Source organism: Canis lupus, chromosome 18 (genome assembly GCF_048164855.1).
Source record: "Canis lupus baileyi chromosome 18, mCanLup2.hap1, whole genome shotgun sequence".
NCBI classification, from domain to species: domain Eukaryota; kingdom Metazoa; phylum Chordata; class Mammalia; order Carnivora; family Canidae; genus Canis; species Canis lupus.
In genome coordinates this window covers 7,645,636-7,789,814 of record NC_132855.1, presented here as the reverse complement: position 1 = coordinate 7,789,814, position 144,179 = coordinate 7,645,636, and the positions used below count along the sequence as shown (strand labels likewise).

The window sequence follows — 144,179 nt, the reverse complement described above, 5'->3', positions numbered from 1 at the left end:
ATTATTTTTTCACTTACCAAGGTTTTAGCAACTCTAATTAACGTATAATGTTTAGTCTAGATATCCATCTAGATATCCATCAATTGACTTAACTGAATTTTAGCTATCCGATTGCCTAAATAAACTTGATATATAACTATTGTATAGTCAGATAAGAATTTTTAACATTAATGAAGAATTGTTTAATGGACAATAACAGTCCCATTATTTAAACACTAAAAAGCTAAGTGCTACAGTCAAAAATTAAACTAAGCTATTTCTTGAATTATTAATCTATTTCCACTTAGATGTCCTCCTTAGAACATTTTATAATCTGAAACACTTGTGACTGTTTTATGATTGTTAAATTTTTACTGAAGGAGTTAAAGCATTTTCTGCCTAATACACCTACAAAAATAACCTTATTTAACTTGACAAACACAGTCCAATACATATTTAAGCTATTTTGAAAATAATGGAAAAATCTTATTAATAACTGTTTTCTCTTGTGGGGTGTGGTGAATAGTAATTTAGGGCAGGTGAGAGCAAAGCAATTTAACTTTTCCCTTGTTAGTTCCTTTGACCTACAAGTTTGGAGGTCTCTGCAGCACCCTTGAGCTTTTTCCACAGAATAAAGTAATAGTTGCTAAGACTTTGCCAAAAAATAAAAAAATAAAAAACTATCTGTTTTGCTGTTAGGTTCTGCCTCTATCTTGTTCAGGTATTTCTTGTATTATTTCTATCTCCAAGAGAGAAAAATGCATGTGTGTGCATGTGTGCTTTGCTTATATATATTACATATAGTATATACAGTTGACCCTTGAACAACACAGGTTTGAACTCCATACATCCACTATATGTGGATGTTTTTCAATAAGTGCAGTACAGAAAAAAAGGGTATATTCTCTTTCTTATGATTTCCTTAATAACATTTTTGTTTTCTCTAGCTTACTTTGTTATTGGAATACAGCATAAGATACATATACAAACTACGTGTTAATTGACTGTTCATGTTATTTGTAAGGCTTCTGGTCAATAGTAGGCTATTAGTAGTTAATTATTGGTGAGTCAAATGTTATGCAAGGATTTTCAACTGTGCTGGTGGGTCAGTGCTCATAACTCCTGCATTATTCAACTGTATTATATAGTAGGAAAACATATATCTATATTATATATTTCTTTTTTTTAATTTATTTATGATAGTCACACAGAGAGAGAGAGAGAGAGACAGAGACAGAGACACAGGCAGAGGGAGAAGCAGGCTCCATGCACCGGGAGCCTGATGTGGGATTCGATCCTGGGTCTCCAGGATCGTGCCCTGGGCCAAAGGCAGGTGCCAAACTGCTGCGCCACCCAGGGATCCCTATATTATATATTTCTTTCCACATAAATTGTCTCTTGGCTAAAGTTGATATTGGTCAAAGGAATGATGCCCTCCAACTTGATCTTGTATAATGAATCTATATGTCTGATGAGTTAGGAATATATATTGCCTTTATTTTAAACAGTATGGCCATTGCTTTAACCCATTTATGAAGTCACCTCTCACCATTATCTTCAATTTCTCTCTATCTTGGCTCTTCCATCACTTCAAGAGGATAAATTCATGCAAGTATATTTTTGAGGAAACCATATAAACGACTACTAGAAATCATTTATTGAAGTAAACAACTTGATTACCTTTAGGGCTTCTCTGAATCCTTTTATGTTCTGGGTTTGTGGGTGACTGAATATTTTTGCAATTCAGATCAAGTGCCAAATTAAAACATTGTCCAGTAAAACAGGCTCAGAGCTGTGAGTCAGCCAACCTGAAGTGCAGTTTTAATTCTACCATTACCTAATGGTGAATTTTGATAATCCCTGAAATTTCCTGTATTTCATTTTCTTTGTAACATGAAGTAGTTAGATTAAGTTATCTAAAATTTCCTGCTTTCCAAAAGTTCTGTGTTTAGAAAATTCTAAACAGAATTGTTTCTGAATTGAGAGAATTCAGGAAAAAGAATTGAGGAATTCAGGAAAAAGTAAATTTCAGTAAATTTCCATTCTCAATATCACCTTTGGCCCCTCCAGAGGCGCCAGATGCACTCAATCTGCCTAAGGCCTCCTCAACACCTAAATTGCCTGTCTGACTCCTAACAAGTTTAAGTTGGTGACTTCTGAGCCTAGCCATTATCTGCTTTATTTCAAAATAGTGCTCACTACCAATAAATGCAGCCTGAGATGAAAGCAAAATCCTAATACCTTTTTTTGTCATCTCCTACTCCTTGATCTATCTCACCAGCTCAGGAGTGTTTTACAGTAATATTATTATCTACTAGTTTAGAAAACTGCCATTTTCTTATATTTCAATGGCAGTTTTAATTAGTACAGTCTTTGTACTTTGTACCAAGTAAATTGGTAATAAGCAACAAGAGGCTTTCCAATTTTTTCATAATCTTTCCCATAAACTCAACATCTAAGACTTTGTTTTCAAGAAATATTAGGAGGGATACATAAAGATATAGATACAACATTATTCCTATGGAGGTGGGGGTAAGTTAAAACAACAGAAATCTTCAAAATATGACATCTATTAAATAAATTTTGAGGACCTCTGTAATGGAATATTATGTAGCCATAAAAATCATAGTTTGAAAGATAATGATATGGCAAAAAGGTGACTGATTAATCAGTATAATTTCTAATTGGGAAAATTCAATAAATAATGTATAAATAAACAAAAATATCTGGATTCCCACTGTTTAAGGCTATTATTGTTTATACATTTGTGAACTTCTCCTGTCTCTTTAAAACCAAGTATTGCTTTATAACGTGAATAGCAAAAACAAACAAACAAAAACCTCCTTTTAAAGGACTTTTCTTTACCAATGGCCACATGTTAAGAAGAGACCAAGATTCGTGTGTGTGTGTGTGTGTGTGTGTGTGTGTGTGTTTTGAGACACAAAACGCAGGGATATTGATTCACAGAGAAGGTTTGTATACATGTAAATGTACAAATCATATACACCTATGGAGCCTTCAACAATATTGCAGTTTCTCCCTCTGAACAGGGTTTTTTCAATATCAGCAACAGATAATTACTTTTAGGAGGGATTTCTCTGTATATCGCAAGATGTTTAGTAGTATCTCTGACCTCTCTCCAATAGATATCACTACTCATTCCCCCCTCACCAATTTGTGACGACCAAAAATTGTCACCAGATGTCACCAGATTTCCCTTGGGAGGCAAGTATCATTCCTGCCTGAGAACCACTGCTCTAAAGCTACTTTCTCCCAGGCTGTGTCTTTTTAGCACCAAACAAGATATATCATTAGATTGTTTTTAATAGTTAGGAAAAGCAGATGATCCAGATAAAGTCACTGTTAAGAAAAATTATTACATACTCCTGACCCTAAGTTCTGGTTTGTTGTTGTTGTCGTTGTCATTGTTGTTGTTGTTGTTGAAGTGTTCCCAAATACTGGCACAGCCTTGTAAGGTATGGCTCCCTCTTGTAGCAGCTGCGACAGGAGAGCTCAGAAGCTTCTGATCCCTAGCATTCTCTTTCAGTCTCTGACATCTGACAAATAGACATAGTCTCAAACATTATTTTTCTATCTCTGGGTCTACCCCATCACCAGTTCATGAGAAATGGAACTGCCACAGCCTCATCAATATCTCTCTACCAGAGAGGGGTAGGAGTGCCTCCCTATAGCTCCCAATGACCTCTATTGACGACATGAGGGAAAGGAGGGACCTCATTACTGCTGGGCAATGGTGAAAAGCCTGACTCTCCACGAGGCTTCCTTTGATACACCCCAGGAAGGATGGAGGGGGCACCTAGTTATGCTGGTGGAGTCTCCACTAACTCCACAGGGATTGGCCTCATCCCTGACAGCAGTCAAATTCTTGGCTCCCTTCCTGGCCTTCAACTGATACCAGTTGGGGAGGGGTTGGAACACTTCATTAAGGCTTGGCATGGGTGGAATTCTCAGCTCCCACATGGTCTATGCTAGTGTCAATGGAAATGGAGCTACCATTTTATAAGTGGTGCTTAGCTGGAGTAGAGCAGCTATTTTCTAAAAGCTTTCCATCTTGCCAGGCTGTCCCTTCCCTGGTCATTCGCCAGAGAGAGCAGACTTTCCTTGGGGCTATTTTGGTCTGCATCCTTTGCAATTCCAGGTTGTCTGCTAATTCACCTCTAGATCTGGGATATATGAAGTAAAAATATATGTACTTATACAATGTATAGTTTCCCCCAAATCATCTATTTCATTGACATTTTTGAAGTTATTAGCATAAGAAGGTACAAAGAAATATCCTGATTTTAATCTTCTACATATCTGCAAATTCTTAACTTTTAATTTGTGCTCTTGTATTTTCCTGAGTTCAAGAAAAAAAAAAATTGACTCCAGGCCACACTGAAGGTCTAGAATATTGTTTTGAATTATTGTGTATTGTTACTCCTTTTGGAACAGTATTTTAAAGAAAGGTAAGATTACAATTAGGCAGCTTGAGAATGGGACTGTTCATTAATACCATATGGGTCTTATTTTCATCCTCTCAAGTAGATATGATAGATATATCCTACAATTTTGCAATGAAGCTGAAATAAAATTAAACAAATAAGCAATTAACCCAGCTTCTGGCTTTTAAGGGGTGCTTGATACATGCTCAATTTTAGCTGTTGCAGCAAGGAAAGAGTTTTCCTCAACCCTCTTGGGGTTCCTGGTTAGGTTTAAAAATTAAACTGACAAAGACCGATTACAAGGAAAAAAGCATGTACATATCATTATATGATGCAGGAGCCTTCATAAGGAAACGAAGCCCCAAAGACACAGACCTGTATTTTTATACTAGGTTTGATGGGGAGTGGAGTTGGGTAGGAATATGATAGGTAAGGAAGTATGAAGTCGTTGTAGTAAAATTTAGCAAGCCTTATCATTTAGATTCTTCTTGGTGTCCCTTTGTCTTTGGAGAAAAAAATGCTCCTTTCCTTTATATATACAAGGGCACCTATCATGGGAGGATTTTATGGCCTGTTTCAGGGAAGAAGACAGTATAGGTAGGTCAGAGTGACTTTTTTACTTCTGCCATGTTCTCAATCTCCATCAGCTTAGTTTATTCAATATGCAAAGGTGCCATAATTTGGAGTAGCAAGTCCTATACCCCATCACTATTTTAGAGTGTAATGAATAATTACACTGATAGTGACATTATCTTTTCAAATTTATTAGTAAAATATTCTGATTTTAATTTGTGCTCTTAATAAATTTGTTTTGATTACTATATAACATTTAAATATTAATGCTAATTAGTAAGGAAGTTCCCCAGTAATTTCCCCCCCAAAAAAAATCGAGCCAAAGTAAAGAAATTCATGACATTCAGCTTAGTGAGAAGGTGTTCATTTTCTTATATGTCCATCCTCTTCTGTGTAAATTGGACCGTATTATGCTCTTGATATCTTGACATATTCTATGCTTAATCGCCAGTTCTTTATGCTGTCTCTTGTGATCCTCTTCCCTAGGTCCATGCTTTGGCAGGCTACATCCGTAAGAATTTTCAATTATAGAACACATATAAGCAACATGGAAATTTTGGGCCTGGTGATTAGTGATGAAATAAGAGGTTCAGCTGTATTAAAGAGTCTGAAAAATCACTTGACTCAATATTTGGTTTTCTAGTCTAAGTCTTGCCCTGCTACCTAAGTGGTTGGACACAGAATCTGATTAGAAACAAAACAGACAACAGAGACAAGAAAATCCAAGAATTTCATAGGATTTGCTTGCCGGGGAAAAGAAAAAATGGTAAATAAATGGGGATAAGAATGGGAAAATAAGTATATAAGGAGGATAGTTGGGAGGTACAAACTATAAACTTTGACCTGAGTATAGCATAAATTCAAAAAGTGCACCAATTATAAGTGCACAGCTTAATAGATTTTCACAATGTGAACACATTTATATAACTATCATCAAGATCAAGAAGCAGACCATTAGGAGAGCTCCTTTTCAGGCATGCCCCTATCTGTTCCAAGGGCAGTCCTACTCTACAGTCATTATGAAGCTTCATAACACTGGCAAGACCTATCTGCCATGACTTTTGGTAGAAAAAGAACATCTTATTTGAAATCCACCGTAAGATTTTCTCATTTTATGAATGCTATGATGCTTTTCCTATTACATAGCAGCATTAAAATTCCCACCCTCCAGTCTGTCAAAAATCCTAAGACTTAACCATTTCATAGCCACTATGAAGACACAGTTTTAACTAAGTTGCAAGTATGCTATGTAATCACAAAATGACCCAATCAAATAGGGACTATTTATAATTATTCCACATTTATTGTTGAGGAAACTGAGGGTATATTAGTTGGCCAAAGTCTCAGTTGGGTAAAGTTGGGATTAGAGTGCAAATTAATGATTCTAGGTGTAAATTCTTAACCAGAAATTTATTCTCACATTCTCACACAGCTACCAATACTGTCTGTGATATTATTCAAACTCTGTCCTCTATTGTGCCTCAATTGTTTAATATCTGGTGACCTACAGTGAAAATTGCTTCCATCATTTGGTTCTTTTGGAATTTAAATGTAGAACCAAAGATAAAGAAGAAAGCTGTTAGAGAAATCAAATATTCTGGAAGTTTTCTTGAAGACTTCTACCTTAGATGATATACTACATCATTGTTTTTTAACTCTTAAGATCATATAAAAGCTTCCTGCTAAATATAGTGTTTGGCTTCAGGAATAACTATCTCATGAGAAAGTCATGTATTGTAGCTTCTGGAATATTTTCAAGCTTTGTAATTAATAAAGGTTATCTGGAATTAGATCATTAAGTCTTCATGGGATACTTTATATTTAAAGGTATAAAATCAAAGTACTTTTCAAGTTTTTTATTTATTCATTTGTGAGAGAGAGAGAGAAGGAGAAGGAGAAGCAGACTCCCCAATGAGCAAGGAATCTGATGCGGGGGCATGATCTCAGGACACAGGGATCATGACCTGAGCTGAAGGCAGACACTTAACCAGCTGGGCCACCAGGTGCCCCATCAAAATACTTTTAACATCTAACTATCTTTTAATCTGTGAAGGTGAGGAGCTTCAAAGATTAGGTTTCAATTATCAATGAGTTTATCACATAAACAATGTTCCATAATAGTAAATAAATTCACTTGAAGAAAAATTATTTAAGATTTCACCTTTTTTTTACTTTTTACCTAGTAGGACACATATCATATGGTTACTCTAGTAAATAACCAAATGTCCTTACAGTTCAAGTGTAAAGTAACAGGTTGATGATAAAATAGATTTATTCTACAAGATCAAACTCTCATATTATTCCTGATCCATTAACACACAGTTCTTTGTGCCTTAGTTTTACACAATCTTCAGGCAAGAAGAAAAGATTATTAAAATTAATTTTCCCTTAGGACTTATTCTGGATTTTCACACACATTGCACAAGCAAAATGGCTTTTAAAACTCATGCTTTTTGTCATCCTAATTGTTTTACACATCTTGGCAACTTTTCACACCCTGCATAAAACAGGGGTTCATTAGGAGTCATTAAAAGAAAATATTTTTCTTGCAAATGCATTAGAGAATTTGCACATTATTTTATGCCATTTTCAGAAAAGATGTAAATTGTGACTAATCATGAAGCAAACAGGGTCACTTAACAATAATGCAGGAAAGAGTCAGCAACAGCATTTCAGAAATGAGAACTTGATAGGATTTGAAATGGAAACATTATTACCTGATGATAAATGTTTAGCATTATATTTTTTTGATGAGTTTTAGTTCTTAAGTGATTAGTGATATTTTTATATATTCTTACGTATTACAAGAAGAAAATAAATATAAAGAAAATGGATAATAAAATAAAAACCTAAGGTAAAAATTGTATTCTTAGTTTACTTTGACTAGATGATTTCTTACAGAAAGAACATAGGTATGAAGTGAGACAGAGGGAGGGGAAGGTAAGGTAAATTTAGCAGATGTATGCAGTTTAGACGGTGAGATGTTGTTGAAGGAAGAATAAAGGCCTATATTTCAATATTACCAACATGTAATGAACTATATGAATGAACAAATCTGATTTTATAGCTACTTTATGGAAGATCCAGGAGTAGTGTTATTTTTAGATCCTTAGGAACAAGGAAAAAAAATCATAGTCATTTAGATGAAGTACATAATATGAAGAGCAAATAAAAAGCATTCTCTAACTTTGTTTCTCAGAGCAACTTGTTTTTCCTGAGTCATATGCAATTGCACATGTGCGTAGGTCCTGAACAAATAGGCTGTTTGTTAGAATCATGTGGTGAACTTTACATTCTAACTGTGCCTGCGTATCTCCAGGGTAAGCTAGGTAATAAACCTGATCCCAATATCTAAGAGAGCCAATGCAGACTCATCTCCCCTATTTTTTACATTCTTATAACCATCTTTCATTTATCAAACTACGAAGTTATCATTGATATAAAACTATTAGCTCAAATACAGACTTCAGATTGATTTCTCCCAGTTTTCCACTAGTGCATTTTTCTGTTGCCGAATCTGTTCAGGTACAATACCAAACTGTACTTAGTGTAATACCTTCTTAATCTCCTGTTAAGGAGTAATTGTCTAGTATTTATAGAATGTCTCTCAATTTGGATTTGTCTGACATTTTCTCATGATTATATTAAGGTATTGGGGCTTGTGGGAAGAATAACACAGATGCGCCCTTCTCATTCAATCTTATGATGCCAACTCCTCCTTTTAAGATTTACTTTAATTTGGTTTCCATGGGAAGGGTATTTGTGTGGTGCAATTCGCTAGGTATGCAAGCAAACAATAATGTTTCTTTGCCTGATATGAATAACAGAAAAAGTTGGAAGGAGTCAAGACAATTTTGTGGATCAAAGAGAATATTAACAGGATCTAAGAAATTATGAAAATTGTTCTTAAGAAAGCCAGAGTCATTTTATGGCCCTTGCATCAGAAAAAGTTAATGATTAATTCAACATTTGGTGAGGTTGGATAGATGGTTAGGATCATGTCCAAAGACACATTGTATTCTTCATTGGCTGCACACAATTTAATTACACAGGAGTACTTTGGAGCCAGATTCCTTGAGTTCATAATCTTGGCCCTTCCCTTGTACTTGCAAGTCACTGTCCCTTGCTCCATAATTTGAGTAAACAACAATACCTGGCACACAGTAAATATTCAATAAACATTAACCACTATCATTATTATTCAAAGCTACAAGACTTTATTAGTAAATATTTTATATATCACCTTTTAGTGTGGACAAATAAGGCATAGAACTTTTTAAGGGGAGAGGAGCATTATGCAAATAAGAGTACTCTTACATAGCTTGCTTAGCCTTTTTGTTTATATCATCTATTATATATATTTCTCTATTTCTAAAATTAAATGATTAGTTCCTTACTTAAGACTGAGTTCATATTTATTTTTCCAAATACATCTTTCTTTCAGTTCTCATTTATTTTACCAACATTCACATGTTTAGTTTTCAGATATCAGGCATCTTGATATCTAAACTTTCCCTGTTAATATTGACTTTTTGATTCAAAAGTTGGCCTAAATATCTGGAGAGTTTTTTATTTATTTCTGGTATGCCACAGCAGTTAAAACTGTTTATTTAGTACTCTTAAATAGTTGATTTAGTAATCTACACTGCTAATAAAGATAGGAAATCAAAATGTAATAAACTCACTAAGAGTTTGCAGAATAGAACGTGAAGCACTGTTTACATAAATAAATAGCGATTGTGTAATGATTTCTTTATGATCTTATTTGCCTGGTTTTGTTTGTGCTCATAGGATGACCTTCTAGGTAACATCACTCTTTGCTTTTCTGAATCAAAGGATCCTAGAGGCTGAAATGAAATAACTCTACAACAAATGTATACTCCCATGAAAATTCAGTTTCACAATCTTCACTGTGATGAAATTATATCCAGTATATGATATAAACACCTTTTCATAAAATGGAGGACTTTCTTGTCACTCGTGTGAATACTAGGACTCTTACTGACGGTGATCGGAGGAACAAACATAAAGCTGTTTTTGAAGCTCTTGTAGAAGGTGGAAAAGGTTTTTCAAAGAAGTCTCTCCCAAATCCCTCATCAAGTCTCATTGGTTCAAATTGGATCACATGCCCTTTCCTTGCTCTCTGCTCAAGGGGATGCGTTGCCTAGAGCATTGAACCAGCTTGTCCTGACACAGGTCAGCTGAAAGACAGAAAACAAAAGATGAAACCTATAAGTACTGTTAGGAAGAAGGAAAGAGTATAGATGATAAATAGGCAATTAAAAATGCATATTATGGTAAAAAATTGAATATATGTCCATATTTCTATTTATTAGTGTGAGGAAGAGAAAGTTTCTGGCCTCATGAGCTTATATTCATTGGCAAATACAAACAATCAAATTAATACAATTTTAATAGATGTGCAATGAAAAAACTGAAGCAGGGCAATGAGAGATGATCATTTTAGGTAGGTGGCCTCTCTGAGATGGTTTAGTTAAGACTGAATAATCGAAAGAGGCAAGCAAATGAAGACCTGTGGAAAGAATGTTCCATTTCAGAGAGAAAAGCAAGTTCAGATTCCCCAAGACAAGCTTGGCCCTTTCAAGTCAAAGAAAAGAGAGGCAAAGCCAGAACATCATGAAGGAGGGAAGAGAAGCCTGAGAAGTCACTGGGGCTAGCCCATGTGCAGGTCATAATGAAAAGTTCGGATTTTATTCTATTTGAACTGGAAAGCCACAGGGGTTGGATTTCGGGGAGAAAACAGAGAGACGTCAAAGGAAAGTAAATCTTTCTGATGTCTGTCTCATAATTTCACCTGAATTCATTTGTATTTCCCAAATCAGCTGATCTCAGATCATGGAGTTTGAGACTATTCATTTGAATACCCCAAACATTTTTCTGATTTTCTGCAAAAAAAAATGATTGGTTAGTTTTTCATATGCAGTTATTCTGTCTATAAAATTGGTGACTTTTTAGTTTTAGAAGACCCGTACAATTACCTTGAAAACAGGATTTTACATTTGTCCTATCTGGAAGTTGGGCTTTAGGCTTCACTGCAGAATTACTGAGGTAGTCAATCTGGACTGGCTGGGAAGCATTTTAAATGAGCAGATTTGTCAAGGTGTGTACCACAAGTCAGAAGTAGCTGCTATTTACTCAATAGTCTAGACTGTCAACTTCATCCTCCTCCTGCATAAAAATAAACATTTTCTCCACAACAAAGGCTTTTTATAAAAGCAATAAAACAACTCAAGGGAGCATTGTTATCATGAGCTAATCACACCCTTGGGGAATTAGAGGCACGTTTGCTGCACCCAGTCCTCACAGCACCCCAGGGCTGTGATTATCTCCTGATAACCTCCCAGTCTGTCAGACCTTGTTGGTTAATTAGGTAATTTTCCACCTGGTCAGAGTGCATTTGAAGATTCTTTTGGAAGTTGCATAAACAAGCACAATTTATAAAACATATGCATACATGCACACACATATCAGCAAAAAAATTGGATAATTATCATTTATTCCAAATAAACCCAAGTTTTAAATATATATATATGTATTTATATACATACATATATTTTGTATATTTATAAAATAGAGTCCAAGAACTAAAAACCCTGAGGTGCTACTTTAACAATGAGTAATTCTGATGAGTTCAACCCAGGAAATCTTTTAGAGAAACGGCTAAAATTACATAATGTAGTTTATTTACAACCAATAAATGGTTGTGACACTTTGATCCTTTTTATAGGATTCAGTTGCCCATTGTTTAATGAAGAATTGGGGCAGAATTATAAACAGATATTGCTAATAATAAACCCAGGCATAAATATATAGGGTAATTTGGAAAAGTTTGTCATAATAAGACTTATGTTAGGGTGATGGAGAAAAACTTAGAAATAAATTTGAATATTGACAGTTATTTGGCAAGTTCAAGTGTTTTAATTAAATATTTAAAGAAAAATATTATTTCTTTCTTATTTATATTCCCAGCACAGGTTACTGTAAAAAATAAATTTACCCAGTCATAACATGAGTATGATGTCTGTGAATCTCACAGATCATGGCATTACATTAATAAATGAGTGAACTTTTTAAATAAAAGATGCCATATAAGTGGAAATATTTTATAGCACTATCACTTTTCACAGCTACCAGAAAAGTAAGAAAAATGATTCAAAAGTTTAATTTTGCTTTATTTGGTTTCTTATGTAATTAAATACAAATGAACTACATGGGCCTGAATAATAATAATTCAGGATAAGGTTTAAGTTTTGGAAGCTTAAAAAAAAAAAAAAAAAAGTTTTGGAAGCTTAATAAGTTTATAATGTGATATGCTAAGTAGTACACTAATAAAGGATGATGGAGCTTTAAGGGGAACATCAGGAATCTAAGATTAGTCTAAAGATGGATAGAAGAGAGAAATTAGAATTATGAGGGAGATTATAATTTTTTTTTCCTCCTGGCATTGTCAAAATGCCAACAAACAAAGCAAGATTTATTGAGTCACCAGTATCTGCCAAGCACCATTAACACCTGATTGTATACAGGAGTCAAAATTCAAATAAGGTAGATCCCTTGCTCTCAAAGAATTTATCTTTTTTGTTCTACACAAACTGTCTCATATGCCTGAACTTATTTATATGTCCATACAAATAATCAAATTGGTTCAAGATTCTAATACCCATCCATTAAAATCATCAGGAAGCATTTATTTTTAAACATAAATTCTTATGCCCTGAGAAATTCTTTTTTTTTTTCCCTGAGAAATTCTAACTCAGCAGATCTGTGGAAGGAATATGTTTTTAAGTCCCTCAGATGAGTCATATGCACAGCTCTATTTGGGAAACAGTGGAATATTGTAGGGGAAATAATATAATTGAAAGCAAAATCTTCCCAATTGAAAAAACTTCTCCACAGTGGTAGAAAAGAAAGAAAATAATTTTATTATCAAATAAGCATTAAACCAGAATGTGATGCACATCACAGGAAATCCACTAAGAGGTGCAAAGACAGAAAGAAACCTGGCCATTTTATATAGCCATGCAGCTACAACTCATTACATATGTTTTCAATATAAGTAAAAGTTAGTCCCCAAGTAAGAGAACTTGACAGCACCATTTGTCATACAGTTTATCCTAAATTCACCTGATAATTGGGTTTATACAAAGGAAAAAAATCTTCCTCACATTTTTATGACAGGCAATTAGTTTTGCACCTTGGAGCTGGACCCCTACCTCCCACCGAAATGAGGAGATGGTGCACTGTCGCTCTTGGTATTTAGATTCCAAAGGGATGGCTTTCAGGTCCTTGAGGAAGACATTCCTGGATTGTAAAACTGGAAAGAGGCTTTTTAATATTTACATACATTGGAAGGGGCAGAGAAAGAATTTACAATTACAAGTTTATAAAAATGCCCTAAGAAATGGGTAGGAAGGCATATTTTCCCTTAATTTTAACAGGGAAAATTTTAATTTTTAATTTGTATTCGACCTTAAAATATACATACCATGATCCTATCATCCAGGATGGTTTGTGAACAGGACCACTTGTGAGATAATGATTATTTTTAATTACCCTTAAATTTAAAATTCTAAAGAGGTATTAGACACTGTAAGACGGAACACTTAAATAAACGAATGAGTGACTAAAGGAATTGAGGAATGGATGAACAAATACCCCTTCCTATTAGGGGCATTCACATTTCTCTTCCATGCACTTCAGTCTTGGATAGAGGAGATTTCTGTCTGATAGAAATTGCATTAGGTAGCCTCCAAGACCCCTTCCACCAATGAGATTCTTAGAGTGATTTAGATGATGTCAGGGACACCTGGGTTTAAATAAAGCAGGCATGTTAGAGCTACTAGTGTAGTCTCTTGAAACAAGAGACTCTGGTCACTGAGACAAAGATATTTCACAGTTTGAGGTACAACTACTGGTGGAATGCAACACCTTTCTATTGGAAGTTGGCTATAGCCATTAAGGCCTTTCATATAAGCAGCAAAAATTCTAAGTGACTAGAAATACAAAAAATAAAATAATCTGACATCCTCTGAAATACAGTCATACAAGACTATGTAATTATGAAATTAACACAATGCTCCAGAAAGTGACAACCTACATCAGCTCTGTGTGGGCTCTTATTTAAAAAGAAGTAACACTAAATTAAAAATCTAACATTTTGACATACTTAAGAGAAACTACTCAATAACCAGGTAAAACACATTTCTGAGGGCAATGTTTTGAGTCAACTGTCAAGATGACAAAAATTTTTAAGCCTTACCACATTTCTTTGATTATTCATGGATTATTTACTCCTATGTTTTGCTCCTCTATAATAATGCATCCACTCAATAAGATAGTTCAATAAATTACTTCCAGGGTTGTTCTGGGAATAACCCTTCTGAATCCTCCTGAATCAACCTATGCCTTATGTTCTCTTATACAATATTCGGGATTGTTTTTCCACTGGTTAGCTATTTGCTTTATATGCAAAAAGAAAAAAATACTGTTTTATGAACAAACAAATTAATAAATACTTTTAGGAGCAAGTAGATCTATTACTAGAATAGTGATGCAAAAATATGACATCAAGCTTTCTTCTGAATTGTAACAGGACAGTAATGTTAGCTATTGAATATAGTTTTTGAGCTAGTCTTCCTTTTTGCATAGATTGATGTAGCTAATGTAACTATTTTTTCAAAGTTTCAAAGAACTATTTTCCAAATTATTTAAATTTCAAATTAAAATTGATCAAACAAATACATTGGAAATGTTAAAACATACACTGAGGCATATTAAACATTTAAGAGTTTATTTGAGCAAAAATTGATTCTAATCTGGCAGTGCCAAACAAATGTTAGTAGCACTCCATCCGCAGGAACTTGGGGAAAGATTTTTATAAAGAAAAGGTGGAAGCAAAGAAAGGAAACTGGCTGTAGCATAAAACCTAGTTGTCTGTTTATAATTTATTATTCTTGGGTTTTTATTTCATAACCTTGAGGCATTTATTTACAGGCTTAGAGTTTGGTTTGCTTAATAGGTTGCTATGGCATTAGAGCCACCTCAGTCTAATGGTCTCCTTGTTTAATTATTTTAACAAAAATTAATTCATTAGCCTCTCTGGAACAAAAAGACCATCCTTAGTCTATCATTTCAAACATTATTTATATTGCCTTAATATTTTAATGAGGTTTTTCTTCAAGCTAGTGTGTTTGGAATGTATTTCTTCAATGACCATAAAGCATATCTTAAGCCTAGTTCCTAGCAGAGGCTTTTGTCCATATATGCTCAGAAAACACTGAATAGATCAGAGTTATATAAGATTTTCAAGATTGTAGACTTTGACAAATTCTTAGAAAGTCTGGGGAGTAATATATCTTTAAACATTACCACTCTTCTTTCACACTAACTGGTTTGTTTTCTCCAGTAATAATAAGCATAGATAAAAATCCCAGAAGGCAATCAAGAAATTTTCTACTAAAGTGATTGCATTTTTCAGAAAAAGTTATGTATCCCAAAATAGACTAGCTCTACTTGGTGAAACTCTCCCAGGCATAGGAAGAGAATCCCAATGACATTATTGAGCATATTGCCTAGTACTTTGCCATTCTGGGTATCTGCTTATTTGCTTTATGTGGGTATGTATGATGCTTAAACTAGAAAGTTTCAATACATACAAATAACATTCCATTGAATTTGTGGTTGAAATAACTTCCAAAGAGAGATGCTCAAATCAGTCATTGTAGTTGCACTGAGCATTTTGATCAAAGGGGTGCATACACAGAGCTAATAATTCAACAATGACTAAATTGTTTATATTTACAAATATGTCAGTTTTCTACCCAGAGGTAGGAGATGAGAAAAGGGAGATGGTTGATCTAAGTTAAACAACCCATTAAAGTCTGTCACTAGCACTAGTAGCTCATTACTTAAAAACACAACTGGTTATATAGATGTTGCTTTAAGTAACATTCTAAACCATTTTAAATCATTTCTACAATACCTAATGTTTTTGTTGCAAAAATACAATTTACTTATTAAAGAGGTGATAAACAAGTAAAATTGCTATTTGACACCATATTTTTTGATGTCTTATTGTAATTGCAAAACATGCATATTAAAACTATGTCTAGAAAGTTTTTTAGTTTCTTGGAGAAAGCCAATTTATAAATACAAAGGTTTATTATTATTATACGGTAGGTGTTAGATAATAAAAAGCCCAAGTGGTTCAGTTATATTTGCATGGCACTTTATTAATTTATTTTTAGCTCAATTGTCTTCATGATAACATAAGGTATCATTGTGGGAATAATGCTCTACTGAATCAGAGCCCACAAATATCTGTGTGAATAATGTATTTAGCACTCTAGATCACACCTGATTAATGCCAGTATAAATTTAATACAGTTTTACTGCTGTGAGAAATGTTGGCTCTACTTATTTATCATCATGTTTGTCTTTTTTTATGTTGGGACCAAAGGAATAAAAGGTTGGCTGTGCATGATTATGGAGATTTTTCTGGTCAATTATTTAAATTTCTATTCTCATCATTGCTATACTATCTGGCCAAGTGAGGAAACACATTGGTCCCTTTTCTCTGAGATGTCTTGTCTCATTTGAGAATAAAGAAATGAGGAACTCACTTAAATATCTACAAGTATGCTATGAAATATTACTAACTTTGTCTCTTTGGTGTAAATCCTCCTGAAGTGGATTATACACATTCCGATATTCTTAAAATTAGATAAGTACAATAACTTTTTCTTGAGACAAAGCAATATAAAGTAAGATTACTTTAGGTAGTTATTAGAAAGAGAAAACACATTCTGGGAAGTAAAAAAGAGGTACAATAAAATTGTTTAAAACAAAAGCAACATAAATAGTGGAAATATCTCCTAGGAAAAGAAGGGAAATGCCATGGAGCACAGGAATGGTAGTGGAAGAAAGGCAGGAAGTTTTGAAGAAAGACTTCTTTTAAAAGTTTCCATTGGGGGACCCCTGGGTGGCTCAGGGGTTTGGTGCCTGCCTTTGGCCCAGGGTGTGATCCTGGAGTCCCAGGATCAAGTCCTGCTTCAGGCTCCTGGCATGGAGCCTGCTTCTCTCTCTGCCTCTCTATGTCTATCATGAATAAATAAATAAATTTTTTAAAAAAATAAAAGCTTCCATAGTATTGCGCTCTACCCTCCTCTTTATATTTGGGGACCAGATAGAAAGTGTATTTTAAGGCTAGCATTAGGAAGATTTAAGTACGTTGGCTCCCCCCTTTTAAAAATTAAATTACAACATCTGCTTAAGCATAATAGACTGGGTTCTCATGTTTATCTCCTCTACCTACTTAAACTCCACTAAAATTAAAGAAATAATAAAGTGTTAGACAAAAAGGAAAAATAAAAGTAGGGGAAGAGGTGAAAATGAATGAAAGCTTTCAATATAACTTTGAAAGCTAGGTATCAGAAGGAATATTAGTAACTAACTTAAGGTAGAATTGAGGCAGTCATAAGGTAAAGCAAAAAAGAGAGAAAGCAAAAATAGTAAGACAATTGCCCCAAGAGCCCCATGAAAAACATGGTGATTAGAAGCATGAGCTGTGACCTTGAAATGAGATGGTGGTCTTTTTTTTTTTTAAGATTTTATTTATTTATTCATGAGAGGCATGGACAGAGAGAGAGGCAGAGACACAGGCAGAGGGAGAAGCAGGCTCCATGCAGGGAGCCCAACGTGGGACTTGATCCCGGGTCTCCAGGATCACACCCTGGACTGAAGGTGGTGCTAAACCACTAAGCCACCCAGGCTGCTGGAGATGGTGGTCTTATTCAGAGCAACTAGGTCCATGTGGCTCCTAATTTTTCTTATGAGGTTCTCTGTTATCCTTCCTTATCCATAGAGGTCACACTCCTCCTAATATGGTGAATGAAAGCAGATCCAGGACAAGGTACATAATTAAGACATTTCAGAAAACCATAAAGATTTTCTGAATAAAGGAATAAAGAGAGGATCCAAAGAGTGATGGACACAAGACGAGTCACAAGTAATAACTGAAAGCCAGAATGCAGTTCAAATTCTCTCAAAAATAATGCTAGAAATTAGAAAATAATAAGCAATATTTTCAAATCTCTTCAGGCAAGTAGTTTAATATTTGACAAATATAATCAGTCAAACTATCAATACCCAACAAAACTTTCTGATGGGCATGGACAAAAGAATATATTCCCAATATATCTTCTCTTAAGAACCTAATAAAGAGTAAATATTGGCAAAATACAAAAATAAACTTAAAATAGGTAAAACCTAGGATTTAGGTAATGGGTGATCCAACATAGAAAATTGGTAAAGGAAAGTCCAAGGATGGCAGTTCTATTCTAAGCCTAGACAGAATCAGTCCAAACTTGACAGGGATGAAGATAGAAGGGGAAGGCCTTTCCCAGAAAAGCAAATGGACCTAAGATGAATTTGAACATTTGAAAAAATATTGTTAGGTATTTGATAGATATATTGAAAGGTGGGGTAAAAAAGTTAGTGATAACTACATCACTCATCATTAAAATTAATAAGTAGCTATATAAGCAAATGAAAAACATTAAATGTTCTTTGTGAAAAAGATAATGTAGTTCATTATTTTGGTAAACTTGGCATGGAGAAGAGTTACATAGTCTTAACAATATTAACACTGACTATTGTTTAACCAAATATACTGAAAGCAAGGAGAGAGCAGAAGGGGGGAGGAAGGGAGGTGTACAGTAGTTTATTTTTTTATGAGAGAGAGAGAGAGAGAGAGAGGCAGAGGGAGACACACAGAGAATCTTAAGCATAGAGTCTGACACAGGACACACTCTCATGACCCTGAGATTGTGACCTGAGCAAAAACCAAGAATCAGATGCTTAACTGACTGTGCTATCCAGGTACTCCAGTGTAGAAGAGTTTAAAAGAGTTAATGATTAACTAGTCATATCCTGGGAAATTAAATTGGCACTGTATAATATTGATAAATTAAACATATCTATATAAATACATTATTTAGGAATATTTATACCTCCTAGATGGCTTATCTTGTGTCTTGAACCTGGAAAACAATTGGTGGTTCTTTAACTTAAAAAATTAAAATGGCACTATTTATTGCCCATTGTGTTTTCTGGGCTATGATGGGCATTGAAAAGGCCTAATATATTAGGGAGTCAAAGATCACTTTGATCATAGGTGGGCAATGATTTCATGTGTCACACTTATTAATCTCCATTAAAATACCCAACTACCAATATTCTCTCTTTAGTTTTGGAATCATTAGTATTCAAGTCACCTCCATTGCACTCTCTAAATTTAGCATTTGTTGTGTCCCACATCCTCCAAATCAACAAAACTGCTGCTCCCACTGTTTGGCATGGCAAGAGTGCATCACTAATCCTAGTGATTAAGTGGACACAGCTAACGAAACATGAACTTGAATTATATTGTTAGGACCCAGCAACAAGAAGTTGAGAGTGAGCTTCTGGAACTACTGGAAGTAGGACAAGGCTAAGTCGGAGCAGCTGCAAGACTAAGTAAGACATTCCCGAGAGGAAGATGAGCATTGGTCACTTCCCAAATAGTGTTAACCAGTGATTCTCCGGGAAGCAGCATCACCCAGCAGAGCACTTTAACCACATGCCCAGTTAAGGAAAAGTATTTTTGCCCTTTCTCCATAATCCTTTCTCCCTGACTCCAAATTTAAGAAGCTAGAATCAGAGGCAGAATAAAGGGTAAACTAGCAAAACCATATTCTTCCCCTTTTCCTGACTCAGGTTGGAAAGAAGATAAACTGAAGTGAGAGTGACTGAGATTTTTAATAATTGTAAATGACTGGAAAACTATGGGTCTGCTCAGATATTCTTAGGAGATGTGCTACCCATCAGGGAAATAAGATTTTTAAAAAATTTTTTTACTTATTCATTCATGAGAGACACAGAGGGAAAGAGAGGTAGACACACAGGCAGAGGGAGAAGCAGGCTCCATGCAGGGAGCCTGATGCGGGACTCGATCCTGGGACTTCAGGATCACACCCCAGGCCCAAGGCAGGCACCAAACCACTGAGCCACACAGGGATCCTAGAAAATAAGATTTAACTTAGTTGTGGTTCGGGCAGTGACTGGTGAAAAAAAGTAAAATAATTTCATGTTATGTCCTACTGAGTTAAATATTTCAACATCCTAGTTACACAGATTTCTTCAGTGCTTTAGATAGTGAGGCACAGTTATAGTGATGGGTTACTGTATTCATTAGTATTTGATTTTTAAAACTCAGAGAAAGCTGTTTACTCATTATAATGGCATGAGTTGTGATCTAAAAGGATATTACACCAAACTACCACTGAATATAAATCTCTAACTGCTTACAGAAGTGCCTAGGTAAGTAGATTCCAACCTTTTCAAATTATAAAATAAATTATTAAATACACCCTTAATTATTTTTCTATTTTGCATCTAGTCTCCTGTTCTCCAACCCATCTTGAGTTTATTTTTTACTCTCCAAAATTTTGTTATATTTATTTTTTATTTGTCTATCAAATATCTCTTCTAAATATTACTCCTAATCATTTTTCCCTTAACATTATCTACATTGTTCATAGATATATTCCTAGCTCTTTGCTTATATTCAATAAATATTTGCTGGTTGAATGTGACCTTTGCCCATACATTTTATATGTAATTTCTACTAAGCAAATGACACTTCAGAGGTTCTAAGTATTTCATTTCTCATTAGCTCACCAGGATTGCTACACAGAAATGATGTCCTTCCAGGCCAGATCAGAGAACCTTAATAAATCTTTGCTTTATCGTGTTCTTAATGTAGAATTTCCCAAGTTGGAAATGACTGCTCAGTAAAAATGAGTGATAACTATTGCCAAAATAAAATGAATGTGTTAGATCAAAACTATATAGTATATGAAAAAAAAACTATATAGTATATGTATATAAATCCCAGATGTCAAGATGATGATAATGTCAATTTTCCTCAATTTTCACCTTTATCTGGTAAAATGAGCTATAATCTCATTTACTATATCTTTATAGATATTAGTTATGATCTGAATAAGCATCAGTATCAAGTAGTACATCACCACACTATTATGTTTATCAAGGACATAACATTGGATATACTATAATTTATTAATCTTTCATTTCCAACAAGTTCTTGGAAATAGAATTCTTAACATTCACCAGAACTATATTTTGTGTACATTTCTCTTGAGTTTTAAATTTGGAAATTCTAAAATTGTAAGGAATTCCATGATAATTTGTACCTATATTCTGTATAAATCCAAAGATATTGATTTTTGACTGTCAAGATGTACTAAATAGGAGAATTATCAATATCAGTCAAATCCTTCTGTTTGACCCTTAGCCTAGCTTTGTAGGGCATCCCCAATGTATACTCAACTTTAATTTTGGAAGGAAAAGGGAAACACAAATTTGAGACCTTTGGAAAACAATATAATCTCTAAGATTTATTTTAATTAGAATGTACTGGGGGTAATATCCTTTACACTAAAATAAAGTAAAACCTCTTGACACAGTTGATATGTTAAACCAGCCAAGATTCTAACCAGATTCCTACAAGATTCACTTGTAGGAATATAAACTTAAAGGATTCAAAACTTGATTGAAATGGATTATGTCATTCAGAAAGTGATGAATAAAACTCATCATGAAAAAAAGGGAAATAATCAGAATATTTTGGAGTGCTTCTTAACATTTGTCTTAACTCTCAATGGCCGCTAGATGGCACCTAGTATTTGGCAACCATAACACTCCTTTATTTCTAGAGCTTAAAATAACTATAGCACCAGGTCAGTTCTGACAGAGCAAAAATTAATCCAGCCATGGACATGCAACACTTCCTTGTCAGATATCTAAATTTAAAATGCATGTGATTTTCTAGTCATACGCGAAAATATATAATACCTTGTTATTGTTCCCAGGTGTTCTAACTTCTAAAGGAATTGTGAGATTTACATTTTCTTAAATAAGGTACTTGATTTATATCATTCTAAAGTAGGGATTGGGGCCATATTGCTCTAAATATGCTTCATTCTTTAGGCATTCATTTTATTTTTACAAGGCCAAATAGAGTTATCATTTAAGATTGATATTCTAAAATTAAGTCAATTGTGACCCTTAAAGGATTTAGGATAATAGACTCCTGTGTTAATTCATTTATTCATTTAAAAAAACATTTTTAATAATATCTATGACAAAACCATGTGCTATGCATAATAGCATCTGAATGTACTAATGTTTATCTTTCCAGAACACTTAATTGTGAAATAAGAAATAAAAATTAAAAACCAGGCATTTAAATGCCTATCAAATGCCTGTAGCTTACCTAAGAGAACGGCAACGTTCAAAGGACTGTAGCTTGCATCACTGAATCTAGAATAGCACGTTTTTAATTAAAATAAATTATTTTTAGGGTAAAACAAGAACACAGGGTTTTTTGTTTGTTTTTAACTGTTAACTGTTACTACTGAGATGTTATCCTTTTTTCACGTGGTTGTATGTTTTCTTTTTTGTTGTTTGTTGTTTGGGGGAGGTTTGTTGTTTTGTGGGTTTTTTTGGTTTTAATTTTTTTAGTATAGTTGACACACAATGTTACATTATTTGCAGGTATACAGCATAGTGACCCAACTTCTCTATGCATTATGCTATGTTCACCACAAGTATAGCTACCATCTATCCTGATATACCATTATTACAATGCAGTTGATAGTATTCCTATGCTATGCCTTTTATTTCAGTGATTTATTCATTCCATAAATGGAAGCATGGTTGCATATTTTCATACTGAGGGACAATTTAGTTGTGATATGGCCAATGGAAGAGAAATGTTCTCTTGACTTCAAAAACACCATTTTCTCTTGCTTCTTCATTTTTTATTTTACATTTTTTTACCTTTTCTTATCACTCTATTTTGCTGGCTTATTTCCTTTGCCATCTTCTTATCATTCGCTAAATTCTCTTCTCTTATCCTGTGTTCCCACAAGGTGCTCTAATCTAGTTCCATGGCTTTTGCTAAGAGATAGGCACCAATAGTATTTCTCTGTTCCTCCTATACAGCTTTCTCTCTTGAGCTCTAGAATATAAATTTGTTGATCATATCACCTGGGTATTTGATAGACAGCTCAAAATCACCATATCTAAAACTGAAATTTTCATTATCCCATAGAACCCATTGGTGCTTTTGAATGATCCACCTGTAAACCCAAGCCAAAAACCCAGAATTCCTCAGATTTCTACTTTGCCCCCACCCCCGCCTCATATATCACTAAGTTCTGTGACCCTTATCTTTTAAATATCTCCTACATCTAATTCCTTCCCTTTATCCCATTCAAACTTAGTATTGCAAGTAACATTTCTTTCCTTTTTTGGCCATCTATCTGCCCCTCAGTACTCATCTTTACTCTCTATCTTGCCCCTAAACTTGCAATTGACTGAAATTTTCATAGTTGCTCTCCTTTTTATTCCTCCTGCCTTTTTACATTGAATGTTCCCTTTGCACTCCACTGCTTTGATTCTTTTCCTGGTGAACTTATGTTCTTTATTCAGGGTTTAGCACACCTGTGATGTTTCCCCTGTAATCACCAGATAGAACTGGCCATGATGCCAAGTCAATATGTTGATTCAGTGGATATCTGAGTTTTAGTTTTGTCCTCAATAATGTGAGAAAATAATGCATTTACATTATTGCATTTTTAAGAGCAATAAAATGAATAAGTTGCTTGTGAAAGTGCCTGGTATATACTAAGTATTTAATAAAAGTCAGGCATTAATAATAATTGTACTAATACTAGTAGTAGTGATGCTACTTCTGTTACTATTAAATTGCCTTCTCGAGGCACCTGTTTCAGTCTTGATGGCAGGATGGAGCCCTGCATGGGGCCCCATGCTCAATGTAGAATCTGCTTGAGATTCTCTCACTCCTTCTGCCCCTTCCCTTGCTCACTCTCTCTCTCTCTCTAAAAATCAATCAATCAATCAATCTTTTTCTTTTTTAAATGTGCCTTCTGTATCCGGGTTCTGAACCAGGTACTAGAAAAATATGAATGGATTATTTGCATGTCTGTCTGTATTCCAGATACTAAGATCTGTGAGACTGGGAACTGCATTTTACTTAATTTTGAATATCAAATGCCTGGCATAATCCCTAATACAGACTAGGATACTAAGTGAATAAGAAAAGTTTGGTGGCATGTCAAAATCAATGCACAAAAATCAGTTGCATTTCTATATACTAGCAATAAGACAGAAGAAAGTGAAATTAGGGAGTCAATCCCATTTACAATTGCACCAAAAATCATGAGATACCAAGGAATAAACGTAACCAAAGAGATAAAGGATTTGTACTCTGAAAACTAAAACATTCATGAGAGAAATTAAGAAGACACAAAGAAATGGAAAAGCATTCCATGCTCATGGGTTGGAGGAACAAATATTGTTAAAATGTCTATGCATCTCAGAACAAGCTATACACTCAGTGCAATCCCTATCAAAATACCATCAACATTTTTCACAGAGCTGGAGAAAATAATCCTAAAATTCATATGGAACCAGAAAAGACCCCAAATTACAAAGGAAAGTTGAAAACTGAAACTAAAGCTGGTGGCATCACAATTCTGGACTTCAAGCTCTATTTTAAAGCTGTAATCTTCAAGACAGTATGATACTGGCACAAAAACAGACACACAGATTGATGGAACAGAATAGAGAACCCAGGAATGGACCTTCAACTCTATGGTCAGCTAATCTATGGCAAAGCAGGAAAGAATGTCCAATGGAAATACAGTATTATTATATATATATAGTATTATATATATAATACTATATATAGTGGTATATTTTATATATAGTGGTATACATATATATAACAAATAACAATATAACAATATATTTATATATATATATATATATATATATATATATATATATATATATATAAAACAAAAAATAAAGTGAATACCCTAAGGAGAGCAACTATATTTCTCTTCACCCTTCATTAAGATTCCACAAAATGACTCTAAGGCATCTGAGTGGGGTGAAAAAAATCCATTAATGATTTGAGAATGAGAACTTTCCATTCACTTTTTTCATCAGATAAATTTCTAACAAGGATTCATTTTTTTTGAGTTATATAATAAAATATGTACCTTCTTTCAGTTCAACCTAATGACACTGTAACTTCATTTATTTATTTTTAAAAGTTTTATTTATTTATTTGACAGAGAGAGAGAGAGCAAAAGCAGAGGGAGCTATGGGCAGAGGGAGAAGCAGACTCCCTGCTGAGCAGAGAGCCTGACTTAGGACCCTGGGATCGTGACCTGAGTCAAAGGCATACACTTAACCAACTGAGCCACCCAGATGTCCCTATTTATTTATTTTAATTTAACAACACTAAAGTAGGGATTTAAAAATCAATGAATTTATATGTGCTGGGTGCTCATAAAAAATATATGAGAAGTACAAATAAAATCATAATTTCATTCAAAGGGAAACATTTATTTACACTAATGATTTCATACTTACGTCATAAAACAGACATTATTACCATCAATAATGAAACTAGGAAAGGGAAAGGAAGGTAGGAGGAATTAATGGCTAGTTTGTTTGAATGTTCTAATGTAAGAAATCAATGTTTTAGCCAGTTAATAATTGAAGTGTTAATAATTGAAATTGAGACAACCAGTATGACCTCATTATCTTAAGTAAGACAAAAAAGAATTTGAGTTGCTCTAGATTATTATGTGTAGATCAATCTAAGATAATTATTTTTCAATTAAATAGATTATTCATGAAAGTGTTATGATCATAGTTCTGAAATTTGGAATATGTAGAAGAAATCTTTCAAATCACTCATAACTTGCAATGCATTATTGCCTTTATGAACTTAACTTCAGATTATTTTCTCTTGCTAATTGTGCCAGAGACTCTAAGTTGTCTCCCAAACTTACTTTCTTACAAGAAGAAACCGCTTTCCACAACAGAGGCCAAAAAATACCAACAGTTTCTTTTCCCAGACTTCCTTGCAGCAAGGCTATGTGACCCAGTCCTGCCCAATGAGGGCTGAGGAGTAGTCTGATTAAGGAAATGCAGTTATGTCTTCTGGGAAGTATGTTAATTCTTGTTAAAATAGAGATACGTGAAGATTTGAGATGAGAAATGTTCCACTGTCTTATGATCACAAGATGATGGCCAAGAGAAAAATGACAGAGCACTGACATTGTTGCGCCAACACTGAGACAGTACACCTCTAATGAAGTACGTACTTCCTGAGCTGAGAAAAAGGAAGCACCGAGTTTATACCACTTTCATTTGGTTATTCTGTTACCCACTTGCCAAAAAACATTTATCTGTGCAACTATGATCACAGTATGTATAAAATTTTGTATCTTCTTTTTGTTGCATAATATTTCATTATCATTTTTTAAGTTGATACATTCTCCTCAAAACTATTACTTAATGGCCATATAATGTAACACTGTATGAATATATTATAATGAGAATTTCCACAAGACTCACAAATATTATAGTAAATGAAATCATATTAAGACTAATGCCTCCAGTTCCAGTATTTATGAACCCCCCACTGCTTACATGACACTCTTGTTTTGTAAAGCAGGAGTCTATGAATGGGCTTCAGGTTTCAGAAAATCCCCTGTAATTATCAGCAGTATTTAGGGTATATTTTGTGCCTGTGTGTATTCTTTCTAGGGAGGCTGTCCATAGGTTTTAGACTCCCAATCTCAAAGGGAAATAATAAGGCTAACAGTTTAAAAGTGCACTGTTCTCTTATTATCCAAGAGAATCTCCTTACAAGATAATGGACTGTTTACAAAATTACAACAATATTGTGTGGAGGTTTAGAACATGTGTAAAAATGAAATGCATGGCAAAAGCACAAGACCAGGAGGAAGTACATAATTATGACGCTCATATACTATATATTAAGAGGTATAGTATCACTTGAAGTTACTCTTTGATTAAAGATGTTTACTGTAAATTCTAATACAATAACCAAACAAAGCAAAGACCACCAAGAACACAAGCATAAAAAACACTCTATAATATAAAAGAGAGCAGAAAAAGAAGAAAAGAGAAATGAACAATAGATGGGACAAGGAAAGCAAATAGCAAGATAATAGACTTAAATCTGATCATATCAATATTCAGATAAAATGGAAATAACCTGCTCACCTCAATTCAGTAACAGAAGCTGTTAGAGTGATTAAAAAGGAAGACCCACCAATATGCTGCCTATGAGAAATTTACTTTAAATATAAAGACATAAATAGATTAAAAATAAAAGCATGAGAAAAATTATACCACGTTAACATTAGTTTAAAAAAGGTAGAATTACTCTAATATCAAACAAAGTAGATTTCAGAGTAAAAACTGGTAATGAGGATTGTTATTCCATAATGACAAAATGGCAGTTCATCAAGAACACAAAACAATCCTAAACATTTATGCATTTAATACAGAGCTCCAAGATTCCTGGGGGCATGGGAAAACCAGTAGAACTGCAAGAAGACATAGATAAATCCATAATTAAGGACAGAGATTTAAATGCTATGGTTTCCATAATTGATAGAACAACTAGACAAAAAATCAGTCTGGATTTAGAAGACTTGAACAACTCCATCAACTGATTTGACCCGTTTGACATTTGTAGAACATTATATCCAACAATAGCAGAAAACACACTTTTTTTTTCAAGTACACGAGACATTTACCAAAATAAACCATAATAAGGATCATAAAACAAATTTCAATAAATTTAAAAGGATTTTATTCATACACAGTATATTTTCTAGTTACAATGGTCAGAGACAATTGTTAGCAGAAAGATCTTTTTAAAATCCCTAAAGACATAGAAACTAGTATGTTACTTCTAAATAACAAAGAAGAAAGCAAAAAGGAAATTGAGAGTATTTTGAATTAAATATAAAACACAACAGGCCAGAATTTGTGAGATTCTGCTAAAGCAGTAATTTATAGCACTAATGTTTGTTTATAGCACTAAACAACAAAGGCTAGAAAAGAAGAAAGGTCTCAAAGTAATAACTTCGCTTCCAGCTTAAGAAACGATGAAATTAAAACCAAAGGAAGCAAAAGAAAAAAAAAGATAAATAACAGAGCAGAAATCAATAGAATATAAAGTAGGAAAATAGTAGAGAAAATCACTGTAAACAAAAGATAGCCTTCTGACAGATCAGTAAAACTGGTAAACTTTTATCCAAATTGATCAGTGACAAAACAGAGATATCACAAATTACTGATAACGGGAATGAGAGAGATGACATTACTAAAGAATCTGTAGATATTTAAATGGTGAAAATAAATTATTATGAATATATTTATGCCAACTTATTAGACAACTTGAAGTAAACCAACCAATTCCTTAAAGGACACAACTACCAAAACTCATTCAAGAGGAAATATAAAACTAGAATAGCCTTATATCTATTAAAGAAACTTAAGTTGTAGTTAAAATACTTTACATAGAGAAAACTCCTGCTTCAGATGGTTTTACCCATGAAGTCTAACAAATATTTGAGGAAAAAATGTTGCCAATTCTAAATAAATCCATCTAGAACATTGAAGAGAACATAACACTTCCCAAAGTATTCTACAGTTGTGGCATTTTCCAGATTCTAAAATTGAAAAAAAAAAAAAAAAAAAAAAAAAAAAAAACCCTTTGTAAGAAGGATAAAATTATAGCCACTATCCCTTGTGCAAATAGATTTAGAGTCCTCAACAAAATATTAGCACATAAAATCCAGCAATATCTAAAAATGATAATGTATTCCAATGAGGTTTATCCCCGAAATGCATGGCAAATTGAAGTTGGCAGTGAACAATCTAGTGGGAAATATTAGTTTCACAATTAAGTTCATGATCAGGAATCACAAATCACAAATATGTGAAGCATCAGTGCCATGAAGGATGGGGCAATAAAGCCAACAACCTGAATTTACACCTGAAGAAACAATTAATAGAATAACTAAAACAGAATTTTTAAATAAGTAAAATACTATTCTCAGATTATTATAATATAAAAAAGGAGCACATAAAGAGAAACTACTTGATATTTTAAAAAACAAATTAGAAGCAAAAACTTTTGTATGTATATTTTATGTAAAATATTTTATATTTTAAACAAATATTGCCGGAAAATAACAAATATTTTCCTGAACTCAAAAGCAGCTGTACTTATTCGATTTTCTCTCTTTTATTACTTCACTGCTTTTTCTTTTTAAGACAACTTCAGCTTTGCAGATTAGGAAACGAAGAGGGGAAATTATGAGGATAGTAGAAGAAGTAATAGAAATGAAGAACAAATCCAGCTATCTTAGCTTTAGTGAGAAAATTAAAACCAAGAGTAAATAATTTGTCCAAGGTCACATAGTCTCTCACAGGGAGCAAGTGTTGGGATTAAAAAAAGAGGGAGAGAGAAGAAAGAAAAGAAATGTAGTAGAGAACACCAATTGATCTCCTTTCTAAACCATCCCAGACCAAGTTTCTGCAATTGTATGGGAACCATTTCTGTGTTTCTTAACTTAGCTGAGTCTTACCTGAGGGAGAGGTTGTGATTTCCAGTTTAAAAAAAACTGCCCAGGGCAGCCCGGGTGGCTCAGTGGTTTAGCGCCGCCTTCAGCCCAGGGTGTGACCCTGGAGACCCAGGATCAAGTCCTACATCAGGCTCCCTGCATGAAGCCTGCTTCTCCCTCTGCCTGTGCCTCTGCCTTTATCTCTCTATCTCTCTTTCTCTCTCTCTCTGTGCCTCTTATGAATAAATAAATAAAATCTTTAAAAAAATAAAAATAAAATAAAAAAGATACTCTGATCTTTGCCAGGTGACAGCTAAAGTGGTTCATTGGTTCTCAGCTTTAAGTGCCATTTCTTTACATTCAGCAATAAGTTCCCTATCACTGCTCAGAATTTTTCCCAGTTCTGCCACACGTATTCTTACGGCCAACACCTTTCCAAGATGTATAATGTCATACACAGAAAATCTGAGGCAGTTAAAACATCATCAATGTTAAGCCTATCCATTAAGGATCCCTTTAATTCTTACTTTGCCTTTTCTCTTTGACAAATGATGATAAGAAATGATGTATTCAACACCATATTCATAATGAAGGCCTATGGCTTGCAATCAGACACCAGAGAAAAATCAGTTTATATTTGACAGCTTGGTGCCACTCCAGGGTCACAGATGATTATGAGGGTCAGAAGAAAGAGGCCAAAGCTATTTTCTAACTTAAGTCCAATTCTTTGTCTTTGTAAGACACAAGTGTCATTCTTTTCATATTTGCACTTCATAACTTGTATGTAACATATCTGCATGTAAAACCAAACAAAGATACCCCGTTTCCATTTTGTCTAATGTTTTATGGGGTTCTAAAATACTTCTGATACCATTTCTGACAAATCATAAACATTATTTTTCACTATAGTTCCAAATATATTTAGGAATTTGGGTTTTATTAAGCCTGGTCCATCCTTTTTACAAGCCATTAGGTAAAATCTCCAACTTCCTGCCCGTCTAAGCCTGGGAGGTAACAATGAGCAATGGCAGGAGTAAATATTGGTCCTGAGCTTCTTTACGAAAACTCGTAGTTCATATCAGTCTTTTGAGACAGCAAATCTGGGTCTTCCATTTGTATCCATGTGATCTTGACCAAAACTTTAATTTGTTAAGCCAGGGTTCTGTAATTTGTGGAGTGGACATATTGATAATAGTACCTACTTTGGAGTCACTCTATAAGGATTAAGAAAATAATAATGTATATGTAACATTTAGCAAGGTTCCTGGCTCATAGAAGGGGCTTTATAAGTTTAGATGCTACATTATCACCATCATCATCACTAACTGCCCTACCCCCAAGGTGATCCTTCCAATAACAGGATTATGGAGTGTTTAGATATCTTCTTCTAGGCAGCCATTAAAAGCATTCTGCAAAAAGGTGTGCTCCTCTCTGTCTGCTTGACAGCCTCAGGGACTCAGCTATTATTGCATGACAGTTGCTGACGACACTGGGCCTCATGACTTTGCCAACTGCCACAGTTGGAGCCTGCCAGCGGCACTCAGGTTACCATCGAGCTGTTGCCAACACCACTCACATTTATTTTGGCAGATCTCCTCCACGTCTCCACCAGTGTTCTCACTAAACTGCTTTCAGAAAAGTCTAGCTCTCCTGGTTTTTAAACAATGTTATAGTCCTCTTAGAGTCTCCCTTTCTCTACTTCCCATAACAATGAGAAATGAGAAAACATCTTTTTTAAGCACATTGCTCAGAATCTAGCAAAGGAGATGGACGTATTAACAACTGGCTATAAAACAGTGTGATAAGTTTCATTTGTTATAATCTTGTCTGCTCTTCTTTTCCCTCTTGTGTGATGTTTATGTTTCTGTCTTTCCAGTTCCTCTGTCACAATCGTAGGCCAGATCATGGGCTTAATTGTCTAATTCGCCTTCCTATCTCTAGATTCTCTCTCCTCCTTTTCATTCAACATGTTAGATTAATCTTTCCAATGGACTACTTTAATCAAGAGTTCTTCTACCAGTTGCTAAGAAAAGAGGACTTTAAGAAACCAGGAAATTGGACTCCAAAGTTTTTTTTAAAGTAGTAGATATGATTAAACACCCACTGGCATTGAGACAGTGCATTTCTTACTATCCCACCCTTACCTTTTTTTTTTGGGGGGAAATTTACAAAAGTGTTAAAAAGATGGACTTCTCCATCTGCTAAATGGCGCTCCACAACTATCCTCCAGACCAGCTGGCTCATCAGGATGGACTGCTCACTGACCAATTAAAATGTAGGCTAGTGGGCAAACTCCTCAAGTCTCTGACAGTTGAAATTCGAAAGTTTCTCTCTTTAGAAAGCCCCTTCCTCCAAACACAGAGCCCAAGACCTTCCTATTTCCAATTGTGCTGCTTATCAAACTATTGTCTCTTGGCTCTAAACCCACTATTCTATGCTGGGCTTTGTGATGCAAGTGCTCAGACTCCACAAAGAACATTTCTACATTTCCCCACCATGGTGAAAGCTCCTGGGCTCTGCCTTTAGGGGACACGGAGGGGATTCTGCTAGGTTATTTCAGGAAAAAGAGCCTTGCTGTCTTCTGTTTTGCTTCTTATTCCTCTGACTGTCATCCTAGCAGTTATCTTTCTGAACAGCAGGGATTCCTTCCTGTAGAAGCAGCTGAATCTGCTTTGTACATTTTCACATACTTGCAAAACCAGATTCATCATGGCCCCTCTCCTCCACCATGAAAAACAATAGCAGCAGTATGATACCTCTTTTTCAGACTTTGGATTTCAGGATCATGGGGATGCTCTTTTGTAGTCTGAGTCTCAGCTCTGTGGAACCCTTCTTCTAAATTTTAACGATTGAAACCACTTCCCTTCTTCTCCTTTAGCAACTCATCCTGCAGTTGCTAACTCAATGACCCCCTAGAGTTCTCTATTAGCTTATAGATTATCTAGTTAATGAGTTTCTACTGAGTTAGCAATTCTTTATATTAAATTTCTCTGTTCAGATAACTGGTAGAGTTTCTGTTGCCTGACTGGAGTCTGACTGGTATACCATAATTACTCTATGAGTCAGATTATCCTTTTTTGCCTCCTCCCAATTTCTCCAGAAAATGTAGAGGTGAGTATATTTAAGGTAGAAGCAGAAATGGCCAGGGGCATAGCATATTCAGGAGTGCCTCAACTATACACCCACCCAAGGACAACTTTTTGTTAGGTGGCGGTGAGACTTAGGGAGACTACATGTATTTATTATTGTCCCTCTGCCTATAAATTTCACCAGTGAACCTACTTTACACCTATACCATGTTTCATTTGTGGAGTCCGTTCCATCTCTGGCCTAACAGAAGTAGGTACGGTATAGGAATCATAGAAGATATCCAGAAAATGTTTAAAGAATGAGTAAATTAAAATCCATTCGTTGTTTTAAGGAGAAAAAATTAAGATGTTAAATTGCTCAGAAGTGTTTCAGACAAACAATGCAAGTTTCTGTTGCTATACCAGCTCCTTCTGAGAATCTTGATAAGATCAGCCCCAAACGAAGGGACACCTTCCAATAGGCTCTGCACATATAAGTCAATGTGTTATCAAAGTGTTTTTTCCTCAGCCTCAAATATACCCTTTGACACTCAAGAACACTCTGCTTTTCTGCCTTTCTCTGCTCTTTTCCTCTTCTTTTTTTCTGCATCAGGGTTGGTATCAGCACCAGGAGTCCTGCTCCTGTCTCTGCAGGGTACTTCCTCCAAGCTCCTGAGCTACCAATCCCCCCAGGCAATATCTCCTCAGCACTAGTATTTTGGCTCCCTGCTCTGCAAGTCCCTTCCTCCAAGTTTTTAGATCAGTAAACCTAGTCTCATTTCATTTTGTTTGAAAAACCACATTTCTTCTTTGCCAGCTGGTTCCCTGTTAGGTTCTTTCAGCAGAGGCTACTTCAGAGAAACTAGAAACCAGAATGACAAGAGAAGACATTTCCTTATTCCTGTTTGCTTATTCCTAGGAGTCCACATCTCCACAACAAGAGTTCTTCACCCTGCTAGTGGCTGCTGGTTCTCATCTCTCTCACATTCCCTGAAATAGACTCATGTAATCCCGCTGAAATACTAGCATCAGTTGGCAGGCACCCTTCCTTAGAAGTCTGAATTCCAATTCCTTGGGCAACTTCTTTTACGATCTTAAGATACCAGCACCAGCTAGATGACCCTCCCTCTTTAGAGGTCTGAGTTTTAGCTCTGTAGGATCTTTCTTCCATGTTGCTGAGGAACCATCACCAGTTAAGTAACCCACCCTGCTCAAAAGTCCTGCTTCTACCTCTGCAGGGTACTTCCTCCAAGCTCCTGAGCTACCAATCCAGCCAGGCAATATCTCCTCAGCATTTTGAGTCCCAGCTCTTTGGGGTCCCTTCCCTGAGTTTTATGATTCTAATAACTCAACCTCTGTATGTCTGATAACTCAACCATATCTCCCTTCTGTATTTTCCATCCTCCAATCCTGATTAGCCAACATTCTACATTAATATTTCTTTGTTAAATGAACTATGCTAAATAATTTGTTTTTCCACATGGATACTGACTGATATAGTCACAAATAATGCCACCATTATTGTGACAGCTAACTGGCCAGAGGACGAATAGTGGTCCCAAGAACTCAGGCTACAAAGCCAGATTGCCTGTCTCCATATCCGAAGTATAACCCTTGCTAGCTGTGTCAGATTGAGCACGTTACTTAAGCTCTCTGTCCTTTTCTTAATTTATTTTAATAGGATAATAATAGCACCTTCATGAAGTTGTGAGAATTAAATGAACTGATACATGTAAAATACTTAGAATAATGATTATCAATAAGTATTAGATATTATGTTACAAAGAAGGAAAAACAATTTTCCTTCTATCCTAGGTTCTTGGCTGAGATGCCCCTGTAATAAAGGATGGAATAACAGGAAAAAAAATAGAAGTTTAATAACCTTATACCTCCTGTGTACGTGGAAGATACCAAGAGAATGGGTATCTCCCAAATGGTCCGACCTACCACCTTAAGCTAAAGACAAAAGATCCTGGGGATGAGAGAGGAAGGCCAGTTATGGGAAATTACCAGAATAGGCACAGTAAACAAGGGTAAAGTTATGTAGATTTAAATTCTTGCCTTCCCACTGAGAAGAATTTCTAGAGATTTGGTCATGCTTCTCTTCTTAATCCAGAGAGAGAGACATCTTTACAGATGGATATTTCCCTTATCAATGTAAATGTCTTACAAAAGAGTAGCTTCTGATGGTTTTCTAAGCTTCTCTAGGGACTGCTGTTTTTAAAAAATAACCAGCTCAAAATAATCCTTATGCCAAAGAGACATATTTTGGGGTGGTATATTCTGCTCCTCTTTCATATATCATTCAAATATTTCTTTGTAAAAAAAATGAGTTTTAATAAAGATCACTTAATGAGTACCAGTGTATATGAAAGAAGGAGAATGAGTGAACAGGAGAAACAAAGTTGGTAAATACTGTAGTGAGTGCTGGGTGTACAGATTGCTCTCAGACCACTAGACCCATAGCATCCTGAATGAAAAGGAAATCTGCTACCCACCCTCATGTCTCTGCGTTTTCCCGTCATATCTGCAAAGGACTTATAACCAATTATACTGCACATGCTAACTGCTAGAATAGAAAAATGCAGAGACTTATAGCGTCACAGAAGAAAGGCTGGAGAATATTCCCTGGAGTGATGGTGTAGACAGGGAAACTCAATAAAGAAAGGGGGAAGAGCAAAAATGCAAAGTGAGAGCTCAAGAGAGCACAGTATTTTAGATAAGTGAAAACAGTTATCCTGCACCACAGGATATGTGTGGGATGTGAGAGAAAATAAAGCTGGAGATGTAGACAGATGCCAGACTACCCAGAGTCATGGTTACAAAGCTAAGGAGATTGAAAACTGTGGGGAGTCCTCAATTTAGTCCCTTTCCCATTATCATGGTAAGACTGAGACAGTGTTTACATGGTTACTACACCGTTTCCTTTTCCTCTTGTACACACAGGAAACTACATTTCCCAGCTTTCCCCTTTCCAAGTAGATGTGACTGGTGGGGTTCAGGCCAGTGGAATATAGGCAGAAGTAGTAAACACTACAGGTGACCCTTGAACAGCTATGGGTTTGAAATCTGAGGTTCTACTTACACATGGATTTTTTTCAATAACGATATGTACAGTACTGTAATCTATTTTCCTTATGATTTATTAAATAGCCTTTTCTTTAGCTTTCTTTATTATAAGGATATAGTATATGATATATATAATGTACAAAATGCATGTTAGTCAAGGATTTATTATTATTTACAAGGATTCTGGTCAATTAGTAGTTAAGTTTTGGGGGAGTCAAAAGTTCTATGTGGATTTTTGGCTGCATGGGGATCAGTGCCCCTGACCCCTCCATTGCTCAAAAGTCAATTATAGATAAAAACGCAGTGGTTACTGCTGGGCGGGGGCAGGAAAATCTCTTCACTCCCTGTTCCAGGAAAAATTCAACCGCAGCTGAGTGTGAAGAAGGTAGAAAATCTGAATCCTCTCCAGCCACCCTCCACTGATCCTAGGAAAAACCACCTTTTGCTGGTCGGGAAGCAGGAAATAAATTTATGACCGTGATCCTGCACCAATACAAAGAAGAAATCTAAGGCTGCTGGGAAATTTATGCTGTTCAATGCCCTCCTGATGGAATACAGGTAGGCTGTCACAGGTAAGAAGGAAATCTGCCTGGTATCTAGAACCTATGCCATGTGGAGGATGCTATCGCCTGAATGTTTGTGTCTCCTCAAAATTCCTATGCTGAAATCCTCATCCCCAGGGTGAGAGAATTTGGAGGTGGGGCCTATGGGAAATGGTTAGATCATGACAGTAGCGCCGTCATGAATGGAACTAGCACCCACATAGATGAGACCCCAGAGGGCTCCCTCGCCTACACCCCTGGATGAGGACACAGTGGAAAGACAGCCATCTGCGAATCAGGAAGCAATTCCTGACCAGACACTGAATCTGCCAGCACCTTGGTCTTGGGCTTCCTAGCCCCTGAACTGTGAGAGAGAAACATTTGTTTTTTTGTAAGTCACCCTATAGCATTCTGTTATAGCTGACTAAGAAGAGTGGAGTTGCCTGACACGGGATGAGGAACTAGAACACTAAAGTAGCTCCACCCTTGAGGCTCCTCGGGACAGTCCTGTGTAACACTGACAGTGGAGGAGAAGTCGAAACCACCCCTTCCTCCCTGGAGCCATACACGAGTGCTTGAGTAGCAAGCAACAACAGTCTCTATCTTTGGAGGGCAAGAGCACGGAGACACACAGGTGGCACAGGTGTGCAGGAAAATCCGACTATAGAGCAGGAACACAGCTAAACTTTTGGGCAGCCACAGCCCCTACACTAAACACAGGACATAGATGTCTACCATTGGAATAATCTGAAGCCTGTGCAACAAAACCCACATTGAATCAAGCCCACGTTAACCGCCTGATGAAAGGACAGAATGAACGGTTTCTGAACATAAAGGTTCTTTACCTTGGTTTCTACTATGTTCTTTTATACATAACTAGTCTGGGATTCAATTTTAAGAAGTGATACCCTCCAAAGCAGGAAAATATGAAACATTTCCAAGACATTAAGAAGTCAATAGACTCAGATGTGAGAACTCGCAGGGAAAAACTTTGAAGTGACTAAATTGTGATTACAGTGGGGCTGCCCTGCTAATCCAAGACAATCTCCCCATTTGAAAATCCTTGATTTAATCAAAGTCCCTTTTGCCAAATAAAGTAACGTATTTACGGGTTCCAACGATTAGGATGGAACCTCTTGGGGCAGGGGAGGGAGGCATTATTCTGACTAATACACCTAGGTTTCAAAATGTCAAGCAAATTATTTCTTTAATAATTTCAAATTACGATTTCCCATCTTTCTTCTTGTTTGCAGCTCACTCTCTCCTTTATTCTCTCTTTCCTTCCCTCCCTCTCTTCCTCTAAAATCGCTCTCTTTTTCTTCCTCTCCTCTAGTTCTTCTGCCCCTAGGCATCTGGTTTCTTTTTATGTGTAAGCTTCCCTACCCTCTCCTTCATGTCTTATTTTTAACTACATGAATTCTTTTAAATCACTGATCTCCTCACCTCTCTCTCACTCACATAAAATCCTTGACTGACTTCCTATTGCCTTCAAGATGAAGTTCCTTAGCAAAGTTCTTTTATCACCGACCCTTTCCCACCACGTTAGCCTCCTTTACTGGCCCTAATCACTCCTGTCCACGTGCACTTCATGTTGCAGCTAGTGGGATTCCTGAACGCACCACACTGCTTTGCATGTGGGTGTCTGCAATTTCTGTTTTTCTATGAGATTCACATCTCCTGGGCTATTCTTCAAAAGCCAGGGCTGACTTGACCTTTGACCAGGAGGCCCCTGGACTTCCTTACAGAGATAACCCTCTTTCCTGTGGTCATACCTCGTTTTATCATTTATGTGATATGTATAATCCTAAGTATTAATTTATGTATATTCTTATCATATGTATAATCCTAAGTATTAATTTACTTATGTACATTTTCTTTTTTACCCTTTGAGCAACTAGAGATCAGGAACCATATTTGTTACCAGTGTGTGGCCAGAACCCAGCACAGGGCCTAACACTTCACAGCTGCTCAACAGATATCTGCATCTATCATTAACATTTTCTCAAGATCCATTTTTTTCACCATCTCTCAGTATTTGAAATTTAGCCCTTAGCAAGTATCTCAGTGTGATTCTCTGTCTCTAGTTTTAGAGAGTAAGATAATTCTCATATAATTAAGACTTCCTTAGAAAAAATATTTCCCTTGATGGTAAAATGAATTATCTTTACTCAGGAAAAATGTCCTATGATCTGGAAGCTGGAATTCTTGTAATAAGGGGACTGGATTGATTTATATATCCTGGATTCCAGTCTACTTCTCTTGGTTAGGTAAACTGGCAAACAGATCAGAAGTTTGTAGACCAAATGATACACACTTTTTGAGGGAAGTTATAACCAGTATTTATTTGTCTGTTCTTTACAATGTAATTTTCTCTGCTGTTTCCTGCTTAAGGTATTTCTGGAAATTGGGAGACACTTCTCATGAAATCAGAAAGCCATCCCAGTATCATCAAATGGGAAAATATAGATGGAGCCTATGAAAGATGATACGCAATATCATTCCAATATTTTATGGCAAGTGAAATGTGGATAAAATGAACACCAAGAACAGCATTGAATGGAGAATGAGTTCAGGACATGTAACAGAGGTAAGCAGAGAATGTGTTGTAAAGTGGAAAAGAAAAGTCCTATTCTGGTAAAAGATAAAGGTTTATAAAGCAAGCATTATAGCCCCTTAAAGCGCACAAACAAAAAAGAAAAGAATCGATAGAACTTTCTCAATATTTTCTTATACTGCTTCTTTCTTCCTGATTCATGTCCCAGTCACAGGTATATAGTAAAAAGAAAAAAAAAAAAAAAAACCTTTATTTTCCTTCCACTGCCCATTCAGACCCACTCTGTATGGTTATTTGCTCTGCTACTCAGACAAAATTGAGAGGAAATCCTGTGACTTTTTGGTCACTCTTAGGTAATAAAAAGTCCTCTGATCACCTCTTGTCACAAAAGGAAAGTCTCGTTTCAGCAATTAAAATGTCCAGTCTGTGTAAGATCAGACTTCATCTAAGTTAGAGCTTCTCCTCAGCCCCAGCTGGCCTGCTTTGGGTTGTTACCTGAAGGGAGGAAAGGGCCTTGTGGGTTCCTTGTCTATTTCCTGTGTTTCTTTGCAAGTCCTACATAGGTGGTCTAACTTTAGAATGTGGAATAGTTGGCAAATATTGTCTTGGGGCTTTAGCCAAAACAGAGTCAGAAATAGTTCAATTTTAACATCCTGTTGCATATCCTTGGTAGCACAACTAAAACACATGATTTTCATACAGCTTTCAACTCCATATACTGCAAGCTGAGACGGAGAATCCAGGGGCAGGCACTAGAATAATACAGTAGGCACGTTTATGTGCTTTCCAGGAAATACCTGACCACACATGTCACAATCAACTGTACTGTTTTCTAAACTTGACTGCCAGCTTACCCTGAATCACTGAAAGAAGACAGACCTCCGTAGGTTATGAGGTCTTAGTCTAGAGAGGCATTTTTATTTATGGTGTTTCTTAATATGTGTGTGTTTTACTAATTAAAGTGCACAAACTTTGTATTCTAGACCATAATGACTCTGCTTATTTTAGCATAAAAACTATTAGTTTCTTCTAACATTTTCTTAAAATTGTTTCACTAGGGATATACACCACATTTAACCCCTAATTCCAGTTAAATTCTAGCACAACGTCATATTCCCTAGTTTGATAATCATGAAATCTGTAGAAATTAATGGTACTCGGGACGTCTGGGTGGCTCAGTAGTTGAGTGTCTGCCTTCGGCTCAGGTCGAGATCCAGGGGTCCTGGGATTGAGTCCTGCATCAGGCTCCCCCGCAGGGAGCCTCCTTCTCCCTCTGCCTATGTCTCTGCTTCCCTCTCTGTGTCTCTCATGAATAAATAAATAAAATCTTTAAAAAAAATTAATGGTACTCATGTAATGCTAAAGGATGCTTTCAGCCTTAGGGTATCTTGTGCTTCCCCTTATTAATATTATTATTAATGACCATTCAAGCCTTCTTCAGCAGAAGACTGTAAATTTCAAATCAGAGATGAGCAAATATTTGTTGATAGTAAACATATTACCCAAATAAATACCTGGACCCTTTTACAGACATTGTTTTTTTTCCTTAACTTCTCCTCTTAACATATCGCATTACAGTCTTTCATTAGCGTCCAGTTTCCAGAAGCACTCAACTTAAAATAGAAATAAGAATATCTTTGGAAAGGGAAAGGAACCTTAGAAATATAACTTTTTTATTGGTTCAAAAGAAAATTGGTCCCACAAGAGAACCAAGCTAAAAGTAGTACTGAGTTGAGAGACAAATACATTTCATCCCAGTTGCCCTGCTACTCCTATTGTGGATTTATTTACCTGTCAGAGTTATCTATAGTTTTTCTACCTATAACTCCAACTATCATGGGAATGGGGGATTCCCTGCACAACTCTATAAGCTCAAAGCTGATACTCTGATGAGACAGATATTCAAAGATAAGTAGAAATTATTCAGCTCTATTTCAGTTCAAAAAAAGCTAATTCCTATCATAGAAAGATAAACATCCCTGAAGAATTATTGGTGGCTAACACACTAGGAAGTGAATGGCTAGATGACCTGGCTGCAAAAGTAGAGCTAGAGTCTAGCTGGTTCTATGTTTAAAAAACAATAAGCCTCAAAATCCATGAGATAAAGCCAGGGACTAGTGATATTAGTAGTTTACCATAGTGAAAAGTGAATTCAAAGTCTATAACAATATTTTCAGTTTGAATCTCAAAACTTTCTGTACCAGGATCACAGGTGAGGATGGGGTTGACCAGCTTGTTAAAATGCAGATTTCTAGGCCTTACACTAGACCTACAGAATAAAAATTTGAGAGCTGAAATCTACCCCCAGGAAATCCTTATTGATGTTGAAGCTTGAGAACCATTAGATTAGGATCTAATAGATGAATAACATAAAGAAGGGGAAATTATGAATCTGATAGTAAAGGAAACCATTAGTAAGAGTATGAAAGATAAATAAATAGTTCACAATTCTGAAATCTGAAAACCAAAAGCCTTTGCTTTATTTTTCTTTTGTTTTGTAATATATTTAGAGATAATCCCTGGCATGATCTAGATATATTTTTGGCATAAATTGACCTATATTTGTGAGATCATGTAGCCTCTATTTAGCCTACTTTGCATGCATGTAGAGAGAAAGAGAGAACACACTGGCTTGCCAGCTGGAGAGCCAGGGAGGGACACAGGGAGAAGGAGAAAGAAAATGTTAAGCAGGCTCCGCACTCGATCTCACAACCCTGGGATCATGACCTAAGCTGAAATCGAGAGCTGGACACTTATCCCAACTAAACTACCCAGGCACTAAGCTACTAAGCACTAAGGCAACTAAGCTACCCAGGATGCATCATATTCTGAATTCAGAAACACATTTGGCCCAAAGAGTTTCAGATAAGGGAATGGGTACCTCCAGTTATTCAAACACTTTTCAATTACAAGAAAATAATGCCACCAATATGATCCTGAACGTACAGCATTTTTTTTAAAAAGATTTTATTTATTTATTCATGAGAGACAGAGAGGGACAGAGACATAGGCAGAGGGAGAAGCAGGCTCCATGCCGGGAGCCCAATAAGGGACTCGATCCCGGGACTCCAGGATCATGCCCAGAGCTGAAGCCAGAGGCTCAGCCACTGACCCACTCAGGCATCCCGAACTTCCAGCAAGTATTAAAGGGAACATTTGTGAAACATCAAGGGGAGAAGGAGACATGAGGAGAGTCTTTGGGCTGCAGTGTAGTTCTGATACTTTTGAGCAGAGAATAGGAAGAAGGAGGAGGAAGAGGGGTGGGGTGTGCTCCAGACTGCAGAGGATCTCGGAGAAGTCTCAGTAAAGGCAATGTGGAGTCCCTGAACAAAATTTCCCACTAGAGGATTCTTGTATTGGGCAGAAATGTCCTGGTTGTGGTGCCCCTGCCATGCTTATTCATTGACTGGGAGTAGCCTGGGCACTAGCCTGGCCTCAACAAGAATGTCTAGTCAAATCTGAAGGTTCAACAGCTAGTATCACAGCAGGTGTTCTTGAAGAAAATCTGAGTGGTATACCTCAGTGGCCTCCATAATTCCTGACTTACTACTCGGAGCAAAGCAGCCCAGCAGCTGGGAGCTTTACTTAGGATTGGAATATTGCAGCAAAATATACTTTGCTGTCCAATAAACTTGTTTTATTGGGTCTTTTTATCCCAGCGTCTAACCATACTCCAACCAATACAATTCACATTTCTAATTGTCTTTCCCCATATATATTTGCCAGACTATTTGTCTTCATTTAGGATTTAGAAAATATGATCACTATAGGTAATTTTTTTTTTTTCCTTTTTTGGCCTGTCGTAGTCAGCCATGAGGAAAAAAGCTATCAGAGGAACCGTTGGGCTCTTGGTCATTTGGAGAAACCTTAAGACATTTGGCTCTCTGATCTAATTCACATGCTGCCGGGTCCATTGCTATTGAGGGAAGAGAGAGGTCAATACCTTCTCGGTTAATAATGACCACAGCCAAATGGCCCCATCCTTCATCCCGCTTGGACACTGTGGTCTCTGCCTGTGTATCTCCTGACAAGAACCTGAACTGAAAGAATCTACTTTTGGTTGTTACAAACCAAGATTAGTAAACAAAAGTAGACTTTATAAAGTTTGTTACTAACCAATATAGATCTTGGTTACATAGCCTCAGAACACAGGTTGGTCTTTTTCTTCATAGCCAGATAATGTGGAATTTTCCAGATAAGTCTGATGAGGTACTGATAAAGGCCATTGCTTGACAAGAATAAGAGAGGGATAAATTGGGTGCTGTGCTGACCTCTGTTGATAAGATACATAGAAAATCTGATATGTTTTAATCAGATCCTTTCACAAAATAAACATTTTTAGGGCCAACTTTTAATTTTATTTTTTTAATAAACTATCTCATTAATGACGTTTAGGTTCAGCCCTATTTTCTTGTTTCTTTGCTGTTTCAAAATAGTGGTTGTGTCTCGAAAATCAAATATAAAAAAATTACTTAAGAACCGAAGTGTCTGTTCTCATCCTAGTTTTCATGGGGACTCTGTGGGTTTTAGGCGTAAGAAAAGATGGGGAAAAAATGTTCACTAGTCGGTGCCCTTGCCTCAGAGTTCAATTCTAGTTGTTCTCAGAGATTTTTAGCATCGCACTCATTACTTATTTATATCTTCCCCCTTTTTTTCCACTTTGCAGATAATTGCTACTTAATTGATACTGCCTCTATGCAAACCTAGTCACAAGACACACTGCTAAATAGAGGAATCAATCTGCGTGTATGTTGTAGATTTCCTTAAAAGGTTGGCTGGAATAAGCAAAGTCATTAGCAGTTTATTTGCAACAGTGCACTTATGAAAAGCTCTGTGGAGAACACATCAACAGTCAGTATGTAACTGAGCAATTAACACAGGACTCCTGTACTTTGGGGTGTTAGCATGGGAGTAAACAGAAGCAGATGTGAAGTGTTTGTACTGTTAGCATGCACGGTCTGTTCTGACATATGCAAATACCACTCATGCTTACAGAACCTGCAACCCCTATTGTACCGTGACCTTACTGATGAAGCCCTATGACAGAAGTACTTCATTTGCACTGGGTGCTATTAATTATTAACAGGCCAATACCACCTTTCCCTGTTATTAGAGCTTTGCAGAAAGCCAGGTAATAAAGCATCACAAACAAGTTGATAACACTCTGGTTCCCAGCTTGCCTTGACTACTGCTCTCTTGCCAGAAGAGAAAAATAGAGAAAATAAAGAACAATTAAGGCCAGAGAGCGCAGAAAGGGTCTCAAAAGACTGACAGATGGGATCACCTCTGCAATTCAGGCATGAGTTTGAATAGTTTTCTCTATGGGACTCAGGTAAACCCTGATGATGATCCAGTGGCTTCTATGTGAAGGCAGGAGAATTCTGGTCTTGGGACAGGTTTGTACATAAGAACTTAATTTACCATTTTTCCCTTCCTTGACAGGGAGCTGGAAAATTGTTGCTGACTAGAACAATTAAAATTAGAGGGAAATGGCATGACTTTCTGTCCTTGCATCTTTAAAGGACATGTCAGAGGCCTCACCTTTCATATCACTTGCATTCTAGAAAAGAAAGCAACTTCTGTGGTGTAAAATGTAATTCCTTCCACCTCACTGTCAGTAAATGCTGAGATTTCTCATCGTTAAAGAAATAGGAAGTATTCCTAAAGTCATATATGCGTCTTAGAAATGGTAATACTTCATTACAAAAAAAAACTGCAAAAAGATTATTCTAGAGCCTTGTTATTCTGTAAATGGGGATCCTATTCATGGGTTGTTTGACAAAAGACAACTGGTTGATAATAACTAGTTAGGATTTTTTTTTAATTCTCTAAATTACAACGTGATATACTTTTAGAAAAAAAAAAAAAACAATGTACTTTAGGATGATGAGGCGAAACTTACCCTCAACTCATTTTATAAAGAATTTTTTTTGTGTGTGTGATCATGCATTGCTGGATATATTCATATATTCCAGATCTCTAATGTTTTCGGGTGACTGAGCTAGATGTAGTTTAGGTGTATGCCATTGGAATGAATTAATTTGAACCATTAGTACATTCTGCTGTAGATATACTAGCATTTACTCTGACCTTATACCAAAACTCTGGTTTTCCATCATCTTTTTGTGTAAGCATCTTACATGGAACCTGATTAAAGCTATTAAGGTAAGAGGTTGAAACAACATACCTTACAGTTATTAAACTGAAATCCTATCTCCTCTATAAAACTTAATCAACTAAATGAAATATGAGGCAGATTGCTCACTCCTCAACTTCATCCTATAATGCAATTCTCATATTTGAGGGGAAATCACAAATACTAAATCCTATGCACTGTGCACAGTGTAAATCTTCCTTTCTCATAACCTTAACAATATTGGCTCCATCTTTATTTAATTTGAGTACAGTCTATGTTTTTCTATGTTTTTAAATTGCTGTCCTGAATAAAGCAGATTTTTTTTGCTAGTCATGTTCTAAACATACTGATTATAATATTTAATAAAATAAAATCTACTTTATTAAAACAGTAATTTTAGGAATATAATCTATAAAGTGAAAAATGGTTTCATGAAAAGTATAAGAAGAGGAGTGCAAGGAAGTAGGAAAACTAGAAAAGTGAATATGGATTCATGTCGTACAACATACTTTGCTTTAAATGCCTTGATTTTTAAACTGGCATCTGTCCTAATGGAACAGGCATTCTGAAAGGAAATGTTTATGATCTAAGTGATATATTAACTATGGTGAGATGAGATAGATCTAAGCATTCTGAGTCCTGGAATTAGGTGCCTGGTTCCTGAGCTGTGGTGGAATGTGTAGAGAGGAAAGAGATAAGAAAAAATTCCCATGAGTCTTTCATGTTTTGCTGTGTCTTGGGAGCACAGCCTTCTGTTTTAAACTAAATCTTTAAGGATGTTTGTATGGAAACAAACTTGAAAGATAGAAACGGCATCTCTATCCAGAGGAAGAGGCAGATTTGCTTGCAGTCCAGTATAATAAAGATAATGTCTCCCTCCGGGGCATAGTCAGTCATGCTTACTGCCCATTATAAGAGATTTGGGTTCCCAAGTTCAGAGTTCATCTCCTGGAGCACAACCCATTACATGTGCAGTTATCTTCTAGCCCTCTTTGGTTTGCTCTGTGAGAACTTGGTCTCAGTGCCTCAGCACAATATGTTTATTTTCCTGCTGGTTGCTGGGCCATGAGTAATAAAGTTCTTTGACTTGGAAAAAGATGTCTGACATCTGTTATGAGCACCCATAAAACTGTGGCAGGCTAACCTGTTAGCTCCCGAGTAGAGCAAAATTTCAGACCTTCACAGTTCTCGACAGTTTGTTGGTAGGATACCAACAAAGACACACTTTCTAGAAGAGGAAAAGTTAGGGCCTCTTAGGGCAATTAATGGTATTTGAGGGAAAGTCATAGAAATCAATAGTAAACATAGCAACCAAATTATATGACCAGCCTGGCAGTAAATGATCCTTTATTTTCTAATCTATTAATGAAGAAGTGTTAGGGAGTTATCGCCTAAGTACCAGGAATAGCACCAAGTACCAGGAAGTACGCTCATAGGCAGATGTATGAATTGTGGCCTAATTGTTGCTCACTCCTCCTCTAGGGTGGAGGGGGAGGATTCCTTGACAATATGGTAGTCAGTCTTAGGTCTGCCCTACTGTAATAGCTAGCAACTAATACTATGAGTCGTCCTGAGTAAATATGATGTTCCAACCCGTTTCAGGGAATAACTAAAAAATGTACACTACCCTGGGCTGAAAGAAAGAAAATCAATGAATAGCATGGGCAGGGCCTAAGTAAATTTTAGAACGTTATCTGGTTTACTAGAGAGATGAAGGGATGAGAAGTTGGTCATTTACTGCTTATTCAGAAGAAATGGCAACGACTGAGCAGTTTTGTGGCTCAGTCTCTCTATAGTCTAGCATGAGTAACTTAGATCTATTTGGAGATGACAGGAAAAGGTCGCAAGTTTTCTTTTATTTTTCTTTTTTTTTTTAATTTATTTTGCTGTAGAACCCCTCAGGGAGATTTCCTAGACAGATAAATTCCCTTGAGAAACCACAGATGAGACATTGACTAGATTTTGCCCTGGTTGGGCTAACAATACCAGTGGAATTCACTCACTGGAGAATGAAAAACTGATGCAAAGAATTTTAGATAAATTATTGAGTCAGCCCTGACACCACAGGAAACTCCCTTAGCCCTTATATTGAAACTACATATGAACTTCGGCTATACTATTTTGGCAATGGAATAGCAAATGATGTAGATTAAGATGGATTCCATTTAAAAAGATGACTACTGTGCAAGTCAATCCCAAGTGAATCAAAGTGTACAGACCTGACAGCAACAAACTCAAAGCAGTGTGTCTATGGCTACTAAATCAAGAGTGTCCCCAAAGCTGAAATATTCATGTGCGGGATAATGAACTTGGTTGATAAAGGCCTTCGTTGGACCACTATCAATAGAATTTTGTTTGGCTGAGCCATAAACAGCCACCATGTCACTGGAAACCTAAAGTAAATGTGCCTTGCTTAATAGCGCAACAATACTCTCATCTTCCACATTTCCTTTCCCTCCCTTCCTCTCTGGCCTGATCTTATCTGCTTTACAAAGAAAGATAATTAGGAAAAAAAGCTTAAGTTTCCTTGTCCCCAAGGGGGGCTGAAGTCCATACCTATTATCCTATAACCTGCAGAATTTTAGCGAAGGTAAGCACTCAAATGTTTACAGCTCTGTTGGATACAGCTAGAGTTATATTGTCTATACAACCCCATAGTGGGAAACGGATGCCCAAATTGAAGGTTTGCAGTAGGGAAAGGAAGTTAAAGTCAACTTGTAGGCAGGACCCTTTGGGTTAATCCAATGTACTGTTGTTGTGGCTTCCTTTGCTGAATGTATAATTGATATTAATGTTTCACATGCTTGTACTGTGAATGTTCATCAAGTCCTGGGGGACTTTTCTGATCAGTAAGAACCACATCTGGAAAAGTGCTACTGAGACACATAATATACTTTCTATCATTTCTCTCTGTCATCTCTGCAGCCTAAAATACGGTTACTCGCTATGTGTCCTGAGTGCCTTGAATTCACAGAGCTTTCCTTAAATATCTGGGCCTAGTTCATTGATGATTCAGATGAGCAGAAACCCAGCAGTGTCTACTAAGCACCTCTGGTGCCTCAACCTCAGTGCCAGCCATAAAGAACCAAAAACGACTACGGTCGTTCCTCTTTGTGGGCAGAACATAAGACAGTTCTCATAACTATAGCCATTACTGCTCTTGATGAACCTAGTTATAGATTGAATGATTCTTGGACTGTTGCCTAGATGTTTGCTCTGCTACTTGGAAAACTATAATCTAGCAGATTGTAGAAATCTTTTCAGCAGATTGGCTACAACTGGCCCTTGACCCCCTCTCAGGGTTACTAATGGTACCTTACCACTATTGACACTTTTAAGATTATGCTGCTGCCTTTCCAGTTCAATCAGCCAACTCTGGCCACTAATAGGGGTCATGTTTTCAGCTTTCCAGTTCATTTGCAGTTTGACAATCATGTAGCTCTTGCCACAGAAGCCAGTGGAGAGGCTTGATAGCAAGGTTTTGCTGATCTTCCATGCACTTGACCATTAACAATCATCTGATCTTGTTGATTTTTAGAATAGCCTCATAAAATATTGACTTAAAAAAAAAAACTCTCTGACTTTCACTCCCTCACCTCACCTTGGTCCACACAGTTTAAAAAGACAGTTTGGTCACTGAATATGTCTTTCTACTAAATAGATCATCTTTCATTGGCCACTTCTGGATAATTGTCATAACAATCAGGACAAAAGGGGGGGGTTACATAAACCTATTTTGAAAATTCATATTTCTGAGCTATTCCTAGGCATAATGAATTTTTCTTGTCCCTAATAGCAACTCAGGATAGCCTGGTTGGTAAGTCTCTTGGTGGCAGCCTAGCAAAAAAAAGGACCTAATGAATTCTAACTTAATTTTGGTCAGCAACTTGGCTTATCTTATTAAATTGACATGGTCTTAGAACATAAAGATATTATCTGGGACACCTTGGTGGCTCAGCAGTTGAGCATCTGCCTTTGGCCCAGGGTGTGATCCTGGAGTCCCGGGATCGAGTCCCACATCAGGCTCCCTGCATGGAGTGTGTCTCTGCCTCTCTCTCTCTCTCTCTTATGAATAAATAAATAAAATCTTTTTTTAAATATAATAACTACTTAGGTACACTGCTTGGAGTATCCTCCTACAATGGCCAACACATGTAAAAGTGGGGGACATAGGGTTTGGATAAGTTTTATAAAAATACCAATGACCTTCTTTCACCAGATCCTTCTGTATGAAAGGTCCGGGTATGAGTAGGAGATGATTAGAAAAACAGGTGAGGATATAGCTATTCACAATTTTTTTTGGTGGTTGAGGGACAGCAACATCCCTGCTCTCTGGGGAAGGAATACATCAGGTAATCAACCCACAAGGTATGAGTGAGTGAGTGTGAGCATTAATGAATTATGTCTTTCATAATCACCCCTGCCATTTTATTCATGAAGGAAAATGTCCTGATGTGGCTCTCCTAAGCTGTTGCAGACACCTTGAACAGAACTATTAGATCTGTCATGCCCTGTCATATGGGCCTGACCATGATTTGATTGCTCTTTCCTGGAACCTAGCTAAAAAATCTATGGGAAAGAGCAGATATGGTCCCAGCCCATCTACCAACCACACAAAACCTCTGTCAGCACTTTGGGGATACTTGCCTTTCTTCATTGCTATAGCTGTCAGTCATTCTATGGGGCAAATAAGTGCCGCCTGGCTGGTGCTGTGGACAAATAGGGTGGGTTGGAAGAACTATTTCAAAAATATTTGTCTACTATGAGACAAATTCTCAAATCTAATCTGAGAATTAGATTCAGAAACTCAAACACAACTGGTAATCATGAGGGTTACCAGCCAGCGGGAGGCCATATTTGATTATTGTCAGACTATGCTCCTAACTGATTAAGTCCTACTGAAGGAGACTGACAATTGGAGATAGCATGTTATTTCTCCAAGCACCACACACATCTCCAGGACTATACTCTGTGTTGAAGCCAGACATTACCTTGCCTCCGTCTCTAAAATATGGTGACTTGTGCCTGAGGGGTGGTCATAAGAAGACCTTCCAGTGTTTGAAGAAACACCCTCAATAGATCATTTTGCTTTTAGACAACTGTGAAGATCTCTCCAAAATTAACCATCCTTGATTACTTGGGGAAGCTTCTGGAGGAATTCCTGCTTCACTATTAATAGTGAAGACTGGAGATTTCTATAACAGTTGTCATCTAATTAGGAAAAGCAGCATGAAATTTGTCCCTGGCATCAGCTGAAATGATTAATGACACCACTGGTCAGTGTTGTTACAGATGACAGATTTTCAGATGATCTAGATTTTCTCCATGCAACCAGATACCTGGATTAATGCCTCCAATTTGTGGGAAGGTCAAAATAGAGACTTAAGGAGAAAGCAACCTGGCTTTCTGAAGGTAGGTCATGACACTTTTATGGGACTTACTTAGCTGGTTGGGCATGGGATTTAGGAGGCCATGGTTGATGTCAGCCCTGCAAGTTAGCCTCATCCTGCTGCTTGAAGTCTTGCTGATATCAACCTTAACTAAGTTCTGTGTGAGAAAAATTGAAAGAATCTGGCCCCAGCCTCTGTTGGTCAGATCACAGTGGCTGATGCAGTCATGTACTCCTGGGAACATTTGGCAGAAGCCAAGATGGTTTAGAAGGAATGGATTGTAGGGAGACAGTTTTCCATGGGTCTCTCACATTTCTGTTTGTCTTGAAAAGTGAGCCATTGACTGTCTTTTTTCTCCAAACTATCATTTCAAAAATATTTGTCTACTATGAGATGAGCACTGGGTGTTTATTATTTGTTGGCAAATTGAATTTAAATAAAATAAAATTTTAAAAAGAGAATGTTTGTCTAGTGAACAGCTTTGAAAGATAGAGATAATGTCTCCATCTGGAACAAAGAGCAAGCTTGCTTACAGTCTTGGAAGATAGTGTCTTCAGAACAAAGGACCAGCATCCTTGCTCCCCAGTATAACATCTCCCTCCGGGGTAAAAAGCAGGCATATTCGGGGTAAAAAGCAGGCATATTTCTCATCCATTTTAAAATATCCAGATTCAAAAAAAAATAAAATAATAAAATAAAATAAAATAAATAAAATAAAATTTCCAGATTCAAGAATCTCAGGGTTTCTTTCCTCCCATGCAATGCTTTACATGCTCAGGTGTTATCTGCACCTCTTGGCAGTTATCCTGTGGACTTGGGGCTCAGAATTTATCTTATGGAGATAATCACGTAGTATGAAAATATGAAGAGCTGTATGCACAAGGATGGTCTTTTCACCATTGTTTATAGTAGTCAAGATTATAGATGTAATCAATAGAAAACTACTAAAGTATATTGTGGTTCATATACACAATGCAAGCTTGGTAGCTATTAATATGAGCTGTTAAAATATGCAGGTATTTTATTTGATAAGGAACTATGCCCAGAATAGTTAAGTGATGCACTAAGTGGTATGAGATGAGGCTGCATAGGCAGGCAGAGGTCAGATTTAGAAGGAATTTTAAAAGGATGTATCAGAAAACTTAATTGAAGGGACTTTCGTAAAAAGTATGAAAGTTTATACAGATTACATTGGAATGACAGATCATTTGGGATATCCTTACAACAGTTTAGGCAAGAGGTGGTAAGACCTCGTAATAGCACCTACCAGTGATAATAGCAATGATTGGGATGACTCCAAAAGACATATGAGAGGGAAAATTCATAGGATTTGATGAATCATTGGGTGCTGCTACATGAGGCAGTGAAAGAATGGAATGTGTTAAAAGTGACACGCAGGTCAATTGTGATATCCTGAGAGATGAAATCTGGGAGAGTGAGCTGGTCTAGATTCAGTACCAGGGAATAATAGACTTCTTAGGAACATGTTGAATAAACAGGTGGATGTATCCTCTAGTATTAAAGCTGAAGAGTGAGTTCTGGGCTGGAGGTATACATTTGGGAGCTGTTGATACAAAGAAAGTATTGTATTTTTTAAAGATTTATTCATTTATTTTAGAGAGAGTGCAGGGTCAGGGCAGACAGAGGACGGAGAGAGGGAGAGGGAAAGAAAATCTTAAGCAGACTCCACACTGAGAGCAGAGCCTGACCTGGGGCTCCATCTCACTATCCTGATGTCATGACCCTGAGATCACGACCTGAGCCGAAATGAACAGTTGGACACTTAAGAGACTGTGTCACCCAGGTGCCCCACAAAGAAAACATTTTAAATTATGATACAGAATGATATTCCTCAGAGAGAACATATGAAATATGACAAAAGTGCCAAAGACGGCAGTGTGCAAAACAACATTTTTTGTGGTCAATGAGAGAAATTTAGACCATGAAAGCAGGGGTTTTGAATCTAGAAAGTGACTCCTAGAGTGGATATATTTTACTCTGAAGAACAGGGAAGATATTCCTTAAAGAAATGCAGCCTCTTTTTTTTTTTTTTTTTTTTTTTTAATGCAGCCTCTCTCATTGGCACTCATTACTTTGTAATTAATATTAAATCATTGTTTCCATGGACATTTTGAAGAGCTCAATGAGAATACAAAGAGACTTCTGGTGAAAAATTGTCAATGAGAAGTATAAATTATATATGTTTTTAATTCTCAAAATACAACACATTTCTTTTGTAATAAAAATAGCAAAACAAAACTCTATGTAATCTTTTTGGCTGGAAGAAATGTATAGGAGACAGTGATATTCAAGATAAGTGACTGAAGGAAGATGTGATACATTTATCTTCCTAAAAAATGATGGCATCGATTTTTAAATGTCTTGAAACTTGTCTGACAGGAGGGGAAATCCACTGACTGTGCCCATCAAACCACAGATGAATGCTTTTTCCTCAGTGACTCTGGTTCTCCCAGCCAGCTGGGAAGAGAAGGCTAGGACTGCAGATGTATATAACCCATTCCTATGTCTGGGGCTGGGAGTGGGGTCTCAAGATCTATTTTATTTCCCCTTTAAAAATAAGGGATTTTTCCTTTAAAAATAGTAATGGCCAGTAACAACGAATATTCTAGAGAAGTGGCAACTATCATGATGGTTACTTTTGCCAATTCTTCGCCCCACTAAGAAACTGGAAGAGAGTATTAAAATTGGTGTAAGATTACAAAGACTGCTTCTTCAATTCAAGTATTTGGAAACACTGTGGAAAGGAATTCTTGAAACAATACAACATCAAAGAATTATTCACAAAATATCTGCCCTCTCATACTTTCTGCTTTTCCATCCTCAGCCCCCTTCCACCACCACTAGCATCTTATAGAACTGTAAATCAGAACAAAGGGGTGAGAAGAGACCAACAAGAACATAAGACCTGACATGCTTGTGAAGAATGACAGGTAAAGGGGTTGCCTGTGTTATTTGGAAGAAGGTTCATTGTAGGATGGTAATTAAAATTATCCCTCACACCAGTAAGTTAGAATAAGCGGGGCATGCTATTTCTCTGAATTATTTCATAGTCTACTAAGACTGATCCCTCCTGTGCCCTCCTGACAATTTGTGCAATGTTCCCAGATTCTCTCCTCATCAATTTTCTTCTTGGTTTTTGAAAGAGAGAAGCCCAAGTCATTTTCCAGAGCTAGTTCTTTGTGCTTACTATTGCAGATTGCCTTAAAAGGTATGTGCCGGGAGACTGTACATATTAAGGACAAGGGAGGCTCACTGTATAATCTATGCATCACATGAAGGATTTATAAAATAAAAGGCTATTTATAGATTATGATCTAAACTCTCATCACGTTCTTTTCCCTCCCGGAGAATCCCACTTGGATTTCTCTCCTGTTCTCCTTCCTTGCTAATTGAATCTTCCTTTTTTTAATGTTTCTTTCCATTGTCTTTTCTTTGCTTCCTTTTGAAGAGAAAGTTAGGTTTTTATTCTCGTTTTACCTCTTTTCATCTTATTTTCTGTTGAATAGATGGTCTGTTGTTTTGTATCTCATCGCTAAGTTGGGAAATTCTCCACATCATTTATTTAATGAACTAATTACAATTCTTCTGACTTTAATTTGGTCAATTACAATTTATGTTTGGTTACCTCGAGTTCCTAGACTGACACAAATTGTGTCACTTCCAGCAGCTACAAATGCCATTGAAAATAAAAATTTGGTGTCGTTCCAATCAGTCAGCTCTCCCTTCTCCTTTTTAATTATTTATTTTATTTTTAAGGCTCAAACTTCTGTCATTATGAAGAGGGTTGTTCATTATTCCAAAAACTGCTAAGAACAGGATTGCTACCCAAGCAGAAGAGAATCTGTTTTAAGTGGTGAGACATTTGGGTTGATTGTGGAAGAAAAAGGTGCCTCATACTCTCCCTTCACTGGTAGAAATGCTTCTTTTTAGAATTCTGAGACCTGGTCCTTATTCACATTATTCTCAAAATAGAATGTAGTGACATTTATAAAAGGAAGAATGAATTCTACTTTGTTTCTTCACACCTAAATACTTCAAAATTTAAACACTTCATGAAAAAAGATTAAAAGTGTATCTATTAACACTAATATACTTAATTTAGTGGATTCAAGTCTGTAGAATGTTAAAACAATAAGATTAAGTGTTGAAAGAGACATTCTAAATATTTATCTAGCCCCATCTACCTATACCACTCTAATTGGTGTTTCTCTGAGATACAAAGAAAGCACAATTCAATTTGATTCAACAAATATTTATTAAATTACTATTATAGCCAAGACACTGTGCTAAGTACTGCATGGAATACAAATATTGGAAATGTGAAGTCTAGCAAAGGCTTAAGTTCAGTTCTGTTTATCTCAGACAAGATTTATTGAGCACCTAGGTACTATGCTAAGTATTGAAAAATAGAACACATTTTCTGTAGGCAAAGAAATTTACAGTCTGATAAGTGGGGGTTGATATATCTTTAAAATCACATGTAAAATTGTGTGTGTTGGTGGCATGTGTGTGTGTGCACATTTTTTTTCTCAGAAGAGAGATACTATCTTCTAAATTCTTAGAAAGTTCAATGACCCTAAAAATATTAAATGTATGTGTGCAGTGCAGCGTATACTCTCAGGGCTGTAAGAGGGATCCAAACAGGACTCTTCCTGAGCCTGGTCCTTCAATTGCCTACATGGTGCTTCGGCCTGGGCAATGTGCTGAGGTGATCATTAGCTGCGCATTTTACGAGGAAAAGGAAGATGGTCTTCAGAATCCGAACAAAATTTTAAAGTTAGTGCTAAATATAGGGATGTTAAATGTTACAGGAGAGAAGGGAATAGTCAGTAAATCCGGGAATAGGGCAACATGCTTTTGGATCCTTGGAGGAATACAGCTCTGAGGAGCCTTGGAAGGCACATAGGGCTTAAGTAATTGGAAACAGAAGACAGTGCATACCTGGTTTGTGATGACGGCCTAAAAAAAGCTACAGAGCAAGGAATAAGCAGAAACAGACAGTGACTCTTTCTCTGATGCTTTAGGATGCATCCTGAACTGATGGAGTCCTGGATCCAGACTCTTTGGAATCCAGTTGTCCTTCAACTCAGCTCTAAAAGTTGCCACACCTGCAATACCACTGCTGGCTGGGCCAGAGGCAGAGATATTGTGTGCATAAATTTATACACATAAACACACACAAGGCTTAGCAAAAGGCAAGCTCTTCATAAATAATATTAATTAATCAACAGTGATCAAAAGAGCTGTGTGATTATGTGTGTGTGTGTGTATATATATATATATATATATATATTTGCACACATGTGCAAAAGCTAATGAAGAAAATTAGTTCCCATGATCAAGGAGTGAAGAGGGAGAGGGGAAGTATTGCAATGAGAAAAGCAATAAATAAAGGCAGAGAGGTGGGTAACCTCATGCCCCTTCCTGGAAATGGTATTTCATTTGAACTGTTGTTGAAAGAGGAGTCCATCAAGGACTGAATTTGATGAAGTAAGAGCTCATGAAATACAATGTATACCATGTTCAGAAGCTTAGGTTTTAGATATCAGAGAAGCTTTAAAAGATTTTAAGGAGAGGAGCAATATAATTAGATTTAGATCTTAGTGTCTCTGGCAGTAGCCTGGTCAGTAAGGCTAAAGATCAGGACAGATTTGCACAGTATTACAACAGATTAAGCGATAGAAGATGTCACATAGATGAGGAAATAATACAAAGTAAAATCAGTAAGAATGGTCCTTTATGAGATGTGGGAAATGAAGGAAAGGGAGGGCATCTAGGATAACTACCAGGTTTATGGTGCAAGTGACTAAACAGAGATGGTTCTATTCAACAAGGCAGGAAACACAAAGGCAGGGAAAGCATTAGCCAAATTATGACCAAATTACTTGAGACAGGTTGAAATTGAGGAATCTGAGGAAGTAATGCAGTAGTCGACTTTGTAAAATGAAGCTTGAGAAAAACCTTTAGCTCAGGGGTTAGCAAACTATGCCCAGGAAGCCCAGTGTGGCCTATTACCCATTTTTGTACATCCTGTGAGCTAAGAATAGTTTTGCCATATTTAAATGGTTGAAAAATCAAAGGAAGAATAAAAGGTTGTGTCAGTTTGGAGCTGCCATTAAAAAGTACCACAGACTAGGTGGTTTAAATAACAGAAATTTATTTTCTTATAGATCCAGAGGCTAGAAGTCTGACATGTCTACAAGGCATTGGCAGGGTTGGTTTTCTCTGAGGCCTCTCAGATGGCTGTCTTCTCCCCGTGTCTTCACGTGGTCTTCCTTCTGTATTTCTCTGTCCCAATTTCCTTTTTTTTTAGAAGAGTACCAATCATAATGGATTAGGGCTCACCATAATTACCTCATTTTCATTTAATTACCTCTTTTAAAGACTCCATTTCAAAATACAGCTGCATTCTGAGGTACTAGGAGTTAGGACTTCAACATATGAATTTTTTTTGGGGGGGGGGACACAGTTCGGCTCCTAACATGTGATCAAACACATGGGGAAGTTGCATAAAATTCAGATTCCAGTGTTTTATTGGAACACGGCCATGCTCATTTGTTCCTGTTTTATCTATGGCTGCATTTGTGCTACAGCCACAAAGTTCGATAGTTGTGGCAGAGACCGTATGGTCTGCAGACTGAAAAGCCTAAATTATCTACTATTTGGCCCTTTCAGAAAAAGGTTGCTGTTCTCAACTCTAGATAAAAGATAGGTTGGTAGCCACAGGTTAGGTCTGGTAATAGGAGTGATGAGAATACTAAGGAGTGAGTTGTGTGCAAGGAAAGCACCCCTTAGGACACAAACAAGTCAAGAAGGAGGAGGAAAAGAAGCTGCCAAGATAATGGAGACAAAAATGAACAGAGCTGTCAGTGAAAAAGAGGATTTGAACTTGCATGTGTGTTTCCCAAAAGATGTAGGATGAACAGTGACAAAAAAATGCAAGGGTTCTAATGACATGGAAGCCAGCATTTCACATAGGAGGAGCTGCTAAATTAAAGCAAACACTATAAAGAGATGAAAATAATAAGCATTAAAAAATGGCTTTGGGGTTTATTAATGATCTATTTTCTTTGGAAAGATATATAGTTGGATCTATATTACTCTAGTAGTATTACTATTTTAATATTTTTATATTTATTCAATAAAGTATTCAATATATTTTAAATTACATATAACATAACATACATATTTAATTTTATAAATTAAATTTTATAAATATTTAAAAAATATATCTCTGAAGTTTTGCCTTTCCAGTGAAATGCAGAATATTCCTCAAGAAAATAATCAAGTGTCTCTATTATAAGAATTTATATTTTGAAGACACTTCTTGTGAAATTGTCTTCAAAATAATATTTCAGTTAGTAGAGTGAGAAAAGAATAATTTTAAATACATTCTGAAACTATACTGAGTGCACATTTTACAGAGCAAGATTTGCAGATATCTCTGCCTTGTCACATTTACCAGAAAAATACCAGATTTCCACTTCACTTTATGCTGAGAAAATCACTGTAGTTTGTAATATATTCCTTTAATGTTACTATCAAGTCCTTAACTATTCCTTCTTAAAACAAACCACTTTCATATAAAGAATGAATCTTACTATAAACTTCCACATTTTGTACTAGTTCATATTTTGTGCCTTGAACAAAGTTATTCAAAAGAATGTCACTGAGGAGTGTATTGCTAAAAGGGGGGGGGGGCATTTGAATAGACAACTGAGCCTTATTCATGAGCTAATGGTTTCAAGATTGTGAGTAGATCAAAATGGATGCACTCTTTGTATGCATTAATTAATGAGACCAGGGCAGAGGACCTATCCATGTTTGCTTATAAGCATCACTTGCTATCAACAAGAAATTAACTCAGGCATAGATTCAGAACACAAAAGCATGGGCATTTTAAAAAGTACTAAAGAAGGAACTGTCACTAAAATTGAATACAGTAAGGACAAATGCATGTTGAACACAGAGAATGCCTACTGGGTTTTTTTTTTTTTTTTCAGTATAATTTTATTCCTACTAAATTCCATATGCCTCTTATATTTACTCTTGAAAATTATTTTCCTCCTTTTTTTAAAATTATTTGGTTATTATCTTTAAATTTGGGTTTTTTTCCAAAAGATTTTCAATCCTTTCTATATTTCTTGGCACATTATTTATAAATCTTCTACCCAATGTTATTTATTTTCTAGCATTTTGCTTCTTAGGAAAGAAAAATATATTTGAAGGAAAAGACAGATAATATTCCAGAGATTTTTATTCCAGAAAAGACAGATTTCTATTCCAGAAAACACAGAGAATACGTCCATCTGAAGTAAGTACTTTGATGTACGTTCTAATATTTGTATTGGGCTGGATTTCTAATTACTCTATCATTTCAGGAGCAATGTAACAGAGTGGTCTGCACATGAAAAAAGTATTTCCATTTGGAAGACCCAGTGCTCTATTTAGAAAAGGCTCCTGCATATTAAAGTACTAGAAATAGATTTGTGATTAGATTATTTAAATAAATAAATGCAAATGATAATGTGCTTGGTGTTTGTAGCTAACATAAGAGCATAATTATGATTGCCAAGATAAACACTTCTTCAGCCATATTCTTGTTGTACTTAATGACTCTCTCTCCTTCATAGAAAAATACTTGATTTCAAAGAGTAAAAATTTCTTTTCAAAGAAAAAATTCTAGATTTTTCTGTCAAATCACAATAAATTTCCTATTTAATGTCAACACTAACTTTACCTTGTAGACCCGCTTTAGGTCTAATCTAACGGATCAGTTCTTTAAAATGTATTCTTAAAGAAAACTATTTCCTAGAACCTGAGATCATCATCTCTTTGGTCCTGGACAATTTTGTTAAATGGATACAATGTTGATACAACTTTTAGTTGCATTTTACTTTCAGGGGGAAAATTACTCCTGGCTGTAGAGAGACCAAAAAAAAAAAATATATATATACGTGGTTAAAATATTCTTAATACTGCCCTCTCACTCATTTAATTATTTAGGTGTTTTGATTTTTGAAACCCTATACTTTGTTTTTCTTAGAATGTGGGTATGGATATTGAATCCAGCATATACACTAAGATCACCAAAAGGAAAGCAAACATTTTATAAGAACATAGTGATTCTTCATCCAACCAAAATTCACACACGGGGTCCTCAGTTTAGAAAAACTATGGGATAGTCAAGGCTGAACTCAAACTTCACTGTGGGAAGCGACTGCTAATCTCTATCAATTTGTATTCCTGATTCATTAAGCAGAGGGGAGAATTTAAGCCTAACTTTTGCTCAAAGTGCAGAGGCAAGAACAGCTGCAGTCTTCAGCCTGCTTTCCAGTTCATCAAGAGTTAAGTCCAGAAACACTGGAAAATGACTGAGCAGTCTTACTTTTTAACAAGTATCTTTACTATTTGCCAGAGTTTTTCAGAAATAAAACTTGCTGGTTTTTGCATGTATCACTCATTTCTTTCCATATTCTTTTTGTGAAAGTCATAAACAATCTAGAATTCAACCAAGTCTTGTGAGTTATATATTTTTGGTTGATTTGTTTGCATGCCCGTTCTCCAGCCATACCATATCCCTCAACACTCCACACACACGTGCTACACTTAGACTTCCAGGTAGCCAAGCAGAAAAAAAAACCCAGTCTCAGAAACTTGTTTCCTAAGTTAGGCAATATTTTCAACTTCCTTAAAGATGTTTTCTTTCATCGCTTCTTGATGAAAATACCATATGTCCCCATGGTTCACATAATAGAAAATGTAATCATATACATCTGGGCAAGGTGAAGAATGCCAAGGCTGACCCAGGAGCCAAATTATGTTACCTTAATCTTCCACACTTAGTTCAGGAAAAAAAAGTTAAAACTTAAAATAATAGGGTCTAGAAGCACTAAAATGACTCTATTTCATAGAATTTGGAATTGTAATTTTAAAACCTTTTACAGTTTTTAGAAAGCTACCAATTAAGCTGCTAAAATTCAGAGGGTTTTTGCTTCAATATAATCCTCCCCCCAATATTTAATTTTCATTTGAGCAGTCAAGAAATATACACAGGACCTGGACAAATTATGAGGCTTGTCTTTTTTTTTTTTTTTTCCATTTACAGCCTCCACACTTTACCTCTTCCCAACCCTATCCTTTGGCCTATTCCCTACATTCTTTTTTGCTGTTGATAATTTTTCCCTTTTGATATAATTACATAATAACTGAGTCTCCTAAAATTCTAAAGGCATTGCCACACAATACTAAATATAAAGGACTTGACAGGCTGTGAACTAAGCTATTTGTCTCCCTAAGTACACTCAGGTTATCGCCTTTATCTCTAAAATCAAGTTTCTGTCTGTATTGGTTATTGGATCACAGGAGAATGGATTTGGATGGATTTGGAAGGTGTGTTTGGGATAGTACAAACAAAATTCATCATGGAGTATTATGGCCAGTGGTAGTGATAAAGAGCATCTCAGAGAGAAGGCAGTCATCCACGGTGACAGTTGAAAGCAGGGCCCTTAGGGCTGCTATGCAAAAAAGAAAACAACATTGATTTCAAAGGTGAACCCCAAGAAACAGGGGCTGACTTGCAACTGGGTTGCTTCTCTTGTGGACATTCCCATAGGTGAGCAGTAACAGAGACTTTTATATTTAAAGATAGTTTTTGATCCTTCAAGATATTTTGAAGTGGTATATGAACAGCTGGTATATGATAATACTATAACTTTATTTTCTAAAAAAGTTATTTATACTTTAATTTCTTAAAAAAAACTATGTTAACATGGTTTATTTTGCTATGTATAGTAAATTGAAAGAAATAATTAAAATGTGGTCCTTGACTTCAAATAGCTAGCTGACAGTCTTATGAGGTAGAGGACTATATTTGCCTCCTGTAATGCACGATGGAGAAGAGGTTTAGACAGTGTACTGTGTCAACATTGAGCAAAGTTTACTAGTCTTGACTGGGCATATAGAAAGGCTTTATTAAGGTATCTGCTTTCATATATGAAATACTTCAATTTTAACTTTAAAAATGTTTTACAAAGCAGCCATTCATGCTACTAGTAGTTTGAAAAATTTTTGGCAACACCAGACAACAGAAAAAATCTGAAATATATACCTTCAAATTCATTTTGTTTGGACTAAAACATTAATCAATGAAGTTTTACACAGAGGCAATGTGATTTTACTATTTTTTGTGTCTTACTCCCATTTTTCATCTCCTCTCCTTTTTAATCTTTTCCAAAGCCATCTAGGCTCCTCTTCCCACAATTCCTTTGCACTTGGTCACCATCTCCCAAACTAAAGGAAAGGGCAGGACTCTCCAGGACTTTTCTCCGGGAAGAAAGTGGTTACAATGGTACTTAGGGGTCGAGAACTACCCAAAAAGGTGACTTTGGATCAGACAATGAAAAGACCCTGTCTGTCATATGCAGAGGTGTGAATCTGACTTTACTCTGTAGGTGTTTCAGTGAAGGACTTTAAGCAAGACATTGATAAGACCAGATCTGCATTTCAGAAATATGATTGCAACAGCATAGAGATAGGAGAATAATTTCACAAACAAAGAGATAAAGGTCTGGAGGGCAGTTATAGAATGATTTCATTATTGCCTTTTGGCATTGAAGAAGCTGTATTAGTTTGCTGGAGCTGCTGTAAGAGAGTACCACAAACTGAGTGGCTTAAACAACAGAAATTTATTGTCTCAAAGTTCTGAAGACTAGAAGTCTGAAATCAAATTGTTCTCAGGGCCAGTTCCTTTTTAGGGTAATGAGGGAAAGATCTGATCCAGGCCTCTGTCCTGTTTTTATGTTCACATAGTTTTCTGTATGTCTATATTTGAGTTTTCCCTCCTAAAATCATCCATCGTATTTGATTAGGGTCTACCCTAAAGACCTCATTTTAACTTGATTATCTCTGTAAAGACTCTATCTCTATGAAGGTCATATTCTGAGGTATTAGGGCTTAGGACTTCAATATAAGAATTTTGAGGGGATACAGTTCAATCCATGACAGAGACCAACAGACAAGGAGTAAATAATTTGTTTGAAATCGTAGGGTTAGTCAGGATTAAAATCTAGATCTGTTAACTCCTAGTCCAGCATTCTGTCTACTACACTGGAGGTGATGCAAGAAAGCACTCCATTGCCAGCCATCATTGTGGTTTCAATAAGGTAACTTCTAAAGTGCTTATATTGCCCATAAAGAATCAGTTATTCGCAAAGGAATTGACTAATGTCTTGAAAAAATTTTAAATTAGAGTCCTGATTTTAGCAACCAAATTGATTTTTTAATAGAATTCAGAAAGCAGAGTTACTCTTCTTAAAGCAAACATCATTAGGTAATTCAAAGTACTACACCCAAGCCCTCACTCACGCAGCATTATTTAGCATCATCCAGTTGATGCTTTCAAACAAATCCCAGAAGCACAGTTTGTGAAAAAATTAGATGGGATAGCTTGTTTTTACTGGTTAAAACTAAACTTTTTTTTCTTTTATATGAAATAAGAAGATAGCATTTTTTTTTTGTTTTCATAATAATGTTATAAAGCTTACAGCATAGTATTTAAAACAAACAAGGACAAAGGACTAAGTTGAGATAATATGGAGCCTAAGCTTGGGAAAAAATCTCAAATTCTTTCCCTGATGTCATATGTCAGCTCATATGATGTTTATATAGGATTTATGTGGGTGGTGCTCAGATGTTGTAGTCATTCAACAGATAGTTGCAACCAGAGATAATTCAAATTATTCATTATAATAAATCATTGCACCAGCAAATGGAAATTTGTTTAACACTACTAAAAAGACTTCATTTGTTGAAGAAATAGAACAGTTTTATCAATTGTTAGAATTTTTCTATGCCACATCATTTTTTTTGCCACATCATTTATTCTTTTTTTATATAAGAGAAAATGTATAATAACAATTAATTGGTATGAGGCTACACACAGATAGATATCCCTCAAAGATCTTGGAAATAAGTGAACTTGTCCATGGAAAAGCAAATAGTAAAAGCAACAAGAAATGAATTAGTAAAGAGATAAGCAGTCACTGGAAAGAGACAGGATGACTGACAGGCCACACAATCAGGCTTAACTCCAGTCCAGTTATACACACAAACACATTGCACGCACACACACATTCAAAGGAACTATGACTATCAGGAAAGCAATTGATCAGTGTAGAAATGGAAAGTCATATAGGCTGCTGTTAAACATTCTGTATGGTAGAGAAAACTCACATCTTAGCCATCGGGTATTTCCAATCCGAATGTCAAGGCTGTTCCCCCAGTGGAGATGAATGGAGGTGATGATAGCTGATGGACTTTATTGATTTCTGGTGCCATTGGCAGACCCCTTACTTTTTGAGAGGGGTGTGTTAAGCCACCTTAGAATGCGGCGATTCCATATTTGATTCACTTAACTCCTTTCATTCAGATTCTACTCTGAAGTAGCATCTTCCTGATTGATTTAGTTTTACCTACAGAGCTTGACTATAGAAAGAGAACACAATACTAGAATACAGTCTAGTACCATATGATAGTCCCTCTTCTAATTGAAAATTAGTACTTCGACAGCCTGGTATCAGTCCGTCAAACTTTTATGCATCCTAGTTAGCCTAAAGAATTCTCTTAAGTCTATCTTTAGGATAATATTTGACCTTCAGAGAAAATAGACAACTTAATTTGGACTTTATCCAGTTCTGTCTGGCTCTAGGAGGATTCCCCTTAGATGACACCATTATCACTTTCTGTTTTTTCCCTATTCATTTCTACTTTGAGCAGTAAGAAAATGTTCCCACCATTATACTTCTATGAAGTTTTTTCTTCCTCTATTCTTAAGCAAAAGAAACATGTCTAATTGGCCTAATGTCAACCATATACATTATCTAAGTCAAAAGTCATTCTCTTTAAAACACACACAAATTGTTACTTTTAAGAATTTAAAAGATTTCACTCAATTAACACTGGATCAGTTTCATCGTAGAACTAATATTGTACCCTATGAGAAATACAATTTGCATTCCATTAGTTCATATTCTTAAAATGCTTCAAATGGAAATGTCTTTGAGTGTTAAGTATTTTAGCCTCCTGAAGGCTTGTTATTTATCATTAATGCTTCATCAAGAAAGGACCTTTTTTTTATAACCTAGTTTTAGAATTCCATCAGTAAGTACAAAGCTTCACAATAGGTCCTTGAACCTCCATTCTCAATAATAAGTAACATTTATCTCTGTGTTTTATACACATTATATGGAATTAGAGCCCCCTGCAGAGACATTAGATTAGGAATTATAAAACCAATGTGGCATGCAGTCATTGTCCTGATATTTTCAAACCATCAACAAAGAATGGAAAAAGGGGCATCTGGGCCCTGACCTACCATGTGGGACCATATTATGCAGCAGGATATCTCTATGAGAGTCACTAACTAGACTGCCTGTGTAAAGCTAGATAAGGGGTAAGCTTAATGCTGAGAAACTCTATAAATAATTATGCAGTTCACCAAGCAAGGTAACACTGCACCCTGCAGGGTCTGAATCAGATGACTCAGTATGTGAAGAAAAATATTTGTATTTAACTGGAATTTAATTTAGTTTCACATCCTCACTATAGGTTAATCTTCCTTAAAAGTAGGTCACTAAATTGGTAGTGTTTTGAAGTGTTAATTTCTTTTGCCATGTCTGTCATGTCTAGAGACCAACTTTTGTAGTTTATAATGTAAATCCACACTGATCCAGACTAATTTGAGGGGTTAATTCCATGGTGATCAATGAAATGGCTAAAATGAAGACTACTGTTTAACTGTTAACAAGAGGATTTCAAGTAAAGGTCCTTCAAAACCTAATTTAATGAGAAGGGATTCATATGTGATTAGCTCCATCATTCTTAAATATGTGTTAATAACTGTCTCTAAATAAATATTTTCTGAAGTTAAATATATATCTATATTTAATATCTATAATATATATATATATACCTTCCTTCTTAATTTGTTTTATGAAAAAGAATTTTTCCTTATAGATAATTTCCAAGAAATCTTCAGATCAGCCTGGATCCAATTTTCTTAACTCATGAATGGTTTTTGAGCACACAGTGGATGGTGGGCATTTATATTATGTCTCCTTACAAGCAGACATTGTCACACAAAATCAGCGACAGCTTCTTGCAGCCTTGAAAGGTACATCAATTTTTGCATCCATCAGAAGAGCAATCTTCATCATTATTTTTATCGTTACCTTATTAATTTCTCTCCATTACTCCTAGTAATCTCTATTTATAGAGACAGGTAATGCTATGATAAGTTCTGTTGGTTAGTAGAGATGTTTCTAATCCAACTGACAAACGTCCTCTGAAACACTTGAGCTCTTAAATTAACCTGGTAAGTCATGCTTCATAAGAGCCAGTAAATATCCCAGTTCATTTTGGCAATCCAAGGAGATTTTTTATAATCTGGAAAAGGTTAAGAGATGCAGCTCAGGTTCCTAGGACAGTATTTGACATACACTGACCTTACCTGAGGAAAAGCTATTCTTCCTAGAATCTCAAGGCAAATTTATGATTCATTCTGTACCATTAGGTTGTGTACAGATAGTACAAAAAAAGGTGTTGGGAAGAGAGAACTAGTATTTATTGAACAGTTGTTTTAACTGTTCAAGAGCTATAATAGCCAGCAAATGATGGAGTTGTACACAGGTAGACTTATTTCATTCTCACAAAAATTCTACAAGGTAAAGAGGGTCAACCTACCAAATTCATTCAATAAGTAAACATATATGGATGATAACACACTATTGTATAATGAAATTTGCTATGAGAATAGACCTTAACTGTTCTCATACACAAAAAGAGAGAACTGTGTGAGATGATGGACGTGTTAATTAACCAAATGGTAGAGGGGAATCCTTTCACATTGTATATGTATATCAGATCAGCATGATGCACACCTTAAATATTTTATAATTTTATTTATTCACTATACCTCAATGAAGCTGAGATTTTAAAAAGAAAGGAAGAAAAACCTCAGAGATAATAATCAACTTGGCTGTAAGACAAGAGAGATTTGAGTCAGGCTCTTTATACTATGTAGGCTCCAACATAGTGGACTACATAAAAATAATTTTTCATTTGGTGTATCAAGACACACATAAATAGACATATACACACAACCTTGACAGCAAAATAAAAAGACAAGTGACAAACTAGGACAAAAATTATTTGTGATTTATGTCACAAAGAATATCCTTAATATACAAAAGGCTTCTGAAAATAAAGAAGAAAATAATCAACAACACACTGGAAAAGTAGAGAAGAGATATGAATAGTAAGATCACAAAAAAAAGAAATCAAGGCGTGTGGCTCTCAAATATATGAAAAGGTGCTCAATATCACACATAATAAGTTAAAATCCACTGAGATACAGTTTCACATCTAATAGATTGGTAAAATTCAAAATTTTGTTATTATTTTCTAGTGATTCAAAATCCAGATTCCAATGGACATAAAGCCTATTTTCATAAACATTTAAATTTACAGGAAAAAAGAGAGATGGAAAGGAAAGCTTCGGAGTAAAAGTTTGAAAGACATTAAAAATATTTGAGGGATCCCTGGGTGGCGCAGTGGTTTGGCGCCTGCCTTTGGCCCAGGGCGCGATCCTGGAGACCCGGGATCGAATCCCACGTCGGGCTCCCAGTGCATGGAGCCTGCTTCTCCCTCTGCCTGTGTCTCTGCCTCTCTCTCTCTCTCTCTCTCTCTGTGTGTGTGTGTGTGACTATCATAAATAAAAAAAAAATTAAAAATATTTGAGACAATTAGGAAAATTTGAACACTAGGTAGATAATTATACCAGTAATTTAATAATGTAATAATAAAATAAAATAAATTATTGTTAAAATTTTTGTGTGATAATGCTGTGGTGAGATTTTCTTTCTTAAGTCCTTATATTTTAAAGAAATACACTGAAACATTTATGAATAAAATTATATTTGGCATTTGCTTCAAAATAGGTCAGGGCAGGCAGGCAGTGGAGTTTATAAACCAAAATCAACTATGAGTTGATTGTTATTTAAGTCAGGTGATAATTCTATGAATATCTACCTTTTTATGTTATTGAAATTTTCCATGATAAAAAGTTTTCAGAGTGTCAAAGCAATATATGTTAAAAATATAATTGTTCCTCTGAAACTCATTTGATGAAAGGACATATCAAAATATTTTTAATTGTGATTAAAAAATGACGATGTCTCTATCAAACTCTGAAATTCTGAGTACAAAGACAAGGTTTCTTTATTCAGGATTGCATACCAGACAGCTTCTAGTTCAAGATGAAATTCCTTGTGTTTCACGTCCCCTAGCCATTTTCCTTCATTGAGATGCTCTCCCTAGGTCCTCTCTTCTTGTATACTGAGTGCTTCTCCTTCCTTACTCTGTTTACCTTACTCTGGGCCCTTCTCCTACCTCTTCTCTCTGGAAGCATCCTAGGAAACTAAAAAGTTGTTAATGCACAATAATTAAATTCTCTCTCTTTTTCTCTCCTTATTAATTGAGGGACTGCTGTGATAATCATCTTTATCCACACGGAGTGACTGTGAAATTATTTCTTTATTTTTAAAAAAAATTTTTTTTTGATTTTTTATTTATGATAGTCACACAGAGAGAGGAGAGAGAGAGAGGCAGAGACACAGGCGGAGGGAGAAGCAGGCTCCATGCACCGGGAGCCCGACGTGGGATTCGATCCCAGGACTCCAGGATCGCGCCCTGGGCCAAAGGCAGGCGCTAAACCGCGGTGCCACCCAGGGATCCCTGAAATTATTTCTTTAAAGGAAATCTTTCCCCACATTTACATCACACTCTGCGCTATAACTGTATTGCTGTATGTATTAAATGTATATTCTCAAAATCTTGGTATTTTGATATAGTAATTGACCTATAGCACTCGTATTTCAGAGTATCAGTTTGTTAGGAATGAATTATATTGTTGTTATTTAGATTTTTTAATTTATAAAGACTCATTTTGTTTACTGTTAAAATATGTATTATATTATTACTGAAAAATATGTATTATATATTAAATATATATATTAGTTAAATATATATTATATATTTGATGTATACTTGATGTATGTCATCAAGCAATTATCTTTAAGTAGTTATGAATTATAAAGTCATCACATAACATGTAATAAACTTATCTTCTATGCTTTAATTTTTAAAAACTCACTTTATATTATTCTCCCAATTTTATTTCCTCTTCTTCCAAAATGTAATGTATTGAGATAACTACACAAGTTTCAACTTACTAGAAAACTCTTGTATGATTTTAAAGTTAACTTTAATTATCTGTAGCAATTTTGGGACTGTGCAGAATTATTCATAACTGCCATATCAAAAGTCATCCTTATTATTTCAACAGAAATTTATGGAGTTCCAGGCAATGTGTTAGTTCCTGACAGTAAAGAGGCATCAGTTCTTTCCCCCTTTCCCTGAGTATCTCCACCAGAGTCCCATCTCTCTCCCAGGGTGTTTAGCTACTGCAACTCCCACTTCCCCTGCAGCTTCTATAGTTCAGATCAAGAAGGTGCCGTTGATTCTTTTCTATGTTTATTTAGCGCATGAAACCTTTTACTCTTTTAGAATTCATGCATCTCAGAAGTATAGCATATATTTCTGGGGAGCTATTCACTTGTTTTAGACTTGGGCAACTTTTTTTTTTTTTTTTTTTTTGATATTGCTTCTGGAAACAAAAGTAAAATGTGTTTAAGGGAAGATCCTGAGGCCCAAATGCAAATGTATACATTAAACTATTGCTTGGTCTAAATGCAGGCAAGTGGCATCCTCGGAAAGGCTAACTATAGACAGGACAGCCATTTTTAGAAGAGGCTAGAAACAGCATCCTAACTTTTAGGAATGGCCAAAAATGCATTTGCTTCCATGATGTCATGTGTCCAATATTAGGTCACCTGATAAGTGTTGGGATACATTTTTGCTGCAGTACAAGAAGTTTCATCATATGCACCTTAGCTGATTAGTTATCAAATTCACTAGTGTAATTGAATGTGAAATGGGAAAACAAACCTAATTCCTTTTTCCTAGAAGCAAGTTCTTTTTGAGAAATAGCACACCATTAAGCTAGTTGGTTTGGAAAAGACTCCGTAACTTTTTATTTGAGCCCTCCCAAAGACAATAGCGACATTATTCCCCCATGGTTTAGGTTCTTTCCTAGTTCCTCTTACTCTGAAATTTCTGATTTAATGCAAAAGCTATGTCACACATTTTAGTCCTGAGGGAAATTACTGTGACCTGTTTTTTTTTTTTTTCACTTTCTTCAGGGAGTTTATTTTTCTCCACTTTCCCCTTCCCCCAGTTGTTGGCTATTTCTTACCAGCTACACTCCTCTAAATCCTTGTTCTGGCAGGGCATGCCAGCTGTCTACTGAGGATGCATCTAATCTTGGCCCCTGTCTGTCATTTGGCCTTTTTAAAATGGTCCCAGTTAAACATGTTGTGTAATAAAAATAAATAGGTTTGCCTCCCTGAGTGCTATGACTCACCCTCATTAAAGCCACTGCTGCCTTAAACGACACTGATTTTACCTTTCTCTTCAGAGTAGAAAAGCTAACACATGTGTACTTTTTAACAGAATTAGGTACAGAAGATTCTCGTGTTTTAGTTAATCCACATTTATGGATCACATACTATATACATGGAGCAGGAACATGCAAAAAAAAATTACATAAGGGGGAAAAAATCCACCAACTATTTCATCCCAGTGTATTTAGATTTAATATCAACAACCTGAAATCCACAAATCTTTCAGGAGTTGGTATCTCAGGAATTCCTTCAGCTGTGCATTTTTGGCTTTCACAATCCTGAACAGAATATAAATTTTAGTTGCCTTTGCTCTTTCCTGTGGTCACATTCTCCTCCTGCCCCACCTGCATGCCTCTCACAGCTTCTGCTACTTCTCTGACAAAAAGTCCTAGGTTCTGGATACACTTCTGCAAATTCCCCCACCTTATGTCCAGATTTCTGTAAATAATATATGCATTATGCTTCTTTTAAATTATAAATTATTAATAATAGCTAGAAAGTATTAAACAGCTATCTCTATTGTTTTGTTCAGAACCTGAGTAATTGATTTGTAAAAGAATGAACGTGAATCTGAGAGAGAAAAGTTCTATTAGGAATTTGACCATTTGTTTTATGTATTCCTATGATATGTTATATAGTTCATCCTAGTAAATTTTCAGATATATTATTTGTATGTTATACACGGAAGAGCCACAAAAAAAAAAAAGAAAAACAAATGCTATATTGATAAAAGTTATACTAATTAAGACACAGGTGGAACTTCTCTTTGAAGAAGCAGCTTTGAAAAATATTCATTATATTGGGGACACCTGGGTGGCTCAGTGGTTGTGCACCTCCCTTCAGCCCAGGGCTTGATCCTGGGATCCAGTCCCACATCGGGCTCCCTGCAGGGAGCTTGCTTGTCCCTCTGCCTGTGTCTCTGCCTCTCTCTGTGTCTCTCATGAATAAATAAATAAAATCTTTTAAAAATAATAAATAAATAAAAATATTCATTATAAGCAAAATCAAACTTTTAGTAGTTTTTTTCCTAGTATTCAAGGACGTATTTCTATCTTAAAACCATGAATCGCTGGGTCTATATGGGCAAATCATTTGTGTAAGTAGTATGCAGTAATCCCAGACAGTCATCTGCCAGTCATTACACATCAAGGCCATTTGATATAGACAGTCAGTCCTTTCTAAAAGGAGAGCAGAGAGGCTGATTAAAGTTTGCATCAATGGCCAAGTTCACACACTTAGAGGGCAAAATTATAGAGCTTTACATATGTGCATCAGAGAATAAATAAATAAATAAATAAATGAAATCCTAAATTTTAGCTTTACATGTTAAAAGTTAGGATTCTTTAACAGAAACTTTCTCTGTGGGTCAGTGATTCTCTGGTACATTTTTTTTTTTTTTTTGGCTCTTAAAGCACTGTTTCTTTAAAATAGAAAATTAAAACATAATTCAAAATAGAAGGTTAAAATTCAAGGTGAGAGGCACATGGGTGGCTCAGTCAGTTAAGTGCCTGCCTTCTGCTCAGGTCATGATCCTGGGGTCCTGGGATGGAGCCCAGCATCCCATCAGGCTTCCAGCTCAGGGGGGAATCTGCTTCTCCTTCTGCCCCTCCTCCTTCTCATGCTCTAAAAAGCTCTCTCTCTCTCTCTAAAATAAATAAATAAGGGGCCCCTGGGTCATTCAGTGGTTGAGCATCTGCCTTTGGCTCAGGTTCTGATCCCAGGATCCTGGGATCGAGTCCGGCGTCAGGCTCCTCACAGGGAGCCTGCTTCTCCCTTGGCTTATGTCTCTGTGCCTCTCATGAATAAATAAATAAAATCTTTAAAAATAAATAAATAAATACAATCTTTTTTTTTTTAATAAATACAATCTTTAAAAAAATAAAAATAAAATAAGATTCAAGTGAGCTATTATCACCTATTTTGCATAAAAATAGTTATCTCACCAGGAAGAGAGTTGATCCTGACTCTAAGTAGTTTCTCAAACCGTTTCCCCAGGATCTCTGGAAAACTTAAAAGGAGATAGGACAGACAATCTCAAAGTCGAAATTTCCACAATAATATTTCAAGTTTGTGTTTTTATCTTGATGACAATCTTTTGTTATCAAAAATTACCAGTTATAAACTTCTTTTTTGTGTATACATTTTAAATAAAAAGATGTTTCCATAGGTTTGGAGGTCTGCAAGAAGTTTATTTTCTTACCATGATACAAGTTTGATACTTGCCTTTGTAAAGGAAATGAACACATTGGTTCCTATTATGTTAAAGGACAACAGAAACTGAATGAGAACAAAGGCACAGGACAAGAACTATCAAAGGAAAATTGCACTAGAAAAAGTTAAGCTACGAAGGTTGTATTTAAGGCTATTATAAGGTATTGTAAGGGATCCCTATTGACAGGGATCATGACTCTTGCAATAAAGTAGCGAAATAGGACTCAGTTTAGGGGGAACTAGAGGGGAGCATTATCAGGCACTGGAGTGGGCTAGTGGGAAATCTTTTTTCTTTTTTTTAAGTCTGGACAGAAGAAAGAGTAACAGGAAAGTCCTTTGAGCAGATTTTAGAATGAAGTAAGGAAACAAGTCATGCTAATATGTGAAGAAGAGCATTTCAAGCTGAGACAATAGCAAATGCAAAGGTCCTGCGACAGGAGCATATTTGGCATGTGTCAAAACATTGAGAGGGCCAGTGTAACCGGAACAGAGGGAGGAATAAGAAGACTAGAAGGAAATGAACTAAGAAAGCTAGCCAGTGGCCAAATCATATAAAATCTTGTAAAAATAATGGTAAGGACTCTGGATTTTGTTCTAAGCATGATAGAATGCCAATAGATTTCAAACAGGAAATCAATATGATACCATTTTATTTAAAGGATTTATTCTGGACTTGGGGATAGGGCTGGTGCATTAGATAGGGAAAGATGTCTGGCAATAGAAGAGTCTGAGTTTCCTCTGGAAAGACACATAAGAGTTAGCTAGGTAAATAAATTCAACTGGGTTTTAAGGAGTAGGGAATGGTATAGAAAATTGCACAAGGAGCAGCATGTGTAAAGTAGTTTGGGGATAAGGAGTGATGATAGTATCTTAACTGGGCTACTTTACCCAGCACTGTGAGCTTTCAAAGGGTGGCAAAAATGTCTGAGACCTAAAATAACTTTTTTTTTCTTTGGTTCTGTAATATAAAAAGGGAGAAATTTTAAATTAAATCAATCATGAATTAATTATTGGAAAATATAGTTAAAAAATAGAATACACACTCTACAAAAGTAGGAACTTATCTATTTTGTTGACTGAAGTATTTCAGAACTTAAAATAACTTAAAATGTAGATTTCCAAAAGGAATTATTTCCAGGGCCTGTGAGTTGTCTTTAAAAGAGTCTGTGTCCTGGAAACCAGCAAGTAGCTGGAGTGTATTGCATGAGCTGATGGAATGAATAGTAAGAAACCAATCTAGAGGCATCAGCAGGAGCCAGGCTGTGGAGGGCTTTGTAGTGCCATCATGAGAAGCATCAAATTCATCCTGGAGGGAATATGGAGCCATTAAAAAAATATTAGGAATGGAAGCCAGAGTCACATGTGAAAACAGGCACTCTGGTTTTCCCTCTGACAATGGATTTGATTGAGATAAGACTGTAGTAATTGACTGGAGACAAGGTAAGAAGGTGGTTGTCTCAATCTGAGGGTAAATGAAGATAGATTGACCTATAAGGTCATGCCCCTGGGAATAGGGAATAGGGAATAGTTCCTGAGAAAGGAACTGACTTAAGTCTATTAAGGAGATAATATTAGTAGGAGTTGGTAACTAGTTGTAGAACTAGAGAGATGGGAGCATTATGAATGGTTCTTAGGTAATAGCTGAGGCATTAGATGGATGGTAGTGCCTTTCCCAGAGAGGAGGAGTAATGAAGGAAATGTGTATTGAATTAATTGATTGATTGATTGATTAATGAAGAGAAGTTTCTAGTCCTTCTCCAAAATTTACCATCAATTATACCTTGGGTAAATTACTCAAATATCATTTCCTTCCTTTGTAAAACATGGGCAGTTGTAATCTATTCAGCCTGCCTCACAGAGTTGGTTTGAAGAACAAATATAATAATATATTTTCTAATTTTGAAAAGATTTACACTTTATATAAAATATTACATAAGATATAAGGCATATTTTAAACAGGCACCTTCTTGAACTCAAAAATATTACAAAAGTTATAAAGCATATTTTAAAAAGGGATCTTCCTGGGGATCCCTGGGTGGCGCAGCAGTTTGGCGCCTGCCTTTGGCCCAGGGCGCGATCCTGGAGACCCGGGATCGAATCCCACGTCGGGCTCCCCGTGCATGGAGCCTGCTTCTCCCTCTGCCTGTGTCTCTGCCTCTCTCTCTGTCTCTCTGTGTGTGACTATCATAAATTAATAAAAATAGAAAGGGATCTTCCTGAACTCACCATAAACATATTTTTAAAAGAATATTACAAATACTGAAAAGTCAGTGTGCTTCCCTCCATCTTATCTCTAGCAGTAATCACTTTCATTCATTTTATGTTTAACATTTTGTTACTCAAAAAATAATTTTCTTTATATATGCATATACCTCCAAACAGAATATCACAAAATTTTCCTTGTTTGTGAACTTTATGCAAGTGGTATCATATAGCCTGATGCCCCTTGATTTTATCCCTTCAGTATTATGCTTTCATCATAATTATAGAAAAATTGTGTATAAAAACAAACAAACAAACAAATAAAACTAGAAACAACCCAAATGGGGGCACCTGGGTGGCTCAGTGGTTGAGTGTCTATCCAGTCCCACATCGGGCTCCCTGCAAGGAGCCTGCTTCTCCCTCTGCCTGTGTTCCTGCCTCTCTCTCTCTCTGTGTCTCTCATGAATGAATAAATAAAATCTTTAAAAAAAAAAACCAAATGTCTACCCACAAAGTGATAAAATTGTGATATATTCTTCCAATGGAATATTATATAAAAGGAAAAATTATAGCTAGAGTAATAGAGAATATGTATTATTACTTTAAGAAATTGCAAGAAGGTATGCAAATAAAATAAATAATGCTTTTATGAATTTTATGTAGTTAAAAATAAATAAGTTCCTGAGGAAAGTCTATCTTATTAAAACAGCACATGATAAGAATTTAAACAACACTTGCTAATAATTTAGCAATTAAAAACCAAGATGGAGATTCTTCATTGAGAGGAGTCCTAGACTGCTTTCCTTTTGAGCTTTTCCTTTTGCTTTTATGTTTTCCTACTTGGAGTTGCTCAGTTATCAACACCACTGGCTGCCAGGAATGCCTGCCTTCCTGAACTCTTAAGGCCTAACCATGTATTAAATATTTTTGTATATAGCAGGAGTTAGGAACTAGCCACTCTGTTTATTTCGTCCCATTGAGACAAAAGTCAATTTTGTTAATAGTGAAACATTACCTGACTGAAATCATGGGAGACTTAGTATTTATTTTAATAAGGGAGGCTGCTCTATTTCTCTGAGGTTTTTTTTTTAAGACATCAAGAATTTTCATATGCCCTAAATTAGATTCAGAGTGGTAGAACTTATTTTTTAAGCTCTATAAATAGATCTAAGTGTTGTAGTGCTAGATAATAATTCCTATGGAATCTAGTTAATTAAAAATCTAAATGTCTGTGGCTAGGAATTATTCTATTTGATTTACATCTTTCCTTCCTGTATCCTCAGTATTTATGGAGTACCACAGTGATTACTAAAATATGCCAGTCCAAGTCAACACAGCTTTGCTTCAACCCATAGCCATTATAAAAAGGTAAAGTTGTAATTTTTGGTGAGAAGACAAAGGAGGAAGTCTTGTTTTTGCTTCAATCTCAGTACAAGCAGTATGAGCCTCATCTATGACATAACTTTCAGTTTACTAGTACTATGACACTAATTCATTTGTCACCCGTGTTATCTCTACATCTATGCATGTAGATATCTATATAATATATATATATATATAATTATCATGTATCACATTATAATTACAATTATGGTTTATTTGAATGGTTTATTTATCCTGGTATAGTTAACACTTCTATAATTTATACTGTGTCAGGCACTTTTCTGAGTGCTTTGCTGTGAAACCCTGCTGCTGCCTGTGAGGTGAGGTACTCTTATTATCTACATTTTGCAGGTGAAGAAATGGAGACCCAACGAGGTTAAGTGATAAGATCAAGGTCACACTGTTCATAAGGATTAGACCTGGGATTCAAACCCACATGTCTGGCTCCAGGTTCCATGCTCCCAAACCTTACCCTATATTACCTTTACTAAACACCTACAGGAAACGAAGCCATTTAAAACATCAGTTTAGAGAGTTAGGCTAGCAACCCAACCCAAAGAAGTTATTTTAAATTTGGTTAGTTACCTTGAAAATTAATCTGTAAAGTCTTTTTTGCCTTATTAAGTGGGTATACTTTTTCTTCCTGTTAGTACTGCTTATGAGGCTATGATCTTTTCCAGCATAAGGACCACTCTTAACTATTTCTACTCTCCTGAGCCTGATGTATTACCCACACACTCAAAACTGTTGAAGAGATAAATAAAAGAGTGACTGATACAGGTAATTTGCAAATTAAAGGAAAGGTTAGGTTAACTGGATGCTTCAGACTGAAATTTCATTCTTGGGAAACAATAAGATATTTTGGCCAGCATTATCAAAGGAATAGCCCGTATTAGTCTATTTCATTGGGTAAAAAAAAGATGATTACTGATTTAATTAGTTTGGTTTATCATTTGTGCCCTTTAGTCATAAACTATCAGAGATTATTCCTGTGATTATTTTAACAGGGCCCAAAAATTGAATTTGAAATTTGAGTACACAGCATTTTGGTGACAACTAATGTTCTCTAACCCTGCAAGCACAGAATTTTATTCAAATATGAACATTTTTATCAGATATTTCAGTTTCTTAAAAATATTACATTTAAAAATCTATTAAATTACTAATTCCTATTGAAACCCGTTTACTTATTGTGATGAGCCCTAGGTGTTGTATGTAAGTGATGAATCACTAAATTCTATACCTGAAACTATTATTACACTGTATGTTAACTAACTTGAATTTAAATAAAAACTTGGAAAAAAAAAGAAAATCAGTTTAAAAGATACAAAATTTTCAAATGAAGAAATATTTAAAACATTTGCTACTGTATACAAAAAGGCCTTAGCATTGGTGAAATATTGTCAAATTTTAATTCTCAGATTATCTTAATGGAGAGAAATATGAGACAAGATTGGTGTGTTTCCCATGCTTATCACCTGGCACTTACAGATATAAAATACATGTAAGGGTGGTAAGTCAGACTCCTACCCCTCCAATCTCTGTATAACAAGGCGGAGCCAGTTATTACAATGGTTCTGTTCATTCGGTTAATATCACTGACCACCCATTATATAAAAGGTACTAAATGCTCTATAATAACAAACTGCATGCATATGGCATTTTTTTTTTGCATATGGCATTTTAAAGTCCTTCCAACATTCACAAGTATTATCGTGTTTTGAGTTATGAGGTACAGTAAACAGCACTGGTGTCCTAGTTATCAGATTACAAATGTGGAAACTGAGGCCCAGCAAGGTTAATTATACTACCCAAAGTCACAGCAGTGGTGGCGAATCAGGCTACAGAAGCAGTAATAGTAATTATATAAAGGAGAGAGGGAACAGAAATAGCCCATCAAAAGGTTCTGCTTCATAAAAGTCTTGATTTGAAAGCAGTGTTGAATGGCTTGGTCATACATGGAATACAGACCAAACACACTTTATCATTAAGGGCTAAGTTTCTTTTGATTAATATAGACCAAGTTCCAATAATAATACTGTTTTTGAGTATAGTTGGTATATTCTTAAATCATACTTCTCTCTCTTCTTGCTTAAACTTAATTGAAAAAATAAGCTTCAAAAAAGGCACCCTACGAATAAATAGGGTATGTAATGAGCAACCATTATACATGATTTCTTCACTCATGTGGAACTCCTATAACCCACTAATGAGTTCACCACTTGTGAGGTACTAAGGCCTTTTGTTTCAACTAGGTTAATCATATTTTATGACCAACCATTATGTCTCTTCTATTCATGTATACTACTATTTCATCGCTAGGTACAGTATTCATACTTTATGGTCCAATTTATTATTTGGCTGCATCTGAAAACCAAGTCTATATGAATATTTTATTTGATATGCAAAATACACTAAAGTTACTGTTACCTTTATAAACATATAATAAATCGTATAAAAAGGCATATTTTAGGAAAATAAGTAAATTGGATAGGAAGTTTTTAAGCTTTCCCATCCTCAATGTCAACATACTAAGCATGCAGAAATTTATTTGGCTCAATATTGATGGTAATAATGTCTGCTATTTATTGGGCATCTTCTCTGCACCGTACTCTTTATGTATATATTTATATATTCATTATTTCACCTAACTGAATCTTTAAATTCAACATAATACAATAGTTATCTTCATTTCACAACCGAGGAAAGCGACATTCGGCAAGGGTAAGTAACTTTCCCATGTCACAGAATGGCAAATTTAAGCTTTTATTCCATCCTGAACACATTATCTACTACATCATAGCTTTTCCCTACTTCTAGGCCTTCCACCCTCTCGGACCAACAAGCTGACATTCTGTCTTAATTCCTATTCCACTACCACTGCAGCTCATTTGCTTAGTTATTCATTCAACATACATTTATTGAATACCTACTACAAGCCAGGCATGGTTTTAGGAACTGAGGACACAGTTAACAAGACAAAGTCTCTGCTCTCAAGCACTTAGAGACTCAGGGCAAAGGCAGGCAACAGGACATAAATAAACAAGATAATTTCAGAAAGTGATAAGTGCTAGGGAGGATAAACAAAGTGAAGAGGTAGAGAATGTGGGGAAGGAGGGGCTGGTGGAAGTGGGGAGTGTCTATTTTAAATTGGAAGACCTTTCTGGAGAGGTGATATCTGAGCTGGGCCATGAATGATGTGAAAAGACACCAGGTGATCTGGGGCTGGGCGTTCTTAGCAGAGGGAACACCAAGTGCAAAGGCCTAAGGCAAGAATAAGTTTAGCCTGTTCAAGAAATAGCTAGAATGCCCATGTGGCTGAAATTTAGTGAGCTGAGAAGAAAGTGGTGGTATGAGATGCGGCTGAAGAAATCAACAAATGCCGGATCCTGTCGAGCTTTATAGGTCCTGGTAAAGAGTTTGGATTTATTTTAACTGCTGTGGGAGGCCACTGGAGTGTGTGGAAATGTCCCAATCTTACCACAGCCAGTTTACCTCCTGTTTACCTCTAGCCACTGTCTGTTATCTTATGGTGATGAAGCAGCTGCCTCAACTGTCATTCGCCCTCTTAGGATCTCTTCTGTTTCCTGACAAATTTCACCTTTTGATACTGACACCAGAGCCACATTAACTTGCTGCACACTTTGGATGCCTTGGAACTGCCCAGAGCCTGTTCTACCATTCACTGAAATGATCTTTATTTTCTCTGACCCAACGCCGATAATCCTAGCTAGATGTTAGAGAAACAAACATGAAGGGGGTGAAAGTGGAGATAGTTATCTTTAAAGTGTGGCAGTCACACACTGATAACACTTTAACTAAACTCTCCAAGAAATTTTCTTTTCTTTTTTAAAAGAGAGATAGAGAGAGTGATTGGGGGAGGGGCAGAGAAAGAAGGAGAGAGAATCTTAAGCTTAGGGGGGCTTGATCTCATGACCTGTGAGATCATGACCTGAGCCAAAAATCACGAGTCACTTTACCGACTAAGCTACCCAGGCACCCCAGAAATGTTCATGTTTTTAAAAGTAATTCCTATTAACCCTAGTGGGTTTTTAATCTGTAGAGTGTCATAACTTTAAAAGGGTCATAATCCTAAAATTCTGGGATTGAACCCTGCATTGGGCTCTCTCTGTTCAGCAGGGAGTCTGCTTCTCCCTCTCCTCTGCTCCTTCCCCCTGGTGTGCTCTCTTTCTCTCAAATAAAAAAATAATAATAAGATTTTAAAAAAAGAAAAGAAGGCATATAACAGTGATGAAGTCTGACATACACTATTTTAACTGAGTGAACGAAGTCATCATCATTAAAGGGACAAATTGAAATTGCATGCCTGGTAAGATGCAGTGAGGAAGTACAGCCCCTCTTCTGTGATATTCCTGCAGAAAATGAGTAACTTGAATCAAATAATGAGAATTCATCGGACACTCAAATTGAGGAACAGTTAACAAAATAACTGGTCTATAATTTTTTATAGTGTCAAAGTCAAGAAGAACCATTCCTGAATGAAGAGCACCAAAAAGACTAGATGGCAACATGTGGTTTTCTGAACTGGTTGTGTTTTCTGTAAAGAGTTTTATCAAGACCATGAGAAAACTTGAATGGAGTTTGAAACTTACATGACAGTAATGTATCAATGTCGATTTTTAAATTTTGAGATTGTATTATGGTTATGTTCGAAAATGTTTTTATTTGTAGGAGACACACAGTAAAGAATTCACAAGGGGTGTCATATTAGCAGTGTACTCTCAAGTGGTTTAGGGAAAAATGTGTTTTTTTGTTGTTGTTGCATACTTGTGCTTTTTTGTAAGTGGGAGATTGTTCCAAATTATATTTTTAAAAATAACACAAGGCTTAGTACACATTCAGATTGTTTATTTATTTTACCTCATGTATTTTATTCACAAACCTTCCAATTTTGAATATTATATTTCACCACTTCCCTAGAATAATCACGTGTTTTAGTTCCAGAGCTCGTCAAGCCTTTTCTCATCCTTTTACAGGAATACCAATACCTCTTTCTCCTCTGTTTCCTAAAAAAATCTTTCCTTATTCTCTATGACCCATTAGTCTCTGGGTATTGTCTGTAATATAGTATTTGTCACAAAGGAAAGACCTGTAATACACTCATCTTCCCATTCCTGGACTTGTCACAATCCCTAGAACATAAGAGAGGCTCAATGCATTATGTTGAATGAGTGAACACTAAATTAATGGATAAAGTGTTGGAACTGTTTGTTAATATTGTGTTTCGAAAGGATTTCTGTTGTAACTCTTAATCCTATATATAACAGAAAGTTGCAGACATATGATATCTTGGGGGGCTTGTAGTGGTTTTATTATATATATATTTCATTATATATATTTTTATATATTCAAATTTATATATATATATATATATATTTCATTATATGCCCCTTCAAATCATTTTTTTTGGAGTAGAATGGAAATAAAGGAAAAGAGAGAGAAGAGAGAACACAGAGGGAGAGAGGGAGGGAAGAGAAAAGGGAGAGAGGGATTAGAAGGGAGAGGAATAATTTTGATTTGGGGAGATCAATGAGTTGGTGAGAGACTTGTCATCCCTCATATCTGGTCAGCACAGCTACTTGGCACAGCAGACAGCCCACTTACTTTAGGGTAGACAAACCTGCAGGTGACCTGCAACTCTGCCATTTTTCAATTATGTCATCTTGGACAAGTTAGTTAACTTTGATGATTCTCAGATACTTCATTTTTTTAAATGAAAATAATACTGTGAACTCCATAGGTTCATTGTGATGTTGAGAGGGAACAATTTAAATAAAGAGCTTAGTACTATGCTTGGAGTATTAGAAGTCTTTAGAAGGCAGTAGCTCTTATCTTTATTATCCCTAAGATTTTGATGCTCTGTACTCTCTGATAAACTATCACCTTGTTGTACTTTATCAATAAGTTAAAAAACACTAGAATAAATGTTTGAAAGTATGAAGCAGCAAAATCCTACTTCTGAAAAACCTAATGGTTTTACGTTTTTATCTATAAAAGTGTCATGTTTATGATTACAGGTTTTACTTTCAATATGGTTATGTTCCAAGTCAGATATATTTCCAAGTTAGTTGTGTATGAGAATAGACAATTGGACATTTTGCACATGTAAAGCATCTTCTTTGGTTTTGACAAGATGAGAGGTATATTGTGCTTAGTTCTTAAGATCATTTTCTTACTTTCCAGACAAAAGGTTTTTTGCTGTGAATCTGTCAGTCTTAAATCTCATGGGATATGCTCTCTTCAACCCTCCACTCTCTTGTTTTTTGAGTAAATAATTATACGATGTTTTCCTCCTAATGCATACATTGCTCTAAATCAAAGCTCTCTACAAGAAAAATTTACATGGAAATGAATCACATATTATTAATGGTGTTTTGAAATAATAAACAGCAGCTATAATGGCTTTTAGGCAAGTCAAACTAAAAAAATAAAATAAAATAAAGTAGAGGTTACTGAGGTCAGGCTGATGTCATTTTTCACATCACTTCTCTTAGAGTTAGAAAATCCATGAAGAATAACAATAAAATCTCCCAAACTGGAGGCAATGAAAGATTTCAAAGAGTAAGCCCAAGATATCACACGTCTAGCTTTAAGGTCATGGAGAGTGAGAAACCTAAGCATACAGATCCATTCAGAGTCCGTATTTGTCTGTAACCCCCAGTATTACATGTGAATTTCTATGGTGTTGAGGTCCACATTCCTCACATGAATCGCGGAAGGAGTTTCTGCACACCATCTCCTTCAGTATTCAGTCGAAATAAGTCAGCAACCAATATTCACTCTTTTGAGTTTGAAAACTTTCTTTTTATGTGTTTGGAAAAGTGCTGTGTAAAATTGGGAATTTCCAGAGTGTTGCTTGTGTTCAAGGACAGGTTTAAACAATGGGGAGGCATCAAGCTTAGAAGAGTCTCTGAGAACAAAGACAACCTACAACTATATCCTCTATGAAGAAAAAATGTTTGGAAAAAGCTGTGAGTTGATGCACCACGGAACACACGTACTCCAGTGTAATTATGCCTGGTAAGTCCCTCTTCTCATGCTCTACAGCTGTATTGCTGGGTCTTTAACAGTGCTCAAGAGCCACACGTTGCACTGTGGATTTCAGAGGGCACCTAACAAGCCACCCATATTTTGGAAGCAGTGAGCGGGAGGATTAATGAGTTGCTTAGCCCCCCACCCCCCTCCTTTGAATGAGTGTTTATTGATTCTGACAGAGGCACAGGGAAGTGAATGATAGCGAGTAGAGTTGCCTACCTCACCTGGCTCTCTGCCTTAATTTGTTTGTGAAAATGAATTAAGACTGATGGCAAATAGGACTGTGCAGGAAAGACAGGACACAGAAAATGATAATGGTCACAGAGAGGGAGAGCAGCAACTAAAAAAAAAAAAAAAATCCAGTTTTTAGCCGGGTGCTATTTTTATAATCTAGGATTTTAGGCACATAGAAGCTATTTTAATACCATGCGTATGAATACATTCACAAAGTTATATGCAGTTTACAGCCTTAAAAACAAGGTTTTCCTAACTTGCAGCACTGTAAGCTCGATTTCATGTACCTGGGTCTGAAAAAAAAAAAAAGTCAGATTGTGTTCTTTTAGTGACGTACATCATCACCAATAAAAGAGATTTCTGGTGTTCAACCCCAACGGCACCCTTGTTAAAGATGCATGAAGTCAAGGGAATAGACCTTATTTCTCCATGGCTCTGGAGGCCCTGGAGGTCTGGCAGGGATAAACATTTGTCTGTCACTTAATAAGGCACAAATGACTCAGAAGAGAAGATATAATTAATGTGTTTGGGGGTGGGGGGGTTATTTGTTTGTTTTTTTTGTTGGATTTTGTTTGGTTTTTGATAAGGCATAGCTGTTGGCCAGATCAAAATTAAGGTTGGGAATGCAGGGCTGTTGGTAGCCTCTCGTGCCACGTGGTCTTTAGCTTCTCTTGTGTCGATGGAGTAAAAATTAGAGTGAAGACTACAGTCAGCTGGGCCTCCGTGCCGCCACACTCTTGTATTAGCTTCTTGTTCCAGTTGTAACAAAGTACTACAACCTGGGTGGCTTAAAATAACCCAAATTTATTGTCTCCTGGTTCTGGAGGCTAAAAGTTGGAAACTTGCGTGCCGGCCTGGCCATTCTTCCTCTGAAATCTGTGGGGGAAATCCTTCCTTGCCTCTTCCAGCAGCTGCCATTCGCTCGCAGGCCTTGGCGTGTAGGCCCCTCACTCCCACCTCTGCCTCTGCTGTCACGTCACCGCCTTTGACCTGAGTGTCTGCCTCTGGATTCCCCTCTTCTTACAAGGACACCAGTCATACTGTATTGAGAGCCCACCGTGCTCCAGTATGATTGCATTTTAATAATGACTTCTGCAAAGACCCTCCCAAACGAGGTCACAGTCTGATGAACTAGAGGAGAAAACTTCAGTTCAAACTTTACAATTTTCTATTGTTTTCTCCCTAAACCTTCTATGTTTCAGATGATATATTTACATGGAAGAGAGGGTGAGAAGCACATTCCAGTAAGTAACAAAATTGCTTGGAGTACTTAAGGTCATGTTTGAATTTCATTGACTCTCTTACCTTCTCAGTCTAATTACTGCATTCTTCTCATTTCGTTAGACTTTAAAAGTTATAGACTGAAGAATGGAGTTTCCTAGTTTATGATTTGCCTCATGAAGGTTTTTAAATAAGTTGAAATTAATTATTCTCTTTTATCAACTAACTGCTAATGAGTCAGCCAAGCTCCCATAAACCTCTTAACCTATCTGCCTATGATGCTGATTCTCGTCAGCTAGGTCCCCAACTCTGGTTATAAACCAAACGCTTACCATGTGCCAGGCTCTGGGCAGGACACTTTTTATACAACTCCCCTTAAATCCCATTGCTTGCATTATTCTATCCATTTTACATATAAATGAACAGAGTAACTATAGTTATGTGAGGTCAGTTACTTCTTATAAAGTGTTAAATGCAGAAAACCCATGCTTCTGAATTCTCCTGTAGCCACATAACTGGCTTACGTAATTTTTCCTCACTGACTTGACTGGTTGTTTGGCATTATGTACAGACTGTCTTGTTGCTATTTTATTTTGGCCTGTGCTTATTACAGGGCAGGGAGGATCACCCTGAATTTACCTCATGAAAGATTTTTTTCTCCACTAATCTTTTTGAAGACTGGTAAATTTTTTTCTGCCTTTTTTTTTTTTTAAATTAAAAGGGACATAATTTTATTTTAGTTAATTGTAGAGCACAGACTCAGCATTTGTAGCCATTATCAGTATGACTATACATGTGTTTACCTGGTATAACCAATATTGAATTCAGTGTAATCTACAGAAATTGTTTATTTTAGCATTAATATGGCAACTGATATTTTAAGAGAATGGAAGTCCTTGTCAATCTATAGGAATGTGAGGAGATAATTGACTTTGTTCTAATGGTGAGACTAGCTTTTATCCACTAAAATATCCTTTCTTGACTTCTCATTCTGATCATCTCTCTCTGTGATTTATCACTACATAGCAGCAAAAGAAGATTCTGTTACTCCCTACCTGAGGCCTATGACACATTAAATGAGACTCAGACTCCATCATGGTTCATAAGATGCATCCTGCTCTGAACTTCCCTTTGTGCTGCTGCTCATTATACTCCACACCCCAATCACCCTAGCTTGCTTGGGATTAGTTTCTCAACACGAGCTGATTCTTTCCTTCCCAGGATCCTCTATTCATGCTGTTCCCTCTGCTTTTCCGTGGATGTTCCTCCTATTTATTCAGGCCTCAGTTTATATTTGGAACTTTCCTTCATGGCTGCCTGCCTTGCTTACACTATTGGATTCCCCGATGTCATTCTCCTTCATGTCACCTTCTGCTCTGTTTATTTCCTTAGAAGCACTTGAAACCCTTCTTTATTTGTTTACCTGAAAATGCTAGGTCTTCCTCTAGACAGTTAAGCTATGTAAATGCAGAATATGGCTGTTTTGTTGACCACCATATACCCAATTTCTGTCTCAGCCTGGCACATATTAGGTGTTCATTAAATGTTTATGGAAAAAATGAATAGTCATTAAATACTTGGTTTCCCTGTGAAGTCTTAGTACGTTTTTATTGTGCTTGGTTTTGGCAATCTGCATACTATTATATGGAGTAAATCAAAATAATACAAACTATGGGATATTATGTTTTTATTTTTGCTTTTTGTTATATGTTTGAGTGACAAAGTTAAGACTTTAGAAGTTTTATTGCCAACTGAAAGCCCTTTTAAAGAAAATATTTTGGGGTGCCTCGGTGGCTCAATCGGTTAGGTATCTGACTCTTGATTTCGGCTTAGGTCAGGATCTCAGGGTCATGAGACTGAGCTCTGAGTCAGGTTCAGTGCTAGGCATGAAGCTTGCTTAAGATTCTCTCTCCCTCTCCCTCTGCCCTTCCCCTGCTCATGCACACACGCACTCTCTAGGGAAAAAAAACAACAAAAAAGACAGTATTTGACCATATTATACCTCCAAGAGTAACAAAAACCATCATTCTCCTATTTGTACCTCACATTTTACATAGGTTAATTGGGAACATAAAAGGCAAAGATAGGAGCACCTGGGTGGCTCAGTCTGTTAACTGTCCAACTCTTGATTTCTGCTCAGGTCATGATCTCAGGGTCGTGGAATCAAGCCCCACATCGGGCTCTGCACTTAGCGTGGAGTCTGGTTGAGATTTTCTTTCTCCTTCTGCCCCTTCCTCTGCTTGCCCTTTCTCTCAAAATGAATAAATAAAATCTTTTTTAAAAAGGTGAAGATACATTTAATACCGAATTCCAAAGCCCAAATTTAAAAGAATCTAACTCCCTATCCAACATAGGAGATCATGAAAAATGTTTAGCTATAAAAAATTATTCGTACCTCTCATAGGTTTCTGGGGAATTGTAATGTTGATATAAGCACTATAAATAATGACTCAATTATATATATGAAATGGTTGAATTGGTGGCTACTCTCTTTATTACCATTAGAGTGTTAAAACTGCATTTGTTTAAACCGTTAATGTGATACATTGTTCTTTTAAAAAATTCCCCACGCTAATTGTTGGCTATTTTTCATATCTCTTCAGGACCCAGCCCGTAATGATATATTAAATAAGCACTCCATACATATGAAACAAATGAGTAGGCATTAAATATATGTCATTAAATTGAGATTGAAGTACATGTATCCATTTTGTCAACTTTCCTAAACATTACCTACACCCTGTGGTATAGTGTCCAGGAGCAGGGGTTTAGGAGTATGTTTCCCAACTTTACCACTTATTGCCACTCAACTATCTTTTTCTATAATGTTACTTATCTCACTGGGAGTTCCTGAGACACCATGTGTAATACTTTGTACGTCTTAAGCACCCAGTTAGCTGGTTATTGAAACTAATTATCAGGCAGGCTATAAAACAGATGGCCATTTGTGATCTATTCTAGCTCCTTAATCAAATAACTTCAAATATCTTTTAAAAGGCCCTATCTGGACAGAGTTTTCTAGAAACTCTGGGTAATATGCATAAGGTAAATTTGTTCAATAATAGCTAAAATATGAAAATATATGCTTGATTTATTTTACGTATTGCAAAATTTCCGATGCCAATTAGAAAATAATAACAAGTGTAATTGGGAGTTACTGATATGTGCTACGCTTTAGCATTAGTTAGCTACATTCTAATATGCAGTGGGTATCTTTTAGTCCAATTGCAATGTACTTCTTTTCTAATTTTACCTGTAGGGGTCACTGGTGTCACAGGGCAATCTTCCTCTCTGTTTAGGTTTTGATGGGTAATTACCTGCTGACAGGTAATGTATTATAGGAATAAGGTAATATATTCTTACGATTTACTATTCAGTAAGGAATTCATTAACATAAAGATTATGACCTAGAATATACCCTTGGGAAACTTTCATGTTGATATGCTTTTATTTGGAAGGTGAGTCACTATGTTTGCTAGTGGAAAATAGTTGACAGAAACTTCATTTTTAACTTACTTCTTATTGGATATAACTATGGGGTTCAGTCAAGTGACAATGAACCAAGAAAAAAGTGAGTCATTCATTTAAAATGTATTAAATGGATATATCCTTGAATATCGTAAGAGGTATGATTGTCATAAGAAAAATGCATTATGTAAACCTAGTTAATGAAACTAACCTTACACATTTTATTAGGTATGTTAGTAAATTCTAAATTGTAGCCTTCATTCCATTAAGGTTGTTAATATGATAGAGATTATAAGAGATGCTTTGCATGAATTATATAGTTAAGATGGTGACAATGAACCTTAGTATTTGATAATCTAATGCAAATTCAATTTTTGTATTCTTATAACTAATTATTTTATATATGGTATTTTCCTAACTCTAAAATAATCCTTAAATAGCAAGTTTTTTAATTGGTAAAAATAGCCCCATCAGACTTACCATTGATCTGATTCTTCTCCTTGAACAAATGTGAAGATATGCAGTTGAGAGACAAATTGGACTAAATCCACACCATTTCCTTTTCTGATTTCCTTTTCCTTTTCTTTCATGATGTCAGCCAGGGAGACACCTTAAGTGTAAAAAATCTCCATGCAACTCCTGACTGGGGAAAGTGTATCATCCACAGGCAATCATACGTCTGCTGTGTTGGTCAGAGAACAGTATAGGGAATTCATTGCTGCTGTGTTTGTTTTTTGTGGGGAATAAACTACTGTAACCAAAAAAATCAAGGAAGTTTGGTAATTTTCCACTAAGGTTTATATTGGCAATAAAATCACTTTCAAGAGTTTATTTTTAAGAAACTGATTTTTTTTAAATTCAAAGCCAAAATTGGCAATGACACCATTCCAAATCCGTAAGATAGTTGTGTAACTCTATGATTGTTAGAACTGGATCCATCAGATTTTTGCAAAATTAAAATAGGATTTTAAGAGTTAATTTTTTAATTCCTTGTAAACTTCTTCATAACCTTCCCCTATTTCACAATGAAAGGCAAACACTATCTTGAAGTTGAAATGCAAGTGAATTCTGAAGAAAAATAAATGTATTTGTACTAGAACTGCAAATGTTTGACAGAAATTGGAAAGTGGCTCTTAAAGAAACTCTCAGCATGAGAGCCATAATTAGTTTTAAGATTTACTTCTAGTGGCTTCTCAGACCAATAGGACTTTGTTTGCTGTAGCATCTTAAGATATCTAGGGGACATTCAGTCTTCAAATATCAAGGGATCTATGTTTTACTCTAGCCAAAAATCTATGTGAAAATATATGTGAAAGTCACAACAAAAGTTCCCAAATAGAAGCCATTTAACTTAAAGTCAGCTGTCTTGACCTGGGATATATATTTAGACTTTTCATAGTCTTAAAAATCATCTTTATAGAACTGCCCTATACTGTATGGGTTTGTATATTTATTTTGAGAAAAAAATCCTCTTCTACTCTTTTGTGTAATATATATTCTGATTTTGAAGATACAATATGAAAATACACATAATAAATTTTTTTTAGTTTAAATAGCAGTGATAAGAAAGCAAATCATTTTAATTTTATATATCAAATTTGTCTAAAAACTGAATGTGATAAGTTTTAAAACTCACCAGAAAAGAATCATAAAAGCATAGAACTTCATATTGTCATTATGAACTAAATAAGTATTTTTGAGCCTATAAGATATACTAATTTTTGTTTAGATATAGAAGTATAAAATGTGGCCATTAGTCAAGAAGAACTGCAAATAAGGTAAAAATAATGATCAAAATGTAGTAAGTACTGTGTGTCAAATGAATGGAAATTTTAAAAATAATTTGCTAAGAAAGGAAAGATATTCATATCTGTCAATCATCATCATGAACAAAAATTATTTGTGAGAATTTTAAATACAGAGTCAAGCACAGCGAATCCATGACTTCTAAAAGCAGGTGATCATATCCCTAAGGAATTTTTTAGATGAGGAAACAGAGGATCACAATAGTAAGGGACTTGTCCAGAGGCACACACAAAAATTAATGATGGAGTGTGCCACTAGAATTATGAAGGTACAATGAACTATGGCAACAAGCCTGAATTGGTTTTCATGCCTGTAGTAATAACTCTGCCCTCCTGCCCTCCACTTAATGCCCTGCTCCCAAAATAATCTTCCAAAAATGCCTTTGATCTATCACTGACTTGTTTAAAGACCTCTTCAGAGCTCCATGAAATCTAAACTTAAGGCTGCTTTCTTGCCTTTTTTTTTTCTCACTGCCTTTCCCTCACTTTGTGCAAACTAAGTGCAAACCAAGCTATTTTCCAAGAACACTCTGAATGTTTTTAAAACGTTCCGCCTTTTGTGCTTCCTGTCCTTTCACCCTGTGATGCCTTCCCTCTTATCTCTTCAACTGCAAGCTTATCCATCCTATGTTCTACTCAAAAACCACCTCTGGGGCCTTCCTTAATCTCTTGCAGTTGGAATTAATCTCTCCCATACTAAGCATATTATACCTCTGGGGCATATATCTATTGCTCCTAAAAAACTGAAAGTTCATTGAGGACTGAGACCTTCAATCTATCATATTTGTATCATCTGCAGTACACTGAATAACTTGCACATAGCCACAGAGAAATAGCAATGACATAGCAATTTATTAGTAATAACAATAAGCATAATTAAAATAAATAACATTTATTAGGCACTTACCCGGTGGCAGGCAGTAACCTAAGTGCTGTAGATGGAATCAGAATTTGAAGCCAGGCAGTTGACTCCAGGATCCTTGTTTTCAGCCGTGTAGGTCCTGGAGTCAGCAGCTGCTCTGGATTGAATCCTGATTCTACCACTAACTAGCTGAGTGATCTCTCTGTGTCTCAGAGCTTCGTCTTTAAAATGAAAATAGTAAGAGTATCTACCTCAAGTTTTCAAATAGATTAATTTAGATAATTTGTGTTAAATATTTAGGGTAGTGCCTAACACCTAGCAGTGCTGATTAGTAGTTAACTCTACTTACTACAGTTTGTTCTAAGTATTTAATGAGTTAAATTAACTATCTTGGCTAAAAATGCTTCTTACTTTCTCACCTCCTATCAAAATTCTGTTCTGGCTTTAAGGACCTGCCCAAGAGCCAGCTCCTCAGGAAGGCATTCCCGATGTCATCAGGGTAATCTTTCACAGTGTGTTACACTCCGAATTTTCTATAGCATCTAACTATAACATCTGTTAGCTTCAGGAAATAGTTACAGTCAGCTATGGTTGGCAACAATATCAGAAATAGCTATGGAGTTACCAACTTTTTCTCATGATAATAGGAAAATGATCGCCTAACCTTATGTGTTTTGAATCTCATCTTTCCACTGACTCACCTAAACATGTAAAAACTATTCTTATAGTAGACAAAATACTTTGAAAGTCCTGAGCAGGAATATTTAAAACAAAAACTCTATACTTGGTCACAACTCCAGCAGAATTCTAATTTATAAATTGGAAGGCAAAAACCTCTCAAGGTCCCCAGGTAGCGTTAACATATCAAAGATGAAGTGTTTACTCAATATGCTAGTAAAATCCCAATTTAATTCAGTCTTTCTCCATACAAGAATTGTTTTGGTATCTGAGGAACCATACTCAATTTTCTAGGTTATATTAAAGCATGTTTTTGATGAGGTAATACATAAAGATGTATTTCCTATAATGAAAAGTAAATATATAGTAGGCATTTTCCCTGAATAAGATAAAAGGGGTTTTACACTTGTCAAGACTTGATAGCTTGTTAGGTCAGCCACATGCCACGATGTGGTTCAGGAGAGTGACACAAATAACCAGAGTGGTCCCAATGTATTTTGATGTTGCTGTGTTTTGGTCATGCCTTTTGGAACTGAAATATGACAGTAGTCCAAGTCAGTCACTGGCTAATTGGTTTTCAGCACTAAAATAACTTTATTTCTTTTCTCTAGTTATTTAATGAGAATAATCTATACAATATTAGGTACCATTTTATATTTTAGTATTAGGTATATTTTATATTTTGTAGCATCATAGTTTAGTGGGATCATGGCAAACACTAACCTGCCTTGACTCAATCTTAAAATCTTGCAAGATGATATAAATGTCTATGTATGTATATATATTTAAGTATCTGAGATCATATCAAAACAGCAAAGATTATTATCATCGTGGCAAAGGTTAGGAAGGAAGAAAGAGTGTGATATAAAATGAAGTGGAAAAGAAAAAGCCTAGAAATCCAAAAGCTGAGTTTCAGGTTTCTCAGTGAGATTGTGATCTCTTATTCAGGCCACTTTCAGTTTTTCTGCTACAAGAGTGAGGAATATGAGAAAATATCAACTACTTCAAGTATATGTACCTGGATTTCATAACAAAGAAGGTTGATTCCATCAGGAATTTGGACATAGACCTTTCAAGCCCCAGGGAATCCTTGGATTACAATGAAACAAGCATTTTAGCAAATGTCTAGGAACGTCTATTTACAAATCATTTCTTTCTCTTTAGCATAATCACGTTCAAATATAAGCTCTACATATTTTGAATTCCATAAAAAGATATGTGGCAGTATAATTTATGGATAAATCATAAATATTTGAAAAATCAATTTCACAGCATCTCTGATCTAACTCTAGCTTTTTTTTAAAAAAAGATTTTATTTATTTATTCATGAGAGACAGAGAGAGAGAGAGAGGCAGAGACACAGGCAGAGGGAGAAGCAGGCTTCATGCAGGGAGCCTGATGCAGAACTCGATCCTGGGACTCCAGGATCACGCCCTGGGCCAAAGGCAGGTGCTAAAATGCTGAGCCACCCAGTGATCCCCATAGCTTCTTTTTAAACATTTTTTAATTTTATTTTTTTATTTTAATTTCAATACAAACATAAAATTCTAAATTCATAATTAAATTTTTAGCATCTACCGAAGAAAATAAAATACAGCATCCCAACCAATATCTGTTGCTATTGTTCAAACTGGCATTGATCGATCAAGCCTTCTAAACAAAGCTTTTCTGAGGAGTAAACTATTTCATTAAATGACTGTGAGGGGGATCCCTGGGTGGCGCAGTGGTTTAGCGCCTGCCTTTGGCCCAGGGCGTGATCCTGGAGACCCGGGATCGAATCCCATGTCGGGCTCCCGGTGCATGGAGCCTGCTTCTACCTCTGCCTATGTCTCTGCCTCTCTCTCTCTCTCTCTGTGACTATCATAAATAAATTAAAAAAAAAATTTTTTTAAATAAATAAAATAAATGACTGTGAGATAATCCTAAGTGGACATCATTAAAACAGAGATAGGCAGTACGCATATTTTTCCTTCCTCTTTAATACTCTTTCGTGCTAATATGCTGGACTGAATTTTTCTCCCTCCAGTTCCCACTCCTGCCATTTCCTGGGATGTGACACATACAAACAACATTTGATGACGTTCACAATTTGAATCCAACAATTGGAGGTGGGTCTCCCTTCTCAAGAGAAAACACAGACTAAAACCTAGAATGCAACTTTAACAAGCTGTAAGTCTAAGAAGAATAAAGATATAGACTCCCTGCTGACAGTAGCACAAAAACAACCAACTGACTTTGGAATTGACAGACTCTGCAATGTTTCTATTATCCCCATGGTGCAGGAGCCTCCAAATCTAATGATATGATTAGGTTGTTCTGCATGTGAGGATCAACAAGCCAAGTGAAAACAACTACAAATTAGGATCGAGACAGGGAGAAATAAACTCAGAGAAAAAAAGTGACAATGAGTTGACAAACAAAAATTCTAAAGCACACAAAGAAACCAAACACCAAATGCAGGTAACCTAATCAAGAATTGGCACATTCATACCAACCTAAATTAATTTTATGAAGTATTCCAATAAAGACTTTGAATACTGCAATTATGGTTCTCAAATTGATAAAGAATACTTCTGTTTTTTAAATGTCAAGGAATTATTTGTAAAAAAGAAGAGAATTTAGAATGGCGAGGCATGAAAGAGAACAAATTCTATATGTTTAAATAAAAATCATAGTTATTAAAATTTGAAAAGTAATTTCCACATTAGAATAAAAGAGAAAACCAGTAAACTGGAAGAATAATTTAAGGAATTCATTAAGAATGCAGTACAGAGAACAAAGAGCTAGAAACTATATAATATAAACTCAAAATAGCATGGTACAAATAAATTCAAATATATTAGTTCTTAAAATACTGTTAATGGCTTGAACTCACCTAGTAGAGGACAGATTACAGATTGGATTTTTTAAAATATAGCTATAAGTTGCTAGTAAGAGTGATGAGGAATGCTATATTATATGAATACTAACCATAAGAAAACTAGCACAGCAATATTAATATAAGATGGCATAGAATTTAAGGCAAAATATTAATAAGGATACCATGTACAAGACAAAAGGGAAAACTCACTTAAGAAATGTTAACAATATTGAGCTTATTTGCAACTTAGAATTAAGAGACTTGAAATATTTACAGCAGAACAGGCACAATTACAAAAAGAAGATACCTCCATAATATTAGTATAAGATTTCAAGGAATGCTAGTTGAAGCAGATTAACTATTAGTTAGAATATGGTTTTGAACAGCAAACTTAGGAAGCTCAACCTAATAAATATATACAGAATTCTGTACCCCAAAAATGAATGCATACATAGAATAATAATTAAATCGATAATGTAGTAGATCACAAAGGAAGTGTTATCATAGTTCAAATAATTGGCAGTGAATCATATTCTATGATAATAGCCTAATATAATTTGACACCAATAATCAGAGATCATACAGAAATTAAATGTTTTGTTAAATAAGACATTCATGTGGGGCACCTGGGTGGCTCTGCGGTCGAGCATCTGCCTTTGGCCCAGGGCATGATCCTGGAATCCCGGGATCAAGTCCCACATTGGGCTCCCTGCAAGGAGTCTGCTTCTGCCTCTGCCTATGTCTATGCCTCTCTCTCTGTGTCTCTCATGGATGAATAAATAAAAAAATCTTAAAAAAATAACATATTCATGTGTTAAATTACAGTGGTAATTATGAGAAACAGGAAATGATTAGAAAGTGAATGGAAAATTTTAATATATATATTTATATATATATATATATGTTTTGAGATATAATCATCTCAAAACCAGTTCAATGCAGTTAAAAATGCTAGCTTTATTTTATAGTATTATATGAACTTTTTTAAAGAATAAGGATTAAAAATAAATGAGGTATACATTCACCACAAAAAAGGGTTAAAAATAATACAAACTGGTTGTACTAATTAGTTTCTGCAAAATGTGTAAAAAGAACATGTAAAAATCAATAGTGTTCTTGTACACCTCTGGCATAACTACCAAAATATCAAACTAATAGCTAGTAGAACTAGTGATAGAGTTTGGCAAAGTAATTGGATAAGTGGCACGTAAGAATAAGTCTTACAATATATTAATTTCCAAAAGAAATATAATAGGAAAAAAATAATTCATTCACAGAAGCACCAAAACCATGAAGTACATAGGAATAAATCTTTATTTTTTTTAGTATTTTATTTAATAGGAATAAATCTAATAGTAAATATGCAATGTATTCATGGATATTATTATAAATCATAGCTGAAAACAAAAATACACTATTCTTATAGATGGACTCAATATTTTTTAAATGTCAATTCTTCTCTAATGTACACATTCAGTAAAATTCCATTAACACAAGTTTTCCATGAAATTTGATAAGCTGATTCTATAATTCAGATGGATGAGCAAAGGGTCAAGAGTTGTAGAATTTTAAAGAACATAGTATAGGACAAAGTACAGTAACCTTATCCCACTGACATAAAGATTTCCTTTGCCCTACCTGATATCAAGACCTACTGTAAAGCTATAGAAATTAAGACCTTATAGGAGAGTACTTGTGATGAACACTGGGTGTTGTGTCTAAGTGATGAATCACTAAACTCTACACCTGAAACTAATATTACACCGTATGTTAACTAACTGGAATTTAAATAAAAACTTAGAAAAAAAGAAATTAGGGTTCTATGGATCTACAAAAGGAAATTAGGGTTCTATGGATCTACAAAAGGAAAAAGGCAGAAACATATCCACAAAAATATGAGAATTGGTGTATTACAGATACACATTACAAATACCTACCTGCCCTTGAGAACTTGGAAACATTTCCTATACGGCAAGTCCTCATCACTCTCTGCCTCCAGTTACTGGGATACAATGGATTCCATCTGGAATGAACATCTTATTCAGATGGAACCAAATTAATTTCACTCTTCTAGGAGTTTAGAACCGATATCCAGAAAACTCTCAACCACTTAACTTTTAGACATTTATAATCAGGATATAATACTGCTGTTGGAGAATTCTATTTTAGGAACCATACATCTAGAAGAGTAAGTCAAAAGAGAAAACTCACTAACCAAAACAGAAAACTAAAGTGGACACACACACATACACAAAAAGATGGGAAAACGTAAAAGCCAAGAGAAACTTGATTTCTGATGGCTTTTCATGTTCCTATTGATGCCTTTTTTGACTCTAGCCCTAGAGTTCTTGTCTTATTTCCTTATGATATGTAGTTCTTTTTTTCCCTTAAAATACTTTGAGGGGTTTTGGTTATTTCCAGACAAACCACTTTGAGTGAATGAGATTTATTATCAAGTTTCCATTGGCCTTAACAATTAAAACGGGGATGTCAACTTTATAAAATACTGGGATCTCTACACCTTCAGTGATAGAACAGCTTTATCGATACATAAAATTGACCCCAGTGATATTTTATGAATGAGGAAAGAGCATACATAGAAAAATCAGTATTCAAAAATTGCTCCTCTATGTCTTATGTGGGTAAGGTTGGGTTGAAGTCAGTAAAGTCACAGCTAAAGGCTTTTAAGGCAACTGCGCTAGCCTTTTGTCATTCATTCAGTAGAAACATATTTTGTGATCTTAAATTATGACAGTAGTTCTTTGGGTAATATTGCCAACACACTTTTCTTAAGCAGAAGTGCAGGAAATTCTTCCATTTGAATCCATTGCCATTCACAGTCTTAGTACAGCACACCTGTGAATTGAGGTCAAACGTTAAGGTTATTGCAAAGGCCGAAACTAGGTGGAGGGACACTGGTTCTATCTTAAAAAGTCTTTGACTCTCAGGGCCCTGAGTGGGTGGCTCAGTCAGTTAAGCATCTGCCTTCAGCTAAAGTCATGATCCCAGGGTCCTGGGATTGAGCCCAACATCAGCCTCCCTGCTCAACGGGGAGTCTGCTTCTCCCTCTGCTCATTCTCCCTCTCGCTTACTTGCAAGAAAAATGTATGTCTCTCACTGAATAATTTAGGTCATTTGTTTATATTTTAATTTATTTTTACTATTATAATGTTATTGGCTTACCTCATGTTTGTTAAATGCCAGTAATATGATCTAATTTCTTTCCAAAAAATGTTTGTTCCTCTTACAGATAATGAGCAGAATGTATACTCATAATATAGCTTCCAGCAACATAGACTCGTGTAATTTTGAGTAACATGCAGTGGTCACCACAGCTTTTGCAAAAGTTTCTTTTATCTGGATAGTTCCACTTTGGCTATCCTGTATAATAGAGTTAGCACATCTTAAGCCCTCTGGATTGGGTATAGGTTATAGTATCTGGTTGCACAGTGTTATAATTGTCTTTGTCAGTAATGTAAATGACTTCTTTCCAATGGTTTTTGACCAATGCATTCTTTAAATAAGTCCCTGCATTTGTTTTTTAATCATTGCCCTCAGCATTACTGAATCTGCAAAAAAGGTTGCAGTTCTTTACCTAGGTTGACCAGTGACGGGTATATCTGAATTATATTTGACAACCCTAAGGACAAGAATTTTGTCTGTAGGTTATAGAGGTATCCACATTAGAAGCTTCCCCTTTTTATTCATGTGACACAGAGTGATTTATACCTACTGGCGAAGATATCTTATTGGATTTTTAGGCTGACCTTACCATTTTTCATTCAAATCATGTAACTTTTGAAAGTGAAAAGAGTACTATTAATAATTAGAATGGGACATCAGGCAAAAATAAGCACTCTGCCAGCCACATCAAGGTGTATCTTCATTGTAGTTATTATGTTTGTAAAACTTAATTATAATGAGGTATTTGGAGGGTCTTATTGTGGTTTCCTTGCTGCCTAAAACTGTAGTGTTAAAAAGATGGTACATCTCTGAAATCTAAGAAATGAAGTGTCTACAGGATCAAACAGTCCTTCCTTTGTGCCACTTCTCTTCCTGAATCTTACCTCTATTATTGAACTGTTCACAAGATATTGCAATTGCTGGTTTATGTCTCCATCTCCTTTGCTACACTCAAGCTAGGTAAGCCTGGGACTGGCACATTTCTTGTGGCCTGGACAGGAATCAATGTATATTTTTTTTAATTGAGATCTGAATAAATTGAAAAGAACAGAATAGTTATAGGAGCTTTCTTTTTTAAGAGCACTAGTAAAGATTGGATTGTCTGCGGATGGTATGTTACATGTAATGTTTTTATATACTAGTATAACACCATGTAGCTAGTGTACAACTGTGATTCATAAGATAACTTGGTATATCTGAATTGAAGGAGCAACACAGTACAATGGTTAAGAGAGTCAACTCTGGAGAAAGTCAACTGGAGTCTGAATTTGGACTTGGCCACTTACTAGCTGTGTGTCCCTGGAAAAGCTAGATTCTCTGTGCATCCATTTCTCTCTGTAAAATGGGAAGGTAATAGTATGTACTTGCCTCATGGAGTTGTAAATATAAATGAGTTGTTGCGCATAAAGGACTTAAAACAGTTCCCAATTATTGTAAATGCTTAAGAGTTGGCTATTGATAATAATTGTTATAATAATTGTGACACTTGTTATAATAATTATAATAATAAATATTACTACTATTATTATTAAAGAATGAACCTCACATGCACACAATAGAGATACAGATGTAGATATTATTCTCAAATATCCAGACTAACTAGGTACCTAGCAAGAATGATTTTTCATTCATGTAATGAAAAATCAACAAGTTGCACTTAAATTAAGAATGGGAATAAGTCCAGGTAAGCCAAATAATTCACATGGGAGAAGATAACTTATTAAATTGAAATCTATAGGATTTACACCAAATATTAAAGACTATGAAATAAATATGAAGGACATTTATAATCTCTTACCTTCACTTCCTATTTCCCTTTTCAACTTTCAAAGAATAGAAATGTATTTAAAATATTTCCACTTATATCTGTGAAAGTAGGAAATAAATTACCTTTTCCTTAACCTTTATTCCCTTCCTTATGTAGGACTCAGAACTTTTTCACTTGAACATGGGGATTTTACATACATAATGAAAATGATAATTAAACTTCCAAAAAATTTGTGGGTTGATTGGGAAAAGGCATTTGATGTGTAGAAGACATGATATTAATATGTTTTAGAGTATATGTATAAACATTATTTAAATCTGTGATATTTTCACAAATGCTCCATGCTAAAAGTATTTTATAAAATGAACATTAAAAGCCTCCCACATTGGGACGCCTGGGTGGCTTGGTGGTTGAGCGTCTGCCTTCGGCTCTGGGTGTGATCCCGGGGTCCTGGGATCAAGTCCCAGTCCCACATAGGGCTCCCTGCAGGGAGCCTGCTTCTCCCTCTGCCTATGTCTCTGCCTCTCTCTCTCTGTCTCTCATGAATAAATAAATAAAATCTTAAAAAAAAATAAAAGCCTCCACATAAAATTATTAAAAGGAGATTATTGTTTATTTAAGTGTTTACAAAGTGAATGTCTAACCTCTTATGGTAACTGTTTTTTTGTATATTTTTTTATTGGAGTTCGATTTGCCAACATACAGTCTAACACCCAGTGCTCATCCCATCCAGTGCCTCCCTCAGTGCACATCACCCAGTCACCCCATCCCCCTGCCCACCTCCGCCTTCCACCACCTCTTGTTCGTTTCCCAGAGTTAGGAGTCTCTCATGCTCTGTCTCCCTTTCTGGTATTTCCTACCCATTTTCTCTCCTTTCCCCTTTAATCCCTTTCACTACTTTTTATATTCCTGGGATGAATGAAACCATATAATGGTAACTTTTAAGCACTACCTCTCTGCTGTTTGATATTATGTTTTATAGAATGCATCTTTAGGAAATTTTAAATGTTTCCACTCAGAACCAAATCAAACAATACATGACACTGATGAATTCTATAATACAGAAGATGTGTATCTTACTTTAAGTCTTAAGAGACTAATTGCTAATGGTCTCAAGCTGTTATATGACACGATAGTACATTTCTAGGTAAGGGATATGCTGCTTTCCTTTAGACTCTGCCAAAAAAATAGGCATATTGTTGTTACCATTTTAATTTCATATCTAATGTGATAAAATGAGTGTCTTCAAGGAAAGGATAAACCTCTTACGTGTTATATCACCTGAGTCACTATACATTGTATTAGTAGTCCAAGTTCACTGCTTACTGTCATTTTCAGATGTTGGAATACCATGTATGTGTGTGTGCATGTGCCTGCATGCTTGTGTGAGTATATTTGTGAATATATATATGTGTATATATATACTCTTTTATATGTTAATAAGGTAAATGTTTCCTTTTTAAAAAAAAATCCAGTAACTATTTTTGCTGGTTGTGCTATTTGCTCAACTGGAAAAGTTGACATGCAGAACAGGTGTGAAATTGACAGATCAGCCATTTTCAAAGGGCATGGCAGCAGTTGAGAAGATTGAGTTTCTTACACTTTATACCTTGTGATGTTTGTTGATTTTTAAGCTCCTGCATTACTTTATCTGAAAGCAGGTCTTGTTCTATCAATTTTCACATTAGGGAATTAAGGTGTGCATTACTATTCTTTTAGTGTAAAATATGTATATTATTTCCCATGAAACAGAATGAAGGGAATGTTATCTCACTAAGAAGAATGCATAAATATAGAAAATCAATTTAATTAGTAAGAGAAATGGAGAGAAAGGATATTTCCGTCTTCCCACATCCCAAACCCACTGCATTACACCATTTTGTCATTCTCTTTATCCCTTTCTATGTGGTCTTTGGCAGTTAATGAAACCATCCTAACTTTTTGATTAGGTTCACTCATTTTAAAATCAGACCTCAGACTATCTTGTCTACATTTTAGAAGTAGGATAGGAAGGTGACGTCACTGCAATTAAATTCTATCCATGGGTACTAAAGATTCCTACAAACTAGACCTTGTGAGTTGATGAGGCAAGAAGAAACCATGGTCCCTGTCCTGAACAAGCAGGCAGTCCAGTTAGGATAATTAGTCAAATGCCCACTGCATGCAGGAAGGTTAGTGTCAAAAGAGATCTGAAAACAGAGATCCCACAAACTGAACTAGGAGGATACTTCAAAAGAATAGGAGCTTAAAGTGTACGTAGAAAAAGTATGCAGAATTGGATAGGAAGAGTAAAGGTACCTGAAATGATCTAGACAAAAGGGTGTACATGAGCAGCCACAGAGGAACAGATGTGCATGCCATGTTCTAGGGATGATATGACTTGCTTGGCTGACAGAGGACTTACGGCTAATAACTTGATTAGACATTGAATGAAATGTGCTGCAAAATCAGATTGTGGAGGCATCTCAGCCAAATAAAAATGAGTTCTCTGTAATCCATTATTGATTTACCCATACCACTCTTTATTATCTTGAATATAGAGAATTGAATATTAGGAAAAAACTTAGGGAACTCTTCCTTAAAATTTCACATAATATATTGTTTCACGTTGAAAAAATGAAGGTGTAGAGCCTGGGCGGCTCAGTCAGTTGAGTGTCCAACTCTTGATTTCAGTTCAAGTCTTGATCTCAGGGTCATGAGTTTGAGCCTCCACATTGGGCTCCATGCTGGGCGTGGAGCCTACTTAAGTTAAAAAAAAATGAAGGTAATATATATGCATTTAATAAATATAGAAATGACACAAAACAAAAATGCTGAACTTTTTAAAGAGTTGTTTGTTTAATAAGTTTTTAGCATACTACAATGATGACATTTCTTGAAAACATATGATTGTCCAAAGCTAGGCTAGTGAAAATTTAATTTGCTGCTTAAAGAGGTTTGGATAAAGTTATGGAAATAGATTAATGACCAAATCTATTTTTAAAAGATGAAAAGTAGATTATATTGCTATGATTTTTATTGAACTATTTCTGAAAATAGAAAAATAGGCAAATTAATTTAATTAAATAAATATAACCTTCTTAGCTGTTCTCTTCATACATGTGTACAACTGTGAAGACACTGGAAGAGCATGGCCCCCCCATTTTTCTTTCATACCTTGTTGTAGAATCTAATTTGACCCTATTCCTCAGTTCCACAAGAACTGGCTGAGACAGGACTCAAATAACAAAAGACAGTGCATATTGCATAGTTCAATTTCTGTATTCACTCAGTGAAAATCTGAAAGAAAGGTCAGAGATCTTGATCACAGAAATCAGTGGATGAACTGGCCCTGGGGATGTCAGTCCTCCTGCCTGCATTTTTACTAGTTCTCCTGCTAATTTTTTGTTGTTTTGGTTTGTATGCTTTTTGATTTACTTGTATGCGAAAGTCAGCCTAATACAAAAGGCAACAAGCCTGGTGGTATGAAATAATATTCGTGACTGAAAAAAATTATTAAGAAAGTGCCATGAATGCTATTTGGGAAAAATAAAGTAGTTTATTCCCCTAAATTTGGTCTGGATATTTTTAAGTTTTCCAATTACCCAGCAGACTGGTTTAAGATAGTAAGTAAAAGATGACCCTGTTTGTCTCACAAAATGGTGACAATCACTATTACATTATCAAAATCTTAGAACTCAGCAGGGAAATACAACTGCATTAACCCAAAGTTCTCAAATGCTGCAGGGTGAGTCATTTCACTGACTCATTTCCTTTTACATGGAAAGTCTATTGGGATATTGATGACTTAGACAGATGTTATTTTTTTAAAGATAGTTGATTTTACTACCTGTACTTGCCAATTAATTTTCAGAATTTTGTTTCTAATGGTCAGAAGCCCAGCAAAATAAAAAGTAATAGTTATATCACATTTCTTAGCCACTATAGGAGGCAGATGTGCAATGCAGTTCTCTTTGCTTATTTTCATGCCACAGCCTCTTTTGGCCCTTAACCAATACTTGGGGGGACACGCTGAAGGCAACTATGCTTATAAAGATTACCTTGTCATGATGATTCACAGCTGAACCTTTATTAGCCAAAGGCTCACAGTTCTTTCTGAGATCCATTTCTCTTGCTCATCATACTGCTGTGATCAAAATGGGTTGCAAAAATCTACCTCTCCACCTAGCAATAGTTTCCTAAGTTTTTATGACTTTATTTCAAATTCTTCATAAGAAATGTTTGGGAAGTCAGTTAAATCACCAATTATTTCTTCATTGCATGCAGAGAAGTACGCAATTAAATATTTTAAATTCTTTGAAACGTCTCTTGTCATATTACAAATACACAAGGAGAAGGTTTAGTAAGTTAATGTTACCAAAAATCAAGTAAAAGAGGTAAAAGAAATTACATTCTTTTATGTATAAGGGAATAATTATATTTCGGGCACCTGTGTTAATAAGGTAATGTAGTGTTCTTTGCATTAATAAGATATGGCATATTGACCGAAACTCTTAAAGGTAGAATGCAAAAACCAAGCCATTAAGATCTGAAGAAATACTAACCTTAACTCCGGTGTAATTTAGACCTGTCAACAAAATTATCAGGATAGCAATTTTAGAGATAGTATTCTAGGTATGGCCTATAGTATTCCACTTGTATTTAATGAAAATGTGCTTTCTTAAGCAATCAAATATTTGCCCTAAGTTCTACTTCAGGATGTTTGTGTTTGTTCAACTAAAAAGTTAAACTCAAGCATTCAATTTCAATGGGACTTGAGACAAGCATACAATTAGAAATTTAGAAATAGTTGTGTACCTAATGAAAATTAGGGAAATCATTTACCACATGAAAGTCAGTTTAAATGGTTCATTCTCATTTTTTCTTTCTATAAATGCATGTTTCTTAGAAGTATGGGATGATATATGCAAGTCTGACTCATTGAATTTACCTTTACAGGTAAATAGATTATCTTTTTTCTCTAAAGATCAATGTTACATGCTCCATGAAGGAACCTACAAAAAAGAAATCACCCAAATGGACTCCCTCAGTGTTACTCTCTTCCATATTCCTGGCCAAGTCAAAAGTATCGAACCACATACCTATGCCTCCTCCCTGAAAACTTGCCATTCGGGGTATCAAAGGAAGTGCTGGGCCATAGACCAGAGCACATGATTTTTGCATCTAGCAGTCATTTAACAAATGGTTGTTGAAGTCTTGTATAAAAATCTTTGTATTTCCCCCTATGTGACCAAAATGATTAGTTGCATTATTTTACATACTTAGCCATAGATGATAGAAGCAGCCAAAGTCACTGCTATACTGGAAATTCATTTTTCCATATCTACTTATTTCCCCACTAAAAACTTCAGTTATCATCTAACTACCTGATGATTATATAACAATCACTAATGATTCCTTCATCTGTATAGGCATCTTGGGAAATAATTCATTATCTTATAACAAAAAAGATTAAAAATTTGTTGCAAGATAAAAAATACTACCAAGTAAAATAGTTTGGAAAAATTTTTAAATTATTATCATTATTTAATACTTGATGCTTTATAGGTACAAATCATTCTGAAGCAATGCTTGTGGAGCGTTTAACTTAAATTTTCAACTGAATAGTTGACATTAAAATTGTTTAGCTATTTTATACTTTCTCTTCTTATAAAAGAAGAACATTGTTTACAGAAGGCCACCTCCAAAATTTTGTAGATTGAAAGAATATCTCCCAATTGTTTCAGTCTTTGTCAGATTTGGCTTGCGAGTGCTCTGACTTTGTTGGCATAAAGCAGGTAAAAGATATCTGTGTGTAAACTATTATTCAAGCAAACAAGGTCTTTAAGTTTATGCATTTCAATATAATGGATATTGCTAAAAATATGAAATCAAAGTTGAAAGATTTGATCTAGCAAAATGTGCTGGTAGGTTATAAATGCAAGTTTCATGGTCAATACCAAAAGACACCCCCCACCCCCCCAAAAAAAAGTCCTCTGCCATTGTTCGTGTTCTATCTATTTTTTAAAAGACCATAGAAGGAAAAATACTCTCAGGGAAAAAAAAATGAAGCTTTACTGCAAAAGAAATGAATGCAAGAAATGGCACTTTAAGTAGTGAAGAGACATGAAGCATTGCAACTTCATAGCCTGCTAAGGAGCAACAGCTGTACCTAATTTCAACTTGACGTGCTTCAGATCTCATATTCATATAGGTATTTAATGATCCAAACATAATGGTCCTATATAGAATAATTACTTATATGAAGGAGCAAACTTCATACGCATTCCTTTTTAAATGATCCTTCAAGAGAAAAACTGCACTGGCTCTTTGAACAATGAATAGCCTCTTTCACCAATCCAAATGTTTGGGGGCTAAAAAGCTTATCTTTTATGAGAAAATAATAATAGTGGTGAGGTTACTTCTTTTTGACAGACTCTTTTTGTCTCCCCCCTTCCCAGGATAGCCAGTACAATGACAAAAGGTAGAATGCCAGGCCAATCATTAAGTCATACTGGTAGATGGTTACAAGAAATATCAGAAACAAAAGGACATACGGTACTTTAGAGTTGGTGTATTTCGAAAGCAGAGATTCACTGCTTTCAGTTTGACCTTCCTGGGCCGGGACACTAGCAGAAGCAGAGCTCTCAGATTCCTTGTCACCTGAAGAGCACAGTGATTGTCCAGAGGTTAATCCTTCATTTTCACGCCTTGCCTCTTCCACGTTCTCAGCAGCTTCACTGACGAAAATCTTTGGCCGTAGAGATTTTTCCACACCGAGTTCTTGTTGAGAAATCTGGCTTGTAAATCTTTCTCTGCTACTACCTGAAGTCTGTATCCCCAAACTTTTGGCAACTTCTTCAGGTACAGACCCAAGATGAGGGTGCTTCTCAATACCCTGGATTTCGCTTGTTGGATTACAATTATATTCTGATTTAGTAGAAATAGATTGGAGAGTCATGGTAGTAATTATATTCTCTACAGCAATTGCCTGTTCATGAGATGGCACTGAGGCTTTAGCATGGTGATTGGAAACGTGAGAGTCATTCTGAGAAGCTCTGTGGGTGTCTGAGTTTGAAGCAGAATGAATAATAGCATCTCTATCCATTTTCTCTGATGATTCTTGGACCTGTTTATGATCTCTATTTTCTGGAAATGCCTTTTTGTCTGTTGGTAACACTCCCAAGTGTAAATCCAGTTCTGAGGCTGCTCTTTGATTGCCTGTAATGACCTGTAAGGATTCTTCTACAGATGTGATATTTCCAATGCCACGTTTCTTCCTGTCATGTGTCTTCCCGGGATTGTACATAGATATGGTTTCTTCTCTCTCCATTTCATCTACATGTACATTACAAATACCTAAACGTGATTCCTTTTCAAAATCATTGTCATAGATTACACCTCCTGCATCTCGTTGACAAAGGGTGTAATGTGAATCATCATTTCCCCCTTCATGTGGATCAAACGCTGTTTCCTTTACCTCGATGGGCCTGTCACTTCGTGCTGTCTCTTGAGGTAGCTTAGCAATTATTGCTTTTTCTCTAGCAGACATGCTTTCTAGAGCACTTTCTGATGTTGTCTTAATTATATAAGCTGTACCTGCTTCTGCTTTCTCAGTAACACCGTGATCAGCTAGAGAAGACAGTTCACAGCTCACTGTTTCTTGGCAGGTAAACAATTCTTCCTTAGGAGTAGCTTTCAAACTCCTTGTGTTATCTCTTTTCCCCCACACGTCCTCACAATCTGCTTGTTCCTTGATCTGTTCTGTTCTGTTTGTCTTACTCTCTCTTGCTTTTCTCTGACTTTCTAGAACATTCCAACTTTGTTTCTGTTGTGCGTTCTTATTCTGATCTCCAGGATTAATCCAATCTGATTTCTCTTCTTTAACTTGGAAAAGACAATCATTCCTCAAAACATTTCCATTTCTTGGTGAACAAACTTGACCAGGCATCCCTCCTGATGCAGTGCCTTCACTAGTCAAGCGATCACGCTCGGGAGTAGTTAACACAGTCCCTTCCCAACTTAGACTTATCCTTGGTGAATGAAACGTATCTGCTGTGATTGCCTGGTTGCGAATTGCGGAATCTTTACAATTCAGCAGAACAGTTACGTCTCTGTGACTAGTTCCTGTCTCTTCCATACTGATTTCAGAGTGGCCCATCTTCCTTTCTTGGTCGTCTAAGATTGAATGAAAATCTTTGCTTTGTTTTTCATTAACACCTAAATGTATTCTTTGCTCCTCCTCCTCCTCAGCCTTACCACTGCCATAATCTTTCTTAGAAGATCCTTTTTCCATTGGTTCTTCTGAATGGAAATCCAAACGGAAATCTCTTCTTAAACCTTCCAAGCCTTTTGTTTCCATTTTCTTAGCTCTTCTTTCACTTTTTTTATTAAGGTTGTCTGAGACTAGTTCATCTGAGGAGGGACAAGATATTTGTACTCTGCCTCTCCTTTGGGCTGGATTAGCATTATCATCCAGTACTTGTTTGCTGCCAATATGTAATTGCACTAATTTGTCACTACTAGTATCTCCCAATGGTGGCTTGATTTCTCCTGTATCTGAAGTAATTTCCTCTGAAGGTTGATGACTACACTTATTTTCTGAGGAATATTTTTCATTGCAGTAAAAATCTCCCTTTAAGAAGCTTTCTGCTGATGAACTTGGAGACAAAGGCCTTTTAAACAAGTCAGAGTGTACTTCACCACGGATTTGCTTCTTCTCTAACCCCTCAGCTTTATTTGGAAAATTGACCGGATCTATTGCAAATGTATTCTTTTCATCTCTGGAGGCAGTACTTCTTATTAAGCATTGATTTATCTTAAGGGATAAAAAAAAACAAAACAAAACAGATAATGCTCAAATGATTGTAAATATACAAAACGAATTAGATAGATTTCGCTAACAGGGCTAGCAATTAACTGGTAGATTTTCTTGATTCACTTCATTTGTGGATTCTATATAAATTCTGGAAGCCGGATGTTTTGGGGGGATCCTTGTAGGCTATGACTTGGGAATGGGATTAATAAGAAAAGGGACCAAAATTAATCACTCTCCTTCCTAGCTTCCAAATATCACATTGTATTATTCAACTATTCTTGCTTGTCATTGCACTTTCTCCTCACTTAGGATATACACATTGATAGCTCCATGCTAATCAATTAGAGAGCAGCTTCCTGGGTGCCCCTTGCTGCATTTACACTTGCTGTAGGTGCCCCTATTACAGTTTCTCTTATTAATATGTTTTCTGCAAAGCCTCTGCAAACTATTAATAGCAAAACGTCACTCAAAGAAAAGTGAGGGAGTTAATGTCTCTGCAAATTCTGTTTTAATGACCCTCTGCCAACTGGTACTCAAATGTATTTGAGCTCTTCAGTGATGCCAACTGTCAGGATTTAACAGTGAGATGCCTGTGTTTTTTTTTTCTCCTCATAACTGACATTTGCATGATCTCAATAATTATATGCAAATCTTACGTTTTCCCCTTCTTCTCACATAAGGCTCATGTTACTTGTCAACTGCACAGCTGTCTTGTAAGCCAATGCCTGTGGGTTCCACAGATTTGGTTGTATTTCCATCTATTATAGAGCTTCATTGTTTTATGCATTAACGTCAGCATGGAGCAAATTAGCATCTAAATTACAGCTCCCTGTTCATTTATTGGATGTACAATCTCAGTAACTTCTAAACAAACTTTTATATTTGAGCCTGCTCATTGTAATGAGGTGTATTGGTGAAGTATGTGATTTTTCAGGCCCCTTTCATTATATTCTGTGGTTTGAAAAAAAATGGCGATGTTAACTTTCAGCTGGTGAGAATTCTCACAATGGGTGACAACTTTGTAGTTTCTTAAAGTTGGAGCAAAGTAAATTGCATACTTTAGTGATGCAGCTTCCATATCACTATAGAAAAGGTGGAAAATGTGGGGGAAAAGATGAGCTCTATTTCTTTTCTGTTTCAGCACTGACACTTGAAGAGGCAAATGTCATTTTAATCTTGGATGATTATGAATCCATGTATCCTAATGATATGAGCTCCAACCAAATACAGTAGAGGATAAATTGCATTATGTGACTCATTTACTCCCATTTCTTCCTTTGTGATAAAAATGCTATCTAAACCATCCCCCCAAAAATTCCAAATAGATTGAATGTTCACCAAGTGTGAAATTTATGATAACAAATTTAATACTAAATTGTACAGTACTGAATTTGTTTCCTGTTTAAAAAATATAGCACAGGCTGTCTTTTCTCCTCATTTGGTAATTTAATACTTTCCAATGATATAGAACTGTGAGATTCTCACAAAGATGGAAGTACGTTAAAAAAAATGCTGCTAAATGCAAGAATCAGACTTGAAGAGCTGGACAGACTCTAACAATCATCTAGTCCAGCCCTCTCATTTTACAGATGAGTTTATGCTAAGTGTACACTTGTCACAAAGATTAGAAATGCACATCAGGGTAGTGCTACCTCTTCTATAATTCCTACAAACTATTACTCAGAGCCGCTGGTAAAGTGATAAGAAATGAATGTTATTAATTTACCACTGCAGAGACCAGAAGCAACATACCGAAATCAAAGTGCCTTGTTGATCAAGCTAGAGATGCAAGGACAGAATAGGCTGTGCTTTCACATTTGCAAATTATATTAGTTGAAACTATTGAAAGGCAGGCATAGCAGCATCTTTGAAGCATAAATGGATTCATCGTCTGTAATGCCGTGGCAACCAGAACACTTACCATCAACTCTAATTCTTTTTCATTATGTTCATCATGTTCCCTGTTTACATCTTTTACATTTTGATTACTGGTTTCCAAGTCCTCCTTGTCTTCATGAGAACAAACAATTGTTGGGATATAGGTGTCTGCAAAGTTAATACAATTGTATCTTTGTAAGATTGTTATCATTGTGGGCTTTAACAAAAGACACAGATTTTGATAAAAATTAAATTGAAAAAAATGAAAAAAATATTACCTGTAATCCTTGAATTCTCAAATTTATTCTCCTCTGATGCTGCTAATGATTCTTCCTTACTGTGAAATTTAAAACAAAATGTTGTAAATGTGTTCTGAGACTACCTCATCGAAATATTTTTGTACAGAGGAAAATTCAAATGAATAACAAGCCAAATAAATACTATTTAACCTTTAGTATTTTCTTGTATTACTTTGTATGGTTTTTAAATAAAATTTTATCTCTTAGAATAATTCAATGGTAAATATTAGTAGCAGAAAAATTTAAAAATACTTTCCACAATGCCACATTTCTAAATAAGATTATGTTGCCTATATTTAAAACTTACACAACCAAAGTAAAAATATATGTAAATGCCTATTATTCCATCATTCATGAATTTAATCTTTGCAAGTGAGAATATTTTTCTCTTGGTTTAAATGATAAAGTTTTATGAACTGACAGTCCATTTGTGGTCATAGAAATTGCTTTTTAACGTTCCAATTATTAATTTTTTTGTGTTCCATTTTACTCAGAATTCTTTCAGTTGGATGAATATAACATTAACTCTCTCTCTTCAGGAAAGGAGAAAAAAACAAACTTACTAAAAACTGAAAGGCAGCTAAATTTATACTCAGTTCAAAGACTTTATGTGTGTATTGCCACAGGCTAATTTTACAACCAAGACTTCAGATTGCTCATATGAAAGCATATATTTTCTTTCTTTAAAATGATTTGGGTTATAATTCCTTTATGATAATTTTCTGCATAGTGATTAAGAAAGTTAAGCATATTTTTCTTTCAAATGTACTATTTGTAGGTTTATTTGTGGAATCATTAGACTAAATTTGTCCATGACACTCAGCAAGAAAAATGTTAGTGAAAAAGTTCACTTTGTGTATAGTTATGTCATAAATCAATCTATCAGAAATGATTGGCCCAGTGTCCACATTTTCTTGTATTGTCTCAGCTGAATTTTCTTATAGTGACTTTTCTCAATGACTACTTTTCCTCATTAAAATGCATCTAGAGAGTTGGCGATAGCTGATACAGTTGTGTAATAGAGTCTACTCTTTGTTGCATGGATAATGTTGATCCGAATCCCAGGAGAGCCAATCTTTTTCAACAAGTCATGAGAAAACTGCAAATTCTTTCCTCTGGATTATAAAAGAAGGTAATTCAGTTTTGTATATATTTATATGCTTAATTTTAATTTTACCATAAATATTTGGTATTAATCAGTGGGTTCATGAAAGAAAATAATGTTTCTACCTAAACATAATATCATTGGGGAAATATAGTATTTACATAATTGATACTGACTTAATCTATAAATCTGTATTGTTTAATGCCAATAACTATGCAAAGATTTATTTTTGAGGAATCCAACTGCAAGTTGATGTTTCTTTTTTCTTTTCCACATACATGATATAAAGGAGTTTAAACAGATATAAACCATTAAATATCATTTAGCTGTTCCTGCTTCCTCTTTATCCCCATAACAGTGTTAAAAATCTCATTTATAGAGGGAAAATCATAGCCATTTAAAGCCTTCTGTTTTTGACTAGCCAAAATACTGTCAATCATTTTTCTATTCTATCTAATTCTGTAAGGTACTTCAATTTTTTAAAAAAAATATTGCACCAAAAGGAAATAAACTTGCTTTTAACTAATTTGAGGGACAAATAATTAGGTACTAAACTGTGTATTATTATGTTGGTGTCTTATAAAACATGTAAATACAGAAATATAGGAGGAAAATCTTAGATTCAGGGATAAATACCAGAAGGAGAAGCTGAAATACTTGAAATTTAAATATTATACTAAGTATCTATGAAGAAAACTAACAGAAGATGTGTAAGGCTCCTATAAGAACAGAATAAAATTGTATCATGAAATACTAAAAATGTAGAAAAATTGAGATACATACCATGTTCATAGACAGGAAGAAGATATATGAAAGCATTCTCTCCCAAATTGATCTACAGATTCATCCCAATTCTAATCAAAATTCCACAAGTTTTTTTTTTTTTTACAAAATTTGAAAATATGATCTTAAAGGGAAGACTAAAGGACTAAAGATAGATGAAATATTTCTGAGAAGTAGCTGTGAGGAGAAATCTGATGTGCCTGATATCAAGATACCTTATGAAGTTTTAGTTATGAAAGATAGTTATATTGGTACAGAGACAGAGCTGAGTAATAGATTTGTACATATCTAGAACTTGGGTATATGGCAAATGTAGTATGTCACATAGCAAATAATAAGGGATTGTTCAATAAATGGAGATAGAGAAAACAGTTGATTCAATGAGAAAAGATGAAATTAGCACAACATATATTCAGAAATCAACTCCAGATGGATTAAGATCTGAAATATCAAAAACCATGAAATTATTTTTTTTTAAGATTTATTTATTTATTTTAGAGAGAGAGAGAGAGAGTGCACAAGTGGAAGGAGGGGCAGTGGGTAAGGGAAAGATATCCTCAAACAGGCTCTAGGCTAAGCAAGGAGCCCAGTGGGCTGTGTCTCACAACCCTGAGATCATGATCTGAGCCAAAACCAAGAGTCATATACTCAACCAACTGTGACACCCAGGCACCCCAAAACCTTGAATGGAAAATGTGTATAAATATCTTACAGACTTCAAAGTAGGAAATTTTTTCTTAAATAATAAGAAAAAAATTGTCCGTTTAACTATATTGAAATTTAAAATTTGTTCATTTAAAGACAGATTTATAAGAGAAAAATATAAATTACGAACTAGGAGAAAATGCATGTGTTACACAAAATCAACACAAAAAAATAAAGAATATATAAAGAACTCCTAGAAATCAATAAAAAAGCACAAACATTTTTGTAGAATCAGAGGGGCAGACATTTCATAGAAGAGAAGTTTCATCTAGCCTACCAGTAAGCACATAAAGGGACAGACAGTATTGTTAGAGGACAGAAAAATGTGAATTGAGATTACAAGATGATATTATTTTAATATCTATTTAATTGATAAAAATTACTATCAAGTATAGAAAGTTGAAACAACTCAAGTGCCCATCAACAGAAGAGTAGACACAAAACCATGGCATATCACAAAAAGGAATATTACATAGCACTCAAAATTAATACACCACAGAGACATACATACATATGGATATCACAATATGGATAAATCTTAGTAACATAATATTAAATGAATAGTCCCAAAACATTATATCAGAGGATGTTCTTTTTATTAAAAGAACTTTTATTAAAAGTTTTTAAAACTACTAAAATGATTTGTATTTATATACATATATGTATATATTTTATATATACAATATACTGCATGTGTATACATACACACACATATACACAAGGAAAAGAGAATATACTGAAAAGCTATATAAACAAGAAAGTTTGATTTTCAAGATATGGTTACATCAGGTGGGGCAAGTTGGGGTAAGGGATGAGGAAAGGAAGTGGTTAGAAGTTGGTTGTTGTTTTCAATGGTAGTTTTGCAGATGCATATTACATTATTTAAAATATCTAGTTAAATCCGTAAGATAATTTATTAAGACAAATGAGTTGTTCTCTGGCTCAGATTAGAGGATGTCTTTAGATAAAATCTCACTCTGAAATTCAAAATGCCAGTCATATATGACCAATTACATCTAAAGAGTATAGTTGAAACAACTTTAGAAAGATTGAGGAAAAAGACAAAGCACTTGATGGTTGATGATGATAGGCCAAGAACTATACACAATTATCATAGAAATAAAAAGCATTATTGAATGTTTCCCCTCTCCCTTCTCCCTTTTATGTTACTTGATCCCTTTTTAAGCAAGGAAGTTTCTTATTTATTGTATTCCCAGTGGCTAACACAGTGCCTGACCCATACTAGTGGTCTAAAAAATGCTGTTGAATAAATGCACAGCATCCTTTCTACTTTTCCCTTCTCTTTGTCTCATAATGCTTAAAATTTCACCCCTTCCAAAGCTCAGGGCCGTGTTTTCAATTATGACTTCAAATAATTAAGCATTTTAAAATCTTATAAACTTAGAAATTAAAAAATAAAAAAGATATGTATTTTGTGGAGAAAGTTTATTTACAGTGCATTTTAAATCACATAATAATGCCTTTCTTTTAGGAAGCTAAAATATAATGATGGAAATAGACATGTCAATAGGCAATTATTATCATTATAAGTGATAAGTATTATAATAAATTATGGAATATGATACATATTCTTTAAGAAAAAAGAAAGGAGAACAGAAACAAGGAGGTTACTCTGTAGGAGAATCAGGGTATTTTTTACAGAGGAAGTAACATTTTGAGCTACTGAGTTATTGAGGAAAGTAGGAGTTTGGCAATTAGAGAAGAATGCCAAGGTCATTCCAGATAGAGGCAATAACGGTTGGTAAAAGATTTGAGGGTAAGAAAGCACAAAAGAAAGAGCCATTCAGAAATGAGATGTTCAGATGGTTTGGATTGTATTGGGAGGAAAGAATGCCAAGGAACAGAACTGGAGTTTGAGTAGTTTTTTTAAAATAAGTTTTTATTTAAATTCCAGTTAATTAACATACAGTGTAATACTAATTTAAGGTATACAATTTTGGTGATTGAACATTTACATACAATACCCAGTGCTCATCACAAGAGGTGCCCTCCTTAATCCCCATCACCTATTTAACCCATTTGCCAGCCAACCTCCCTGTTAGAAACCATCGGTTTGGTTTTGAGTAGGTTTTAAAGGGCTTAGCATGCCAGGGAAAATGGGGCTGAATTCTTGATGCACTTTTTGACCACTGTGGAGGGTGGTAAAGAAAGGGAGTTCAATAGAAGAGAGATATGGTCAGATAGCTACTTCAGAACCAGTCTCTGGAGGTACATTTAGGGACTTCTCTAAGGAGAACCTGGGTAGGATGAGCCAGGTAGGGCCGGCACACTAGCCATGAGATGACTGCAGTATTTCAGGCACTAAATAATGAAGCAATGAAGACAGAAGAGATCAAATCAAATCTGAGTTACAACTTTTAATGCAGCAACAATATAATTTATTCACCAATTCCCTGTAGATAAATTTTACAAATGACTTTCTCTGCCTGACCTTGATTGCATTCATGAGATTTAGAAATCTACTATTTTCCTTCTGAAGACCTAAGAAAGAAAGAGCTAAATCTGACAGTTAACTGGGTCCCCTGCACTACAAGTCAGTAAGGTGTTGAATTAGTCTGCCGCATGGTTTCTGATCTTTTATGGGCTGGATGATCTGCTTCTGAGGTACTCACGAGAAGCACCTTCCTCCCTGATCTCACATGCTTGGACAGGGGATCGATCCACAAGTTATGCTTAGATTCCTGGGTTTCCTTCTAATCTTCACTGGAGAAAAATAAAATGCCTTCCCATCCACACTGTTCATGTCATAACATTCTAAGTAGTTATTAGCCAGTCTGAAGGTAGTAGCCTACTGGTTTTGCTAGATTTGGAAATTTTATCTAGATGATTTTCTAAGGAACTAGAGATCAAGCTCATAAAGGAACTTCAAGCATCTCAGTTGTTCAGGTGCCCTGCTACTTTGTTCCTCCCTTATCACATGAATTCTATGTTCTCGATATAACAACAGTTCCCCAAATCACCTTTCATACCAGAAGCACCAGGTCCTATCTCTGCACGTTTAAAATTAATAGATCTGCACATGGGAGTGGGAAGGGAATGGAGAATAGTAGATCTGGGAATTTCCAAAGATGATTTTGTTGTGAGGCCAGATTTGCAAATCCCGATGTAGACGTGATGCATCTCAGTGCAGAGTCCATTGGGTCTAGGTATGCAGATTGCCCCTTCCCTCAATGATAGACAGTGGGAGGAGAGTTATTCTTCTGCTTTAGTTGGCCCTTCTGGCCCCAAACTCAGGCCCCCTACTCCTTGTTAGTTTGCTGTAACTTCATAACATGCTTTCCTACTACATAGTAGGAAATGTTAGAAAACATTTTTGAGTGGAGAGAAATAAGAGCTAATGCAGAAGGTTCTAGTTTGAGAATTTAAAAAGATGGAAGTAGCATCACCTGAAATAGAGAATTTAGGAGGAGAAGCAAGGGTGAAGTCGAGCAATGAGTTTCCCTGAAGGAACTGTGTTAGGCTTAGAAGGCCTTTGGACTTTCGATCAAATGGGAAGTGAAAATTAGTGCTTATTGAATGAAAAATGCCCGGGTTTTATTGTTTTCTTTTCTCTCATAATATTATTGCACAAAAGCTTGCATCATCTTTACAATTTAAATATTCCCCCTCTTCAAAGAAATGGGACATAACATTGAAATTTTATGTGGTGGCCTCAAGTAGATCATAATGTGTTTTTGAATATATGAGGAAATTAATGGTTTCTAATTGATAATGAACCTTATGAAATATAATAGTAACTTAAAATATATAGCAATCCATATTAATTAACTCAATCAATCATCATTTAACAAATATTTGAGCACTTACAAATTTCCAAATATTGTGCTAGATCATCACAACGAATAAGAAAGAGCCCTTGCCCTCAAAGGGCTCACAAACTAGTGGAGAAGGCAGACAACTAAATAAAGCAATAACCCCAAGTGTAGTAAGTGCTCAGTGGGATGTAGGATGGGATAGGGAAAGTTCCCAGGAGGATCTGGCCTCTAACTTGAAACCTCAACAAGAAGCAACACTAGTTAGGGAAGAGAGGAGCAGCAATTCTAAGCTTAAGGCATCATGTACAAATGCCTTATCAGTAAAAAAAGTCATTCTGAATATGTCAAGAAATTTAAGGTACAATTTTTAAAGAATGAAAGATTAAAATTCAAGGTATCGATTGGTGTCAGCCCGCTGAAGAGGCACAAACTTAAATCCTAACTGCTTCTTAAAATGACCTCCTAGAAAAAATGAGTGGGAAATATCAGAAAGGGAGACAGAACATGAGAGACTCCTAACTCTGGGAAACGAACAAGGGGTGGTAGAAAGGGAGGTGGGCAGGGGGTGGGGGTGACTGGGTGATGGGCACTGAGGGGGGCACTTGATGGGATGAGCACTGGGTGTTATGCTATATGTTGGCAAATTGAACTCCAATAAAGAAAAATGACCTCCTAAATGAAAATTACAAATGCTGCTTTGGAGACCCAAAACCAGATCTGAATCAGCATGTCTGCTGGGGAAAGTAGGAATCTGCATTTTTAGTAGAACTTCAGAGATGCTCCAGTGTTTGAAAACATCTGATCTAACTGCTCATATCGGGGCTACAGGAAGACACTCTAAGAATCCAGGAAAGTGAATCCGGAAGTGCCACCTTAATGTCTCTGACTTTTCAGAAACTCACATCCAATTATGTAAGAATGGCTGCAGCTCCATGCACAAAAGAAAATAATTGTCTGTGTATCGCATATACTTAAAAAATAAATACATGGAAGAACAGTCCAGTCTACGTGCTTTAGAGAATAAAATGATGAAACCTTGACAAGGTAGGAATTGAAACCTTGACAAGGTAGGAATTGAAATTCAATTCAATTGAATTGAATTTATCTATCTAATAAATTAACAGGAAAGCCATGATGTGTGTTTCTGAGTTAGCAGTTTATCACTCAAGACTTGAGTCAGTTCTATAGACTCTAGCTCTGAGCCTCACGTAACTTTAGAGAGTTTCTCTCACTTTGTGTGCCACATTCCTCCAGTTCATAGGATCTCGGATCCATAAGAGGCCTCATACTTGGGTAGTCCTGTGCCATTTTTTTACAGAGAGAGAAACCAAAGCCCAGTTAAACTATGGGGCAGAAGTCACACACACTACCTAGTAGCTAAACTGGAACTATATTCAAGTTTTTGGTCACCAGGTCAATGTCCTCTCAGAGGGTCAATCCAGAATGAAAAAGAGTAGAAAGACCTGGATGCAAATCTCATTCTTTCTGTTATTTACCTCTTACTAAGGCACTTACTAGCCATGTAACCTCAGATGATACTCAACCTTTCTATGCCTCAATTTTCTCTAAAATATTGCCTCCTTCCAATATAAGGCAATTATTTAGCGTAGTTCTCAATATGTGGAAGTGTTTAATAAGTTTATTATTATCACAACTGTTATTATCATTCTTACTAGTGACATGTGGTAAACACATTCTATACTACCATGATACCCAAGTCCCATGTAGTTTTTAATGTTTACGTTATATTCTCTCATATATTTAATTCACGACCTAATTTCAAGAGTCAGGTTTGTAGCCCATGATAGCATACTTGCTTGGTTGTTTTTCCGATGCCCTTTTCAGAGGACCATCCTCCAAAGAAAAGTCACTAGATCTCTAGTGAATATAACATTTTATTTAAAAGTGTCTTCTCCAAAAAAATAAAAATAAAAATAAAAAAATAAAAGTGTCTTCTCCAAATACAGTGTGTATGGGAATGTTAATCCATACTTTCTTTTATTTATTCAGTGTCAGGATTTAGGCGCCGTGTTAATACTACTGTACTACTGCAGTTTCTGGGTACATGGCACTTCTGCTTTTGGAGTTAATTTTAACACCGTCAAAATGTAGTCGTGTTTGTATAAGTAATAATATGGTTTTCCCAAGGTCCTGTAATACCATTGTGCTAAAAGCTGATATGTCTCTTAAAATATGAGTGAAACCTCTCAGAGACCTGTTCCACACAACCTGAGTCTGATGTGATGGCATTACCCAACCGCTCAGGGTAAATGTCAGGATTAGGTTGTCGGCAGCAAAAGTATGACTCTGTTCCAAGAGGAATAAAAAAGTTGGCATACGAAGGGATCATTGCCAAAGTGAGTCATGACTTGTATTTGTGTCTCTTTAACACTGCTTCAAAGTGCTCAGCATTGCTCAAAGAGAACCAAACTTGAAATTCTTGGAGATCACCTTTCACTCTGAGATAAATAGCTAAAAACTAAATAAATGTTGAACTCTTCAAGAAGTTCAGCCTATTCTCTTCGTTCAAAGCTTGTGGTCTCATTTTGTTTCCTCTATCCTCCTGCCTTAAAGAAAGACAGGAAAATAAATGAATGCAGAGCTTTTAAATAAAAAAAAAAAAATCACCTCATTTGAGATTTTTTTAAGACACTTAAAAAGAGTGCTAGCATTGGCATTGGCACTGATAAATGGTTACCTCTAGAAATACTGAAAAGGCTTTCCTCGGATAATAATTGCATATTGTGTACTATTTATTTTCATATTTTCATGGTGATATTTTCCTGAAAATTTACTTTCTAGAACTCTATTTTTTTTTTTAGCCACTTCTGAATTAGAGGACGAAGGAAAGCAAAAGCTTGTACTTAATGAGAGGTAATGTTCATAATACATTAACTACTAGAGCTTAATATCTATTCCTTTGGTGTTACAATGACAGTAGTCTTCTCTTGATCAGGAGTAAAACCAAAAACGGAAGCAAAATATTTGATCAAAAGAGAACAAATTAAAGAGATAAATTTCTAATTGTGAACAGAAGTATCTAAGGAAAAAAAAACTAAAGGCATGATGCAGAAGGAATTTAGATTGGGACACCTGAGGGGCTCAGCGGTTGGGCATCTGCCTTTGACTCAGGGCGTGATCCCAAAGTCCTGGGATCGAGTCCCACATCGGGCTCCCTGAGTGGAGTCTGCTTCTCCCTCTGCCTGTGTCTCTGCCCTCTCTCTGTGTTTCTCATGAATAAATAAATAAAATATTTTATAAAAAAGAAGGAATTTAGATTGAAGAGACAAATAACATTCAGTTCCTTGATAATAAAGAAAGGACAATAAAATGAAGACAACTCTGCATTATTAACAGGAGTTGAAAGAAACAAGAAGTAATCTCAGAGAAAAAAACCTCAGGGCCGCCTGGGTGGCTCAGTCGTTAAGCTCCCTTTGGCTCAGGTCATGATCCCAGGGTGCTGGGATCAAGCCCACATCAGGCTCCCTGCTCAGTGCGTAGTCTGTGCTCCCTCTACCCTCCCTCTACTCATCCTCTACTCATTCTCTCTCTCTCTCTCTCTCTCTGTCACATCCTCTCTTTCTGAAATAAATAAGTAAAATACTTTTTAAAAAGAAAAAACATCAAAACATTTAAATGGCTTTATATTCCCTTCAATGCTGAATCTGAGACTAATAACTAATATGGTGAGGATCATGGTTTCTATGGGCATCACATTCCTGATCTTTAAAGCAAAAGCTCTGGATTAGATTAGGGATATCAAATATAATACCCTCATGCTGGCTTCTCTCTCTAGCACCCATGGCAAGCACTGATAACAGATCAAGGGATTTGCTTGCTGAGACCAGATTCAACTCTATGAACCTTTTCCACACAGCCTGGAGGCCACCACCCATCAACCTTTCTATTGCTCAAATTGGAATGAACTTGCCCTCCTCAGCTTTGCTATTAAATAATATGCCTTCCAGTTTTGGAGTTATATATTTATATAACTAATAGGAGTATCTATGAATATAATTTTGAAATGTTTAATTTGGAAATTTCTTAAAATATTTTTAAAATAAAAATGCTAATAGAATCCATAGAAATAGCTACTAACTTAAAACTGCAATATAGTAAAAAAATAAGCTCTTGGTAAATTCTAATGGTCAGCATTATCGATTCAAATTGATAGAAATCCTATCTGCACAATTTGTAAGCTAATCTTATATTATTTGTAATAAAGATTACAGAATCATTCATTTCTACATTATTTTACTTATATCTAAGTAAAACTATTCAAATAATGGAACATTACTTGTATCACAACTGGTTGGGATAAAAAAATATATTGGATAATACCTATCATATAAGCTCATTTATTACTTATAAAATGTAATCAGAAACCATGGCACACCAGAAACCCCTTGAGTAAACACTAGTGAACAGCTCAAGCATTCAAGAAACTAAGCACATGCCATGACATTAGGGGCCAGATGGTTTTATTGAGTCATTTTCCTGTTTTCCATAAAGCCGAATTACTACATTCCTAAAAATTTTTCCTCTTTCTGTTTCTCAATTAGAGCATTGCCCATTGCCTCAGTGCTTGATCTTGAAAACAATGATATTATGCCTCCTTGATACAGAAATTTCAATCACTGGAAAACATACTTTCGTTGAGGAATCCTTTGGTAAGTTTCTTTTCCAAAGTTTCTTCATTTCATAACTTGGTTTTCTACTAAGGATTGCCCGTTCAAATCTGCCTTGCCATGTCAAACTGCTGGGTGCTATTTTTTCTTGCTCACCTCACCTTACAGGTATCAGGACAAAAAAGACAATTTAGATTTAATTCTGTGATTGAATCTGGGCAGCAGGTGCCATTTTGTGGCAATGAGTATTTTCTAAAGAGGTACTACATTGTGAGCTTCTAGTGAAGAATTTAGACTCTTGGAGGTCTAAGTGTGAACCAAAATTTGTAGGTTGCTTTGGGACGAGATATAAGCAGAATCCATGAATTTTAAGTGAAGAGGACTAATAGGTGAACCTGGCTCAAAAGATGACTGCCACAACCTGCCAGTTACATTCTATTGAAAGAGAAATGTGAATGTTTTTAAGCGATGAGTACTATGAAAACTAAAGAATACACATCTGAGAGATATCAGAAAAAGTTCTTAAACTTATTGGCCCAAAGACCTTATTTTACTTGAGTTCTTAAAGGAAGTAATTGTCACCCATGGAGTATGTAGATGACAAGAAACTAGTGATTGTTCAGCTGAGAGTCCTGCTGCTTCAGAAGTCTGGCATCCTTATTCTCCAGAGTTCTCCTGCAAAGTAATTGCTAAGAGTTTTATACCATCTCCATTTTCCAAAAATTATCAAAGTATTGCCATGTGTATTTTTTTCCTAAGGATACTAAGCTGCAGGCATTCTTTTTTTCATAATGATGTTGATTTATCTGTGGGTGTGTAAAAAGTCACTCTCACAGAGTCATGACTAGTGAGCCACATAATTGCAATCACAGAAACTCTGATTTTCTTTGTAGAATCTACATGTAAGTAGATTGCCTAACCTATTTGGTCTGTTAAATACTGAGCTTTGACATCCAAGCTCTAAAGCATTTGTGTTATATATTGTTTTGAAACAGTTTTAAGAAAAAAGTAATTTGAAATGTAAATTGATATATCCAGTGTATGTTTGGAAGGGTTAGGAGATGGGGTCAATACAAAGGACCATGAGACTTCCAGACTTTGAAAACATCATTCAAAAAATAGCACGTCTCAGAAGGAATTATTGCTAAACTGAGGGAGACAAATATGAGGTCAGAGCACCAACCTGAAGCTGCTCGCCTGAGCATCTTTACCTTCCGTTGTTTCTCAAGATAGCAATGTTTACAAGTGGTTGTTTGTGTTTTTTGGGGGAACAAAATTCTAAGAAACTTCTGCAACTGTTTCCCTAGCCTCTGCCCATTCCTATCTCCTGATAAAGAATTTCAAGTATGTGTCAATACTCTTTCCTTCATCTGGAGTAAATCAGGAGAGATCGGATTTAATTCAGTAGAAATACTGGAAGAACAATTCTTCAGTGTTGTTTTTTTTGTTTGTTTGTTTGTTTGTTTTTTTTATAGAAGATCGTAGATTTTATGTTCGTAAAAAACCACCAGATATCTTAAATATAATTATTGGGACCAACAAAAGTCAAGTCATTTCAAAGCAAGTTAGAAAAGTTAAAATACTCTGCGCTTCCTGTGACTACCTTGAAGTGTTCAATTTAAAAGTTATAAAGTCATTTTTTAGCTCATTTCTTTATAACTATGAAATTAATATAAGGCTGCTATTTCCTCTATATTTTTAATTTTTTATACTATCAGCTACTGCTTTTTAGATTTAATGAGTGTTTATGATCTGAAATCTGTTATAATTCATTTCCATTTTCAAGCAATTCAGTTTCACAAACATATTTCCAAACTAGCTATTCTACTTATGCTAATCACAGCATAAATTGATATATCAGAGAAGAGAAATATGGTAAATTGGGTTGGATGGTTTATGTTAAAATCCAAATAAGAGCCCTATTATCCAACTGGATTTGTATTTAACTGCATTTGAAAAGTTTTCTAGGCAGAGGAGTAAGACTTAAAGCATTATTTCTAAATTTAATGCTTTTGTGAACTTACGTCACACACTAAAATCATCTTAATGCACCTTTTTGTCAATTCTTCACAATAGTGTTACAAAAGGAAGGGAGGAGAGGATACATTTAAAAAGCAAATGAAAAAGAACTCAATGGGAGCCTATTAGGCTACCTGTTGATGAGCATGTAAGAGAGTCATTAATATGCGGCTCATTGACATGATAGGCCATAATGACTCCTCCAGGGACGGTTCAGTCTATTGTGTCAGAGACTAGTTAGGGATTCATTAACGTGAAGACTCATGACTTCTTAATATGCAAATTATTAATGCAATGCACTGAGGCATCCCTCACAAATGTCCACGTTTTGTGTTACATGTTTTCTTTGCCACCCTTCACCCACACCTTTTGTGAACTGTTTTCTTTCTTGCGTCCTCTGTTGCAGATTTCTTCACAAAAGATTCTGTACTCCTGTGGAATCTACCGTTTCACAAAGACCTCCTTCCCTTCAGCCCACGTTGCTTGGATTTAAAGCAGGTTTACATATACAAACCACTTGAGCATTTTGAATAAATCAGTAAAAACTCAGCATAAAATCTGATTTGATGTATTTCTCCAATGTCAAATTGGTTTTTGGCTAAAGGCAGGACAACGTGAACAAAGTGGTTGTTTTTAAGAAATGAGACTCTGAAACATGAATAGTATCATTTATACTGAAGGTGGGAGGGGACAGAGAAAAAGAGAGCCAAGAAAAGCCCACGAGAGAAGACACCAGGAAAAAAAAAAAAAAAAAAAAAGCTTAATTAAACCAAGTAAGAAGAGTGAGTATTCATACCAATTTAATACATTAAATGAAGAAATGAATTTAAACCACTCAATGTCTGGCATACAGCAACCAATCCATAAGTATTAGCTGTTATTATTATGTTGGCATTTTGCACTCTGCAAAAAGATGAAGTTTACATCCATATTTCCTATTGAAACAATAAGAAAAATGTAATTGAGTGAAAGTTGTTCCGTCTTTAAATTAACATACCATAAAGAGGGGATCAAACTTTCTTTATTCCTACAGCAGAATTACCTAAGGCATTCAAGTATCCTTTGAACCTAATCCACATTTTATGTATAAAAACTATGCTATAATATACCCTTTCATGTAGAACTTTATATACTACCTATATTCATTTTCTTGCCACTCTATTGTTCTAACCTTGTGTAAAACACAACATCTTCTCTACTAAATTTCAGGAGAATTTCTATTTCTATTTCTAAATTCCATATACCCTAATTCTGCAATAGGCCTACAGATTTATTTATCATTAAATCATTTCTCCATACAAAATCGGTAATGTTTTTTTGAAGCTAACAACTTTTTATCCACATACATATACCATAAAATTCACCCGCTTTAAGTGTTCAACTCAATAATTTTTAGTATATTTAGTATATTTTCAGAATTGTGCAGCCATCACCAAAATCTAATCTTAAACATTTCCAGTACCTGGAAAAGAAACCTCATGTCCCTTAGGATCACTCTTCATTTCTCACCCCCAGCCCTAGTGACACTAATCTGTCTCCATATATTTGCCTAATCTGGGCATTTCATACAAATGGAATTATGTAATATGTGTTCTTTCATGTCTGGCTTCTTTCACAGAGCATAATGTTTTGAGGTTCATCAATGTTGTAGCATGTATTTGTATTTTCTTTATATCTTTCAGTAGTATTCCATTACATAGATATACCACACTTTGTCCATTCACCAGTTGTTGGGCATTTGGATTGTTCCACCTTTTGGTTCTTACATGTAGTACTTCTATAAACACTTACATTTGTGTGGACATATGTTTTCATTTCCCTTGGGTAGAAACCTAGGTGTGAAATTGCTGGGGTATGGTGATTCCATATTTCACATATTGAGAAACTGTCATACTATTTTCCTAAAAAGTAGCTGTACCGTTTTATAATCCCACCATTAGTACATGAGGTTTTTAATTTCTTCATTTCCTTGCCAACAAGAAGGGAAATTACCTCTTATTGATCATAATCATTCTAGTGGGTGTGAAGTGATACCTCACTGTGGTTTTGATTTGCATGTTCCTAATGACTGATGATGTTGAGCCCTGTTTTATGTGCTTATAGGTCATTAAAATAGCTTCTTTAGAGAAACATCTATTCAGATCTTTAGCTTATTTTAAAATTGAGTTGTCTTTTTGTTATTCATTTGTAAGAATTCTTCTGTATATAAATCACTTACTAGATAGACAATTTGTAAATATTTTCTCCTGTTACGTGAGTTGTCTTTTTTGAAAAAAAAGATTCTATTTATTTATTTGAGAAGGGGGGGGGACATGAATGACTGGGGGCCAGAGGGGCATAGGGAGAGGGAGAAGCAGGGAGAGGGTGAGCAGGAAGCCCACCACAGGGCTTGATCCCAGGACCTGAGATCATGAGCTGAGCCGAAGTCAGACTAAGCCACCAGGGTGGGTTGTATTTTCATTTTCTTAACTGTGTCATTTGAAGTGCAAAAGTTTTTAATTTGGATGATGTCCTAGAAATGTAATTCTTTTACTAGCTTTAAGGTCTTGGAGAGATCCTACATGGACTTTTTTTTTTTTTTTTGAGAGAGAGAGAGAGAGACAGAGACACAGAGAGATAGAGCATGAGAAAGGGGAGGGGCAGAGGGAGAGGGACAAGTAGACTTCCTGCTGATCCCAGGACCCTGAGATCATGACCTGAGCCAAAGTCAGATGCTTAACCAACTAAGCCACCTAGGTACTTCCTACATAGACTTTATTTGATTAAATCTCTTTAAATAGGAGACAATATCATTTTTAACATAAATAATCCTTATTAATGTAATTACCACAAGCAGCTAATTATACTTCATATTCTTGCTAACGTTAATTTCAGTACTAAATGCTAGAAAACATCCAACAGTTATGGGTCCTACCTAGGTTCTAGACTGAAGTAGATGTAAGCAGATTCAGAAATGCTGCAAATGACCATGTAGATTCGAGGAAAGAAGTCCAACTGATTTAGGAAGCTGACAGTACAAACATTATGCTATTTTTTCTGGAGCCTAAGCTGGAAGAGATAAGGTAAGCAGGGAGGAACTCATCAATGCCAAGATGACTTTAGATCCCTGATTAAATAGAACAAAGTTTATTAACAGGAAATCCTAAGAAGATGAAGCAAGAAGAGCTCAATGAGATAAGACTATGTTTGGAGATCAGTCCAAGAGCAATATGGTACTTGGGAAAGAGTAGCTGAGAACCAGATATGAACCAAAAGGCAAGGAGTAGAAACTGAAGACGTTGGGTCACAGACTGGGATTGCAGAAGGAGTCTGGTACAAGAGCCAAATTCTGCTGAGACGCGGCTGCGTTGCCCAAGACAAGGACCTCTGCATACTCTCAACAAGGCGACAGCAGACTTTGCAGTCAACACTGAAGAATCCTTTTATCAGGCGGGCTTAACGGACTCAGACCTTCTATTGGACATCATGCTAATTCAGAATGATGTTAGACAAAACTCAGTGTGTATTCATTCAACAAATATTTAATATTTGTAGGCATTATACTAGAAGTTGAACCACAAATACAAACCAAGATGAAACAAACTCTGCCTTCATAAAGTTTACAGTCTACAGAAAGACAAATACAAACCAGCAGTTTAAAAATCACAATTGTACCATTCATGACTGGGGAAGCATGGGGTCCTACAGAAAAAAAAAAAAAAATAGGAGCACTATCCCAAACTCAAGAAAGGCAGGGAAGCTGGGAAGGCAGTAGCAGCTGTGCACATAGATGAGCTTATAAAGAGAGATCAGGCTGGAAGGAGACCAGATCCTGTGATTTGATTGCAGATCATATTTAAAAGCTTGATTTTCTGAATCATAAAATACATTTTTCAGGAAGAAAAACTTTTAAAACTCTTAAAAGTGTACCTCATTCTAAATAGCAATTCACTTTGTCCTTAACGTTGCTACTCTTGCTCAAACCTAACATGTCGTTCCTGCAAAAGTGTTATTTCGTTTAGGTTTACTAATTTTCTTTTCGTTTTAATAGTATTACTCTTTTGGTACTTACTGAGAGTAAGTGATTTCCAATTAAAAAAAAATTAATTCAGAACACCTTTGTTTTTGTCTTTTGTTTATACCAGTTATTCTCAATCCTGGGGCACATCAAAATCACCTGGGGAGCATTTTTAAAAATACCTGTGCCTGAGCCCTGCCCTAACCCAATTCAGTCTCTCTAGTGGGGCTTGCATCTGGGTGGCTTATTGTTCCCTTTCCTATGTGCTGTCAAGCTGGAGAAACACCGGTTTACACTACAATTCTACACTGGCTTTTACTCCATGAAGGTATGGTTAGTGTGAAATTAAGCCCTTCAGTAAAAATACTCTGCTATTAAGAGTTTCTGCGGGGTGGGGAGAAAAGAAGGTATACATAAGCAAACCAGGCTAGTATCAATGTAAATTTTACACAGATTGTACTTCTGCTACTGTTAGGTTAATAAAACAATTTTTATTCATCATGGGGATTACCCATACTTCAGTGCATTTAAATTTATTTATTTTTTTTTAACTACAAAGAAACCTATATGCTGTTTAGGGTAAGAGACATTCATCATTAGTACTTTAACAGCTATATTTCTCATTATAAAACTGATACTGTCTGTAAAGATTTAGTATTTAGTCCCGGACTAGTAAAACATTTTCCAGTTGTACTGTAGCATATTATCCAAACAATTATTACAAATGCAAGCACCATAAAGTGTATTGCAAAGGACACTAGTAGTTTGGATCCTATACAAGAAATAGTCTTGAAGTAAAAATAATAGAAATGAGGTTTTGAAAAAGGCAGAATTTGCCATGTAATAGTTTAAACATAAGTTTGTGGATAATGCTGATAATGTGTTTGAAGTTTTTCACGTGTGAGAGAATGTTTCATATAAAAATACCACAACCACCTATATTCTGGTCTTTTTTTCTGACCTGGTACATGAGGGTGATTGCAGGATTGCACTTGCTATCTTTGAAGATCAGCATTTTACAGTGGATTGCTTCATTTATATGTATATGGTGTTGATTTTATGAAAAAAAAATCTTTTTTGCATGTCTCAATTTACATAATCTTATTCCATATCCTTAATACTAGTAGTCTATAGTCAGGATAACTAAATAACTTAAAATAAAAATTTTGATAGGTATAATTATTTAGTGCTTTTTTAACTCAAGTAACTCAAATGTTGAATTCCCTCTTTGATTAATTAACTATAGCACATCTCCATCTTCACTAAAATAAAACTGCAACTCGATGTGTCAGTGGAAAAGATAGACCTAGAAAGCTAGGAAATGAGAGTCTGGGCAGCCAGAGAGTAGCCAGAGAAGGGAAAAAGGGATACTGAAAAGCTTTGGTGTCAAAGAGAATCTGTTTTCATGCTTTTCTGGCATGAGACCCTGTGGCTAGGTAGTGACTGGTCCTGTGGAAAATATGCCCAAGAGTCTATAGGAGGCATAAGGAGCATGAGAACCTCATGCAAACAGAAGGGAAAGGCCCATCACTTGAAATTGCTTCAAGTATTGGCCTTGTGGCTTTGTTCAGCGTGGAACCCAGATTTCTTCATGACTGACCGTTTTCAAGTCTCTGATCAGCTGTGATTTTCTCAGTGATGTGCAATCTTTATTCGTCCCCTTATGTGGTTTTGCATTTTATACTCTCATTTGCCATTTTCTAACAAGCTTGGTTACTCTTTATCTTATTAGTTTTCCCTCCCGTTATAATATAAGCTAACCGAGGAAAGACATTGTCATTTTTTCACTAATGTATCCCCAGTGTTTAGAACAGTATGTTATACATAGTATGTGCTCAATAACACTTGTTGAAAGCATGAAGATCCTTTATTCCTTTCTCCCATCATTGGTGGTGTTTGTTTATTCTCTATCAGTGCACAAGGTGAAGAGCACAGTAAGAACTTTGCTACTAATATTTTTATGATTTTTTTTCTTTTAAGTTAACCAAGACCCATACTCTTTCAATCTTGAGGTCACTGGTATTATAGACGGAATCATACTAGTGTACTTCCCATATACCCATCCATGAAAATAAACAGTGAGATGCCTGGACTAATCTTTCACTAAGTGAAAACATAAACCTTAGATTTTTTAAAGAAAGAATTTGGATCAATTGATTACAAAAAGAAATTTTCCCTGAGCATGACCACAGTAGTAAAATGAGTCACCCATGAAATAGATACAGGAATATCTAAAAATGTGTGCCATCTTACATATCTGTTTCTTATATTAAAGATGATCTATAAACCAATATTAAATAACCAATTTTGATAATGAGAAAAGAATAAAACCTGTAGTTAACCATTGCAAATATAGAAAGTGACAGTAAAAAAAAAAAAAAAGGTTAAAAACATAGAAAAGATTTTTAAACCATGAGACTCCCAAAACACAAGCAGAAGTATGATGGTGTTCATAAGTGCCATAAGCAGTTTTTCAAGGCAGTAAAGAATCTTTCATAGAAAATGATTAGTGGAAAGCATGTTAAGAGAAAAACATTGGGGAAATTAGTCTCACAACATTTACAATCACATCAATATCATTTCTTGTAGTTAGCAATCTAGTTCATAGCTTTCATTAATTTATTCTGAATACTTCCTGAATTAGTACAACTAAAATGCTATTTTATCCTCAAATGGGGTGACTAAAGTTCAAATTTTCAGCCTAGCAATAGTATACAATTCTTTTTCAACTTTGTTTTTCAAGTTTGACTTTCACAACTCTGTCCATCCAAGGCAGTCTGATTGACTAACAAAATCACCAAGTTGTCCTTTGCGCTGCCATTTCCACACATATTTTTTACTCTCTGTAAATACTTTCTTGCTTCTTTACCACCTACTCAAGTTTGACCATTTCAAGGTCAAGTTCAACTCCTCTGTGATGCTCTTCCTTCATAATAGTTCTTTCTTAAATGCCTATTGCTTTGTATTTCTTATGATTTGCTCTGAATATATGTCATTCATTTGGCACATATCATGTTGATAGTTAACTTTTCATGTATATAAATATTATCCATTGACCAAATTAATGCTCGAAGATAGAAGCTACCTAGAAGTGTTCTACATAAAATAAGAACTCTATTATTTCTTTATCAATAAGTGCCTTAGTGAGGCATTATGGCTCAGAGCCATAGGAGATTAGAAAATTTAAATCACAAGCCCAGTTTCTCCTCTTAAGTATTTTCTGGACTTGATCAAAGAAATCCCTTTTGCCTAAATTTCTTCTTATGTGAAATGGGGCTAGTGTTGCTTACTATGATGTATAAAAGTGATCTAATGGTTTATATCACTTAAGAAATGATAGATTTAAAACATGTATTCCTTAAGCTTATATAATTAGACATTTCTAAATAAAAGAACAAGGTAAACTATTAAAGTCGTATATATCATAGAATTAATGTTATCGATCAGGTATAGTTTATATACATGACATGAAAGTCCCACCCAGTTTTGTAGCTAAATTCTAAACAATGTTACAATGTTATAAGTAGCCAAAGAATTCTCTGGGAATTGGACAAGTACACATACACACACACACACACACACACACACACACACACACGTGACCTTTACAATCATGTCAACATAATTTTGAAAAGGGTTTCCAAAAAATTAATTTCCTTAGAGGTTACAATTCATCATAGAATTGTAAGTATATTCTATTGTACTAAAAAGGTAATAACTCCCCCCAATTTCTCAACAGCTAAGGCTTACCTAGAAATGTTTAATTCAGTCTCACAAATAACATTTTCAGGGGAAACCCATCTCCACTTATGTATTGAAAGTGGAAAACAACAAATTTAACGGATAAAACTTTAATTTCCAGCCAACTGCATTTAAAAACTTCTTTGAAAGAAAAATGATAGCTATTTACAAGTTATGTGTTGCCTACCTCAACAATACATTTTTACTTTGGGTTGCGACTTTAGGTTTTACACAATAAAGTTCTTTAGGATATTAGGAAAATTATAGTAAAACTCGTAATGAAACTATGAGATGTTAGTTGAGGGTGGTAATGTAGAACTGATTGCTATTATCAGTATAGGGGAACATATTTTTTGCCATAAAGATATGATAAGTTATGCTAATTTCCTAAAATATATGTTTGTTTCCCAATTCTTCTTGTCATGAAAATAAAACGAATATAATTTTAAATTTTTAAAAAAATTAAAACATTATAATGTCTGTCTGATGATGGCTACTATTTCAGTTTGAGTTCGTTAACATTTTCACAAGATATTTTTTTAAGATTTTATTTATTTATTCATGAGAGACACCGAGAGAGAGAGCGAGAGAGAGAGAGAGAGAGAGAGGGGGGCGGGGGGTGGAGAGGCAGGCTCCATGCAGAGAGCCTGATGTGGGATTGGATCCTGGGACTCCAGGATCATGCCCTGGGCCAAAGGCAGGCGCTAATCTGCTGGGCCACCCAGGGATCCCTTTTATTTTCACAAGATATTTTAAATGTATTTTAGAATCTGCAAAATCAGCAATTAGCTACAAACTAGAAAATTACCATTGCTTAATATTTTCAAAAGTTATTTTTTTATATTTGATTTAAATTCAATTTGCCAACAAAAGTTAAAGCTCTCGCCTATAAGAATCAATGCAACTGGACTCATCTGTTATGTAGTTTTAAAACATATATATATATAGGAATGTGGGAAGTCTTCATCTTCTTCCTGCAACTTTTCTTTAAATCTAAAATCATATCCCCCCAAAATTGTAGATAGTCTTTAATAGAGTAGCAGATCCATCACACTATCTTTTTGTAGGTTTAAGGTTAAACATTTAGATGCAATGCATTACTCCTCTTAAATATTTTTGGTTTTTGGTTTCCTGTAGGGGAAGGAACACAATCTCAAGACAGAGCTGACAGTTCTGTATGTCTCAGTAAAGTTTAAGTTTAGATACACAGGGAGGAATCTGGTAAGGGCAAAAGGCTCAGTCAAGGGAAGATATTAAGGTAAAGAAAAGCAGATAGGCTAGCAGGCAGGCCCAGAATCCATATGTATCAGAATCAGGGAGCACCATATGAGCAGCAGTAGCACTCTATGAATAAGGGCCCTGCCCCTGGCCCTAGCAAAAAGAAAGAATGAATGACTCTGTTCTGACCAGTAGATGCATAATATCTGCCTTTGGTCTTTCATTATTCAGCTTGTTGGGTTTTTCTGGTTCTGGTCCCTCTGGTCTGGACTGTGGTAGGAAGAAAGCCAAAGGCTAACCAGTGAATATTTATTTTATTTGAGATGTTATGATTACTTGACTTTACTTCAAAGTAATATTATGGTGACTCTATGAATCAGCTCTTTAGAAGACTTAGTATAGAAGGAAAGACAATAATGAGAGTATTCCCATGTAGGCTATATTAATTTATTTCTTAATTGATCTTTTGTTGATACCTTGATAACTGAAAGTAACCATCTAAATTTAGACTGTAAGATGTTATAATGGTTCATGTGTTCATTTCTATATTTAATTTTGAGTCAATTTAGACAATAAATAGTGTGGTTATTGCAGAGCAAATTTCATTTTTTATCTGTTTTTATGGTATATAGATATAGTCTTTCTATATTTTATCCTATTTTTAATTTTTAAAATAATTTTTATTTTTGATCAAATGAACAATCATTACCTCATGGCCATAGAATATAATATGGGTATAGAATAAGTAAGAACCAACAAAAGAGAAATCAGTTATTATATTGAAGTTTTTTTATTTGCATCGCAGGGATGATGACTAGGATTTTAAGCAAAATATAGAAAGAATAAAGGAAGAACAGTTAGGTTGTGAGGAGAAATGTAACTTTGGTGTGAGACATTAAGGGAATTAATTTGCCACCTGGATATCCAGATGGAGATGTCCAGAAGGCATCTGATTTTTAAAGCTTGTGAAAACAATAAAAGCACTCATCATTAAAACTGTAGCAAGTATAATTCATTCTTCAATTATTCAGAAGGTGCTTTTAGTTTTTACTAGGCCTCAGGGTTGTTGAAGAGGAAACCAGTTGCCTTTAATATTAATTTTTAAGAGCTTTTTATATGCAAATCATTTTATTAGTTCTAGTGGGGAATAATGCTTAGACAAACACATCATTCCTGGCCTCAAGGAACTTGCAGTCCAGTTGGGAAGAAGACACATACATAGGTTTTTTAAAAGTGCAGGAAAAGGCCCCCACTATAAATGCCACCTTTGTAAACATTTTGACTAAACAGGTATAGAGGGCCATATGATGGAAGTCTTCTTCCTTCCAGACATCTCCGGAAGGAAGATATCTGATAAGCAGTAAATCTTTTATTAAATGTTAATTTCTTGCCTATAAATAAATTGCATCAGATGCAAACATGAAAAACAGCAACCCTTTCATTTAAAGAAAGCTGTTCCTTTTGTATCCTTAAAGTAACTACTCCATGAAAAAAATACTACCAGAAATATTATAATTTAAAGGAAGAATAACAACGTAAAGAAGAGCAAAAGCAATCCCATAATATGGATAAATCAGGAATAGGACTAGGAGTCCTGTTGAACTATATGAGTTTAACGAGATTTGTAAACAAATATCTTGGATGTCCATATAACTAGCATTGCCTAAAAACTTAACTTGGTTTGCCAAAATTAGCTTTAGATGAGATACTACTGAGACAGAAAATATAAAATGTTAGAAAACAAATGAACTATCTGAAGAATGCCTTTATTATATGTATTACACACATACACACAGACACACACACAAGATAAGGTATAAGTAAAAGGCTCACATATACAGATGTGTGTGTGTGTGTGTACTTTTTCCACACAAAAAGGCAATGCATTAAGAATAATTCAAGTGTAGATGGGCTGTATTACTTAACTGCTCCCTGTGTCCAATTCACTAAATAAATTATGAACTGGATTGGCTGTCCCAGATCTCTGCACATACTCATTGATTAGAACAAATAGCTTTTTGTTAAAACTGTACACACACACACACACACACACAGATTCAAGAAATTTAACAGATTCAGCGAATCTGCTTGTAGATACTGTATTAACCATTCTACAAAATAATATACTTAACAACCAGTGTAACTTTGAGCTGTTCTATATTACATTTGATTTTCACAAACCTATTCAAAATTTCTTTTCAGTGTCTTATATAGTTACATTCTTGAGTGAAACTGTATTTAAGAAATCAGATATCTAGAAAATATGTATATACAGCTATGGTAAATTATTCATTATTGGTCTAAGAGGCCTTCAAAAATTCTAACAGCTATCTTTTTTAGGTAGACTTGAGAAATAAACTAAGTAATCTTCTGAATTATTTTTGGTATTGTAACTTCCCGGGCCCCCATAGGAAGTACAGTAATCATAACAATCCCTCCAGTACTCAGAACTCCAAGCTAACGATGGCAGGATTGGGAGAGCTTGTTAGCTAGCCTGCTGTTCCCTGCAGCCCCGGAATGTTAGTGCCTGCAGTGCACAGTCCTTGTAACAGTGATATCAGCCATCCACCCCCTCAGATAATCTAGTTGGCAGTGAGTTTTTTTTCTTCTCTTACTTTTGCATTAAAATACTACAAACTAGTTTATTGGTTTGCTAGTTAGGACCTCAGGCACAATTCTAAAATTATTAGGTTAGTTGACATAAAAAATAGAAATCAATCACAGAAACAATATGACTCTGCTTAACTTTGTAAGAATAGGGACTCCAACATTTAATTCAACTGAGAATCAGAGTAAATAAGTGACAAGATTAAAGACACAGAACAGTATGAATGGCTACATAAAAGACATATTATTCCTTATAGAATACATTGCTGAAGAACACCATCTTCCCAGAAGATGATTCAGAAGAGAATACATAACCATTTGGCTCCGGTACTTTTTGAAATAGTTCTGCCTCAAAGCAAAAAATAGAATTAAATGATCTTTTCTGCAACAATATGATTTATTGAAGATTATTCAGAAATCAGGCGTTCTATTAACATTGGAAACAATGATTGAACTTTTATTTACACCAAACACAAGTCTTATACACCTACTAGAATATATGTGAAGATTACATTTTTTTTCTGCACCTGAATGTGGCTTCTAAAAAATGTGTAATTTTTTATTGGTAAATACCCAGATGATTTAAGTTACAACAGTACCTTATAAAATTATCTGTAAGTATTTATCCTCCGAAGGAGATATTAGTAAAATGTAAGTATTTTTCCCAGCTTCATTTCATTTTATGGCTTATGAAGCTGAAATTTACCTGCACAATTCTATGTGATTCACAATTGTGTGAAGACATCCACCGTAATTTTTAAGAATGGAAATAAGCTTGGAGTTTTTCTTATAGAGTTAGAATCTATTTGATTTGTGTCATGGCTTAAATCTGTAAAACAAATCAGAATATCATCAGTGTTAAATGGGCTATAAAATCTGTTTCACATAATTAAGAAAAGGATCGACTATTTGGCATACTTTACAAATATAAATTTGGGGAATATTTTGTCTTTTTTACTACTGCAGATTTCAAAAAGGGTAAGTAAAATTCAAAGGGTATGCTGTTTCCGTTATGCCTCACTGTTTATGGAATCCACCTTTTCCTCTAAATACACACACACACACACACACTCCAGGCCCCCAAAATCCTCATGCTTCTTTGGAGCCTTTACTACAACTTTGTACTCAAACCTGACTTGTATCCCATAGTGCTCTCTGCTCTAAAATTAGCCATTTCCATCGGATCAATCCAAATTTAAAGCCCCTGTGTGCAACAACCTTATTTGAGTATAAAATAAGGATAGCTCCTGCCATCCTAGATGTGTCTGCATTTAAGGAAGGGAAGCGTATGTGTGTGTGCATATATATAAAAATTACGGTCATGGTTTCAAAGTGTCAGAGCATAGAAGATCCCTTAAGTTTGCCAGGTCACTAAGCAGTCAGGCCCACCTGGGGTGTCTTCTTTGGAGGTTATTTCTCCTGCGTTGTTCCTGTTGGGGTGTTGGGGTAAAAACTTAGGACAGTCAAGTCAGCAAAGTTGCAAGAAGTTGAAAAAATAAGTATCCCAATTCATAATCTTTTTTTTTTCTTTGCCTAGAGCCTTATTGGCTCAGAGTGCTTGGACCCTATGAGAATTTTTATGGGCTTGCAGATGGGCTTCAGCTGGGAAGTTAAAGCTTATGGAGATCCAGAGGATCCATGAAGAAATGGCATCCATAGTGATTCCTTTCAGCTAGAGCTTGAGAAATGCCCTGAATGATGAGACCCTCGTTTCCCCTCTCTTAGACAAGATTACAAAACTACTCCATGGAGTTTAGGCTTCTAGGGGTATGGATTTATAGAAAACCAGGAAGCCACAAAGCCCTGGTAGATCTCCAAGGAAACTAAGCTACTTGGCTCCTTGCTGTCAACCAGCTGGCAGCTTCCAAACGGTCCTCTTGACAGGTCCTGTGCAGCTGCGTTTTATGTTTCCATATGGCCTTGCCAGAGGTCCCCCCCCTTAAGCAGACCTGGCTTCCACAATTAGTACGGACTCACAACAAGTTAGTTATGGAATACATTAAGTCCTAAAGGCCTCATGGGGCTATTTACACCTCTTTGGACTATTTCCAGGATCCCAGATTATACTGTAAGTGTAAATTAAGGAAGTCTCACGATCCAATGGCTCTGACTGGAACATGCAACATTACCATATCTTATGCTCCATTTTCCAGTGCTTTTCTTGGCCTCGTTTTAACAATTTTGTACCACCCTGAAAGGTAAACTCTCTGTAATCTTAAAATCATGCTTTAGAAAGTATTTCTCTCTTTTCCCTTCTTGAATGTGCCTGGGTTCTATTCCTCAGGTACAAAAATTGAAGACCGATCAATTTTCTCCTTTAGCATTGAAGTCTTTCAGGAATTTATTTGCATTCACCTGGCCAAGTTATAAATACCATCCAACACCTATATCATGCCATTTCTTTACTTAAAATAATAAATTGGTTTCACTTAATAAAATACAAAACCAGATGAAGTCAGTCTGTGTACCCAATGGTTGGGAACATACATTTAGCAGCTGGTGAGAGAGAAAAAAGGCCACTCCCCTAGCCCGTGCACAAGTTATAGATCGCATATTCTAGAAAACCTGAAACATAATGTAAATGGTTCTTATTGTTTTATTCATGGTTTCCATGGTATAAAATAATTGAAGTTGATGTTCTTTCTCTGTCCCTTTCTCTGCTTTCAGTCCCTGTCAGGCCTTTTTCCTTTGGACCTTTCCTTGTCTTCACAGGGTCATGTTTCCAGCCATGTTTCTCATGGGTACTGGTGCCTAACAACACACATGTCCTTAATAATCACTTGTTGAATGAGTTTTGGAACCTTGACTGAGCAAGGTAGACTATAATATCTGGAGAAATCATGGAAGTCCATGAATCGGAAATTAGTAAACATTAAACAAGGTTTGATAATGATGAAAGCAATTATAGTTGGCTTTTGAGGACTACTTTATATGTGCCCAACACTTTACTAAAGCTTTAAAAAATATCTAATTTTGTGTTAATTGAATCATCATAATAGCAGGCATCATCACCCCTATTTTACAGATGAATAAACTGAGGCACTAAGAAGTAAAGTAATATGTCCACAGTCCCATAGCTATTAAGTATCTATTTTACTGGGATTAATATGCATGTCTGTTCAGTGCCAAAATTTATGCCCCTTTTCACCCCTTCCCATCTGGTCCTCCATTTTTTCACTTAGTAAATGTGGAAATTTTAATAGTCATTAAGATAACCCAGTTTTAAGATGTTTCAGATATAAGATGACATAGATTTCAAGAAAATTTACAATGTAATTAGTTTTGCTTGTTGATTAAAGTTCTGTAAGAGGCCAAAAAATGGCTCTCCAAAGATGAAAACTTAGGAACCTTGAAAGGAATGAGGAAATAGACTTTGAGCAGGTTGAGCTTTTCTAGAGATTTTGATATCCATCTAAATTAATTTTAATTAATTGTGCCTTTTTTACACTGGTTAACATTTACTGATAACTGACTATGTTCCAGACACTGTGCCAAAAGTTTATATGTATTATTTCACAGAAATCTCCAAATAACCCTATTAGGTAGTCCTATTGTTATTCCCAATTAACAGATGAAGAAACCAGGCCCAACTTGCCCACAGTCACACAGCTAGCATGGTGGAGCTTGGACTCAAAGCCAGACATGTTGAATTCTGAAGCCCATAATTGTAACTGCTTCTGCATGCTATTTTTTGCTTATTTATCTATGTACATTTAATGTCATTTATATCAATGTCATTTATCTCTTTTGGTCATTTATTTTGTAATAAAGCCCATGGGATGTAGATCAGAAATCTGCTTAGCTTGTTTGCTAGCACATACACCTGTGCCTTGTATGCAGTGACACTTATCAAGTATCTCATGATGCATGCCTTTCCGTGCAATTAAATACCTCTGGGTCATTCTCAGTCACATGCCTGCAAGTAACAGACTCTGCTTTCCTTTCCCTTTAGACATTTCTTTCTGTCAAAGTGGATAGATTAACAAACATCAAAGAAAATAGACAACCACATCAATGTAGAGATTGACAAACTCTGACCTGAAAAAAGATCTCCATAGAAAAATCATGGTGCCTAGAGTGATCCGCGTAACAGAAATTCTACCTCACTAAATGTGTTCCCACAGTCCGTCCTGTACTTATTAGAAGGGATTATTGACACTTTCAGAAGATAAAATCTCCAGAACCCTGATAGCAAATTAGCTTTGGTATTAAGACGAAATCAAGGTAAATGTTACCGTCTACATTTGGACCGTTTATTTCCACTTTAACTCTGAGTTATGTAACAGACTATTGTTAATTGCTTGCATGTATGAAGCAAAAATCCACATAAATTTCTCTTCTGCATTTATCTGTTGGAAGAAGCGACCTCCAAATTAAGCCACGGAGGAAGTGTGGAAATACTCAAAAAAGACCCATTTAAATTCTGTAAGTCTTTGGAGGGAGGAGGATATTTTAGAAACTATAATTTTTTGATCAAATAAGTATTAGTTCACTTTTATTTTAGCCAACTACACGTTTTGTAAAATAAAACTAATAAGGTGTGCTATTTTTCCCTAACTAAATTCTTCACAATGAAATCCAACTGCAATATTCATTTAGAAATTTGATAATGCTCTCTTGTGTGAGTTTTAGGAATATTTGAAACCCCATTGCATATAAATTATATCATGGAAAAGCTGTATAAATATTCTATTACGGCACATGCTGTTCTAAGGATCTGTCAGGATTTCCTTTATACACTCCATTTTGAGTGGTATATAAATCAGATGTAAAAATTCATGTTGGACTGAAACTCAGCACAAAAGGCCTCCTCCAGAGGCAAATGCTTTTTTCAAAATGTGGTTTGAATTATGTTGGTCATTTTTAAGTTATAGAAGTGCAGAAAATGTATTTGTGGTTTTGAAGGAGAGAGATTTTTTCCATTTTTATAACTCATTAGGAAACTTTACAGGCCTTTAGACCATTTTGTGGTTTAGTTCTTCTCAGGTTTTTCCCCAAAGCAATATTAAAACTTGAATGGTGTCCGCTATGAATCCAATGATTACTATTCTGAATACAAATGTGTGTATGGATATATATAGTTATACATATCTTAGACTAGGAGAAGTTCCAATAATATCATGAGTGGGGTAGAAGATTAGGCCTATCAGTTGCCTGTTTTTGTTCTTGGTATCCAGTCAGGTTTGGCCTATCAAAGGAATCTCCTAACTTTACCATAGTTCGGAATGTATTGCTTGTAATTTTAAAGCTGCATCTTTAACTTCAGACAAATCCTCCTAGTTAAATACTCCTTCTTCTGTTAGGTCTTTAACAGTAAGGCTGTGACTTTTCTGAATTTTGCCTTTCTCTAACAGAGCAAGTTGCAAGTTGCAGCTCATATAATAGATATTCACTGATGATGATCTCTTTTGTAAAGTATTTGACGTGTATGTTTGTGTATATAAATTAGTTTGTTAAATAGCACTGAGCTTGTCTATATAGCTAACATGTTGCTGAGTAATTTCATAACCGTCTAAGTTATTATTTTAGCACATGTAGAGATTATGGTTATATTATTCCCTTAATAGCATCAGTTAGAATCTGAGAAAGTTTTATTTGAACTAAGAAAGTTGGCAAAATTCACAAGGGTGAGTGAGCCAATCTTTCAAAAGACTTTAAAGGATAATGAAAATAGAAATGTTTTGTATGACTGAATTGCTTCCACCTATGTTATATTTAGTTCATTAATGCATTAGACTAATGCACTTAGTAGTTACTATTTACTTTCATATAACAGATCTAAGCATTAAAACATAAAGAGGCTAACATTTTCCCAGTGTCATTCCTTACATTTTTTATTAAATTCCACTTAGAATCTCAGTGTCTTGATTCCTAATCCAGTTCCCTCTTCATCCTATTACACCACTTCTGGTACAGTTGCTAGAATCTTTAGGTCCACTAATAGTTAGGATGGACCACCCAGAGGGCAATCCCAATCCCACTTGTGGAATAATGTGAACTTTCCCACTGAGACACTTTGAGGAGCAGAAGGGATTTATCTCCTCCTGGATGTTTTATCTGCTAACCTAGTGTTATGGAAATTAGCCAACTTTACAATAGAGAGAGCGGAATGTAGTTTATTTTTTTTATATTAACAAGAGAGCAGGGTTACTAATGAGGAATCATATCCCAAATCTCTAATCTATAAAGCTGAATATACTTACTTCTATTTGGGTCATTTTAAAAATTCTGCTCCATTTGCTTTCACTAATTTATACTACTTTGTGTTCTATAATGTTACATTTGGTTGTAATTATAACATTTTATGCATAATTTATACATTACTCATGTACTTTTGTCTTTCTCTTAGTTTGTCATTAAAGTCCTAGCTCTTATGATTTACCTTAACATGGACTCCAGACACCTTTATATGACTCAATCATTAAGAAGTCTGGGGGAATGCCTACCGACTTCTGAGCACTAAGAGCATTTTGAAGCACAGTTTTATGTTCATCAGAAATGTTTTGAAGTACAGCAAAGTCATTTAAAGCCCACTGAAAATAAATATACTATAAATGTCAAGATGAAATTTTACATGTTAAGAATCTAGATTCCACGGCTTGAACTTAACAATTTGTAAGTCATTAGGCAAGCAGTATGCACATTGTGCTCCCCTGCTCCTCCATCTACTACATTATACCCATATTTTTCCTTGCATTTGGTGGAGAGATAACGTGGTGCTATTATTTGAATAGCACTGACCTTGTTATAGCCTAGCACCATTGTCTTATATATAATGAGCAGCATATTTTTAAACAGCATGGCTATTTCTTACAACACATGAAAAAAAGAATGACATAAAAAGACTTTAGGATTATGAAGAGTAAAGAATGTAAGATATATCCTCACCTTGATTTTACCTTTAAACAGCCTTTAATTTGTCTATTAGGAACTTCTTCCCGTGGTTTTACAGGTTCCGGCTCTTGTTCTTTCTTTTGACAAATCAATATATAATTTGTGCCATTATTATTTGACCAAAATGTACCAACAGAAGTTTCATAACGTATACAAAACTCAACTTTACTGCCATCTTTTTGATAAGGGGGAACCAATAAAATTTTAAAGGAGAACTGGTCAGTTTCACCATCACATGAATTTGGGACATATTCTGCTAAAATGTCATAATGTGTCTGCCAGTCATCCAAGGACATTCTCACATATACTAACTTCTCAAAAGAAATATTCAAAACTCGAATAATGCCCTTCATACTTGTAGACCCAGGAGGATACTCAGTTGACTCCAGTACTGCTTTCTGTACTTGAAGTTGCTGCATAAGAGCTTCTTTTGAAGAAGGCAAATCAAATAGTGGAGATAAAATATATTCTTCTGTGTGAAAAATGTCCTTCGTTAAGTCAAAACTGGTTGAAGAACTTGGTAAATCCCAGCAATCAAATTCTTTGACAGACACAAGATTGAATCCAAAGGTGTCAGCAAATGAAACTCTTCTTGTACCTGAAGATGAAGTCTCCAGGTATAGATCTTCAGAAGAATCAGAACCTCGTCTACTAGGCTGAGGGGAGAAGCCAGGTTTGAAAGTAGCTTTAACTTCTTCATCTTCAGAAAGAGAATCAGATAAATTGGGAACTTCTAAAAAGTTATCTTTGCTAATCTGACTAGGTTCTTCTGAAGGCTCCATTGGGCTCTCTGATATCAAATAAAGGAGGACTGTACAACTAGTAGAGGCTGATATTTGAGATACTGAAGCTTAAAATAAGTATTATGTTACAGTTGACATTGCAGAAAGAAGTCAGCTCTATAAATAGGTTCAATGGCGTGTAAACTATGCTAGCTTGCCTCCAAAGGCCTTTAATATAGTATCCATGTTACTCTCACCAGTATGTTTCAGATTTAACTCTCAGTTTTTAAAGTTGCATGTGTTTATGAGCTGAGTTCCAAAAAGACACTTTAAATCTTTTTTTTTTTTTGCTATGTTGAAAAATCTGAGACTTCAGAATTAAAAAAAAATGTTTTAACCAGTTGATCTTAAAAATAAAAACATGGATCACTTATTTTAAAAGAAAATGAAAGTAGTATCACAATACTGACATGTAGTTTGAGGTAAATCAATCCATTGAAGCAGACAAGGGTGGACATGAGAGAAAAAAAAAGAACATTTCTAGAGCTAGAAAAATCTCTTGCCTAATAATGATAGCTACTATTTAACAGGGATTTACAGTGTAAAATGTGAGCTATTAAGGGGTTAAATAGAGGTGCTGGGAGTCCTGAGAAAACATGATTTAGATGAAGAAGGTATCACTTGAAATAAACCATGAAGGGTAGGTAGGATATAGACATGCAGGGCTGGAGTGAGGTGGATTTTCCAGGTGGAAGAAATGGCCTGAGCCAAGGCCTAGAACAAATAATTAGTCAAATCCGTTATTTGAAACATTAGCAAGTTTCTTTTAATTAAGCTATGGAAAAATATACATAAGTAATGTGTTATTGACTTGAGAATATAAATGGGCAATGGTAAGTCTGGCTGAGGAGTGAAATATTTATGTAGAATAAAATGTTCATCTTTGGCAAATTGCCATTTTTATGCCCACAAAGCAGAAGTTAATACCATGATATCCTGGGAATTTGATGTGAGTTTTAAAGGGTGAGTAGCCTGTTTAGGCCACCATATTTTTGTGTTAATGTAAAACCCACTGTAGAGATGACAATCAGATAAATTCCTATTAAAACATGTAAACATACATGTGCTTTGACCCTGAAATGTTCTAGCCAAAAATTTATTCTATCAGTATAAGTACACAACGATAAATATATCTATATGTTCATAACAGAATTATTTTAAATACTCTAGAAACTATCCAAATATCCATCCACAGAAAACTGGGTAAATAATGGGACACCCATGCAATAAAATGCTTTATAGCCATTAAAAAGGCTATAGTAACACTTTATATATTGATACAGAAAGATAACCAAGATAAACAGCTAAGTGAGAAAAGAAAGTGTGCACAGATATGTATATAGAAAATTCCTGGAGAGACACGGAAGAAATGGTTAGCAGTTATCTCTGATCATAGAAGTTGAGGGTCATAGGGGAAAGGAGACTCCTATTCTTCAATTAATTAAGTTAAATGGAGAGGTGATGATCTTTTTAAGAAAAAGAGAACTGCCTAACAGCCTTTCTTTAAAATTACAGCTTTGTAATTACATTATAACTTACTGGACAATTTTAATCACATAAAATAGTGGCTCAGGAAATTCTTTTTTAAAATTAAAAACGAGTGGTGTCAAGAATAAGGAAATGAGATTATTTGGGATTTTCCTCATCCATGTAGCAAGAATGAGTGGCGACCTTATGGATTTTTCAAGAATGGAAAATGGCTATCCCTTGCAAAATTAATGACCATGAACCTTGTGTAGCCATATTCCAAGGTACCTAAAATAAATCACTAGGTATTCAAGGAAATCAGTAACAAAATACTTCACAGGATTAGTCAATAATCCATATAGTTATGTAAATAATAGAAGAATGAAAATTTATAGATACAACGATGTACCAAAGTAATCTAACTATTCCAGTGTTATAAGCAGAGGCAGAGAGATAAAGACCCCCTGGGGTTGCATTCTGTCTTTGCCACTTACTAGCTAGTTGATGTTATGAATTTTGCTCAAAATTTTTTACCCTCATTTTCTTTAATTGTTAAAATGCAATGTTAACAATTAAATGAGCTGCATGTTAAATGTCTAGCACAAAACTTATAGTAAGAG

At 35.5% G+C, this 144,179-nt stretch overlaps 1 protein-coding gene and 4 long non-coding RNA genes across 11 annotated transcripts; 3 read left to right on the top strand and 2 right to left on the bottom strand.

Moving 5' to 3' along the window:
* The first annotated feature begins 33,473 nt into the window (after positions 1–33,473).
* On the top strand, positions 33,474–53,619 carry LOC140609438 (uncharacterized). 2 transcript variants are annotated; one of them, XR_012011271.1, is made up of 4 exons: positions 33,474–36,267; positions 38,643–38,838; positions 50,223–50,353; positions 53,177–53,619. It is a non-coding gene; the product is annotated as an uncharacterized lncRNA (long non-coding RNA). The 2 variants fall into 2 exon arrangements; XR_012011272.1 differs by having other exon boundaries at positions 33,474–36,281.
* A 142-nt stretch (positions 53,620–53,761) lies between these two features.
* Positions 53,762–68,242, top strand: LOC140609436 (uncharacterized). The gene is made up of 4 exons (XR_012011270.1): positions 53,762–54,205; positions 58,545–58,666; positions 65,368–65,524; positions 67,989–68,242. It is a non-coding gene; the product is annotated as an uncharacterized lncRNA (long non-coding RNA).
* An 11,584-nt stretch (positions 68,243–79,826) lies between these two features.
* Positions 79,827–123,568, top strand: LOC140608624 (uncharacterized). Of its 2 annotated transcripts, none has more exons than XR_012010602.1 (5): positions 79,827–80,347; positions 82,622–82,769; positions 110,826–110,969; positions 120,769–120,876; positions 123,260–123,568. It is a non-coding gene; the product is annotated as an uncharacterized lncRNA (long non-coding RNA). The 2 variants fall into 2 exon arrangements; XR_012010603.1 differs by having other exon boundaries at positions 82,617–82,769.
* On the bottom strand, positions 85,709–90,843 carry LOC140608625 (uncharacterized). Its single transcript, XR_012010604.1, has 3 exons — positions 90,420–90,843; positions 88,188–88,389; positions 85,709–86,488 (listed from the first exon to the last, which is right to left on the bottom strand). It is a non-coding gene; the product is annotated as an uncharacterized lncRNA (long non-coding RNA).
* PPP1R3A (protein phosphatase 1 regulatory subunit 3A) lies at positions 95,204–142,184 on the bottom strand. 5 transcript variants are annotated; one of them, XM_072783408.1, is made up of 6 exons: positions 141,305–142,184; positions 109,817–109,875; positions 109,582–109,706; positions 105,400–107,660; positions 103,408–103,430; positions 95,204–96,768 (listed from the first exon to the last, which is right to left on the bottom strand). In XM_072783408.1, exons 1-5 carry the CDS (start codon positions 142,090–142,092, stop codon positions 103,409–103,411), a joined length of 3,255 nt encoding a protein of 1,084 aa, XP_072639509.1. In that variant the 5' UTR covers positions 142,093–142,184; the 3' UTR covers positions 95,204–96,768; position 103,408. The 5 variants fall into 5 exon arrangements, 4 of the variants coding, with proteins under 4 accessions (XP_072639509.1, XP_072639511.1, XP_072639510.1 ...); XM_072783409.1 differs by lacking the exon at positions 95,204–96,768 and adding an exon at positions 97,063–101,602; XR_012010601.1 differs by having other exon boundaries at positions 103,408–107,660.
* Between the last annotated feature and the right edge of the window lie 1,995 nt (positions 142,185–144,179).

Bases quoted from the DNA above. Each gene is read 5' to 3' on its own strand.
- PPP1R3A (XM_072783407.1), bottom strand. From the start codon at position 142,092: ATGGAGCCTTCAGAAGAACCTAGTCAGATTAGCAAAGATAACTTTTTA. The intron at 109,876-141,304 runs GTGAGGATATAT...TAAATTTCACAG, and splicing joins TGTTTAAAGGTAAAATCAAG to TAAGGAAGAATCATTAGCAG. The intron at 109,707-109,816 runs GTAATATTTTTT...TTAACTTTGCAG, and splicing joins TGAGAATTCAAGGATTACAG to ACACCTATATCCCAACAATT.